We start from the raw sequence: 128,725 nt of genomic DNA, 5'->3' as shown, positions 1-128,725 counted from the left end.
GGATGGCAATTTGGTCCTGTCATTTTAACAGTGCGTTGTTCATTTATTTAGTCATCTGTTGTTATTTTACTGGGATGTTCTTCACATTTGCCTTTTGTTTTGGTTGGTGCTATTCCTCTTCTCTGTCAAGAGAACATCTTTCAGTGTCCTTTATAGGGTAGCTTTGGAAGAGGCATATTCTTTTAACTTTTCTTTACTGTGGAAGAATTTTATTTCATTTTCAAAGACAAAGAAAAGTTTTGCTGAGTACGTTATCAAGGACTGACAACTTTTTGCTTTTAGAATCTGGAATAGGTCACTCCATTCTCTTCCAGCCTATAGTTTCCTGTGAGAGGTCTCCTGTGAATTTAAGTGGCATCCCTCCATATGTCAGTTAATTTTTTTTCATGTGCACATGTAAGAATCTTTTTCTTATACTCAACTGAAGAGAGCTTGATTATCATGTGTCTGGTGAAGATCATTTTTGGCCAACTCTTTTGCAAGCTCTGTGCCCCTCCTGCATGCTGTTTCCCAATTCTTTCTCTAGATTAGGAAAAATTTCCCTTATCATCTCATTGAATACATCTGTAAACCCAGCTTCTCTTTCTGCACCTTCTAGGACTCCCATAACTCTTATATTTGGCTTTTAATCGTATCTTTCAATTCTTGAGTTCTTATTTCAGCTCAACCAGCTCTGCTTCCAGCTTTGTGTTTATTTCCTCCTGGTGACAAGAAATATTTTCCAATTCTGAGATTCTTTCTTCTGCCTCCTTCATTCTATTTTGAAAACCTTCCACTGTACCTTTAATTTGCTCCGTTGTACTTTTAATTTGCTCCACTGTATTCTTCATTTCTGATAGATCAGCTTTCATTTGATTCATTTCCTGTGTGACATGCTCCTTAAATTTCTCGAGTTCCTGTCTTGTGTGCTTCTCATTGTTGATAAGAAGCTTTACAAGAAGTGTTTTGAATTCAGTTTCCCCCATTTTCTTGATGTCTTTCTTAGTTAACTCTGAATTTGGCAAAGGCTTTTGCTCCTTTGCAGTGGAGTCTTCAGTAATATTCATTGTGCCTTTGTCTCCTCTTCTGCTCTTGGTCATTATACTGAATCTGGTTATCAGATTCTTTTTCTTGGGGCAGGTTTCTAAGCTGTCACCCACAGGTCTACAATTCTTATGCTTGGTACATGGCTTTTTGCAGTCACTTGTGCCTCCAGAGAGTTTCAAGTCTGAGTTCTTATGTTAGACTTATACTATGGTCTCTGTAGCCCAGCTCCTGGTTCACCACTCTCCACCTCCTGTGATACCATGCTAAGGCTCCACCTCCTGTGATACCATGCTAAGGCTCCACCTCCTGTGATACCATGCTAAGGCTTCACCGTTGTCTGTACAACCTTTCTTCTACTTCTGGTTCAAGCAGTTCCCAGGATTAGTGAGACACCAGGTATCCTCTATGGGTAGTTGTTGGTGGTGCTGATTTTGTCAGAACCTGTTGGCTGTTAGGTCTGAGGACCACACAGACCTATTTTGACCCATATGATGCCAAAGTCAATGTTATTATAGCTGTGGCACCAATGCAATGCATTGAGCTCGGTGAGTTCACTCCCAGTTCAGCGAATGCACAGCTCACTGTTGCCCCTGCAGTCTTAAAGTTTTTCCACAATATACAAAATGGCACCTGACGTGCCACTTGAGTTCTTGATCTGCTTACTCTCAGATCTGAGGGCTTCTTGGACCTATTCTGGGTGGAATCTGTATGACGTCACATTGTTGCATTTCACTGATCCAGAAATGAGTTCACTCCCAGCACAGTGCATGCTCAGTGTTGTCCCATAGCCTTTGCTTCCCTATACAACACGGCACCTGATTTGGCTCTAGGAGGTGGACTAGCTATCAATTCTACCCTGATCCTGCACAGCTCGTCTGGGCCCTGCCACTCTGTCTATGATCCTGGCCATTTCAAACAGACCTACAAGACAGAGAGTTCTTAGGGTTCACCTCCTGAGCTTTCAGTGAATGCCCCTTCATACCTTGTTGCTGGTGAAATTTCGGCTGTCGGTGGAGTTCAGATCGCTGTTCGCTGAATGTCACTGGGATATCAGTCACTACAACACCACACCATTGTGTCCACTGCTTTCCTGTGTCTGTCAGACTCCAGGTGCCTTTCTGTTATCATTCTGACCTCTCCAGTTTGCTGGAATGTGCCCTCTGTGCTTGACACTGGCTAATGTTTCTCTGTTTAAACGTGTCCTCACCCTATTCAGCCATCTTGATTCTCCATTTCATGGATTTTGGTATTTTTGTTTCATTTCTTCAAAAGAGTTTTTTCTTATCAATTTCTTCACTGACTCATCGCTCATATAGTAGCAACGTTTGCTTGAAGAAAGTTTTTGATTTTCTTATTCACTTCTTCAACAGCACATTGTTTTCAGTAGCATATTACTAAATTCATGTTGTCATATTTTTTAATATTCTTTTTCCTGTTGTTGCTTCTGTTTTATTGTGTTTCATTATTGGGATGTATAGTAACTGTAATAGAGACTATCATATTCAGATGTGACTATACAATGAAGTGTGCATATCTACTTCCAAATTAAAGACAGACTTGCAGTGAAATCGCTGAATGTATCTTGACAATAGAATGCTGGACTCTCTGCCACTGTCCACACCTACAATATCAGGATATTGTAGCAGAATGATGGACTTAAAACTGTTTATGAAGAACTATACTGTTGTAATAATATAGAGGAAGTCAATGAGGGGAGACGACTTCAAGTGCAGAAAAGGGAAGTCCCAGAGCCTATGGAAGTATATCATAAAATAGTAAAATAAATAATTTTTTTAAAAAAAATAATTTTTAAAAGAGGTGCTAGTAACTACTGCCATATGTATTCTATCCTGGGCGACTTTAAAACATTTATACCCAAGAGAAGACCTGTGGTTCTGTAATAACTTTGTTCCTTTTTCACATGTGTGACTTGGGAAAATCATTTCACAAACAGGACTTTGCACTCTTTTCCCATGGCAGAATCAATACATATCTTTCTTTATGACCCACTGTGTTTTTTTTGAGAAATGACTGATTCATCTCCACACCAGTTGGGAACCAGATCTGTGAGTCATAAACATCGCAGGCTCATGTCTCATCTGCCAGTGGTGAGCAAGAGGAAAGTGACACCAGATCCTTCACACTTTCAACTTGGCACATGACCTGGTCAGGAAGGATTGGCTGATGGATGAGCAATTTTCCCTGATGATACAAAGCATCAAATATTCATGGAAAGAGAAGCCTAGTTCAGCAATGTTGGAGTTGTCACCTCAGGAACTGAACTCAGAGATTTTGCTTCAATGGGTAACCACAGCTCCAGGAAATGATTTTGTGCTCTGGAGGTAATCAGGGCCTGGCCAGGGTATATAAAGGGTTCAGAACAGGAGGAAGACAGTCACAACCTACAACACACAGCTCCTCTCCACAGCCCACCTCACAGTCAACCCCACATACCACCATGACCGGCTCCTGCTGTGGATCTTTCTCCTCCTACAGCTGCGGAGGAGGCTGCCTGCAGCCCTGCTGCTGCCGCGACCCCTGCTGCTGCCGCCCAGTGTCCTGCCAGACCACAGTGTGCCGCCCAGTCAGCTGTGTGCCCCGCTGCACACGCCCCATCTGTGAGCCCTGCCGCCGCCCCATCTGCTGTGACCCCTGTGGCCTGCAGCAGGGCTGCTGCCGTCCCATCACCTGCTGCCCATCGTCCTGCACGGCCGTGGTGTGCAGGCCCTGCTGCTGGACCTCCACTGGCTGCCAGCTGGTCTCTGTGCAGGCCCCTTGCTGCAGGCCCCCCTGCTGCCAGCCTGCCCCCTGCCGCATGGTCTGCAGGACCTCCCCCTGCGACCCCTGCTGCTGCTGAACTGAATACAAACACTGCCATGTGCTCAGACATCTCTCAACTCTTCCCATCCCTGCTAAATATGATGCCAGCTGCACCACCTACCTGTTCAAGAACTAAAGCAACACTAACTACCTATTTTCCTACATAATGACAAAGAATACTAGCCCTCTGCAAGAGTCTTAAGAGTAAGTCTAGTTTTCATCATTGACTTGAAAAAAAATGAGTAAATGAAGATCAAAGGTCCTACATCGAACTCTCTCACCGAGTTGGCATTGTCTGCCCTCTTTTGGTTCTCAAATAGGATCTTCTTGTTTTGTTTTGTTTTTACTCCTCAGGACAAACTGTTTCTGCATGGTAAACAAAATTAAAATTTTATTTCTGAGGAAAAAAATGTTTGTTTTTATATTACTTCTTACTCTTCAAAAGCTACTTAACCTTAAATTACAAGGCACAGAATCAGAAGAAATAAAAGTTTTCATTAGGACTGTATTCTGAGCTGTCAAGTAGAAATAATCCAGATAAAGATCTGTGAATTTAATAGGTACTTCAGTAACTTGGGTCATTTCAGTCAGTGACCCTCATATTTCAAACTATATGGCTTATATCTACACTGAGGAAATGGTGAGACTTTAGCAGATTTCTCTAATTATGAACTTGATTTATGAGAAATCTACATACATGGAAAGGGGGAGAAGCCTGAGTTATAGCCCCAAGTGTCTGAATGTAGAAACAGGTGGAATAGCATCCAGGAATCTAATACTGAAACACCTACTCCGAATATCTCTATCCCATCCTTCTATGGCTCTCACCAGCATCACTGTATGGATCTGTTTTCTGTTACTATAATGAAAAACCTAAAGGCAGGAATTTATAAAGAAGAGAGGTTTATTGAGCTCACCATTCTGAACAGCACCCACCTCCTCGACAAAATCATGACATGGCAGCTTCATCATAGCAGATGTACACACAGAGATGGTGCTCACATAGTGAGTTAGGAATTGAAAGAGACAAACTGGGGACTGTCTGGGGTGACATAAGCCCAGGTAATGGTACCTTCCAGCATTCATCTGGCTTGGTCTGGGGTGAGCCAGGGTAGGCCAGTTTATATCACCCACTGGCAAATCTGAGCACCAGAATGGAATGTGGGTCAGGCTGGATCAGGCTGCAACACAAGCCAGTTCACATGAGGTCTGGGACTGGGGGCCGGCTGGGCTGGAGTAAGCTAGAGCCCCTTCCAGCATGAGCTGAAATTGGGCCTGGCTGGGCTACAGCACCCACGGGACATGCCAGACTGAGCCTCAACACCAAACAAGCATACATGAAACCCTGGGGTAAGGGGCAAACCCAGTAGGACAGCTGCATGGGGCTCCTCTGCTGGACCACCACTCCCACTGGTGAGCATGACAGCTGGTTGGGGGCAGACCAGGTCAGGCAGGGTTATAACACCCGTTGACCTCAAATGAGTTGGATCTGGGGAAAGCCAGGCTGGGATGACTGTTCCTACTGGTACGTGCGTGAGCCAGAGTGGGTGTGGGTTGGTTGAGCTTTGCCACAGCACCAGCTGGCAGATGCTGTCAAGTTAAATTGCAGCACCACCTGGAGAGTGCAGGATTCAAGAGTGGGAATGGGCCCAGTAGGGAAACAGTGGGCACCTCCCTCTTGGGTTGCCACTCCAACTGGTAGCCCTGAGAACCAGGATTTGGACAGGCATGACTAGACAGAGTGGTACCTGCCAGCACGTTTGTGGACTGGATAGTGGGGCTGGTTGGATCAAACTTAGTTTCAATGCCCATTGACATTTATGAGAGCTGAATAGTATATGGGACAGATGGGACTAGGCTGCTGTACATACTGGCAAGCATGGGAACCAGGGCAGTGCGCAGGCCTAGTGGGGGTTATTACAGGTTACTCTGACTAGGCTGCAGCTCCCACTGATTTGTGTGAGGGTCAAGTGTGTGATGGGCAGGATTGGGCTGGGTTCCAACACCCAATGATTTGCATAGAAGACAGGGCGGAGACAGAACTGACCAATAAATGCAACTACCAGTGTGTGCGATGGATTGTGTCAGACCCTGTATTGGCAAGCACACACAAGAATCAGGTCTGGAATCACCTCAGATGAAGTTTCTGTGAGGATGCCGCCAACAGAGTCGTTGAACTTAGAACTGCAACCAAGGAGAGAATTGCAAGTTCCATGGTCTGATCATGGAATGCATGTGTCAGAGCTGGGCCTCCTCAATGACTCAGAAGGAGCAGTAGATACCATATCCAGGTGCACATGGAGGATATGGCAGTGCATTGGAGTCTGCAGAGGACATCTGGTACCATTACAGAGGATGGAGGACAGAACAAATTGATCAACTACTGCAGCAAAGAATTGGCAGTGAATATCTGGGCAAATGGAGACTCTAAGGTGGACTACATCAGCCAGTAGATTCTGGAGAGATTTCATTGTTCTTGGAGTGGCAAGATTAACAGTAATTCAGAACTGTTGAACTATCAAATCCCCTTGAGCAGGACCCTCAGAGCTTACCCCACATCAGGGACCCTGAGATGGTGTCAGGTGCCTGTCCTCCATTCCAGGATATGGTGGGGTTTGAGAGGCTTCTCCCATTATCACCACCCCTCTTCCTCCAGATGCAGGAAGGAAAACAGAGAATGTGGAAATAATGGTCTCACCCACTTTCCTGTAGCCCTTGACCCTTTGCACCCTAATCAACTATGTAAAAATCACCAAAAATAAAAATAATTATCTATAAAACAAATAAATATTTGTGGGTGGGTGTTTGGCCTTCCAGTCATGACACCTGCCTCCCACATTGGAGTGCCTGCCTCTGGCTCTTGAGCCTGGTTTCCTGTGGAGGAAGACCCTGGGAGACTATGATGGTTCAAGACCCACATTGAATTTCTAATTTTGGCTAAAGTCCAGCAAAGCCTAGCCCCTACTGCTGCAGGCATTTGGGAGCAAACCAAGAGATGGGAGTGCACTTATGCATTCTCTCTCTCTTCTAAAAGAAACATGCAAACAAATATCTTTTTCCGAAGATGTTATTTAGAGATGTTAGAATGTGGTTTTTATTGTGCAACCTTCTTGAAAAATATAATTTCTTTCCTCCTAAAAGTTACCATTATTGTGAGGCCTTGGAACGAGCCACAGCAGCTGGAGAAGTACAGGTAAGCCCAGAAGAGACTGTGCCTGTGCTGAAATCACTAAGGAGGCTTAACCTTGAGCCTTGAACCACATATCCAGAAGAGCCTATTTTTGTAAAGAGAAAGGTCAGCATGAAGCAAATCAAGAGGCAAAGACTCCATAATTACTGAGTCATATAATTTTCCTGTAAGTCCCAAATGTTTGAAATCAGTTGTTTCTATAGGTGAAAATGAACTCAGGCACAGTACCTAGAGAGATGCTGGGGACCCAGCAAACACACCAGGAAGGGTCTGAGAATCCCATTTAGCTGGAATCCCTAGGAAGAACCTACCTTTGAGGCTAGGTTGTTTGACTCAAGTTGCTTGAGTTCCTCACCATTTCAGTGGCTTTGATCACAGTGCCCATGATACACCAATACGCCCAAGTGTACTAATCTTTCCTAAGATTACATTTCCGAAATGTTCTGAAAGCTCAGTGAATATTAGGGCTTCCAATTCTGAAGATGTCAGTAAGATATAGAAATGACTCAATCAATCATGCCACAAACACAATCATTTTTAAAGTAAAAGTGTCATCAAATTTTCTACATATAAAAGAAGTATTTGTTTGCTGGTTTGAAAGTCAGAGTTCTACATAGAGAGGGTAAGGGAGAGATAGAGGCAAATGAAGAGATCTTCCACCCACTAGTTTACTATCTAAATGGCTACAATGGCCAGGATTGGGCCAGGCTGAGGTCAGGAATAAGGAGCTTCATTCAGGTCTCCCATGTAGGTGCTAGGAGACCAATTGCTTCCACTGCTTTCCCAGGCCATTAAAAGGGATCTGGACTGGAACTGTAGAAGCGGGGACACAACCAGCGCCCATATGGGATGCTGGCACTGCTGGCAGTGACTTTATCCATCATGCCATGACACCAGCCCTTTAAAGGTACTTAATGGCTGGAAATGTGATGCCCACAATCCATTCTGAGTGTGCAAATACTGTTCTCACAGATGGTTTTGGAAGAAGGACTGGCTCGATATTGAGTAGGTATGCAACCTATAAGCTCCTTCCCCAATTCCTTATATATAAATTGAAGGATATAATAACATCTGCCATGTAGGACTCTTACAAAGAATAAATTAATACATCTATTTTATTTAGAATAATGCTTGCAGCATATTTAAAAGTTAATAATGGTGGCTACCATGCAGATTAGGAATAATGAAATTCATCTTGGTTTGGGAAAATAAAACCAAGGAAATCAGTGAACACGTGTCTAAGATAAAAACTCATGGTTTATATCTTAGATAAAATGATGTAGGCCAACTAAGACACATTTCCACAGTTTCAAAAAGTATCTGGGAGGGGTGGGCGTTTGGTCTTGTCATTGAGATGCCCCTTGGTATGACTGCATTCCTATCACAGTGCCAGGGTTCGAGTCTTAACTTCCACGTCTGATTCCAGCTTCCTGTTAAGGTGCATCTTGGAGGCAGCAGGCAGTGGCTCAGGTACATGGGTTCCTGCCATCTTTGCAGGAGCTGAGTATTCATTTGTTGACTCCTGGTTTGGGCCTGGCCCAGCCTCAGCCATAGTGGGCATTTCGGGAGTAAACCAGCAGATGGAGGGTATCCTTCTTTCTCTCAATAAATAACTAGCAAAACATGGACTGGAAATCTTTTACTGACAAACCATGACTGTTACAGTATCCCTGTAGTATTAGTCCCCCATTTGTTTTGCTTACCAATGGAAAAATGCACTCACAGCTTGGGAAACTCAACTCCACTGTTAGTAAGTAGCCCTAAGAGCATGACAGCTACTTCATGCTACAAAACGTCACCCAGCAGAAGCATCATTGAGTTGTAAAGGTAATTGGAGACTTTGAAGTTAGGCTTATTAACTTCATACTTGAGCCATAAATAGCAAAATGTAATGGAGCACCATTAAATACGTGCAACAAATATCCTTTCAGGAATACCTGAGCACGGAAAAAATGTCCAGAAAAACCTAACATTCCAATGTTATTCAAGAGAAATAAACAAAAACAAGGAAGGTCGTCAGGACCTGGCCAGGGTATATAAAGGGTCCAGAACAAGAGGAAGACAGTCACAACCTACAACACCCAGCTCCTCTCCACAGCCCACCTCACAGTCAACCCCACATACCACCATGACCGGCTCCTGCTGTGGATCCTTCTCCTCCTACAGCTGCGGAGGAGGCTGCCTGCAGCCCTGCTGCTGCCGCGACCCCTGCTGCTGCCGCCCAGTGTCCTGCCAGACCACAGTGTGCCGCCCAGTCAGCTGTGTGCCCCGCTGCACACGCCCCATCTGTGAGCCCTGCCGCCGCCCCATCTGCTGTGACCCCTGTGGCCTGCAGCAGGGCTGCTGCCGTCCCATCACCTGCTGCCCATCGTCCTGCACGGCCGTGGTGTGCAGGCCCTGCTGCTGGACCTCCACTGGCTGCCAGCTGGTCTCTGTGCAGGCCCCTTGCTGCAGGCCCCCCTGCTGCCAGCCTGCCCCCTGCCGCATGGTCTGCAGGACCTCCCCCTGCGACCCCTGCTGCTGCTGAGCCACCCATTATCAATGGGATCTCCCTGAAAATGGCCAAATCCATCCTGATGTCCTTACCAGCTTAGTCACGGGACAGCGTCCATTTTCTTGAGAAACTCATTCCATATGGCATATCATCAGTTGCCTAATAAACTCAAACTGTCAGCATGAAATCACTGTCTTTGTGACTTCCTTTTGCCAGATTGCCTCTTTGTCCTGGGATTTTACAAGGCAAATGCAGAATAATTCTGTTCTAGTGGTTTCTGAAATAATCAGAGTTGATTGGTGTTTTTTTTAAACACCATGGATGGCATTCACAGGGCATAGCAGCTGAGTAAAGAGGGCAGGTCATGGTTCTATCTTCAGCAGGCATGCTGAGTCACTTGTTTGCAGACTCCCAGACCCTAGGCAAACTCCTGCAGCAATAGACATGTTAGCTCACTAGCTCTGGCTTACCACCCCCCACTCCCAGTCTAATGTTGTGCTTACTGATCTGACACCAGTTGGCACAACCAGAAAGCAATGGAGATTAGAAGGGGAAGGAATCATAAACATAGGGTCAATCATCTCTGGTTTTGTTTGTTTGTTTTAAGATTTGAAAGGTTGATTGAGAGGGAAAGGCAGATAGAGATCTTCCTTCCACTGGTTCACTCCCCAAAAAGACCACAGTTTCTAGGAATGGACTAGGAAAAACCATGAGCCCAGAATCCAACTGGTCTCCCATGAGGAAAACAGGAGCCCAATCACCTAGACTCCTTATGTTACCTTTCCAGGCACATCAGTAGGAAGCTGGTTTTGAAATGGGACCACCAGGACTTGGGCTGGCACTGAAAGATGCTAGTCCACCTCTGTTTTTGAAGTTGAATAAAAGTATTGAAAGACTAAGTCTTTTATTGTAATAAGCATTTTGCATGAAATATTGAAAGCCTCTTGTGTGTGTGGATTTCACATTCTTTAAATCAATTTACCCTTTAATCTTAATTCCCATGCAGTGTTTGAAGTACCTTGCATTTCCTGTATGCTCATCAGCACCTATTTTCCCTTAGGAGATGTCACAGCTCAATGGCAGGACTCCCTCTATCTTCCTTCCAGACATTTTTATTTTACTTTATCCTGTAATTCCATGTTAATGTTGAATATTCCTAGTTAATAGATACTCAGTAAGGACATTATAGAGAACGAGCCATTTCTCTCTCAAAGGTGTTGATCTTTCTTGTAAATTTTAACAGAGTTTATAACATGCTGATACAACTTGACATTTCAAATAGATTTATTTATTTAAACAAACACAAGGCACTGAGTGTTGGGAACTGTTCTCAGTGCGTGATTCATAGTAGTTCATCTAACCTTCTCAACAACTCTGACATGTACTATTGTTACTACAGGCAAGAATCCACAGCCAGGAAGTGGCAGGGCTTTGAACACACATTGTCTGGTTTCAGGTCAAGTGGCACCAAAAGGCAGCACAGGCTGTGCTTCCAGTGTCAAAATGTATAACTGTGCTCTCCAAGGCCTGCATGTTTGAATAAACAAAAGGAGTTGCCTGGATGACCCATAGACTCTCTCTTGTGTATCTCTATACAAAAGACAGAAAGATCTCTTGGACAACTTTGGACTTGGGTCAGAAGTATTTGTAGTAGAGAAATTAATCTTGCTCATACATGCATTCTGAAGAGGTCCCAGAATTCACAAACATGACAACTCCATTGTCACATAAACACTGTCATAAGATAAGGTGCCCTGAACACAGCAAAATAAATCACTTTTTTCATCCAGGCTCTGGATATGCCTTGACAATGTTCCATGGCAATGAATGATGAAGGAATGTAAAATATGAGAACAAAAGATCTTGAACTGTGAGACCAAGCTTTATTGCTTCCTCCTGATTCTCTGACTGTGCTGAATCAGTTAACATTCCTTTCAGAGTTTTGAAATTCCAGCCTTAGATCCTGGGGCCACAGGCTTTCTCTTGATTGATAAGGATGAACCTAAAGTTACCTGACTCCTGTCTTGTGAATAATAGGAGACGTGAAAGTGGAAAGCAGTGAAATGGGTTCCCTAGTGCAGCTTCTAGCCCAACACTGGCAATATTTCCCGAAGAAATATGCCCAACACCTGTAGCAGGTACCACAGCAGAGCAGCCAATGTGCTTCTATTCAACAGGATCCTGCCTATGTCTGCAATGGCAGCCGAAGAACTTCCATCTTGTCACTCGATAGTCACAGCATTCATATCAAAGTGCAGTAAGAAGAAAATAAGTTCCATAAAATGACTATTTATTGCAAGCACAAGACAGGCCAAGTATTGTAAATGTCATTTTTCACAGACACAAAGGCAGCATTGTGAGGGCAGAGGGACTAGAGCTATACACGACTTCAGCTGGAGAAGAAAAGGTAGCGGCATAGCAGCCTTGGATTTTTCATCCCAGCAGTTGCCAGATTTAAAAAAATCAACAATTGTTCTGTAGAAGTATTTGAGCTGCTGTACTAGTCAAGAATTAGATACTATACTATGTAATAAGCAAGTGTATTCCCATGAAATCCACATGGAAGGACACATTTAAAATCTGTCTGATTCATAGGTGGACCAAGAATCTAGTCAGGGCTCAACATACTCCTCTGTGCTTAATTTAGTTTTCAAGTTGAGGTTCCTTTTGGATTATTCTGTCCAGGCTTACCTGGATGCTACCTACTCAAACAATGAGAACTAGTGCCATTCAACTAGCTATGAATTTTTCAGTTTTCATGAAGAACAATGTAACTCCATCCATATCAACAAATGCAGCAAGAGCTTAATGAGATCATGTGCACCCATTAGTCACATGCAATCATTAGTCAAAACCAAATCCTACTTAATTGACCAAAAGATAAACAAGAAAGGTCATTAGGGCCTGGCCAGGGTATATAAAGGGTCCAGAACAAGAGGAAGACAGTCACAACCTACAACACACAGCTCCTCTCCACTGCCCACCTCACAGTCAACCCCACACACCACCATGACCGGCTCCTGCTGTGGATCCTTCTCCTCCTACAGCTGCGGAGGAGGCTGCCTGCAGCCCTGCTGCTGCCGCGACCCCTGCTGCTGCCGCCCAGTGTCCTGCCAGACCACAGTGTGCCGCCCAGTCAGCTGTGTGCCCCGCTGCACACGCCCCATCTGTGAGCCCTGCCGCCGCCCCATCTGCTGTGACCCCTGTGGCCTGCAGCAGGGCTGCTGCCGCCCCATCACCTGCTGCCCATCGTCCTGCACGGCCGTGGTGTGCAGGCCCTGCTGCTGGACCTCCACTGGCTGCCAGCTGGTCTCTGTGCAGGCCCCTTGCTGCAGGCCCCCCTGCTGCCAGCCTGCCCCCTGCCGCATGGTCTGCAGGACCTCCCCCTGCGACCCTTGCTGCTGCTGAACTGGATGCCTCACTGCTTGGAACAAGCCATCAGTTTTCTGAAACGGTCATACTCCCATTTCTCTACCTAATAAACCACCTGCCCTGAACCCTGGAGACCCCAGATCCACCAGTCTGCAAATGGAAATCCAGTTTCAGCTGAATAGTAGCTTATGCTATTCTCAAGTCTTTGTAACAGAAGTTAGAGTTCTTACATCCACTTAGATCTGATGTCTTGTAATTTGATTATTTTCTAATAAACTTTGGCCTTGCACATACAGCTTTGGATTTATTATTCTACTTTTTTATATTATTATTAAATACAACAACAATGTACTGATATCTTGCTACTTGCAAAACACAGATTGCCTGTTACACAACAAAAATTTAAACTAAATAAAAAATATTCCCCGATTTAAGATACAGGTAGAAAGAAGTCAAATTCACCAAAAAGTGGTATCTGAAAAATATAAAGTAGAACATGTTATATGGCCAACAGAGATGTTTCTGTTGACAGGGAAGAACAATAAATTTAAAAAAAAGTTGGGTTTGGGTGCCTACAACACAGACAAGGCAGCATTCTTAGAGACGGAAATGGTACCAGCCAAAATATGGAGGGAGGGGATGAAAAGAGCTGTCCAGAGCAATGAAAGCACGTAGAGTGATAGCAGAACAGTAATAGGGAAATAGTATGTGCTTCAAATATTCACCAAAGAAGTATGCTGTTAATGCAATAAGCAGTAAGGAGCACTTGAAAGTCTGGGGGCAGGGAGTAGCATGATAAAAGTTTGACATTGGGTGGTTCCTACAGCAGTTGCTTATAAAGAAAGAAGACTAAAAACTGCAGGAGGAACATCTCTATGAAAAACACACTGGGAGGCAATGAGCCTGTTCCACGTGATGTACAATGAAAGCTGAAGTTGATAACCATGGAACAAAGAACACATGTTGTCCACGGTAGATATAGAAACTCAGAAAGTATACAGCTAAGTTGAATGAGCGGGTCAAGAAACAATTATGAAGTAAATAGAACTTATTTCGCTTCTGGAGAAAACTTTTCTAGTCCAAACACATTTTGAAGAATTTTAACATACTAATGAAAATGCACTGTATATTGAAAATCAGCATTACACAGTATATTTCCCATACTGCCTAACATTTCTATTCTTGAGCTCTAATACACACAGTACACACAAAAACCCTCAGCGTGTATTGAGTTGAACTGCTATCTTATGATTTGATCGTTGCCCGCACCTCTGCGTAACAGTGACGTGTCTTTATTCCTCTACTGCTCTTTGTTTAGAGGAGCATTGAGCCTGTGATGGTAAACTGAAAGCATATCATCACAAACGATTCTTTAAAACCAGAAGGGGAAGAGGGAGGGAAGAGCAAAGTATGGCATTCTTACGCTCATCCCTATGAAACTCATGATATATGTTCTCTACATATCAGCAAATATAAATATATAATAAAAACAAAATATCTTTTTAAATTTTATTTTTATTGGAAAGTCAGATATACAGAGAGGAAGAGAGACAGAGGGGAAGATCTTCCATCTGTGGATTCATTCCCCAAGTGGCCACCATGGCCGGAACTGAGCCAATCTCAAGCCAGAAGCCTGGAGCATCTTCCAAGTCTCTCATGTGGGTGCAGGGTCCCAAGGCTTTGGGCCGTCCTTAACTGCTTTCCCAGGCCACAAGCAGGTAGCCGGAACACGAACTGGCACCCATAAGGGATCCTGGTGTGCGTAAGGCAAGGACTTTGCCACTAGGCCCCTATGCCAGGCCCAAAACAAAATATCTTGAAAAGCAAGGACACACAGTTTTAGCAATGTTAACTAATTCTAGAAGGCACATTGGCATAAAATAAAAAGAGCAAGTCTAAAACTAAGGAATATGTGCTTTCTGCCTGTTCTTCTAGCTAGGTACTGTGTGAACATAACAAATCACTTTACCTCACCAAAAACCTTCTCACGATGGAGTCCTTCCCGAACTCAGGCATTTCTGATATTAACCGATTCTGGATTAAAGTAATCCATACAACAGGAGCTTTCCAATTTCTAATTTGGAGGCCACATGATTCTGTTTTCAACACTTCCTTGATTAATCCTTGTACTGGTACAACATCAATTTGTACATGAGAACAAAACCCAAGATAAATATATTGGACCTTGCTTTATGTGTGACACCTTAGCACTTCCTGAGCGATAAACACGTGGTAATAAGGATGATGTCTCTTTCCACACTTACCAAGTCAAACAGTTAAACAAGACAATGAACTACTTTTTGATCTTAAATATTCACTGATTACCTAAGACTCTTTTTCAGCTTCACACATACAGTCATGATTCCCACGTGGCATAAAATCTTGACTGAAACTGTTATAAATCACATTTATATAAAAATCTATCACTGTAAAAATTCATATCCCTACCTCTGCAAAAAGCTAACTTTTTCTGGGTGGAAGGAACAAATAAACCTACCACAAGGAGCAAAGATACATGTGCCTGACTTTGCATCTGCTCGTCGTTCCCTAAGCTTAGGGGGAGAAAGGCACCAGGAAGTGTTTCAATTTTTAGTTTCTGAAATGTATTTTCACCTCTCTACAGTCTTTCTTTTCTATTCTTGGATTCTTGAAAACTCTTGTCACAAGCCTACATAACTCCCCTAGGATGGAAATTTATTTGCAGTGGAAAACCAAGAACTTTCCTAGATCTTGGTCTCAATAGAATCCCTACAATGATATAAATATCACCTAAATTAGTCTGCCAGCTGCTTGACACTTGGATTTAATAAAATGTTTCACGCTTCAATGGTGAAGTCTTTCTTTTCTCGGATTCTCTTCATCAATTCAATTGTCTTGCTCTTTGTTCGAACATCCTTTCCTAGGATATATGGTGTAGAAGCAGAAAATAATATATGCAGAAAAAGAATTACTACCTTCAAGAAACACTCTCCAGATAATTCAGATGACAGTGATTTTATTTTCATATAGAAATGAAAATTTCACTTAAAGGTTTTTTTTTCACAATTATTGGATAGTACATTTAGTTCCTAATTTAAATTTCTTGGAAGGACAAGGGTTCTGCTCTATGTATTTTACTAGATGATAAACACTTTCTCTCAAGCACAAATGTCTAAACTTCAAGAGAAATCACAGAAATTGGAGAAACTTGATTCCTGGGGTGGTCTATGAATTTTTATAAAGACTATATTCTTATCGACTTGACAAAACCCACCATCTACAAAACCCTATAAAACCCTCCTCTATGATGGAGGTTAAATTGCATCGTTCAGGTGAGAGTCTTCTTGTCAGATGATGTAATCACCAACCCAAGCTGAAAATGAGGCTTGGGTGGAAATTATGGCACTGTTTGGAAACAAAACATTAGCATTTCTGTCAAGAACAAGCACATCTGGTGAGTACAGCTGAGCAATAAGGAAAAACCAATTTAAAGATACATTTAAGGTAACTCAGCATGCTAACAACCTGAGGGCCCCAGAAATGCTACTTTAGAGAGTAATAAAATAAAAATGCTGCTTGTCACAGCAGAGGAGCTGGCCTAGGCTTATAAAAGGCCCAAGGTAGGACAAGCAGCCACAACTCAGAAACTTCTCAAAGCAATCCAAGCCTCAACCCAACTCAACTCCTGACACCATGGCCTGCCTTGCCACCAGCTTCTGCGGATTCCCCAGCTGCTCCACCGGTGGGACCTGTGGCTCCAGCTGCGGCCAGCCCAGCTGCTGCCAGCCCAGCTGCTGCCAACCATCCTGCCCCCAGACCAGCTGCTGCCAGCCCAGCTGCCCCCAGATCAGCTGCTGCCAACCAACCTGCTCCCAGACCAGCTGCTGTGGAACCAGCTGTGGCCAGGAGGGCGGCTCTGGAGCTATGTTCTGCCGCACCCGCTGGTGTCGCCCTGACTGCCGCGTGGAGGGCACCTGTGTGCCTCCCTGCTGTGTGGTGAGCTGCACTCCTCCAACCTGCTGCCAGCTGCACCATGCCCAGGCCTCGTGCTGCCGCCCCTCCTACTGTGGCCAGTCCTGCTGCCGCCCAGCCTGCTGTTGCCACTGCTGCCAACCTTCCTGCTCTGAGCCCACCTGTTGAAAACCTCTTCCTGAGAAAAATGTACCTTAAACCTAAACTAACGTGGAGTTCCAACAAACTTCTGAACTCCAGCACACCCATAATTCAGCTTGAAAACTCTTGTCACACACCTACATAACTCCCCTAGGATGGAAATTCATTTGCAGTGGAAAACCAAGACCTTTCCTAGATCTTGGAAGATCAACAGAAGCCCTACAATGATATAAATATCACCTAAATTAGTCTGCCAGCTGATTGGCACTTGGATTTAATAAAATGTTTCATGTTTCAATGGTGAAGTTATTATTAGATCTTTTGTTATTTTCTGTGTTATTTATAAATGTTATTGGGGCACCGGAAGTTTTCAAACTAACACTGGATTTTCTTTAGTTTTTGTTCTTCAAAAATATCCTTTCAAAGTGATATGTGTGTGTGTGCGTGTTTCCAGAAAATGATCCTATATTCTGCAGGGAAACTATCTGAGTGAAAGGACACTACAGGATTTAAGAATGTTTTCCAAGGTCCTCACATGTACAAAACGCTGGGTTAAATGTTCCAAAATACCAATTTTATAAGAGGGAACTTCATGTCATTCAGATTGTTGATGTGTTGTCAAGCTTGCTCATTCATTCATTTGTTCATTCATAAATGGGTCTGTATACAATTCTTTCAATTACCAGGTGCACAAAAACATAAAACAAAATGTGAATGGCAATAAATCTGAGACTATAAAATAGCAGCCTAAAACGAGTGCTAGTCCCAGCTTTGTAGCTTACAATCCAATCATTATGGAGAAAGTCCCTTTACTTGCCTGGGCAACTATTTCTAATCTGGAAAATGAGAGACCTGAGTTTTATTGCTTCCCATGTTCCTTCCAGTCACAGAGAGTTGTCATACTGATAATCCCTTTTCCAAATGTGCAAAACAATTCAATGATCCAATGATGCTGTGCATTTTGTCACTACCTTGAAGGAGTATAAGGTGCATGCACTACTAAAGCTGAGGTGGCCTACAATGAGGACATTCCTATCACCATAAGTTCCAAACTGATTTAGCTGGGACAGGCTGTTCTTGTTTTATCTGATATCATCCTTTTATACTACTGTTTTTTGAAATACAATTGGAATGTAGCCATAGAGGATATCTCAGCTGTTTTTTTTTTTAATGACATCTATGCAATCCTCTCACATGTTGAGAAGCAGAAAATAAACATTTACGGTAAAGGCAAATTTAAGTGACCATGATGTTGGCCATATGCTATCACCATTTTTATATTAATCCAAAGGGTCAGCGGTCTGAAATAAAGCAAAGATGACATCATAGGACTTCCATTCCATGGGATAAAAGCTTTGGTCCTAAAATCAAAGAAGGAGTTAGCCACTAGGGGTCAAGAGTATGGGAAGCAGTTACTCAAAGAGTCCAGGTACTCCTCCAGGGAGCATGATCAAGGTGTGAGACCAGGGAGAGACAATGGTTGCAAAACATGGTAAATGTACTAAAGAACACACAATTATAGACCTTAAAATGGTTTGCTGTTACGTGAATCTCACCTCAATCTTTAAAAAAAAACAAAAATCAAAAGATCAGGGCCTCCAGCCGCACAAGTGTACAAGGATTCGAAAAAGTACCACCACCTTGAGTGCATGGAGACCAAGGGTGCACAGCTGTGGGGGTCATAGTCTCTGGTTACGTAAATAATGTGCTGCTTCCTCCCACATAAGGGCATGACCTAACATCTGTTTGCAGAAGCTCTCTGATGTGGTCAGCTTTAGTCTTCTCATACACTACTTTCTTGCCTCCCATTAGGATAAGGCTTGGGATGTATGTGCTTGGTTATAAGGAGGGCTCTGCCTCAGAGTACCCAGAAAAGCTAAGCTGGTCTTCAGTAAAGAGGAGATAGCTCTTGCTAGTATATGATGAAGGGTTACGAGTTAAAGGAGGTTGTTGGATTTGTCCAGCCTAGGTCACCAGGATGGAAGCTTTAACAGATACCCACCCCAAGGGGAATAATACTTGGGTTCTGGTTGAAATCCCAGCATTGGCTTTTTAGCTCCCATTTCTGCGTAACAGAGCTCATGCTGAGAGACAGCAGCTTATGGCTCTCGTGTTTGGGTTCCTGCTGCCCCTGTGGGCAACCCAGATGGAGTTCCTTGCCCCTGACGTCAGCCTGGCCTGGCCCTGGTTGCTATGGGCCCTTAGAGAATGAACCCACGGATGGAAAGATCTCTAGCTCTTTATCTCTCTCTTTGCCTTCCGAGTAAATAAATCTTAACAAACAAATTAATTAAATTCCTGGCAGATCTCTAGTAAATGATGTTACAAGATCTGCCTTTTCTCTGTTTAGTCTCAAGAAAAAGTTTGGGAGAAAGAGGGCAACTTTTCTCATTTTCCATCTACCTTTTAATTTTCCTTACAATTTCTGCTTGCATCAGAAAAGTACAGATTAATTGTAGTAATTAGTAGTTTAGTCTGGAGTCAGAATCTGTAGATTCAGACTCACCCTGTAGTAGTGTGACCTTGAGCAAGTTACTTACACATCTGGTTGTGGTTCAGATGGAGCAGTAATGGTGAACTACCCCAGGAATTGCTGTGGAATATAAATTCAAACACACAAGATACTCAGAACTGCTTGGACACATAGTAAGTGTTCCAAAATATTTGCTTAAGACTCAGTCATACATCCTAGGCCCCAAGAAAGCATCCCTGTTTGAACAAGTGAATCTAGTGTGCTAGATAAGACAGACAGAGAACAACAGCCATCAACTTTGGAGGCCGTATTTTTGGAAATTAAACTGCCTTGTAAGGCCCAAGAGTGCAATTAAAAGTATCAATATTGGAAGCTGGTGCCATGGTGTAATAAGCTGAGCTAGCACGTGCAGTGCCAACCTCTCATATGAACGCCGGTTTTGTGTCCCGGCTGCTTCGCTTCTGTTCCAGCTCTCTGCTTGTGACCTGGGAAAGCAGTGTAGGATAGCCCAAGTTTTTGGGTCCCTTAACCCACATAGAAGACCCAGAGGAGGTGTTTTGCTTCTGGATTTGGCTCAGCTCAGGCTGTTAGGGTCATTTGGGAAGTGAGCCAATAAATGGAAAATCTCTCTGTCTCTCCCTCCCTCTTTCTCTAATTCTTCTGAGTAAAAATAAATCAGCAAGACTTGAGGTATTATTGAGTAATGTTAACACTCCTTAAAGGTAAGGGGCATCAATTACTTGTTCTTTGAGCAATGAGAGAATTTTAACAAACATAGGGATCTAGGAATTATGTTCCCAGTGAACGCAGGTGACTATTTGGATCATGGCAAAGAAACTTAATTGAAAACCAAATAAAATGAACTTTTAAAGGTTTTCAAAGGGTTAAATAAGTAACTCAGAGACGGGTCAATTATCATTCAAAGGCAAGTTATTTAAACACAAACAAGGAAGAGACTTTGGAATTATGTCAGTCGTAGCTGGCCAGTGCTTATAAAAGACTCCACATGACAGTCACCACCAAAACTCAAATCTCCAGGCAACTCAACTTTCAGTCCAACTCTTGACACCATGGCCTGCCTTGCTACTAGCTTCTGTGGGTTTCCTAGCTGCTCCACAGGTGGAACCTGTGGCTCCAGCTGCCCCCAGACGAGCTGCTGCCAGCCAACCTGCCCCCAAACCAGCTGTTGCCAACCATCTTGCTCCCAGACCAGCTGCAGTGGAACCAGCTGTGGCCAGAAGGGTGGCTCTGGAGCTGTGCTCTGTCGCACCCGCTGGTGTCGCCCTGACTGCCGTGTGGAGAGCACCTGCCTGCCTCCTTGCTGTGTGGTGAGCTGCACTCCTCCAACCTGCTGCCAGCTGCACCATGCCCAGGCCTCGTGCTGCCGCCCCTCCTACTGTGGCCAGTCCTGCTGCCGCCCAGCCTGCTGTTGCCAGCCCACCTGCAGCCAGACAACCTGCTGCCAGCCTACCTGCAGCCAGACGACCTGCACCCAGCCTGCCTGCTGTGAACCCAGCTGTACCCAGTCCAGCTGTAGCCAGCCCAGCTGCACCCAGCCTACCTCCTCCGAGCCCACCTGCAGCCAACCCAGCTGCACCGAGCCCACTGCCTGTGAGCCCACATGCAGCCAGCCAGCCTGTTAGAAGCTAGTTGCTGATTTTCAACTTGAAATGTCAACTGTCAACTTAGTCCATGAACTGATGATCTTTTCAACCACCTTTGGATAACTAACAAATTTGTTATTTTGGCTTTTTTTTATGGTGATTATAAAATATTTGGGCCTACCAGAACTATCTGATTCCATTCAATATTGGAAGGATTTGGGCTTCTCCTCTGTGGATTTGAAGATATAAATTTTGACCTGGAAAAGGAGGCTTGACTCTCAGCAAACCACTTGGTTTCATTCTGCAAGATTCAAAGCTATCCAGGCTGAAAAAGTAACACCTGTGCTTCCCACTTTTCCCCCACTTCTTCTCTATCCTCTTGAAAATCACACTTTGTAAGAAAGGGAAATAATATGCTAATGTCTAATAAATCATAATTTTTGGTGAAGCAAATATACCTCTTTATTTCATTGAGTGTGTTCATGACCAACATTTCATTTGAAAGTCACACAAAAGGTTTTAGTCTCTTTTTGATACTCCATGTTGCCTTGTAAAATTTGATTAAGTCCAGTGCATATTGTTCTTCTGAGAATAAATGAAGTCAGAAACAGACAGACTGTATTATCATGTCTTGATCTCAAGGAGCACTTGTAGAAGCAGAGAGAAAAGCTGGGATCTCTGAACTCAGAACCAAAATATGACATATTTTTCCTCTGTTTGAAGAATAGTCCTTCAGGAAATCATCAAACCAAAGGAGTTTATTTAACGAATCACCCTCTCCCCACTCCCAGCTAACCTAAAGCCGAGCGAGATGGAAGACGGGGAAGTGTCTCGGAGGACATATGCTCTAATTAGATGGTTTTTAACTCCCCAAATTTCTTACCCAAGCTTCCAACAGGAAGTGAGGATGACAAAGGTTCTTTATATAATCACCTGAATGCACCCCTCTGCTTGTTACACATCTACACACGGTGTGGTGCATAGCCCTAACACATTTGTGTATGCTGAACCAGAATAATGTGTCATAAATATGGGTAGCTTTTCAGAGAAGGGTCAGGATTAATTCATGATTTCTCAGATTTAGAACTGGAGTATCATGAAGGTAATTTTTAAAATAAAGACTTATTTTGGATCAAATTCCAACACTTTACTCACTCAAGGGTTAATTAAAAGGGAGAAATTAGAAAGCATGAATAATGGAATGCATATAAGCAAACAACTGACTTTACTGATGCAGCACAAAAATGTTGAGCCAATCAAGAATGCATCCCTGGGTGACAGAACTTTAGCCCCTTATCCCTTAGACTCCAGTTAGGAGTCCTTCCAAGCATCACGAACCCCCAGCATCCTGTGCTAAGAGATAAAGTAAAATCATAAATGATGTCATTAAAAAATGCCAGTTAAGCCTTTCATCATTTCCACACATTTCTTATTCAGCAGGCATCTGCTGAGTATCTACATAAGAAGAAGCATCTACGTGGAAGACATTACGCAGGATGAACCAATCATGGGCCGAATGTGCTCTCACGGGGTAAATGATCTGGCAGAGCAATTATCCCTGGAAGGTGTCTGAGAGATCATCTCATTTTGCAGATGAAAACATTAATGTTCAGAGGAATTAAGTGACTTTTCTGAGGCCACACAATCACTCAGTGGAAGAACCAGTTTGAGAAGCTTATTTAGCTTAATCAATTTAACTCCCCACACACCCATGTGACCATCTTCCATCACCCCAAGCTGGATCCATTTTAAAGTTCCTTTCAACTGAAAAATTTACATTGTCTTTAAATTCAAAACCATAAGCTAATATTGATTGAAGTTTTATCAATAGGGAGAGGGCTAGGTAAACTCAGGTATGCACATACTCTGAATTATTGTATAGTTACTTATTTGCCAGAACAACAGTCTAATGGCTAAATCCTTTCCTTGCATGCACTGGAATCCCATATGGACACTGGTTTGCATCCTGGCTGTTTCACTTCCCCTCCAGCTCCCTGTTTGTAATATAGGAAGGCAACAGGGGACAGCCCAAAACCTTGGGACCATTCACCTGTGTGGGAGACCCAGAAGAAGCTCCTGGCTCCTGGCTTCAATCAGCTCACCTATGGTGGTTGCAGCTGCTTGGGGAGTGAAGCAGTGAATAAGGATCTTTCTCTCTGTATTCCTTTCTCTCTGTAAATCCAAAACTGCCGAAGAAGAGCAATCCGAGACTTCATTAGTGAAGTCCATTAAACATATAAAGAGACATAAAGCCTTTATGTTCTTCCAAACACTTTACAAGGAAAAATCGCTGCAAAACTTTTTTTATAATGCAAACAATACTCGGATTCCAAAGCTAAAGATAGTCAGGATATCAATGCTACTAACTCAATCTACACACCTAATGCAATTCTATCTACCACCTGCTGATGTATTTTGCAGAAATATAGAACTTCTTCAAAAATTCCTATGAAAACTTAAGGGATCCTAAGTAACCATAGCTATCTTTTAAAAGAACAAAATCAAAGTTCCTAATTTTTTTTTTAATAAAGGTATAGTCTTAAAATAATTCCATACTGGGCTTGGTGCACTAGCATAGTTGTTAAATCCTCACCTTGCATGCACCACAATCCTATATGAGCACCAGTTTGCTTTATTTTCAGCTCCCTGCTTATAGTCTGGGAAAGCAGTAGAGGATGGCCCAAAGCCTTGGGTCTCTACTCATGTGTGGGAAACTCAGAGGGAGCTCCTGGCTCCTGGCTTCAGATCTGTTGTGGCCATCTGAGGGGTGAACCAGTGCATGGAAGATCTTCCTCTCTGTATCTCCTTCTCTCTGTATAGCTGCCTTTCCAATAAAAATAAATGAATCTTTTTTAAAAATTAAAAATAATGCCATACTAACATAGACATACAGATAATCAAAATGGACAGCCTTTTCAAAATATTCTCATGCATACGGCCAAAAGATTTTTACCCAGAATTACAATGACAGTGGCTTAAATATTACAAAAATAATTAAGTTGCCTAACATAAATGATTGAGATGAGTACCATAAATTTTATGTAATATGTATTACCACAATTAAAAGTTTTTAATTTATATATGTATATATATTATAATATGAGACACAAACATTAATGATGAAGAATATGTATGGGTATTTATCATAATATACTTGAAAAATAGGTATAAATGTGTCAAAGAGTATCACCAAGTTATTAATATAATTTCTGGCATATTAGTTTTGGAAGGTATGTATATTCTTGAAAGAGGGGCTAGAATTTTTTTATATGTCTTCATAGTGTCAGCATGCATTATTGCTTCAATAGTCAGAAGACAAATTATTAGCAAAAGACCTTAAAGGCTTCAGTTGCTGATATGAGTTTGTGCACGGATGACTGAAGGGATAAATCCTACAAGTCTAAAGAGCCTCGAGTTTGCACAACATGATTACAGAAGGTAGACTCTGAGAGTTGATGAACCAGTTGACAGCTCATGTTGTGATGACAACAACATTGTTAATGTCTCTGCAGGTCTGGACAATTGTTTATGAAATCATGATCATGGCTGAGCGACCACTTAGGAAGAAAACACTCAGTTTAGATAAACTCTGCCTCAAGGTTACCAAAGGATATGGATGACAAAGTGAGTCAAGGTGATGCTTGGTCCAGAGGTGTTGCCCAATTTGACTTCCCAATGAGCCTTCACTTGGTCCAGAGGGCAAGGAAGAAGCATAGTAAGACTTAATTGAATAATGACCGAAGCAGGTTATGGAGATGCTATTTATAATTTTCTGAACAACTCGGTATCAACCAATCAGACATCTGACATCAAGGGAAGAGGCTGAATGTTAGGTAAGCATGAGGCTCCAAGGGACATATATAAGGCCAGGTATGGAAGGTGCGGACAAAAGCCAGAAACTTCTCCTGACAGTACATACCTCAACTCAACTCCCGACACCATGGCCTGCCTTGCCACCAGCTTCTGCGGATTCCCCAGCTGCTCCACCGGTGGGACCTGTGGCTCCAGCTGTGGCCAGCCCAGCTGCTGCCAGCCCAGCTGCTGCCAACCAACCTGCCCCCAGACCAGCTGCTGCCAGCCCAGCTGCCCCCAGATCAGCTGCTGCCAACCATCTTGCTCCCAGACCAGCTGCTGTGGAACCAGCTGTGGCCAGGAGGGCGGCTCTGGAGCTATGTTCTGCCGCACCCGCTGGTGTCGCCCTGACTGCCGCGTGGAGGGCACCTGTGTGCCTCCTTGCTGTGTGGTGAGCTGCACTCCTCCAACCTGCTGCCAGCTGCACCATGCCCAGGCCTCGTGCTGCCGCCCCTCCTACTGTGGCCAGTCCTGCTGCCGCCCAGCCTGCTGCTGCCACTGCTGTGAACCCTCCTGTTGATTCAAAGGAAACACAGAAAAACTGCTGATCTGAAGAAGTGTTCAGTGTTACTGGAGACCAACTATTTCTTATTCAGAAATAACAAAGCTCTCAAGATCCCTGCGGAAGTGCCAAATTGGCTCTCTGAAAATATATGTCAACCATCATGTCCTGTAGATTGTGTCTCCATCCACCATGGTACCTGGAAGAGCAGTTCTTCAGTGAAGTCCCTGTCCCCTTCCCTCTCTCTCCACCCTCATGTATCTTCAGTCCTACTTTCTCCTCGAATACCTCCTACTAACTGCAAATAAAATGCTTTAATATGCTTAACAAACTGCATTTCGTGTTTCTTCTACCTAGAAGCTTGTTGACCGGAAGCTGGAATTTGACAAGAATGGGTCTGCATGTTGGTGATGGTCTTAAAGCATAAATGTAAAGCTTAAACCAGAGAGATAAAATACAAACAAAGTATGATTGAATCCATTTTTAAATAAAATCTCCCTTGCAGTAAACAGCCTTAATAACTATTGTACTACTTAGATGCTCCTTTATGAGTAGAGACAGATCAATAAAGTTGCTTTCATGAAATTAAGACTTTCAGGTGGATCAGAGTTGTTAGATGCTAGCAAGAGGTACTTTTACCATCGCTAACCTTGTTCCATTCAATATTCTAGTGTCCTCCTTCATTCATGCTCAATATAAAAATTTATATTACTATTAAATAGATTTAAGGATGCACCAGATTCTATTTTCCAAAAACGCTTCATTTATTCTTATGTTTTAGCTTATCCCATTCTTTCACTAATCCACAAAGGGCTCTATGAATTTCAACCTCCAACATCCACTGGCTATTCAGTGTTTACATGTGTAAGATGTTTCTCTGAGCTCAATGAGAGCTAAAACATCATGGAGAACACACAGCAAGTTCTACCACCACCATCTGTTATCAAAATGTGAACGAATTCTATTCTATTTCGTACTCTACGTTAAAACTTGACAGTTGTTTTCCTAAGAAGTTAACATAGAACAAACACACTGTTTTCAACATTCAAGTTTTAAATTGATCTTGAATGGCTTAAGTAGAATATGCACACAGCAATTGGAGACAAGCATAGGACACCTTAGGAAAAATATTTCCCTGTTATTTACAAGATCCCGGCACTTACCTCTGCCATTTAATTAGTTGCAATGACAATTTCCAGATAAGGTGACACATTCCAGAGAAGCATAAAGTGGATGGCCACATGATCCTCACAATGTCATCACTCCCCAATGTTTTCTTTCTGAGTATGGTTCAACTGTTAAATCCCAAAAAAGAGCAACTGGACAAATAGCACGGCTCCTTCAGGAGAAAGGCAGCTCCATTACATCATTTATGAGGGGGGCAGGCACCCATAAACCATGCTGATTGCTCCACCCATCCAACAAACACTGACTGAATCAGATCCAATAAACATTTATGGACGTTCTACCCGAAGCAACACTCTCTGCTGAATACCTTCTCTGCTGGATATATTATACCATTTGGTTCATAAGAAAAGATTTCTGGACTGAAACATGAAAAATATTTACATGTTGCAAACCAATTAAGATGAAAGGAATTGTAATGATATTTTGATCCCAGGTTGGAACTAATGATTGGAAGACGTAACTTTTGTATGGCCAAAGGTATTCCCTAAGTTCAGTGAGTATTTTGGTGTCCTAAATCCAAAGGGATTCAGTCTATATTTGTGCAAGGAAAAAAAATAAGAGTTAAAAATAATAGCACAATTACCCTTAGCCTTAGAGGAGTCCAGTCACATGGAATAACCACCATACAAATAGGGTGTTGACTTGAACTAAAACTGGGAGACTCTTTGAACATGGAAAACCACAAACACATTCTTAGCAATAAAGGGCTGGATGATGAGTCTCCATGAACCCACAGAGCAGAGTGGCTTAGAAACTTCTGCTCATAATGTGTCATACACATCTCAATGTAAGCCAATCAAAGGACCACTGAGGGAAAAATTTAAATAAAAACAAGAAAAATATGTCAAGAATTTTACAAATAGCAGCTGTCTCAGATATATAAGGGGCCCAATGTGGCCATCACTAGCCCAAACTTGGAAACTCCTCCAAGCAGCTCCCTACTCAACTCAACTCCCAACACCATGGCCTGCCTTGCCACCAGCTTCTGCGGATTCCCCAGCTGCTCCACCGGTGGGACTTGTGGCTCCAGCTGTGGCCAGCTCAGCTGCTGCGAGCCCAGCTGCTGTGGAAGTAGCTTTGGCATTGGAGGTGGCATTGGCTGTGGCCAGGAGGCCGGCTCTGGAGCTATGTTCTGCCGCACCCGCTGGTGTCGCCCTGACTGCCGCGTGGAGGGCACCTGCCTGCCTCCTTGCTGTGTGGTGAGCTGCACTCCTCCAACCTGCTGCCAGCTGCACCATGCCCAGGCCTCGTGCTGCCGCCCCTCCTACTGTGGCCAGTCCTGCTGCCGCCCAGCCTGCTGCTGCTACTGCTGTGAGCCCTCCTGTTAAAAGCCAAGTTGCTGATTTTCAATTGCCCAGGACACAGTATCTCTGAGCTGTTCATCTCTCTCTTTGACCATCCTAGACACTACAAGTTCTTAGGCTTTTGTTTTCTGTTAGAGAGACTACCAAGTCAATGAGTTTCTATTCTCCTTGGATGCCATTTTATGCTAAATATTTTGACCTTCCCCTCTGGGCACAGAAGTGCTGCCAATCCATTTACTGATCACCAAATTGCTTTGGAAATACCATTTTTGATGTTTCTGCAGGATTGAAAATGATGGACATGCTGTGAGATTTTTCCAGGGAAGAGAAGTACACAGATCTAAGTTTTTTTTCCTAGTTCATAATCTGTTTTAATCTTCTATTCACTTAAACTGTTTTCAGTGTTCAAAAGCACCAGAGTAATGCCAAAGGGCATTTCTCAGATGTCAGCAGAGAGAACGGAAGCTCTCCACTCAAAGTTCAGCCTCTAAAAGTAGGCTAGACCTTTCCACATATCAACATCTAATCCACCCCTGGGCCTTAGGATCACAATGATTTGACCTGCTGGCTATTTCAATTATATCTGTGACACAATGTCTTCTCATATTTCTTAATAAATGTTCCATACTGGGCAAATCACATTTTGTGTTGATTTCTTGTTGTATATCAAGTGGTTTAACTGCCTGTAATTCAAGGAGTATACTTGAAAGAAGCTTGTTTCTGTTTTAAAGACACTAACAATATGTAAATTCATTCATTCAATTAAAAGTATTGGCTGTTACTTCTAAAGCATGGGCATGGAAATGAGAAATATGAAAAATCAGTTCTTAATCTTAAGTTCATTATTATCCGGAAATGTTTCAAAATGTGTAAAGTAGATACACAAAATGAGACAAGACAAATTGTGGTTTTTTTTTCAGCAGTTAGCAGCCTTCATTTCAGAAGGAGAGGTACAGATGTTATTTTGGTCAGCATCCCTTGAAAAATTTAAAATAAGACTACTACTCTGGGACAGGCATGTTGGTAGTCCCAAAAGTCTAAGATAAGGGTGTGAAGCAATTATAGGTGAGACAAAAAACAGTTGTGCTCCAAAAAGATCATGAGAAAAAAAAAAAAACAGAGATGAGTGATATGAGTAGCCATTGAAAAGTTCCTGAAAGATGGAATTAAAAGATAAAAGTGAAAAGTACAAACTTTATTTCTCAACATCAATGGCATTAGGGTAGTGATGATACCAAGCAATTAGTCACTTAACTCTTTGGTGACGTTCTCCCAAGAGCATCTGCTAGGCCAAAACCCAAAACACGCAACACCAAATGCCAGCAAGAACAGCCACAGAACCTATCACCCACTTCTGACGGGAAATGCAAGTGGTACAAACACATTAGAACACAACTCGGTGGTTTCTTACAAAACTAAACATTTTCACCACAGGATCCAGCAAGCCTGCTCCACAGCATCCACCAGAAAGAGCCAAAAACACACCCCGCATAAGAAGCTGCATGTAGATGTTTAGAGCAGCTCTATTTGTAATTTCCAAAACTTGGAAGAGATCAAAATTTCCTTCCGTAGATGAATGAGTAATTAAACTATAATGCATTCTAAAACTATGACATGTGGAACAAGCAAAACCATGGCAGTAAACGAAAAGGTAGCTCCCGCGTCTGCCAAGCAGAGTAGAGAGTGTTTTTTAGGGCATGGCACTTCTCTGTAAGACGCTGTAATGGCAGATACGAGTCATGTATGCATTTGTTGTGCTAACCTCTTATTAGATCCCACCTCCCAATTCACTTACATTGACAGGTAAACTTTCAATATGTGAATTTCGGGTGATATATAACTGGCATACACAGAAAACTTCTTAACAAAGTCCTGTTTTTAAAAATATGCTGTGGTTGTGTTGTTATATATTAACAAAAACCTGGAAATATGTAGAAGGGTGCATTTTCATGGTACTAAGCAAAGGAATATTTAAATCACTGCATAAGCAGTGAGGTACTGGATGAGGGTGGAGGACGCATGGAATAGAAAAGTGAATGATGCGTCTAACCTAATGCCTTATGACCCATTACAGGAACAAGAGTGGCAGAAACTACGCATATTTTCTTCTTAACTTGCTTGTTTTCTTCTTTTTAAAAGTAACATATGCTGTACATAGACTAAGTAAACTTCACATAAATTTAAATCCGTTCAATACTTACATCAATCCTATGAAACAGATTTGACCTTGATTTTATACTGAGAAAGTCCAGGCTAAAAGAGCTTAAATAGATTGTCTATGGTAACACAGTCCACAGGTAAAAAGAAATAGGAATTTACCTGTGATTCCCAAACTCACAGATGATTTAAGGAACTAGAGGAATAGTATAGAGAGACTCATTAGACCTGACGATGGCTATTTTGGAAGCTTGGGCTTCAGAAGAAATCACTCAAGTGTGAGGTGACTTTCTCAGCCTCTCGCCCTCCTCCGTGCTCAGTGGTGGGTGGTGGGCATGGTGCCCAGGACACCACACTGCTATGGCTGCCCACAGCTGTGACAGTTTGGCCGCCAGGGGGAGCAAGAGGAAAACTGCCAGGCTGGACTAAGCGAAAGGGACTGCCTCTGCCTCCTTTTGCTTCCTGGGATTCCTTGTTTACAAGTGGGTCACGGGACCATCACCCCAGAATGTCTTCTCCCGGGCAAGTGCAGATCCTTATCATGGCAGCTCCTGAATTCAGTTTGTGGTTAGCCCAGCCCTGACAGAAGCAGCTTCAGGTGTCACCTCAGACAGGAGCGCCAGCCACCCAAAAACTCCCCCAGAGCGTGTCAGTTCTCCAGAATAGTTGTTCACAGCTTCTGCGCTTTTAATTTCTTCCCCTTTCCATTTAATTCAGGACTTCACATATTCCTCTTAAGACAAGGGTTTTCTGCAGGTTCTGTGTTAGCATTATCTTTGAGCCATCTTTCAGCTGTCTTGCTAACAACTTAGTTAAAAATTCTTCACGGAATAATAGATGTGGTTTGTCTCTCCTGATCCTAACTCACTATCATTAAAAAAAAAATCCAGATTATTGAGTCAACCATTTGCTCAGACCTCACACGCTGTCTTTGATTAATCATCATAGTTGATTATGGGGAAAATATTAATCTCTGAGCTTTGAAGAGCATGGCAAGATAACAACATTTTAGACCTAATAGCACCTGATTGAGAAGTCAGGAAAACTGCTCAACGCAAAATGCCTCTGTTAGAAAAAGAAAGAAAAAATCCAGTATTTCTTTCAAAAATCTTTTATGGAAAGTGATATATCCCAGGGACACCCTTTGCTAATTACTGATATATCCCCCCCAAAACCATAACTTTGACTTAAGAAACTGCTTCTCCACTATGATTTATCCATTACATACTCATAAGTAAAAGTAGTTTTTAAAGCCCTGGAGATAAAGGATTTTTAAAAGCTTGAAGGAGGACCCAGTACAATGGCCTAGAGGCTAAAGTCCTCTCCTTGCATATGCCAGAATCCTGTATGGGCACCAGTTCAAATCCTAGCAGCCCGGCTTCCCATCCAGCTCCCTGCTTGTGGCCTGGGAAAGCAGTCGAGGACAACCCAAAGCCTTGGGACCCTGCACCCGCGTGGGAGAACCGGAAGAAGCTCCAGGATCCTGGTTTTGGATCAGCGCAGCTCCGGCTGTTCCAGTCACTTGGGAAGTGAATCATGGGATGGAAGATCTTCCTCTCTGTCTCTCCTCCTCTCTGTACATCTGACTTTGCAATAAAAAAAAAAGCTTGAAGGAGGAAATGTTGAATCATCAAATGGACTAAAGAAAGAAAGGTTTGGGTAAGACTGGTGATTTAAGAGCCAAAAGAAATTGTTTCTGTGAGGATAAGAGAGACTAATCCAGACCTTAAGTATTAGTGTCTGTTAGATCTATTTATTACTACCTTCTTCTTTGTTCCTGTATTACAAATGAGACAGGGTTGATATGGTATATGACCCCCAAATAAAATGAATTCATTTTAATGAGTTGTTCATTAAAAGACAACATTTCAAGATTTTTGAATTATTAAATTTTAAACGGAGGATTTTAGTTGGACAATTATGTTGCCTGTAAGATATTCACTTGCTCAAAATACAAGATTTGTACACTTGGTGTAAGAAACATTCTAGTGGGTTTATAATATTGTGCAATGATGAAGTGAAGGTACCTGAAATTTTTCACAGTAAGTGAAGTCAGGAGGAATGTGAAAGACTGAAGAAGACATGATGAATCCTCATTGGGGGAACCGAGCCTCTACACCTCGTGTTATCTCCTGTGATTGTGTTCTAGACACCATGCCTTGTTACAGCTTCCTAGCAGCAGCTCGCTCACTCGCTTTTCTGTGAACTTGATGCTGCTCTTCCCCACACCTGCTAGACCTTCCTACTCCTTGACCTTGTGTTCGTGAGCTGGGCACCACATGAATCTCAGGAAATTCTAAGACACTTCAGGGCACACCTGTGTCTTGCTGATTGTTAAGTGCTCTAAACCTCCCAGGACAGCACCATGGAAATACAAGCTGCTCTCAAAGTTTGTTGGAATAAGCCAAATTATATATATATATATATATTTTTTTTTTTTTTAATGGAAAGCATAATAGTACTGCTGAGATTGTAAATTAGCATACATGACCAAGAACACAGACATGGAAGCAGATGGCCTTGGTTCAGATCCCACTTCCATCCTTTACTAGCCATTGAACTTGCGCAATGGATTTAACCCTCTGTCTCACAGTTTCCCTCATCTATAAAATGGAGGATAACTTTCACACCAACTTCAGAGTTGTTGTAAGAATTAAATGACATAATACTTGTAGAACACTTAGGACCAAGAAGTTGTCTGGAAAATTCTGTATGCATTTGTTATTGTTACATACCTGTATGTTGTCCTATTTTATTTTTATGTTACTATACAGTAATCGTTTAATTCTACATGTTTTGTTTTTGTTATGTAGCTCTCCATGTCCCTCCTTCCCCATGACCTCCTCCAAGGCTATCTGCGTCTTTCTGCATGATGTCTGACTTGCAACAGATGTACCACCGATGAGTGTTTGCTAAGAGATAGGTAAATTCCAGTGTGTGGATCCAAAACCACAAGGTCATTCTAGTAAGAGGATGGCCAAATGAAAGCAGGGTCACAGTAAGCATTTTTTATCTGCTCCATCACCCTGTTGATCTGCATCTCTTTCGGCCTCTGACTCCTCTATGCTGCGAAATTTTTCCACTTCAGAACTTGAGAGCCATTTTATCTAATGATGGGTAAAACATATATATATATATATATGCCGTATATTTCAAAGAAAACTAGTTCTAGAGGTTTATCAGTTTAGTACTTATTTTACTCTAAAAAAATTCTAAAACATCATACTAAATTTTTTAAACATACTACTGGAGTTTTAATTGTTTAGCTATAATTTGGAAATATCATTTCTCTTGCAGAGAACAAAACCTGTACGTTTTTATAAAATCTTGTACTTTGAAGAACATTGAGTGATGAAGTTATTCTGTGAAAACTTAAACTAACCAAAAAAAAAGTCTCTGGTCAAGTGAACTTGGAGGAAAAAGAAAAATACTCTGCCTCTTTATTAAAAATCACAGAGCTTGCTGGTACATTATGGGCCAGTGAAGACCTCAATGCTTTCCAAGCTTAGTTATCAGAGAATGGTCACATCCTTTGGAACAGCTGTTCACAGAACTCTCCTCGGGAAATTTGGTACCTTTTGATCTCTAAAAAACCTAACAGCACTATCTGTTGGTCATAAACAATTCTAACTCATAACATGGTTGGATGGGGTTTCAAGGGGGCATCAGGCACTGTCACCCATGCAGGTCTTGTCCCTGCCACATTATCGTTCAGAGTCTAGTTCTTACAGATTATAGCCACTTGTCTTAATTCATCCTCTTGGAGCTACAAAGAATAAGTCTATACACTGTATCACTTTTTCAGACAGAGGGCCTATGTTAGCACTTTGAATCTGGGTTGCCCGTGGAAGAGCATACACAAAGCTTACTACCTCTTCATCCGGAAAGTAGACAGAAAAGCACAGGAAAGATTTGCAGATACCTGGCATGCCAAGCCGTCATTAATGACGTGTAACGATGAGAAGATAATGACGTGGTGCCTTTGAAGGTCGACATGAAGCTCCCTGGGCAATGACACCTGGACAGTGTCAAGAGTCCTAATTTGCCAACAAAACAACCTAAATCCCTTTTATGAGGTGAGGAGTGTATCCGAGGTAATAAACACTTAAGTAATTAAATAGTTTTTATGGAGATAGCTATAAACTGAAACATCAGGGGGAAAAAACTCTTGATAATTGGCTGACACCCAGGCAGCTGGGTATATAAGAGCCACATCAGGAGAGAGAGAGGCATAGAGACACCAACACATCTCTCCTTTCAACCCAACAAAACCACACTCCCCACACCATGGCTTGCTGTGTTGCCCGCTGTTGCAGTGTCCCCACCGGCCCTGCCACCACCATCTGCTCCCACGACAAGTGCTGCCGCTGTGGAGTCTGCCTGCCCAGCACCTGCCCACATGAGATCAGCCTCCTGCAGCCCATCTGCTGTGACCCCTGCCCTCCACCCTGCTGTGAGCCTGAAATCTACGTGCCAACTTGCTTTCTGCTGAACACTTGCCACCCGACACCCGGACTGAGTGGGATCAACCTCACCACCTACGTCCAGCCCGGCTGTGAGAGTCCCTGCGAGCCCTGCTGTTAACCAGCTCGGACTTTGCACAGGGTCAGTGAACTGGATGCCCAGATGTCCTGTGTATTGCTGGAGACCTTCAGTACTCACTGCAGCCCATGCCGTGGAGAAAGATGTTGCAATTCCTGGGGCCATGTTCGCATGAATTTACTCAACTTCTGAATTCTTTGCTCTTTCGGGTTCAGCTGAAGACATCCTTTCTATCTTTTAGGCTATTTCATCGTTCTTTGAGAAATGGCCATGCTGGGTATTCATTAATAAACTTCATTCTTGTTTAGCATATGTAAAATAGTGCCTCGTGATTATTTTTTCCATGTTTCTTCTTAGGGAAAATAAAATGTCAGTGTAAAACTCTACAGTAGATTATTATCCTACTCAGTATTTGTCCCAGCAGAATGAGTGCTAGTATGGTAGAATTTATTGGAAAATTGGATACTGGTTCTTTGCAATAAGCTGAAAAGAAAAGAAAGAGTAAGTTTTGTAAGGTTTTTATTCATTATAAAAAAATAATTAAGACATTCACTGAGCTAGGAACCAGGACTTCTTCTGGGTCTCCCACATGGGTATAGGGTTTTTGGGCCATCCTCTTACTGCTTTCGCAGATTACAAGCAGGCAGCTGGATGAGAAATAGAGCAGCCAGGATATGAACCATTGTCCACATGGGATCCTGGCACCTGCAAGGTGAGCAATTAACCATTGAGCCATCGTGCTGAGCTCACGAAAAGATGTATTTCAAGTATTTCTATCACTTGAAATACATTTCTCTCCCAAATGACTTCAATAAATATTTAATTCATTCTTTTATCCCCTTCAATACTTTCATAGGTACTAGTGACAATTTTAATAATCAGATAAGGGAATCATGATTATCATAGCAAGTTAATTATTTTCTAGGCTGAAGTAAAGGAGTTTTCATTTTTTTCTACTTATATCTGGAAGGGATTGGCATATAGTGTTTATTATTGATGCCAAAAAATAACTCTAAACCCTCAACTACAACCATGGTGGGCCTTTATTATTCAAGGGGCCTTTGCTGGTTTAAAAAAAAAGCCCCAAATTGAAACCAGAAAACCTGGGTTTACTCCTGGCTCTGCCTCAGTAGCCCCAAACAGTCAGACATGTTGGGTCCTCTCTAAAGACACTTTCTGCTTCAACATTCTGTATTTCCAATGGCTGATGTGGTGGTACTATGAACTAAACTGCCTCCTATGACTCTAGGTCAACTCCCATTTGTTCCCTTTTCAATCCGATAACCTGCTAATGCACCTAGGCTAAGCAGGGGAAGATACCCCAGGGTCTTTGGCTCTTGCCACCCATGTGGGGGAACCAGACAGAGCTCCAAGCTAGAGGATTCAACCTGGCCCAGCCCTGGCAGTTACACCATTTGCAGAGTGAACCAGCAGGTGGAAGATTTCTTTCCTTCTCTGTGCCTCTCTCTCATCTCTCCCTATAACCAATTCTTTCAAATAAATCTTTCCAAAAAAATTCTATGGTTCTAAATCATCTAGAAACATTCTAAGAAGCATAGCAGGCCGCTAACCAATCCCATTCACTTTATTATGATTATTGCTTTCATGGAAGAACAGCTAACATCTGGGGACTACCTGCTAGACTCTCTAACCAGTATTTCATGCACAGACAGCTGCCTTTATTCTCTTCATTTTATAGGTGAGGAAACCAAGGCTGAAAGATTAAGTTTCTTGCAAAAGTTATACAACTCATATGTGACAGAGAGGGACTTAAACCTAAAACTTCACGAACCTAAAGTTATTTCTCTTTCATTAGACCAAAGCATTTACCTCCTCTACGGAAATGTCATCAAAGGAAAAACACTGGCTAGGTCATTAACCTTCAACTTGAAAGGTAAAATGTTTGACAACTCAATTTTTCAATTTTCTGGTGAGTTTCAATAAACTAGACCAAAGTAAAACAAACTACCCTTAATCACTAACAATAGGATTTAAAAAAAAACCCAAGGTACTTCATTTTTCACTCAAATCATTCCTAGCATCCAAATTCACTTTCCGTTCATATTGAATCGAGGTTAGTCTAAATCCTGATCACAGACACGGTCTCCTGCTTAACCTCCATCTGTTACCCTCCCCCCACCTAAGTTACATCTCTTCATCAGCCCATGCTCCTGACCATTTATGAATACTGTTTACACTGAATTTCTCAAAATGCAAGGTGGAATTAAAACTAAACTTTTCATTGTGGCTCTCAAGACCCTCAGTAATCTGGCAGAGTGGTTTTCCCCAAAGCATCCCTGCTCCTAATCCTGGGACGATGCATGGATGACACAGGTGGGGATTCTGAACAACTCTAGCTTTTTTATGTGACCAACTGTTAAGTAAGGTTATAATCAGGACATCACTTCCTAAGAACTCAGTGACGTTACAGTAAGTAAAACCAACTGTACAGCCCTAAGAACAATGTGTGCTAATTGTCAACTTCCAAGTTCACCGTTGCAGGGTCTGGTTTGTAATGTTACAGTATACCTGGTTTTCTATACGGTTCTACCAAGAGAGGACACTAATGAGAGACTCTAGTTCTGAGGAGGAGGGGTCTTTCCTTGGCAACAGTGGTAGTAGCACTACGTTTTAATCCTCCCACATCAGCATGCACAGAGCTGAGAGCCCTCCCCACAGGAACCAAAACCCTGACCCAAAGGGTCCCTCCCCTGACCTTCTGAGATAAAAGCACCAACTGGACTGTATGTAGAAATCTAAGTCCAGCTCTGCAAGTCCATTTTCCTCAGTCTCCAGATTTATATTAACCAATCTCATCCTTCATTCTCCAGCTCTAGAGCTGGTTGTCGCCTCTTGTATTAGCTCAATTTATCTTTTTGGCTGTTTCAGTCCTCCAACAGCTGGAGGACTGAATTTTCCCTTTATTAAAATTCTGCATGTTGCGGGCCCAGAACAATAACCTAGTGGCTAAATCCTCGTCTTGCATACACTGGAATCACATATGGGTACCAGTTCATGTCCTGGCTGTTCCACTTCCCATCCAGCTCCCTGCTTGTGCCCTGGGAAAGTAGTCGAGGACAACCCAAAGCCTTGGGACCCTGCACCTGCATGGGAAACGTGGAAGAGGCTCTTGTCTCCCGGCTTCGGATCGGCACAGCATCAGCCGTTGTGGTCACTTGGGGAGTGAAGCATTGGATGGAAGATATTCCTCTCTGTCTCTCCTCCTCTCTGTACATCTGACTTTGCGACAAAAAGGAAATAAATCTTAAAAAATATCAACAGGTATGCCCAGAAACTGCAGCATGCTTTTATGGATGATAAAGAGCTCAACAGAAGCACAGTGATGGGAGTGGCTCATCCAGAGGCCAGGCTGCAAGTAAGAGCAGTGCAACATCATAGGGGAAGTCCTCACTTTTCCTCTCTCTCTCTCACTTTTTTTTTTTCCAAATATTTGTTTTCACCTACTTGAAAGGTGCAATGACATAACAAGGAGACATAAAGAGATAGAGAAGAATCTTCCATCCTCTGGCTCATTTTCCAAATGCCTGCAACAGACAGGACTGGGACAAGCCAAAGCCAACAGTCGGGAGCTCCATCCAGGGGCCCAAGCACTTGGCCATCTTCTGCTGTCTAGCAGAATGCACTAGCAGAAAGCTGATCAAAAGCGAAGAAGAGAAACTTGAATTGCATTCCAGTGTGGGATGCCGGCACTGTAGGCCTCAGCTTAACCACAGGTCACAGTACCACACTCAATTGTCTTTCTTCTCTGGAATGCATTAACTCTTGTCTAAACACCACTGAGAAAAACAAAAACAAAGCAAAACACTACCTCAAATATTCTGTAAAGACTTCTTGGACCACTTCAACCCTGCTTTGTAGTATTTTCTCTTTGGGGAATTTTCATAATACCCGCAGGAAAACCTGTCATTTATTGAATAACTATTATGCCTCACACAATGCTGAGTGATTTATGTAAGTTGTTCTCATTTAATGCTTATTCAACTCTTGTGGAAGACCATCCTATGAGAAAGCATCAAAAAGTTTGTGAAAAAATGGAGTTAAAAGAAAAATTTTGGAGAAAATATTTTGATATTCATACATGAGTTTCTTCATGATGCTGTCTGCAAGCTCTTTGAAGATAACCTCATGTATAAACAGCTTTCCAGACAGTTCCATCAGATCCTGACTTCACCACACACTTCAGAATATCTCTTCAGGAGTCAATGATGTATAATGGATGGATTGGCTCACTCATTTATTATCCTCACATCCTGGCTTCAGCCGCATGTTAACACAAATTCAAGAGCCAAATTCAAGAGGAAGGAACTGTGAAAACATGTCAGGTGTTTGATAGGAAGTGATTATCAGCTTTGGCAGTGGTCTTGAAACAGAACTGCAGAAAAGAAGTTTGGTTTCGCTTAAAACGTTTCTCATGACGTTTTGCAGAGTCAGAGGCTTTGGGTACCCATGGTCCTGTGAAATTATTTTTAAAATTCATTACAACTTGTAGTTCAAACTACCAGTCTTGGGGCAGGCATTGTGATGTACAAGTTTAGCAGTTGCTTGGAATGCCACATCTCATTCAGAGCATTGGTTCAAGTCCAAGCTGCTCTGCTCCAACCCAGCCTTCCTGTAAATGCGCCTGGGAAGGCAGTGGGTTCCTGCTATCCATGTGGGAGATCAGCTAAAGTTCCCAGACCCTGGCTTCCACCTGGCCGAGTCCCAGCAGTTGGGAGAGTGAACCAGAGGATGGAAGGTCGGTATCCGTGTGTGTTTCTCTCCATCACCTCACTTCTTAAAGAATTCTTTAAAAGGAAAACAACCAGTCCTTTATAGGATCACAACTCATTTATGTTTATACCTAGATAAATGAATGGCTCAGTATAGAAAATCATCTAAAATCTATATAATGTAAAAAGGAAAGAAAAAACTCAGCCAGCAGGCTCTGTCATCTCCCAACAAGATCATGTTGCACATCTTCTATCTCCATGTAGCTATTCAAATCCATGAAGAAACCACGGTGACTCTGGTAAATAAAAAGTCATTCTGACTGCTCAGATATATCCAGGGCACACAGTTTGAGAAGAGTCATTTCTTAGACTTCAGGGGAATCACTCTTGAGTCTTCATACTCAGCAGGGATCACCTCTAAGAAGTTCTGGGAGGCAGGAAAGAGGAAAAGCTATGCAGCTGAGTGGGTAGAGAGCTGCATTTATATCATTTTGAAACTCCAACAGGAAGTGAGTTTAAATGCAGCAACACAACCAAATAAACCTGAGAGGGAGCCCATCCCAAAGCAGGCACATAAAGAGTTAGTGAGTTGTTTGTGTGGGACTATGCAAACAATAACAAGGAAAATTTTGATGGAGGAAAGCCTGGTTCCCTGAGACAGGTGGGTATATAAAAGATGCGCAGAGGGCAACCTTGTCAACTTGGTAGACAAAAACCTCCCTCTGCAACAAAACATCCACCTGGTGCACTGTCATCATGTCTTCTTGTGATTCCTGTCTCCAAAGAGGTCACAGCATCCCCACTGGCCCGGCTACCACCATCTGCTCCTCAGACATCTGTTGCCAATGTGGAGTCTGCCTGCCCAGCACCTGCTCACATGAGATCAACCTGCTTCAGCCCACCTGTTGCGAACTTTGCCCCCCTCCCTGCTATGTGCCTGACTCCTATGTGCCATCCTCATGGCTGCTCAGCAACTGCCACCCTCCTCCCAGCCTGAGCAGGATCTCGCTCACCACCTGCGACCAGGCTAATGAGAGTGAACTGCCACACTGCTAGCTGAAAATGTTCCAAACCCTTATGGACCTTTAGTAGTCAGTAAAACTACTCAGCCAATGGCCTTCAAATTGGATGCCCTGCAAGGAAATGCTTTGATCCAATGTCTCCATTTTTTCAGAAATCATCTTTCAAGTGAGAAGTGGAAGAAATTCTACCATGGAATTTCTTACTCTGAAACTAAATAAATGAGGTGGGTGTTGTGGTTGCAATGGCTTGTGCTGCAGTTTGGAATGCCTGTATTTTGGAAACTTGCATCCTGCCTACTCTGCTTCTGATCCAGCTTCCAGTCAACGTGCCTGGGAAGGCAGTGGGTGATGGCCCAAGTATATGGATTCCTAAATCTCAGCCTGGCCCAGCCTTCGTTGTAGCAGGCATATGGGGATGTAAAATAGCACCAGGACATTTGTTCTCTCCCTCTCTCCCCTCTTACTCCCTTTTTTTCCCCTTCATACCAAATAAATAAAAATAAATAAACACTTCTTGAAAAATTGAATAAATACCACCACTCCCCAAACCACATAACACTGCAATATAAAATATTTAAATTATCCAATGACCAGATGTAGCTAGAATGGGTATGAGCCTGTTGGGCAAGCCACTGTTCCTGCTATGACAGCAGGTGGATTAAATCAGCCTGGCCTTAGGACCCATCAGTGTGTGCAAGGTCTGCCACTGGGAGAAGATCTGATAGAGGAGCTTTGGGAACTCCTTTGTCAGGATGCAGTCTCAAATAAAGCAAAGAGAAACTCAGATCAGGCCAGGTTACAGTACCCACTGGCATATATGTGACTAGGTCTGGGGGCAGGAAAGGTTGGGTCAGTTTAAAACATCCACTGGCAGATCTGAGAACCAGAACAGGGTGTGGGATGAGCCAGGTTGGGCCACAGCAAGAGCCAGTCCACGTTAGAGACAGGACTGGGAGCTGACTGGGTTGAGTTGGGTGGCAGCAACCATCAGCATAAGCTGGAACTGGGGGCAGACCAGATCAGGCCAGGTTTTGGCACCTGCTGGCAGATGCTGAGGTGAAATGGGCCATGCCAGACTGGACCATGGCACCCACTAGCACATACAAGACCTGGTTGGGTGAGGGTCAGGTGTGAGCCTGTTCCTGCTGATGAGTATGAGAGCTGGGATTGGGGGCCAACCAAGCTGGGCAGGGCTACAACTCACTAGCATACATGGCCTGCACATGAACTGGGTTAGGGGAAGAGTTAGGTTAGGCTAACTGAGTGTATCTACTGGTGCAGGAATGAGCCAGAATAAGAGCAGACTACAGCATCAGCTGGCCAGGGCTGGTACTGGGGGGCAAGTCTTGTTGAGCTAGATTGCAGAACCACTTGGAGAGTGCAAGATCCAGGTCTGTGAGTAGGCCCAGAAGGAAAACTGTGGGCACCCCTCTGATGGGCTGAAACTCCTACTGGTGACCATGAGAACCAGGGCCTGGCTAGACAGGTGGTGGCATCCGCTGGCATGAATGTGGGCAGAAGGGTGGAGTCAGTTGGGATGAGTTAGGCTTGAATGCCCAATTATGTGTACAAGAGCTGATTTGAATGGGAAGTGGGACAGATTGGACTAGTCCACTGTATCTGCTGGCAGGCACAGAAACCAGGGCAGGGGGCCATCCCAGTGGAGGTTATTGCAGATCAATCTGACTGGGCTACAGCTCTTGATGGTGTATGTGAGAACTGACTGTGTGGAGAGCAGGGTTGGGCTGAGCCACAGCACCCATTGATTTGCATAAAAAATGAGGCTGGAGATAAATCCAAAGTAGCAATTGCAATTACCAGTGTGGATGTAGGCTGATGTGGGTGACAGAATGAATTGGACTCCGTACAGGTGGGCATACACACAAGAGATAGCTCTGAGATAACCTCAGATGAGTTTTCTGTAAAGGTCTTTATGAGTCTAACTAAACCGCTGGACTTTTAACTCCAGCCGTGAGGAGAGCAGCAGGACCTGTAATCTGACAATGGAGTACATGTATCAAAACTGGGCCTCCTCCGTAGCTTTGATGGAGCAGTAGATGGCACACACAGAAGCACATGGAAGATATATCAAACCACTGGAGCCTGCAGAGGACACCTGGTACCACAGCAGAGGAAGGTGGGCAGAATAAATTGGTCAACTACCCCAGTGAAGCTTGACAACAAATTTCTGGGTGAACAGAAACTCAGAGGTGGACTGTGTCATTCAGTGGGCCTTGGAAGGATATCCTCATCCTTGCATCTGCAAGATCAACAGTATTTCAGAACTACCTAAATCACTTAAGCAGAGCCCTTGGAGCATGCACCACATCAGGGACCCTGGATTGATATCAGTGGTCATTCCCCATCCCCGAGTGCTGAAGTGCTGGGTTTGCCTTCTCCCCTTGTCTCTCTCTTTCCCCCAGATACAGGAAGAAGGAAAAGAAAATATGGAAACAATGGTACCACCCACTTTTCCCTGATCCTAGACCCTTCCCACCCTAATCACCTATGTAAACATCATCAAAAAAAATTTTTTTTAAATATTCAACGGTTCCTCATTGATGACAAGCCTCATATCGATGGGCAGAAGGCGGCAATAATAATAATGATCAACAACTTGTTTTATTTATTTATTTATTTGTTTATGCGTACTTGTCTAAACAAACTCATATATGACCTTGAAAAGTCTTGAGAATCTGGTAATTAGAAATCACCATATTCAGGGCCAATGCCATGGCACAAGTGCCTGGCACTGCCTGCGGTGCCAACATCCCTTATGGGCACCTATTTAAGTCCCAGTAACTCCACTTCCCATCAAGCTTTCTGCTTAAGGCCCAAGAACTCTTGACCCACTTTGAAGATCCCAGAGGAGGCTCCTGGCTCCTGGCTTCATATCGACCCAGTTACAGCTGTTGTAGCCATTTGGGGAGTGGATCAGCAGCTGGGAAATCTCTTTCTGTGTCTCTTCTCTCTCTGCAGCTCTTTCAAAAAAATATTTTTTTTTTTCAAAAAAAAAGAAATCAACATGTTCACAGAAGAGGTCCAAAATATTGAGCTGACAGATTTTTTTAAAAATATCATTTTGGTGATATTTTGAATGTAAAGCCATTCTGGCAACTTCAAAGCACTTTATGAATGTTATGAGTCATATGAAGTGTTACTATTATAAAGGTTATTATAAAAATAAAAACCAAAAAGTAAATACCTTCTAAAATTGTAATCCATAATTTAACCCAACTCAATAAATATTTGTCCAATGCCTTGTATGTTCCATGCAGGGACCTAAGTTTGAAAGAGAGAAGCAAGATAAATACACAGTCTCACTTTATTCTATTAGGGTGGGAAAGACAAATGTAAGAGACAAAGAAAAATATGAGGGGATTTGCAAACATTTTTGGAAAATCAAGTTAGAAGATGGTAAGTCTGGAACCAGCACCATGGTGTAGGAGGTTAAGGCTTCACAGCAGTGCCAGCATCGCATGTGGGCACCAGTTCATGTCTTGGAAGCTCTACTTCTAATCTAGCTCCCTGGTTATTGCCTAGAAAAGCAGCACAAGATGGCTAAAGCCCTTAGGCCTCCGAACCATGTGGAAGACCTAGAAGTGTCTCCTGACTTCAGGCTGGCTCAGCTCCAGCTACTGCAGCCATTTGAGGACTGAACCAATGGATAATTCTCTCTCCTTCCTTTCATTTCTCCCCCTCCTTTCTGTAACTCTGCCTCTTTAAACTACATTTTTAATAATAAGTCTTAAAAATATGATGTTTGGGGGATCTGGCACAGTAGCCTAATGGGTAAAGTCTTTGCCTTGTGTATGCCAGGATCTCATATGGGCACTGGTTCTAATCCCGGCAGCCCCACTTCCCATCCAGCTCCCTGCTTTGGCCTGGGAAAGCAGTTGATGATGGCCCAAAGCCTTGGGACCCTGCCCCCACATGAGAGACCCAGAAGAAGCTCCTGTCTTCGGACTGGCTTTGGATCGGCTCAGCTCTGGCCATCACTTGGGGGGTGAATCATTAGATGAAAGATCTTCCTCTCTGTCTTTCCTCCTCTCTGAATATCTGACTTTCTAATAAAAATTTTAAAAATTTATAAAAAACATAATGTTTGTGGCCTAACGTGGTAGCCTAGTGGCTAAAGTCCTTGCCTTGCAAGCACTGGGATCCCATATGGGGGCCAGTTCCTGTCCTGGCAGCCCTGCTTCCCTTCCAGCTCCCTGCCTGTGGCCTGGGAAAGCAGTTGAGGAAGCCCAGAACCTTGGGACTCTGCACTCATATGGGATATCTGGAAGCAGCTCCTGGCTCCTGGCTTCTGATCAGCTGAGCTCCGGCCATTAAGGCCTCTTCGGGAGTGAATCATTGGACGGAAGGTCTTCTTCTCTGTCTCTCCTCCTCTCTCTATATCTGCCTTTCCAATAAAAAAAATGAAAATAAGACTTAAAAAATGGTTTAAAATATGATGTTTGGTGCAAAACATTTTTAAAACCATGCAGTTTTTTGGAATATGGATTTTCCACAAACTTCCTGAAGACTCAAACACATCAGAATCAACAAGGTATAAAAGGACAGGCTGCACATTTTGTGACAGCAAAAAATCGAAATATCGTCAATAATTATCTAAAGTTTCTTTATGAAGGAGGTATTTGAGATGAAGCTCAAAGATGAGAAGCAGAGAGTTGACAAGGGTGTTTTAAGCCAATGAAACATGATGGGCAAGGTCAAAGAAATCTTGAATGTCCAAGGAGATGCCAAGTTCCAGTTTTGTTTATTTGATACACTGTATGACAAATGTCATCATTCAACCCAAAATTAAACCAACTATATCCACAAGCTCTTTATACTGTTCTTATTACTCTTGTGGAACTCACTTTTTGTATTTTCCACCAATTTTTTTTTTCTATCAGCAGCTTGCGTTCTTCTTTTTTTTTTTAAATACAGACTATCTTGATTTTGGATAATGTCCTCACCAAATAATCTGTACCTTGTGTTTCTTCAATAATCACTTATTATCCAACAAATTATGTGATTTAGATTCTACAGCATGAATCACTGTGCTGCCATGGTGAGGTGTGTGACCAGGCAGGAACCACAGAATGCTACACATTGGAAACTATCCTTTCCAACTCCTACAGCTACCAATCAAAGGCCAACCAAGGCCAAATGAGGTGACACATGCTGTGGAAGGCCTTCCTCAAAGAAATTTACAACCTCATGGAAGATCCACAGTACAAAAACAAGCAGTAAAGTAAGAAGTTAGTAACAATGTCTACACATACCTTAGTTCTAAATCACACTGGACTTGATCCCCTGCCAAGATCTGCCATTATTCTGTGAATTTTGTGATTTTTTTTTTTACGTTTCTGTTCCAGCTTATTTTTTTTTTTAAAAATTTATGACTTATCTGTTTTTATTTACAGAGAGGAGGAGAGGCAGAGAGGAAGATCTTCTGTCCGATGTTTCACTCCCCAAACAGCTGCAATGGCTGGAGCTAAGCCAGTCTGAAGCCAGGAGCCAGGAGCCTCTTCCAGGTCTCCCACGCGGGTGCAGGGTCCCAAGGCTTTGGGCCATCCTCAACTGCTTTCCCAGGCCACAAGCAGGGAGCTGGATGGGAAGTGGGGCTGCCGGGATTAGAACCAGTGCCCATATGGGGTCCCAGCGTGTTTAATGCAAGGACTTTAGCTGCTGCGCTACTGCCCCAGGCCCTGTTTTTTAAAATTTATAATGTAATTATTTGAAAGGTATTGAGATATATATAGAGAGAGAAACAGTCAGAAAACACCCATTCTTTTCTACTAATTCATTGCCCCAAATGCCTGCACTGGCCAGGGCTGGGTTGAGGATGAATTTGGGATCCTAGAACTTAACTGAGGTCTCCCAAGTGGGTAGCAGGTGTCCAGTTACTTGAGCCATCACTGCTGCCTTCCATGTCTAAAATACCAGAAATCTGGAATCAAAACTGGACTAGGATATTTTCGTACACAGGCTTCCCAACTACAAGGTCAAATGCATCTTTCCAACCCCACCACACATGCACACCTTCATCTTGTTTTCATTTCCAAAGATAGTATCACTTGTATGAAAATGGATGAGGAATGAGGTGGCTTTCCTTATTTTCCTCTTTGACACTCATAGAGACTGAGATGAGAAACAGAAAAACACTGCATCTACTGGCTCACCATTCAAATGCCCTCAGTAGGTAAGACTGGGCCAGGTTGAAGCCCAAAAGCTGGGAGCCAGAACTCAATCTGGGTCCCCATCTGGGTGGTAGGTACTCAATCCCTTGAGCCATCGTCTCTGCATCCCAGTGTCCACATTAGCAGGAAGTCAAGAGCCGGAGTCAAGTGTCCAACCTAGATATTCTGGACTAAGCAGAGGAAGCCTAACTGGTAACTCATGTTCACTCCCGGACATCTTCAATGACACACTGAACAGAGGAGATCCACTGGGTGCATCTTTCCTTCCAATTCATGCTGGACTCACCGTAAGAATGGCATAACTTGAGAATGTAGACTATTAAACAAGTCATAGACTGATATAGTAGGAAACTTACTACAAAGCTATTAAAAACAATGAGAAGAAAATTCATCCTATACCATTCTGTCACTTTTCTGGTTTAATAGAACTGAATTACAGCATAGGTAAATAAAATGTGTGCCTAAAATCCAGATAGTCAGGTAAAATGTTCATTTATAAGTAGCCATATTTTTGTTGACGTTATTGAGTCAAAAATGGCCTAATACAATTAATTTGAGCTGCTTATTCTAAAATTAGTCATTAGACATCACATTGTATTGTGCACATTATTTTAAATTAACAGGAAAAGAAACCAAAAAGATGATAGCCTCCAAAATTATAGCCAAATCGTTACTTGGACTCATCAGCCATAACTCATGCGATGTTTGGCATGCCAGAACTCTGTGAAGATAAAATGTGATGGTCTTATGACAAAAGTAATAAGTCAATGAGTCACAAATATGAGGAATGTAATAAGGACAGAAACTCTGAGTAGGCAAGAAAATACCAAACTTATTAGAGAATCTTAGTGGAAAACGATGTCATAAACAAAAGTAAGGAAAGAAGCCTTCTGGTTGGACCAGCACCCACTGGGGAGGGTATATAAGAGCTCAAAGCCAAAGAAGGCATCTGTAACTCAGAAACTTCATCCCCCTAAGAACAAAAGGCTAACCACACTCCCCACACCATGGCTTGCTGTGTTGCCCGCTGCTGCAGCGTCCCCACCGGCCCTGCCACCACCATCTGCTCCCACGACAAGTGCTGCCGCTGTGGAGTCTGCCTGCCCAGCACCTGCCCACACACGGTTTGGCAGCTGGAGCCAACCTGCTGTGACAACTGCCCCCCACCTTGCCACATCCCTCAGCCCTGTGTGCCCACCTGCTTCCTGCTCAACTCCTGCCAGCCAAGGCCAAACCTGGAGAGCTACAACCTCACCACTTATGTTGCTCAGAACAACTGCTGTGACCCCTGCATCCCTGCAAACTGCTGATGCGCAGAGGCTCTGCTGAGCACCTGCTAATGAGGAACCCCGAAGTCACCTTTCCAGGACTCACTTGCCTCAACAGCCTGCACACGTGCAGGTAGACCAGCAGCTCCAGATGTGGAACGCGACCTTCAATTTCAATGGAAACAAAATCAAGAACTTTTTATGATTATTGGGAGCTTAACTATTTAACTCATTCGGGCAAATGAAAGTCTTCTAATATCAAAATACTATTGAAATTTTAGTATTTCAGATTTCATTTTCTCACCCCACTTGCTTACCAGATTATATTTCTTGCATTGAGTATTTACATAGTGGCTGAAGGAATTTCCCCATGAGTTTTTTCCAATAAACTTTATTTCCCTGGCAAGATGTGTTCTTTGTTTATGTTACAGTATGTGGTATATTTCTTCTCTGAAATTATTTTAACATTTAAGGAGATAATCTCTTTAAAGACTGCCTAGAACTAGTGTGCTAACTTGACTTTTTTTGTTGTCTTTTTTTGTTCACCCTCTCTTTCCTCTTCTTCAAATATAATTTGGGGACCAGCTTATATTTATTTACCTACTTTTGCTATTGATTCCCAGGTATTAATTTATTTAATCCATAAAACAGTGCTAATAGATGAGGAAAATTAAGCCATAAGAGGTACAAAACATTGGCCAAGTCGTAAGGTCAGCTACTCATGAAAGCAGGACCAGCCTCTCATATGTCTGATTCTAAAGCCAGTTCTTCCTACTCCCAGCTCCCCAATAAGACTTTTGAAGCCCAGAGAGCCAGAAACATAACGAACAGAACTAGGGCTTCAACTAAAAATATGCAAGAGAAACAGAATGTTAAGATTCTTTATTCAAACCTTCCCATTCAATTACAATGGAAAAACCATGTATTGGTTCATAGATTGAAATTAGTACAGATTCAAGTTTAAGATCTGAGTCATTTAATGAGCCTACTTGGACTTAATTATCTCTAAGAGCATATAGAAGTTAACTAGTACTAGCACATAGAACATGCTTGTTACCACATTCCGAAGTCCTTGCTGTAGCAGTCACTAGAGTGCCTGTACTTCTCATATAAGAGCTAGATCTAAAACGGACTGAACACAGTTTAACCTGCTTAATTTTATTGCATGCAGATTACCATTCGGGTCTAGTATGGTAAATATTATATATATATATATATATATCTCACATAGAACACACACATACACATACACAACACAGAAAGAGTTAAGTCAAAACACTTAGATAAAATGAAAGAAGGTACATGAGGGGGTTGAACAAGGAAGGGGAAAAACAAATATTTTGAAACAAACTTGTAAATGTCCTCAAAGTGCCCCTCTTCAAGAGCCACTTCTCAGAGGCTCCTAGAGACTGACTGTCAACCCCGCTCTGGGTACACAGAATTCAGAAGCCGGGGGCTGGGGGAGACACACCTAGGATATTCTCAATGAGAGATTGGTCAGTCAACTAACCCACCTGCCCAGTATTTCCTGAGTGCTTCCTCTGTGCCAGACACCACGATCATGCAGGGAGTAGAAAGATCAAAAGAATGCTACTACCTAAAATACCCTGTATTTCTCTAGAAAAAAATATAAAAGAAGGAGGCAGACAAGAGATTTCACTCATAAAGCATGTATAATACATCTGTTGTACAAGTAAGCTGAGCAAACTGTGTGATTTTGCTTTGTTGGAGAAGAGAGTGACATCCGCCATGCCAGTGACAACAAGAAGAATGGACGGTCCCATTTGTGACTGTGATGGGTGAGGAAGAGTTGGGGAAAACCTTGGGGCTGTCCAGGCTAAGCCTTAAACCACATCAATGATCAGACAGTAGAAGCAGAGACAATTACTCTATACAGAACAGAGGCTTGGTGATTCCAAGGCATCAGGGAGCTACAGGGCTAACCAAGAGTGATTGGGGTGAGATCGCATGGAAGACAAGGAGAGTGAAGCAAAGAGGAGATAAATGGGGACACTCTACCCAAAGGAGCTTGAAAGGAAACCTAGAAGCAAGAGACTAACATCATTCACTTGTGTTTCTTTTCATTATCAATCAGATTTATAGCTTCCCTGTCATAGGTTTCCTCGTTGATTATGTAAGATGTAATTAAAACTGGACAAGTCCTCAGATATGTGTGAGTAGAGTTTCACCCCTTTGAACAATCTATCATCTAAAAATGAATCATTTGTTTTTCCTGCAACAGCTCCAAGGAGAAAGAGACCCTTGCTTCTGAAGATAAAGGGTGTTTTTTTTTTTTTTATCTCTGACATGAAGTTTCGTTTTCAACTGCAAGATAGGTGGCTCAACCGCACTGGGTGCTCTATTTAGATTTTAACAAGTGAATCAGCAGGCGAACTAGGGCACATTCTCTCACTTCTCCAGGATGCACTATCTTAGTTTATAAACAAAGCTGAGTAATTCGCAGGTCACTTAGATGATGGGAGAGAAAATAAATTTTATAAAATACCCTAAGCATTAGCAATGAAAGATGGGTTTATTATCATAAGCTTGTTACTTGTAACTATTTTTGATCTGTAACATTAAGCCTTGCTTATGATTGGAAAATATAATTTTATACAATAAAAGTAAACTGAACAGCAACAATTCCTTTGCCTTTTATGGAGAACTCAAGGTAGCACTTCAAGAAAGAGATGGTGTCTGTCATGAATTTTTTTTTAAGATTTATTTTTATTTGAAAAGCAGAGTTACACAGAGAGACGGAGAGACAGAGAGAAATCTTCCATCAGCTGGTTCACTCCCCAAACAGCTGCAACAGTCAGGGCAGGGCCAGGCCAAAGCCAGGAACCAGGATTCTGTTCCAGGTCTTTCACACGGATGAGGGGCCCAAGCACTTGGGCCATCTTCCACTGCTTTTGCAGGCCATAATCAGGGAGCAGTATTAAAAATGGAGCAGTTGAGACATGAACCCACATCTATATGGCATATCTGCACCTCAGGCAGAGGCTTAGCTGCCTATTCCATGGCACCAACCCCTGCCATAAAATTAACTTACTAAGGTCTGCAAATCATTTTTCCTTTCCTCAAAATGGCAGAATAATTTTCTTCTTGGTCCTTTGTTTTGTTTTGAATTGATTTGAATTCTATTTGACAGTCAGACAGTGAGAGATTTTCCCATCTGCTGAGTCACACTCCAAATGCTGACCTCAGCCGAGCCGAGGCCAAACCAAAGCCAGGAGCTGGGAACTCAGTCCGAGTGTTCTTCTCCAAGGGTGGCAGAGATTCAAAAACTTGAGCAATCATCAGCTACCTCCCAGGATGCATTACAGTTAAGTAGACCAGCAGCAGTGCAGCAGGACTCAGACCTTGGTCCCAAGCTGCTGTGCCAAATGCCTGTCCTGATGTGTGTTCTGCTCTTACAACTTACTCTTTCCTCTTCCTATCATAATGTAGACCAGTATTTTATGTGAGTGATAAGCCCTTCCACCAAGCTACATATTCCACGATGACAGTGATGATGCATATTTTTTCACTACTGTACATCCAACCGTAATCACATTTTCTAACATGTGACAGTGCCCAATAAATATCTATTGGCTTTGTTTCTTTGATAGTGACATATTGATTAGTGCCAAATATCAGGATGCACAATTTGGTAGATGTTCAAACCTAGAGAATATCCTGGTACACTTCACAGATATCATAAATCCACATGCAACCATGGAGAACTTTTTCAACTTTTCAAATTTATTAATCTATGCAGCATCATTTTCTCTAATTGAGATGTTGAATAGTCAGTTACATGAACTTCTAAAGTTCTTATTTCCTTTAAAGTTCTCTTACTTGCCATCAGCTCTTTTCCCCTCTTTTTCAGCTATATTTCTTTTCTTTTGCTTTGAATTTGCTCTACAGCTTACTTTGATATTAATAATAGTTTTTGTCTGCATTGCACCTGATGCTTCTTCATGGATTTTATTTCTTTTGATCTCAGATGGACCTCAGAGCAACCTGAGTAGAAGAATACAGACATCCTTACTTGCATGTTTCACAGAGAAAAGAAGGGACTCCAGATAAGGAACTAGTTACTATAGCAACAGAGGTAAGAAACAACACTGGAACCAGTAAAGACCTATTCTGATCCCCATGTGTACACTAGCTATACAACCCCATGCCCAAACAGGCACGTGTAGCATCACACACTGAGATGCAGATACATGGAAGAGATGGGAAGAATGTGAGAGCAGCCATGGGCTTGAAGGATGAATGGGTCCAAGCCGAGGGAAGATGATTTGAGGCATAAGGGATGACATTGGCTAGCAGCCCACCCAGTACTCCATGGTAAATACGGAAGTAACACGAACATCTAAAGGGTAAACTGGAACTAGAATCCAAGTCTATCCTATCATAGCTATACTTAACTTTGGGAGAAAACACATTGTAATGAGGGTACAGAAACAGAATAAAATCAATATTCAACAGATTAATCTAGTTAAGGCATGTAACTTTCAGTTGGTAGAAGTTTTGCTTGAAATTAAGTATCATAGTGTTATATAGATGTTTTATTTCATCTGTTAGACATGAGCTAAAAAGTCAACTTGCACACAGTTGGCAAGGAAGGAAATGAACATATCCTTAATAGAAAAAGAAATGGCTGATGTACATACAGAGGAGTGTTTTAAACTAATTATAAAATAAATATAAATATTGCAATGCAATTTCATTTTTCACACTGCAAGTTGGTTGTTTCATCACTCTTTTAACTGTTTTTTTTTCGCTGTACAGAGGCTTCCTAATTTAATATAATCTCAATTGTCTAGCTGTCCTTGCTTGTGCTTACACGTGGGCCACCATCCACTGCTTCACAGGCACACTATCAGGACACTGGCTCGGAAGAGAAATAACCAAGACATGAACCAAAATGCCAATATGAAAAGTGAGGGTTCCAAGTAGAAGCCTAACTCAACTGTGTACAATGCCTGCCCACGTGACAGGGAGAGGCAGAGATCTTTCATCTACATCTTCCCAAATACCCACAACAGCCAGGACTGGGTCAGGTGAAAATTAGGAACTCTGAGACCCACCAGCCAGGTGTCCCACAGGGGTGGCACACCACACCTGCTGCCTCCCATGGTGCACATTATCAGGGTGTTGGTGTGAAAGTCGAGATGAGAACACAGGAAGTCTTCTATGGGATGCTGGCACTCCATGTGGCATCTTATCTGCTGCACCATGCCACCCTGCCCAAGAATTCCTCTCCATGAGACTGCAGATGAGTTGCTCCATAATACTCTGTTTTCCAAGTTTTTTTTTAAATAAATACACACACACAATTTCATGATTTTTTTAAAAAGCTGTGAATAATATTTTTAGCCTCCCAATTTTTTCAATAGCCTATTTTCCCACATTAGTGTAATTTTGTCCTTCAAAAGTTAACAGAAGGTAGCTTAAAGTTAAATGCACCTCTTCAAAGCACTACTACTCCTGCAGAGCAGGCTACACAGAAGAGGTAAGGAGAATAACAGCCGAGCGGCCTGGACTGGCTGCCAGACAGTATTCCTCCACCTGGCTGGTGCAGGAATCCTAACACCTGAAGCCTTTGGTGATTTGTCACAAAGCTTGTGCTGTGACAAACAGCCAGAGCAATCAGTTCAGATATAGTACTCAACTCAAATAAAAGTTAATTACGAGAACAGAGACTCTTGACATTTAAATGCCAAAACAATTAAAGGATAATGGGCACACGAACATGAACAAGCATCAGGAAAGAAGCCTTCTGGTTGGACCAACACCCACTGGGGAGGGTATATAAGAGCTCAAAGCCAAAGAAGGCATCTGTAACTCAGAAACTTCATCCCCCTAAGAACAAAAGGCTAACCACACTCCCCACACCATGGCTTGCTGTGTTGCCCGCTGCTGCAGCGTCCCCACCGGCCCTGCCACCACCATCTGCTCCCACGACAAGTGCTGCCGCTGTGGAGTCTGCCTGCCCAGCACCTGCCCACACACGGTTTGGCAGCTGGAGCCAACCTGCTGTGACAACTGCCCCCCACCTTGCCACATCCCTCAGCCCTGTGTGCCCACCTGCTTCCTGCTCAACTCCTGCCAGCCAAGGCCAAACCTGGAGAGCTACAACCTCACCACTTATGTTGCTCAGAACAACTGCTGTGACCCCTGCATCCCCGCAAACTGCTGATGCGCAGAGGCTCTGCTAGGTACCTGACATTGGAAGAGTCAACCCAGAGGAAGTGTTAGTGGTCACCTGTCTCAGCACATGCTGCTAATTTACTTCACTTTAGAATATAAAACAGATGGGGTGGCACCTGGAAGTCCCTGGACCTCCAAGAAGAAGAAGAAACCAAGAGCCTTTTAGGGGCCATGGAGTTCTTCTCTGTAGCCATGTAACCTGGTGCAAGCTTGAGTAGGTGGATGCCCTGGACTTCCCAAACTTGATTCCTTCACATTAAAGGATATCTTTCTTCGGGTGATTTGGGTATTCTGCTTCCTGGCCTTGTTTTATCTTTCTGGAAACTGAAGAACTTCTTCATTATCATCCTAATAAATTTTGCATCTCTGGCATAGCACAAATGTTTAATGAGTAATTTTATTTCTGTTAATGCATTAAATATTTTTTCTTAACTCCTAGTGTCAATGTTGTAAGAAAAATGGGGACCATGAGTAAAACTGGCAATGCTAGCACTAGAGAAATTTTTGAAAAGATTTATCTTATTTTTACTTGAAATACACAATGACAGAGAGAAAGAGACATCTCCCCTCTGCTGGTTCACTCCAAATGATCACAATATTTAGAGCTGGGCTGGTACAAAATCAGGAGCCAGGAGCTTCTTCTAGGTCTCCCCTGAAGGTGCAGGGACCCAGGGATGGGGAGAGTACTTGAACCGTCCTCCACGGCTTTCCCAGGACATTATCAAGGAGCTGGATTGAAAGGGGGCAGACGGGACTTCAGCAGGTGCCCACAAGGGATGCAGGTGCTGCAGGCAGAAGCTTAGCCTGTTGTTTTGGGATTGGCCCTAGAAATGTTTCTTGCTTTTAGTGTTCTTGCTGTTTTAAGATAACCAAATTGCCTCATTTATAAAATGGCCCAGCATATTGGCATAATTGAGATTGACTGAGCTGATCCAAACCTAGGAGCCAGTAGCTTTTTCAAAGTCCCTTACACAGACACAGAGTCCCAAGGCTTTGGGCCATCTTCTGCTCCTTTCCCATGTCACAAGCAGGAAAGTGGAGAAGCTGGGACATAAACCAGCACTCATATAGGATCCTGGAATTTGCAAGAGGAGGATTGGTCAATTGAGCCATTGCACTGGGCCCCTTAAAAAGATATTAATATTGGCTGGGATATACTTCACATGACCCAAGGACCAAATATAACAAATCACATTAACTAATCCAGCAACCTGATCTAAACAAGAAAAAAATTTCATTACATAATAATGTCTTTCAAACCTTTATTAACTACCTATTATGTGCCATCCATTTTACTGCCCTTGTTGTAATAGTGAACTGTTATGGGAGCATAATGTTGAGTACAATTAAGAGTTCCATAGGGGCCGGTGCCATGGCATTGTCTGCTAAGCTTCTGCCTGTGCAAGCATCCAATTTGAGTACCAGTTTGAGGCCCAGCTGCTGCACTTCTGATCCATTTCCCTGCTTACAGCCTCGGAAAACAGCAGAGAATGAACCAAATCCTTGGGCCCCTCCACTCAGGTGGGAGATCCAGAAAAAGCTCCATATCCTGCCTTTGGATCAGCTCAGTTCTGGCTGTTGTGGCCATTCGGGGAGTGAATCAATGGATAGAAGCTTGCCTCCCCCCACCCCTCCCTCACTCTCTTGCATGCTCTCACTCTCTATGTGTGTGTGTCCTTCTTGCTGTAACTGTGTCATTCAAATAAAAATAAAAAATAAAGATAGTTGCATAAGAATAGAGATGAAAAATACAAAGGCAGGTTTTCTGGAGCTAGTGATAAAGGAAGATGGCAGATAGGAAAGTATTAAAGACAGACCAGATAGTGAAGTCACGTCACCATCCGAGTATGGGAAGAAAGAGGAGGGAAGAGGGAAAAGCTATGGTCTGCCCTAAAGTAAACAGTGTGTCTATGTGGAGAAAAAGAAGATGTACGGGGGAGGTGCACAAGTTCCTGTGAAATTTGCTCTCAAATCCTTGCAGAGGACTTTTGTACACAGGGAGGCCGCAATTCCATAAAGCCTAATGGGAAGTGGCTGACAGGGGACCAGATGTTAAATGGAGATATTCAAGGGCCTTTGCCACTAGATGCTGGTGTTACAGCTCAATCAGAGAAAAGCTGTTGGTTCCTCGGAGACTGAGTTTTAGAAAGCATACACCAAAACAGTGAGAATCATAATGCTGAGTACAGAAATATACTAAATTACATCCACTCAAGCTAAGCTTGAGACCAAGTTCTTGGGAGAATCAAGAGGATGAAGAGGATCTACTGGGGGACATTTATATACAGAGAAAAATGACTTTAGAAACTCCAACGAATCCTAGAATTGGTATATCAGTTGTTGATCTTAGAACTGATAAATTAGCTTAGTACAATTTTAGGAGGCAAAACCATATATAAAAAAAAGCAATGACTTAGAATTATTTATTTGTTTTTATTTGAAAGGCATAGTTTACGGAGAGAGAAGGAGAGAAAGAGAGTAGCTATCCTTCCAGAAAGTACTCGAAATAAATTTAACCAAGAAAATGAATATTTTCACAATATTACAATGCAAATTGTTACACACTGGTGAAAAAGTTGAACAGAACACCAAATTTAGAAACAAAGCTCATGTTCATGGATGCAAAAATATTGTTGAAATCTCCACACTATCTTAAGTGATTTACAGATTCAATGTAATCCCCATCAAAATACTAATGGCATTCATGGTATAAATAGAAATAAAAAGATCCTGAAATTCATGTGAAACCATAGAAGACCCCAAATAGCCAAAGAAATCATAAACAACAACAACAACAAAAAAAAAACCCACAAACCTGGAGACATTACTTCACCTGACCTCCAAACACACTGCAGGGGCGAGTGATGTGGCAGTGGGACCCAGTTTGCAATGCTGGCACTTCATATCAATGTGCCAGTTGAGTCCTAGATGCTCCACTTCCAATCCACCTCCCTGCCACTGTGCCTGGGAAGTCACAAGTACTCGGGTCCTTGTCAGGAGGGAGTTCCTTGCCCAAACCTGGCTGTGGCGCCAACGTCTCTCTCTAAAATACATAATCTCTTTTAAAAAGAAAACTTGCACACTAAAACTACTGTTAGCAAAACAGCGTAGTTCTGACGTAAAAACTGATATGTAGACCAAAGAACAGACTAGAGGACACAGAAAAAAATCCGCACATCTGCAGCTGACAGGCCTCCAACAAAGACACTAAAAGCATACATTTGAAAAGGAACGGGTTCTTCAAAAACAACTGAACATTCATACGCTGAAGAGTGAAACAAGAACCCAATTTCTCACCACGTTTGAGTCCAAGGACCTAACTGTAAGATTTGCGTTTATGAAAGTACTAGAAGAAAATACAGAGGACACAGTCAGGACATTGATAAGGGAAATGACTTTTTTGGACAAGATCCTGAAAGCACAGGCAACAAACACAAAATGAGATTTTTATTTTACATAAAAATAGAATTTTTATATAAAAAAGTGTGATAGTTTCTTACAAGGAAAACTACATATATACTTTATGAACCAACAACTTTTGGGACTTAAAAGATAGACTATTTTTATATTATATTTTATGTTTATATTTTTCACTCTAAAGTGTAATCAATTAGTTTCTAAAGAGAAAAAAATATATGTTAGAATTTCTATTTCACTCTTACTAGAAATACAAATTCAATAAGATCAATCCAAAAATTCTATGTAGGAAAACAGAGAAGGCAAGTTTCAGGAAATCAAAAATTCACATACAGTCCTTGATAAACAATTTACATTTTTCTCTACAAGGCGCAACTTACTCCCATCAGTTATATTTTCCTATTTCTATACAGGGAAATATGGTATACAAAGACACACACATGTGCACATGCACACACACATACACACAAACCTAACACATCTCTCATTCTTCTATAAGCATGTGCTTTAAAGTCACAAAAAGCATAGCCATATTACGCATCACACTAACGATTATTATGGCAGTGGCACTAACAAACAAATATCCTTTAATGAGTTGCAGTGTTCATTTTTAAAGTAGAGGAGAGCAGCTCCAAGGTGCCAAATATAAAGAAAAGAGAAGGAAATGGGAACACTGCTCTGACCTGTTGACACTGTACAGCTGTGCTAAAATACTGCCCTGTATCCCATGAAAACGCAGCAGTCATACATGTTCGTCGCACAAAGCAGACAGAGGCAATCAACGCACTGGATCAGTCTTTGGGGATATAGTTTTCCTTGTGTGTGCCAAGTTGTTATATGTTGCTGTTGCTTGGCTAAATTGTCTTTTTCTTCTCTTATTCTGTCAAAAGGACAGGCTTTCTGCAATGTTTTTTTTTTTTTTTTTGAAATAAACATTTTGTCCCACTGGTCTGGGCAAATTGTGTAGGGCCTGATTTAGTAACCTGAAGTTACTCCTCTTTTATGAGGCATAGAACTCTTCCTCAGTAAATAAACACCACTAATGAAACGTTTGTATGGAACCCAACACCAACATGGAGATAGAAAACAGCTGGCATGGTCTGTAAATATCCATGGGGGCATATATAAAAGACTTGGGAGGGAAGGAGTCTTTTGCAGTCCAAGCAAAGGAGTTCTACAGTCAGGCTCTGCTCGCCTCTATAAGCATGACCTCTGACTCCTCTTCCACACACTGTACTGCTGAGTCCTGTGCCAGTGCTTCTGGCTGTGCACCTGCTTCAGCCTGTTCCCTGGAAACAACTTGTCTCTCCACTGACTGTTCTACATTCAGATGTCAGACTCCCAGCTTCCTATCCAGTGCTTGCTTACCAGCCAACTGCCTCACACCATGCTACTTTGTTGGAAGCTGTGACAGCCCATGCTTGATGGGGAACTGTGTGTGGTGTGAGGATGGGGTGTTCAACAGCAACGAGAAGGAGACGATGCAGTTCCTGAATGACAGACTCGCCAGCTACCTGGAGAAGGTCCACAGCCTGGAGGAGACCAACGCCGAGCTGGAGCGTAAGATCCAAGAACAATGTGAAGGGGACATTCCATTGGTGTGTCCTGACTGTCAGTGCTACTTCAACACCATTGAAGATCTCCAGCAAAAGGTTTAGTCTTCTCTCACCTTAATGCTCCACCTTTCCAATCTATACCTTGTTTTATCTTTAACTCAGAAGAAGCCTTCTCATAGAAAGAAACCAAAGGGAGTCAAAACTTTAAGAGTTAATGTGATAGGAAAGGGAGGGGGGCTCTGGAGTGAGTCAGGAATCAGCACCAGCCCTGGTTCTGCCTCTAATCACACTAACCACGGAACAGTTAAAATGAAATCAGTGACCTGTGGCACTACATCAGCTGTATCATCTATAGTGGCAGAGGACAGAGGAGGTAAATATTTATAAAATCTACATCCTTTTTGTACACCAGTATTGAAGCATCATTCTTATATCATACAGTTTCACTTAATCATTTTTCTCTTACTGATCAATTCTTATCATGGGTGGGGATATAGTCCTAATACAATTTACGGACGGTGAAAAATTTAATAGCATTTACCTGCCAAGGAATATTGTGAAACGTTTTAGACCATTCTTATATCGAAGCTGGCATTGCATTTTCTCTTTGTGGAAGGACAAAGTTAACAAGACAAGGCTGAAAGGAATTTCGTACTGTCTTGCATAACCTCTCATTGATAACTAATGGCATAGCTGTTAAAGGTATAGATGTTAAGGTTTCTTTCAAAAAAACCACTTATCGCTTAACAACTTGCTTCTTAGATCTTATGCACGAAGGCGGGGAACTCCAGACTTGCTGTGCAGATAGACAACTGCAAATTGGCTGCTGAAGACTTCAGGTCAAAGTAAGTTTAATTGCAATTTGGTTATAATTTGTGATTCTCTTTCCGTGTCATATGTATATATATATATATATATATAGAGAGAGAGAGAGAGAGAGAGAGAGAGAGAAATATTCTCTGTGTAATGTTTTTACAATCCATAATGCTCTAATGCCTGAAATTTATAATTATTTTGTATGCAAAAGAAATTATACCCAGTAAATGCTGACAATTGAAGGAATGCCTTGCCTATAGCATTTCTCTGGACTGAAAAGCTGGGAAGAAATTTAATTTTCTTCTTTAACATAAATTAGAAAAGCTTCGTGTGCTGGGTTTCCTTGCTAACCTAGGCCAGGAAAGTGGGCTGATAGCATTAATTCAGATTGCAGAAGTTACCTAAACCTGGGTTTGTGTACATTCACAAAATGCATCCAGTATTACCTGCATTACAGAGCTCATGCGTATACAGGCTTTGCCTGACCCCATCTCATTACTTATGGAACTCCCTAAACTGCCATGGAAACATACCAGCAATGTTTTATTGCACGGATTTTTACAAATTTTTTTAGGGCACTACTTGTCACTTTTCTGAGGTAACCCGAAGGTAAGTGTTGCAAGATTTTTGCTGTCTCCTTGTACACCATTTGATGGGAAATATTTTATCAATTTGTCATAGTAAAAATAAGCCAGGCTACAAACAATTTTTTTAATAACCTTAAGGCATGGACCTGGTTTTTGGCCAAGACTGTAGAAGTTAAATTTAAGCTATGTTCTATGAACAACTGTGAGTGTATTTCTGTAAACATATGTTGAGAAAAGCAAAAGAAAGAGAGAAAGAAACAAAGAAAGAAGACAGAAAGAGAGGAGGAGGAGAACAGGGGTGGGGGAGAGGCAGGAAAGGAAGAAAAATGGAAAGAAGAGAGAAAGGAAAGCCAGCAAGAGAATGAGCAATTACAGTATGTGGCTTCCTTGAGGCCGTTTGTCAGGTGCAGAGCCATGCAAGCTCTGCGCACCTCTCTCTTGCTGTGTAAGGTATGACAGTGAACTGTCCCTGCGCCAGCTGGTGGAGAATGATATCAACGGTCTGCGTGGCATCTTGGGTGAGCTGACTGTGTGCAAATCCGACCTGGAAGCCCACGTGGAGTCCCTGAAGGATGATCTCCTTTGCCTGAAGAAAAGCCACGAAGAGGTGAGAGAGAGAGACAGCATCCCGGAGGGACTCAGAGTGGGAAAGTTACACTGGGAGGGTTCAAGTGGATGTGTGCACGCTGAGCCCAGGAGGACGTTGCTGAAGCTGATCTAAAACTCCCCGAGGCACAACCCACGGTTCAGCCTGACCACCACAGTGCACCTCTGAAGGCTGCTGTGACGCACAACACATGGGAAACCTCCGATCAGGGCCAGCAGGAGGCACCGCACCCTTCACCTGCCAGTGCCTTGGGGGAGGGGGTGTACAACTCCACACTCAGCTTTCCTGGGAGGGTTTAATTCCTCCTCTGACTCCAACACACAGATAGGAAAATTGGGTTGATAAACCCAAGAGGTTCATACCAAATAGGACATAACAACTCCTCTGGTATCTGGACCAGTTTTAAATCTTCCATTTCTAATGTTTTTTAAACCATAAAAAATGAAAGCGATTGTACCACTTTGGCAAACTGAAAAACAACCCATTGAATGATGTAACTATGTGTATTTTCTTGGTGAGCCTTTGTGAAGATGATGATAAAAGTTCACATTTATTGAGAATTTCCTGTGAAGGATTTTTGCAAGTTATATGTACAATTTAACATGTACATGTGTAAGGGGCACATGTTAACTCCTGGGTAGTTCACAATACCCTCCTCAGGGGAAAAAAAAAAAATAGAAGGAACAGAGGCACTTACAAGTGGCAAAAAGTGAATCAGTCCAGGGGATCTGAATTAAAATCTCTCACACTTTATTCTGTGTATTTTAAAAAATCATAATGGGACACCATGGCTTAGCACATGGATTTTTTTCGCTGCCACTCTGTGATAATCTTGACTCCCATTTCCACTTTTAGGAGGTCAACTTGCTCCGTGGTCAGCTTGGGGACAGACTCAGTGTGGAACTGGACACTGCCCCCACCATCGACCTCAACCAGGTCCTGGATGAGATGCGTTGTCAGTACGAAACGGTGCTGGCCAACAACCGCAGGGACGTTGAGGAGTGGTTCGCGGCTCAGGTCAGCCCTGGGAGTGACACGGTGGTGGGCGTCCAGGCCTAGCCCTCCTCTGGGTTCTCTAACCATGCTTGTGTTTCAGACAGAAGAGCTGAGTCAGCAGCAGCAGTCCAGTGCGCAGCAGCTGCAGGGCTGCCAGGCGGAGATGCTGGAGCTGAAACGCACAGCCAACACACTGGAGATCGAGCTCCAGGCACAGCAAAGCCTGGTGCGTATGGCAAACACAATGCTGGCTTGGTCAGCATCAGCTTTCTCACGGATAGATCACCCTCTGAGCTGCTCCTGTTTTCTGTAATCCAAGGGAGAGACTCCTAGCTCATGTGACGGATCTGGATTTCTAAATGGCAAGGATTCCCTCACCTTTCCTCTTCTGAGCACCATGCTTATCCAGCTAGGAGCAGAAGTGACAGGTCAACTGCTTTCACTGTCCCACCAGGATGTCCTAAACGTCCCTGCCCCCTCTTCCATGGGCCAGAGCATGATCCTGCAGCACCCTCCAGAAGCAAGCAGGACGAGCAAGGCCAGAGCAGAATAAGCCCAAGGCACTTAAGCATTCCACTGCATTTTAAATGTTGTTTTGATCTAGCCAATATGCCAGGTTCACCATCACATCTAAAACAAACAAACAAAAAATTGGTTTTTAAGCTTTTCATCCTACAACTATCATAACATTTCCTAGGACCCTTCACTGCACACATCCACCCTATGCAATTAGATTCCCATGCAGTCAAGGTGACATCAGCCAGCTCCAGTCAAGCAGGGCAGTGTGGACTGCACAGGTCCTGTGCAGAATCTCTAGCCGAGTAATAGCTGAGCTTTCTTCTTGTGCAAGGCATCGTGCTCCTTCGAGCCTCATCATAATCTTTTGGAATAGAAACCCTTATTAAATTCATGACCCTGATAAGGAAAACTGATATTCATGTTAACAAGCCAGCAGAGGGTCATGCGAAAGTGGAAGCTAAATCCAACTGCTCAACCCCAGGGCCCCTTCTGTCAACCACATTATACCACCTGTTCTGCCAAGAGCCCAAATTCAAGTTCCTCTCAGATGCTATGGATCCTCCTGAAGCTACACAAATACCTTCACTGGCTGCTATAGTCCCAGTTGCAGTAGCCAATACTTCCATAGTCCTAAACATTTCCAGAAATTTCTCTGAGTACTTGGCATATATCAGTTCATTTCACCCTTATAGCCTTCCTACGGGATAGGGACTTTGCCTTCTCCATTTTATAAAAAATAAAACTGAAGTTTAGAGAAGCTAAGGAATGCTTAGGTGAGAGGATTTAAACATGAGCAATCTGGCCCTAGAGCCTGTGCTGGTATGGTCCTTGAACCATGTCTTCCTTCTGCAGATAGAATCCCTGGAATGTACCGTAGTGGAAACTGAGGCCCAGTATAGCACCCAGCTGGCCCAGATGCAGTGCCTGATTGATAACGTGGAGAACCAGCTGGCTGAGATCCGCTGCGACCTGGAGCGGCAGAACCAGGAGTACCAGGTGCTGCTGGACACCAAGGCCCGGCTGGAGTCGGAGATCAACACGTACTGGGGCCTGCTGGAGAGCGAGGACTGCAGGTGAGTTCCTCAGTGGCTCTGAAAATCCCCAAGTCAAAGTGGTTGATGTGAAGACGCCCCGGTGCACAGCACACTATGAGGCCAAGATCCAACCTCCTCAGAGTGTTAAGGGATGTGTTTAAAAATGGATGAAAAAGTGGCAGAGGACAAACGCTTGCCCATAGAAAAGTTCTAGCATATTCTGAAGATGCAGAACAGAAGAAGGATCAAACTGGGGCTTCCTTGTATACCTCTTCTACTAAAATGGGCATTCAAGAACATGCCTAAGGTGGCAAAATGCAAAAGATTGAAAACATTCAACATTACTGCTACAACATGCATGATACAGCACTTGCAGTCCAGAGTTGGAACAGGCTTACATGCAAAGCTGTCTGCAAGGGGTTTTCTACAGATTGTAATGTGTGTAGGGTGACCTTGAACATGTGATTCCATGGTTCAGCATTGGTTCAACATTAATTTCCTCACCTCTGCCCCAGGCTCTCCTGTAATCCCTGTTCTACAAAGCGTACAACAAACAACACTTGTGAGCAATGCTCAGCCTACGTTCTCTGCACAGTTGAAAACTGCCACACGTGAATGTCACACACGCAGCACGGTGCATGCGGACGGAGAAGCCAGGAGATGGGGCTTCAGTGGTGGACAGATCGAAACCAGAAACACAAGGCTAGAGGCCTTTGTAGCCTGCATTTACTAAGCACCCATGAATAGTTCTGCTTCATAATTTTCTCTCCTCCCAAGTCATTTTAGTATTCTAGGAGCTCCTAGAGCTTTCTTGCTAAGCTCCAAATAAAATATATTACATTGCTTCAACAGGGGAAATACAACTTCATGGCTTCCTGCTTTTAATACAAAAGCCAGAGGAATTGTCTAAACCCACAATCACAGTTTGAGTTTGCAGAAACTCTGGTTGAAGATATTTTTAATCGCTCAAATACAAATAGATTAAATTCGTGCAAAATGTCCCCTGCCATGGGAGATAGTTGTTTGTATCTTCTGAAGACAAAACTTAGTAATACAATAAACTGGAGTGGCACTATTATGATTCCACTTATCCGGCTTCAAGTTCAAGCCCTGCTACTGCCTCCAGCTTCTTCCTAACAATGGAAACCCTGGGAGGCCCCAGGGATGATTCAAGCAGTTGGGTCTCTGTTACCTCTATAGGAGATCTGGACTGAGTTCCCAGCTCCCAGTATTTGAGTTAAGAGCCAACAGATACATGTCTGAATAGCTCAATATTTTGAAAATATATCTTTTTTTAAGTATCAACTATATAACGTATTTTATTTATTATAAAAGTGCTGATTTGTCTTTTTTTTATAAAAGACACATTAAAGGAAGAAAATTCATATGTAATACCATCTCTCTATCACCATCCCTCCAACCCCCATCACACAATCACTTAATATTTGGGAAGAACTTCTCTCCAGCTTGTCTTCTTACAACAGGTTTCACCACTTAGGGGTAATCACACTTGCAGAGATAAACAGTTGTGTGATTTTTTTCATGATGTCATTTAAGCATTTTCAGTCCTAATAAAAACACAAAATTATCTTGTGACCATCATTTTTGTAGTGGAATAAAATTATCATAAGGCACAGGAATCTGAAACTGAAGATTTAGATAATAAGAACAATTAGGAACATAACACTTAAAAGCAAAGAACTTGAGCTTCCAAAGACATTAAGTGGATTTACATTCCTTCCTACCCCTGCTCTGTATAGCTAAAATTACTGGAAAGTACAAATAAAAAAATATAAGTAAGATTCTGAAAAGTGAAGGAATAAACAGACAACTATACAGATCTGTGGACTCAAATTACAACATAAAGGTGACAAAGATTTTTGAATCATCTGGCAAGAATTTTGAAGCATCCTATTAAAAATGTTCCAAAATGCAGAGTTCCAATGATCTGTTGCAACAAATGAAAGAGAGGGAAAATCTAACAAAGAATAATTGAATGAAAACTTCAGAACTGAACAAACAAAACTGAAACACCAACTACAATTGATGGGCTCAACAGCAGAGTAGAGGAAACCAGTGACCTTGCCAACGAGATAAAAGCTATTCCCAAAACTGAAAAACAGGGAGAACAAAATCTGAAGAAAAAAAAAAATGTCAACAGGGCCTCAGGGAACTCTAGAACTATGTCAAAACAGCCAGCACTTGGGCAGCACCATGGCATAGTGGGCTAAGCCTAAGCCTGCAGTGCTGCCATCCTACATGGACACCAACTCGAGTCCTGGCTGCTCTACTTCCAATTGAACTCCTTATTCATGGCCTGGGAAGAGCAGCAAAGAATGACCTGAGTTCTTGGGCACCTGCAGCCACATAAGAGGCCCAGAAGAGACTCTAGGCTCCTGGCTTCAGATCATGATAGCCATCTGAGGAATGAATCGGAGGACAGAAGCTATCTCTGTCTCTCATTCTCTCTACATAATACCTGCCTTTTAAATAAATAATATTTTAAAGAAAAGAGCCAACGTCCATGCCATCAGAGTCCCACAGGAGAGGAGAAAGAGTGGGACTCAAAATGCATTTGAAGAAATACAGGCTGAAAATGTTTCCAAGCTTGACAAAAGATAAAAGCCTACAGATTCAGAAAGTTAAGCAAACCCTTTTAAAAAAAAAAAATGATAAATACTAGTCACATCAAACTTCTGAAAACAAAAAAAGGGGGAAACCATGAAACCAGTGAGAAGAAATGACACTTAACCAATAAGAGAAAAAGAGTTTGAATGATGGCAGACATGTCACCATAAGCAATAAACAAATATCTTCAAGATGTCAAGGTTATCATACTAAGTGACAAAGAGCATCTTCTAGGGTCAAGTACTATTTGGATGACATTATTGAAATGCCAACGCTAAAGAAATGGAGGATAAATAAGTGTAGCAGGAGGGAGATCTCTGTGATGCCTGAAGCTGCATCTTTGATGCCAGGACTTGGTGGCTACAAGAATCCCTACTCATGAAGGAAAAAAAAAAAAAGTATAACAACTAAGCCCTCACAGTGTTCCAGTGTCCATTTCCTTGTTTGACCAAAGTACCATAGGTAAGATGTAACTATTGGAAGAAACTAGGGGACAAAGGACTCCATTGTTGCTTCTTGACAAAACTCCTGTCAATCTTTAATTATTCAAAATTTTAGGTTTCAGAAAATGATGATGAGATAAGCTAGAGAAGAGGTCCCATCTTCACTTCCCTACCTCTCTCTCTTGAACACACTCAGAAACAAAGTGCATATCATGAAAACAATTCATCAAAGGGCCAAATTTCAGATACAAAATGCCATGCTGCATGTTTTTATATAGTATTTTTACAAAGTACATTTTGAATTTAACAACTTTAAGAGTTAGAATGCTCAAAATAAAAATTTCCTAGATGGAGAAATCCATAAAGATTGCTTAAACACCACCATTCGTCACTCTGACAAAGAAATTGAAAATAAATGTTAACAAGGTGCAATAGTATCATAAATCAGGCCCTTAGGAAGGTTTCATAATATAAACCTGATGGATTGTTCACCCACCTGAAGGGCACCTTTGCCATGTTTTCTTTTCTACCTTTATTAAGACTATGGGGGGAAAAGTATGTTTTAGTTTAATAGCTTTCTCGGCATCTGTTAATAATTCCCAATGAACTATGTCCAAACTTCCTATCAGAAAGATACACATGACTTCCTCCTTTGAGATATGACATTTTTTCATCAGTTAATTAAACTATTGGTATTTGAGGAAGTAAGAATATCCTTGACCTTACATAAAATTAAGGTGGAACCAGAATGGGGGGAAAAAATCTATAATAAAAGATGACCATTTAGGGAGGCTGCTGAGGGTCATGTAGTTGGGATTAATGACCTTAAGGTGTGAACAGGACAACGCCTCTGCTGGCAAGGCTGCAAGGAGCTCCCAGGTGAATGGCAAGGCTTGGTGGATGCCTTTCCAACCACATCAATGCAGTTTCACCCCCTTTTTACATGAACACTCAGCTACCCCTTTTAAAAAAATCCTGAAATTTGTTGAGCATTGTTGTTTGCCCTTGTGAGATGGTCTCTGTAACTGATGTGAGTTTAGGAATTAATGTCATTAATAACATGTTGGTGAGTGGGCCTTTAACAATTTTTGTTGTCTTGGCCATTCCCATGACCCTTTGGCTAGAGGAACTCAGGAATATTTGTACAAACATTATAAAACATGCCTCCAAACTGATTAAGGGGTTGTAAAACCTGTACTTGTGTGGGATTTATGTTTGAAGTTTTTTGTTTCTGATCTTTGTTTTTTCCTTTATGATTTATTTTCTCCTTTGAATGATGAGATAAGATGTAGAAAGAGAAATGCAGTAGGAATATATTACTGATTAATATGTGTTGCCAGCCAAAGAATTCCTAGGCTGCAAGATCAGAATGAATAATGGCCTGCTTTAAAGTAAAATGATTTGCAGAATTATGTTTGAAAACACCCACTTGACCCTGAAGTTAAAAAGTTTGTGCAAAACCTGTGAAAATTTCTGTATTAATAAAGGAGACAGCTTTCTTGAGTTGTCCATCATGATTACTGAGCCATAGTGGTCTGTATCTCCTTTCTCTCCAACTCTACACATCCTGGTGGAGCTCCGAACTCAGCTGCAGGAGCCCTCAGGTTACCTTCAGCCCTCCACATCTGTTTTTGAAGAGCATTTTACTGAACATTGTTACAAAATAGAGGTTCATTCCAGATCCAAGCTTTTCTTGTATTTATTTTTCTCATATTTTTCTTCTATGTCTCCAAATGGTTGGATCAGGGACAGGAGTTTCAAGCTTTCTTGCTGTTAATTCACTTGGGCAGGCCAAATGACCTTTCCTTTCCAGCACATATATATCCTTCATATATATATGATATATATCACATATATATGATATATATATGGTTATATGATATATGTGATATATATGATATATGTGATATATATCATATATATCTTCCAGCACAGATATAAAAGTTCTAAAATTCAAAGGGCATTATATATGCATTTACTTTAACAGTATTGTACTAATTTAACTATAATTGAATTATTAATTCATATGTATATTTGTAAGTCTGGTGCTTCAAAAATTATTCACCAAAATTATTGTTGTTTTTTTATATCTTTATTTTTTAATTGTTAATAACATTGTATTATATGATACAGTTTTATAGGTGCTTGGATTTCCCCCGCTCCTCCCACAACCCTCCCCCCATGGTGCATAACCACAGTTCAAGTTCAGTTGAGATCCCTTCATCGCAAGCACATACCCAGCGTTGAGTCCAGCATCTTATTGCCCTGATAACTTTAACAGCTTCTTGGGGAGGCCTTCCCTGGTCTGAAGGCAAAGCTAACAGAGTAAAATCCCGGTCAGTTATGATTTAAAATCACTGTGTATTCTATGGTTGGCCAAGCATCCCATAACAAATTAAATCATGTTGATGATAAATCAAGATTAAACTGCACACAAAGAATAAGAACTTCAACCATTCAAAGTCTTACATTTCAAACAAGTTTTGAGTAACTTTCCTCCAAACTGCAGACATTCCAACTTGTTTTTCTCCCCTTTCATTTTTATTTGAATGCAGTATTCAGAATAATTGTGAAAAAGAGCCAATATTTCCTAATTTAACCTGAGTTAGAGTATGCAACAATACAGTGTTTGGGATTTCATTTTCTCACCCTTTTCAAGAGCCAATCATCAATATTTTTGAGAATTTACAGTATAGAAGGCGCAATCAAGCATACATAAAATACCATCCCCTCTTCTGAGGAGTTCACGTTCAAATAAAAAACACACATCTTAAAGTAGCATTTTTGTTTGTTGTTTTCTGCAAAGTACTAAGGAAGTATTCTGGAGGGTGAGCTTTGGGTGTAGCTTGGTGTCATCACTGTTTAGAGAATACAAGAAGAGAAGGAGGAACGACTTTAAAAGCAGATAATGCCACAACATTCAAGGATGAGCAGAGTTCACAGGGAGAATGCCACAATCTCATCGCCTGGGAGAGACCTGCTTCAGTCAATAGGATGAGGGAAATAGCATGGGTGTCTCGAACAAACAGGAATGGCTGACCTCAAGACAGAAACTTTAAAAGGGAAGGGAATCCTGTGCTAACAAGAAAAGTAAAAACCAGAACTTTAAAATTTCTTGATACAGTATGAACTGCCTCAGCAAAATTTTGAAGAACCCTAACTTTTTGTTAAGAATGTCATAATTGTACAGGCTGTAATAGTTCATTTGACAAGTTGGCCAGTAACTTCCCTTAGTATTACAAAAAGTTAAAATCATTAGTCATCTTAAAGAACTAACAAGCACAAAAATTCCTTACATTCTGGGTTTGTTTTATAAAACCCACCATGAGGGCCCTCGTGAAAACTGGCCTCAATGCTCGCCTGCAAGAATTTATAACTTAGGAACTCACGCCTCTCAGGGTACATTATTTAGTACAGTTATGTGTCACTTTGTAATGCTGAAAATGCATGACTAGAAAATTTCATCTTTGTGTGAACACCAGAGTGCATACTTACACAAACGTAGAGGGTACTAAAAGTATCCTTTCAATGCAACAAGATATGTGGCAAAACCAAAATATATGGGGCTCTTTCTGGTATGACTTGGCCTGCTGCTCATGGTAAACTGTTCACATACACATGTAAATATGTGTAAAACTATATTTTCATAAGTAAAAGTAAACTCTAATGAAATAAAATATAACAGAAAAATAGTAACAGCAATTGATTAGCAAGTACTAGACACTGTACATAATTGTATTACTACACTTATAGCACAGTAAGTTTGTTCAAAGCAGTCACTACAGTAAGTGAGTAACGTATTGTAAAACAGCATTACGATGACTCTGGCTTCACTAAGCCATGGAAATTTGAGCTCCAGTATAATTTTATGGAACACCATCATGTATGTAGTCCACAGTGCAGACCAAAACATCACCAAACTGCGCATGACCCACTTTTGCAATTCATGTAGTCCAGGCTCTATGGAGGCAAGTGTTTCCCAAAGCCCAACCTTTCTCTATCTTGAACACAAAGAAGCAACACCCAGAAGGCAAAAGTTGCTTTCCTGGAGGAAGTGCTTCATGGTAAAGGCAAGACATGTTTTAGGGTCAGGTAACGATCGTGCTCCCTGGGAAAGTTAATCAAGGAGCAAAGACAACATGAAAGAGGAGAGAAATGGGGAGTGGAACTGATGAATCATGGCCCCGCTGGAATCAAAGGAGAATCAGCTCAACAATGCAAGGAGGCAGGCCATGGCAGGGAGGACCAGGTCTGCCTGTAGAAAATGAAGTTGAAACATTACATAGCTTCTAGACTTCTTTCTGATTCTGAAAGGGATGTATTCATTTGTGCAACTGACATAAAATAATGAGGAAGATAATAATCACCAATAAGTGTAACAAAAAAATCCACTGTTAACATCTTGATACATTTTTTCTCAGTTGTTTTTACATATTTTCAAAATTATGAGCTATTTCAAAGAATGTTATTTTAGGGAGTCAAATTGATCGATTTGTATGGTCTCCTGATTTCGAGTCATTGCTACAAAATGTCACAAAGGCCTGCCTCACTCTGCATTTGTAAAATAATTGTTTTCTCTTAGCACACTTCTGATTTCCATTTAAGTATAGGAATAAAGGTAGCTACATGACTGTATCAAATCTTAGTTTATTTTATGGGGGTTTATGTTTATATAAAATTTTCATGCAATAAAATGCATCCATTGGAGTGTGGGAAACACATGTACTCCTGTTGTTGCCCAGGTCAAGATAATGAGTACCAAAGTATAGAATATCAACCTTCAAAGTCCATCTACTACATGCACACAGACACACGTACAGAAGCAACCACCATATTGATATTTAGCACTGTGATGAGTTTTGCTTGTTCTTAAAGCTATACACATAATCAGACTGCTTGTTCTCCTTTGTACCTGACTTCCTCAAGTTCCACGTGTTCTTGCTATTCACCCAAGTTTTTGCAGATATCAGTGGCCCAGTCTTTATTGTAGAATACTGGTCACTGTAAAAGCATGAGATACTTGGTGGCCCATTATCCTGTTTATGAGCAGTTTGGTTATTTCCATTTTGGCACTATTAATAATCCTGCTGCTATAAGCATTCTTGTGCAAATCAGTCTATGTCTGTAAATATGTATTGCCCTGTGGCATACACTTATGTACAAAAAACTTAAAAGCAAGGGGATTTCAAATCGTTCATGGGAAGAGCAGTATTGGGGGAACTATTTGCAACACTGGCATCCCTTTTTTTTTTTCTTCTTTTTTATTGTTATTAACATTGTATTATGTGATACAGTTTTATAGGCACTGGGGATTCCTTAGGAGTGCTGGTTCACATCTCAGTGGCTCCACTCCAAATCCAGCTCCCTGTTAATGCACCTAGGAAAACAGCAAAAGGTGAGTCAAGTGTTTGGGCCCCTGCCCCCACGTGAGATACCTGGAAGAGGCTCTTGGCTCATTGTTTTGGTCTGGCCCAGCCCGATTCTTGTGGCCAATTGAGGAATTTGGAGAATGGATCAGCAGATGGAAGATTCTCTCTCCTCTCTCTGTAACTGTGCCTTTCAAATAAAGTAAATCCTTTTTTTTTAAAGTTTCTGGAAATTAAATTAGTACAAAAATGTTTAAAGAAATATGTAAATTTTCCCTCATTAATCTTGGAAGCCTTTTGTATGCATTTTAAGAGAATTTTCCTTCCTAATTTATTTTCTCATGGGACTTCAGAATATGCAAAATCATTGAAAAAAAGATAAATTTGGGGAAGATCTCAATACATTTATTGAGATCTAAGTTGTATTGACCTAAAGACAACTGCCATTTTTACAAACTTGAATGCTGTATTTCTGTCGTAGAATGTGAAATATATTTCCAGTTATTCTAGTTTTTTGTTCTTCTGTATATTTCTAAAGATATTTTTTGTATATTTCTTCTCTATATTCCTAAAGATCTGACATCTTCCTAACTCAATTTATTGCTGCCTATTTCTTTTGTGCTGAAGCTGCTGAAAACTGTAGGATTGTTTTCCTTCTATGGTATAACATGCAGCAGCATGAGTCCCCAGAACCTGTGACAGTTAGGCTATATGGTAAAGAAGAAATAAGGGTGCTCAACAGCTGACTTCGAAACAGAAGGTTACTTTTACCCTGGATTACCTGGGTGGATCCAATGTAAGCCTAAGGACCCTTCACTTGAAACCACATAGTACTTGTCACCAAAGTGTGATCTGAGAAAGACTCCAGCAATTCTGTGGTTCTAAAGACAGAAGGCAACCTGAACCAAGCATGCAGATAGTCCCTGGAAGCTGAAAAAGGCAAGAACATCCTCTCTCTGTGGACTTTCATAAAACATCAAGATCAGTAACTTTCCTAAGAACATGAAGAGTGATATTACTCAGAAAGACATATCTTTCAACAAATATTTAAACACCAAATATAAACCAACATGGTGACAAAATTTTAGCTAATGTCACACCACAAGCAGACACTGAGCACTAAACATGTGACAGAGGCTTTGGAAACCAAGAGGTTCCCAGCTTCTTCTTCAAGAGATTTCTTGTGAACAAGCAAACCCTATGTGTAAAGTTAATACATTGATCCAGCAAGTAAGAGAGTCTCATATTAAATCAACATTTCATCCATGCTTACAATGTCCTAACAGAGAAAATGGGGAAATTCGTTGGGCAGCACAAAATAAGACACAAACTTCTAAACCCACCAATACTTATTAGATACTAACAGTTTCCCTTTCCTAGGTAAGAAAGGAAAGAAGGATAGACTCCTTCCTGGCCAAGCTGAGGGCCAGGTGGCTAGGTCAACAAGGACTTAATGAACTTAATGTGCTCACACCTGCTTACTAATGGCTGCTGTTTGGATGGTGACACAGTTCTTTTGAAGGCATACTGCGAAGCTCTGGATCCAATGAGAAGTAGTAGTTGGGATGGGTAATAACTTAGTAACCGTCTAAATGCTCATTTTTATGAGACAAGTAACTCTTCTCAGGCAAGTAAAAAGCAGACTAATGAGATGTTCCTACAGGATTTGATATAAACCTTAGAGAAGAAAACATCCCATCTGCTGTGACACCACCTAGAGGAGAGGCTATATAAGCACTTCAAAGACACAAAGCTGACAGGCTTGGGGTTTACACTCAGTGGAAGTTGTTTGAGCTGATGACCACAGACTTTGCAATCCTGGTGACCACAGACTCTGAAGGAACTTAAGCCGGACACACACCATGGATACCAAGGGCCGTGCAGCAACTACTGCTTCTTCTTCAGCCTCATGCCAAAACCACTCTAGGATTACTAATGTTATCCATTCCAACAACACCTGCCACCGTGGTGGTTCTAAGGCCAACAGCTGCCGTGTTCTGAGAACTGTCCAGGTCCAGGGTTGCCATCCTCCTCCTTGTTTTTGTCGCAGACCCATGTACCTGGTAAAGAACTTCAGTGCCTGTCCTCTAGATGACTGGGATTGCTGTGGTGAAGGCATCAACAGTCATGAGAAAGAGACCATGCAAATCTTGAACGACCGCCTGGCTAGCTACATGGAAAAGGTGCGAATGCTGGAACGAGAGAATGCCAAGCTGGAGGCTCAAATCCAGGAAGAGTGCAACAAAGAGCTCCCTGTCTTGTGTCCCGATTACCTCTCCTACTATTCAACCATTGAAGAGCTCCAGCAGAAGGTGAGATGTTTCAACAAATTTTACACGCATCAGAGATAAACAGATAAAAAGATAGACAGACTTTCTTTTTTAGTTTTATGACTTTTTAAATGAACATATGGGTTTGTAGCAACAAACATAAAACAGAAGTAAATTTGAAGTTCTTGCCTAACACAAGGATACTAAAGTTACGATATCGGGAATAGATAATTTCCTGCACTGGCAAATGTATGAAAGTTTCTTTTGCTTTGTCTTCAATACTGAGCAAGCAAATTCAGTCTGCGTTTGCTTCACTCCACTAAGTTAATTTGAGCTTTATCAGAAACACTAGCATCTCAGGTGGAGAAGGGGAATGGAGCCTTAAGCCAACCTTCAGAGGGCCATGGAGGAGGCGTCTGTAGTGCAGAGTACCACCTGTGCTTATTTGAACATAGGCTCTTTCACACAAACTTATTTTTATTTTTAAAGAGTTTTTTATTTTTATTGGAAAGTCAGATACACAGATAGAAGGAGAGACAGAGAGGAAGATCCTCCATCCATTGATTCACTCTCCAAATAGCCACAACAGCCAGAGCTGAGCCATTCTGAAACCAGGAGCCAGGAGTTTCTTCCAGGTCTCCCAGGCGGGTGCAGGGTCCCAAGGCTTTAGACCGTCCTCAACTGCTTTCTCAGGCCACAAGCAGGGAGTGGAATGGGAAGCAGGGCTGCTGGGGTTAGAAAGAACCAGCACCCATATCGGATCCTGGCACGTGCAAGGTGAGGACTTTAGCTGCTATGCTATCATGCTGGCCCTTCCACAACTTTAAATCTAAGACTCTAGAAGACCTGAAAAGCAATGTGAATTGATGGTAGCCAAGCAATGGTTATTTGTTCAATAGTAATATTTTTGGTTCTTTTTATGCTGATTTTTAAGAGGTAAAGATAACTAAAGACAGATAGATGGACATATGGAAGGAAGGAAGGAAAAAAATACAGTAAGGTATAAAGGAAGAGGGAGAGAGGAGAGGAGGTGAAAAGGAAGAGAAGGAGAGAGGGTCAGAGGGAAAGGGGAGGAGAGAGGAAGAGAATGAAAGAAGAGCAGAGGGGTGAAGAAGAGGGGAGGAAAGGGAGAAATGAAGAGAGGAAGAGGGGGAGAGGAAGAAGGGAAGAGGAAGGGGAGAGAGAGAGAGGAAAAGAGAGAAAAGGAGGAAAGGAAAGGGAGGGGAAGAGATGGAGAGAGATGGGATCTGCTGGCTCTCTCTAAATGCCTAGATTGGCTCCTGGCTATGGCCGAAGATGGGAACCAGGAAATCACTAGGGATTCCCCACACAGAGAGCAGAGACAACTCCTTGAGCATCAGCAGGAGCCAGAGTCAGGATCCTGTGCCAAGACTGAGACCCAGGCACTCCAACTGTAGGTGTGCAAGCTTCTTAATTGCTAGGACAAATGCCTGCCTCTAACATTTTTTTGGAAAGGAAAACTCTTCAGTGGAGATAATCATCTGAAGGCAGTATTCAGAATTTTACAGGTTTCCCTTTTTCCAGAGATGTAATCTGCCATTATAAGTAATGCCAAGCCAAGACATATTAAGGGTCAATTGCTATCATTTCTTTAACAAAGATAGTAAGATGGGGGTCTGATAAAATTTTGTTTCGACAAGTTTCTAGAGTTTTATTTTTATCTATTTAGCAACCATCACCGCCCTTTTTCTCCTTTTGTGCTCATTTTATCAACTCCTTATATTGTTGTTTAAAGGTTAACCCTGGGTATGCAACTTGGAATAACATATTGCGGCTGCACATCTGGATTTACCCAGTTTCATTTGTTAAACAAATATTAACAGAGAACTAGCAACAATGTGCCAGACATTGTCCTAAACTCTGGGAAAATACATGTGAACTTCAAAAAGTTCATGGAAAATGTAATGAAAAGTAAGTTTATTTAGCTGCAGAAATATTTTGAAATCTGTGTTTGGATTTCTCCTACTCAATATTTCTCATGGACTTTTTGAAGACCCCTATTATTGGTAAAGTTAAAAAAAAAGATCCACTCAAGGGTATCATGTTTTACTACTACACTAGTTTAACAGAAAAATATGTACTAAGATTTTTATCTAAGGAATGTTTTGCTGATCATGTGGGACAACAAGAACACTTTCCAAGTCTTCCTGGGCACTGCTAAAAAGCTTATGAGAACTCTAACTGGCCTCCCCCAACACATGAAACATACACACGCCCCTTGGTTCTTACACAAGGAGATCCTGGTGTTAGTCTTATTTGTGTGTACAATTTCTTAATTCTAGATCTTGTGCACCAAGGCTGAGAATTCCAGACTGGTCTCACAAATTGACAACACCAAACTGGCTGCAGATGACTTGAGAGCCAAGTAAGCCTGCTCAGCACTGTCCCTGGTGACAGAACCTACCCTCAATCTGCCCTCAACACTCCCAATAAGATAATCCCCAAACGTACTAACCCTCCTGCCTCACACCATGTTGGCCCTAACCCAGAGAAGGCTTTCAATGTCGGTTATTAGTAGTAAACATTCACAAGTATGCAGTACTGACAGCTTCTAACACATGAACCCATCTGAGAACTTGTACAATAGCTCAGTAAAATAGATAGGGCTGATATATTTTTATCCCATTTGGGATGAGAAAACTGTTTTCAAGAGTTTACATAACTTTTTACAAAGGTATACAATCCATTAAGGACAGGCCCAAGCTTTCAGAGTCCTAGTCCAATGCTGCTCTCACACTTGCAGTGCCATTAAGGCACAGGAAGGAGGAGAAATCCCCGCCTCTCAAAGACCAGTAATACAGCACCACTCTGGCAATGAATTTAGGAATAAAAGCAAGTGATCATATTTATGAAACGCTTTCTCCTCTAAAGAGAATAAAAGTCTCAGTAGAAATACACTCAATGAGAAACCAGGAGGAAAAGGGAAAAGGACATTCTACTTGGCTTGGGATGCTCCATCTACTCTTCAGTATCTTTCTTTCCATGCCCGGTTTTTCAAGGTACGAAACAGAGGTGTCCCTACGGCAGCTGGTGGAGGCAGACACCAACAGCCTACGGCAGATCCTGAATGCACTGACCCTGGCCAAGGCTGACCTGGAGGCGCGAGTCCAGTCTCTGAGGGAGGAGCTTCTCTGCTTCAAAAACAACCATGAAGAGGTTAGAAAAATGCTAAGAGAGTCAGAATTAGCTAAGCCTCTGAACACTGCATCGGTTCCCTTGAGTTTCACCTAAAGTGGGGAAGGGATGGAGAGGGGATTTGCCACTGGACACTACCCTGTTAACACTGACCACCGGTTTGACATATTTCAAATCTATTAGCTAAAACACTGAAGTCGCATGGCTGAAAAAAACCTTCGCAGATTGCCCCGGCTTCCCCATGAGAAGAAAGCAATCTCATGTTCCTATCCCCACAAGTTTTCCATCTCTTTGTAGGCATCCTAACACAAACTTGTACTACTTCCTTTTGGAAAACTATTGGTACAGTATTGCCACCACAGAGACTAGGTTGTTTCATAAATTCCACATCTAGGCTGCTTTTCCCATTATTCATCCCAAGAAATTACCTAAACTCTTTGGAACTTTAATCCTGCTGGTCAACTCCTTTTAATGTTTTTATATATTTGAACACATAGTCATATAAGAAATAGCCTTCAGCCATTTTATAACATCTCAATAACACCTATAAATCATGTATAGGTGTATTTAAGGCACAATTAAGCCAAGTTATTGCTGTTAGACTGAAACAGGAGTGCAAGGGGATCATCTACTCATTGAATAACTTTAAATCTATTTCATTCTATAGGAAGTGAATTCCTTACAGTGCCAGCTTGGGGACAGACTCAGTATTGAAGTGACCGCTGCCCCTTCTGTGGACCTAAACCAGGCTCTACAAGAAATGAGATGTCAATATGAGTCCATCATGGAGACAAACCGTAAAGATGTAGAACAATGGTTCAACACGCAGGTGGGGAGAGTAGCAAGTGAAAAAGCAAAATGATAACGTTGCATTTCCAGTCTTTACTCAAGATCATGTTTTCTTCTATAATGCACACAGTCTTTGTGTTTCAGATGGAGGAGCTGAATCAAGAAGTGGTGTCTAGCTCTCACCAGCAGCAGTGCTGTCAGAAGGAGATCATTGAATTGAGACGTACCGTGAATGCTCTGGAGATTGAACTGCAAGCCCAGCACCGAATGGTACCCAGCAAGCTGACCCAGACTAGCACAGCAAAGATGTCAACAGTCCCTTGGCACCTGGGTGTGCAAGGTTTCCCAAACTGTGTCTCACAGGACAGTTCTTTTGCTTGTCAAAGAGCCTATGGACAAAAATAAGGGGGGCTTTCTATTCATATATGCCTGGGAAATACTGGATCCAACAAAGGTTAAGTAGGGCGCCTTTCTGCAAACCTGTAAGAAGCTGAAATGCATGAAGCTTCTCCCAGGAGGGAATCCCTGGTCTCCAGCATCCCAAAACTTGCTTGCTAGTGAAGTCCCCTTTTGGAGAGCATCTCATGGTAATAGTCTGTGAGATGTACACCTTGGGAAACACCAGGAGAGCATTTTATTTTATAAGTTATCCTAGTAGGTATATAAATAATTCTATGAGGGAGGTGCAATAATTGCTAAACAAGTTTATAGATGATGCTCTGAGATGAGGATACTGGTGAGGCTCTGCGAACCAAGGTGACTTTTCCAAGCTAAATCCAAGATTAAGTTCATCATATCTAGATAGATACATTAAGTTCCTGAGGCTTTAAAGCAATTGCCTCAAATCACAAAAGAAATGCATCTGAACCAAAATTCAGATTCCAAAACCAGTACTCTAGTTGCCTCTTTTTTATTGACGAAATTACTTAAATGCTCTGATGGGACAGGTACTAAAAACACCACCCCCAAATCCTATGACTGAGAGACTCACTCAATTTCATAAACTTTAGTTGTATGAAAGTGGGATAATCATGCAAATAACAGGTTATTAGAACCTGAAATTTCACCATTATCCGTCATCTCACAGAATGATAGAGTGGGAGATAACTTTATCCACCCAAGTTTTAACATACATGTTTTACATCTAGAGGGACTGATGTAGTAACGGACTGATGTTTACAGTTAGTCACACATTTCCTTTTTAAAATCCCAACACTCCCTGAAGAAGGTGTTGTCATGATGCATTTTTAACTCATGAATATGCAATAGGCTGAAACGTTTTGCTCTCCTAAGTAGAAAAATGTGATGGAAGATTATCAGTTGGTCAAGAGTGAGGAAAAAAGGTAAAACAAAAAGGGGGGAGCAAAGAAAAAGGAGTCAAAGAAAAGCAAACTCTAACATAATTGGTAATTATATCTTTTCATTTATTTGGTCAGGAGGTAATGTGAGGGTTTGGAGACCTGTAAGTACCATCACAAAACCACTGTTTAAAATCATATAAGCAAAGACCTGGGCTAACTCTATCATCATTACAAACCCTCCTTTCTCTTCCATGGTAGAGAGATTCCCAGGCATGCATGCTGACGGAGACGGAGGCCCGCTATGCCACCCTGCTGGCTCAGATTCAGAGTCTGGTCGACAACTTGGAGGCTCAGCTGGCAGAGATTCGGAGTGCCCTGGAAGGACAGAACCAAGAATATGAGATTCTGCTGGACGTCAAGTCCCGGCTGGAGTGTGAGATTGCCACGTACCGCAGCCTTCTGGAGAGCTCCGACAGCAAGTATGTAAATAAAAAAGACTTGCCTTAAGAAAGATGCGTAAAGTCACACATGTGTGTCCTGCCTTCTGCAGCAGGGAACAACCGCTTTGATCTGGCCAGGCATGGGGAGCTGCTTTTCACACACACAGGCAGTGACTTTCAGAGATTAGCAATGGCGATCTGGTCCAAAGTTAAGTCCAAAGTTGAGCTGAGCTGCTTTAAAGGGCCGGTATACCAAACTCATTCCTCTCATGATGTTGAGCTTCTTGGAATTTTAAATGTAGTTTCAGGGGGGGATGATTACCCCAAAGAGAGACATTTCTGGTGACAGACTCTCCCCCACACCCCTAAGATAGCATCTGATTTCCATGAGGCTGAACAGGATAACCATGATCTCTTCACAAAAAAAAAAAAAAAGACTGTGCTTAGGATGAAATCCCTGATTCTCTGTGCAGTCACCAGCCCTTAATGCCAACAGTATCATGTATGTATATGTATTTCAGTATATTTTTCATGAAAGTTATTTTAAATGAATATAAACTAAGCAAACCCATAGGAACTTGCCTGGAGTATGAGCTCCTCGAAGTGATTCAGTCCAAACTCCTATCAGACTTAGTTACAAAGAGGCCTATCTCCTCCTCCTCCTCCAACCCTTCCCCAAGATAAGCGACACTCTGTTTACAGCATTCCCTATGTGGCATGTCCTTATTGTATTAGCACAACATTAATCAGAACCGGCCCCTTAAGGAGCTATGATACACCAAAGTGGCTCAAAGAAAAAGGATTATGTTTTACCAAAAGTGTTTCATGTTAACTGCTGCTTATTATAGTCCTCTAAGGCATCAAAAGGATGAATAAGCTTTTGGAAGTACGTGTTTTGAGTGGCAAGGGTTGATAAATGAGCCACTGTCATTTTTCTCCAACATCATTGGCCTCCCTCCATCACAACTAAAATTGTTTTTCTCTATAGGCTTCCCTGCAACCCATGTGCCACCAAATGTGAGCCTGCCACGTGTACGTCCTGCAAGACCAGAGCCATAGAATGCTCGTCTCCAGTCCATGTCTCCTCCGTCCCTCATGGGATCCTGAAGCCGTGCAGTGTCTATGGACCCCTGACACGACTACTGGTTAAAATATGCACCATCACCCAGGAGATTCAGGATGGGAAGATCATTTCCTCTCACGAGCATGTGCAACCTTGCTACATCACCAGACTGGCCAAAGTCTAACATCCCAAGGTGATAAAAAAAAAAAATGGCCCGTTTTCATGAGAGAGACCAATGCATGCTCCTGCCATAAAGGTTTAAGAACTCCCCACTCCCTGCAGGTATTTAGCCTCTTGCTACTACAGCTGGTCACCCCCCATGGCTAGATGGAAGGTTTCACGCTGTTCCTTCCCTGTGCAGCCACTGCCAGAATGGTAATAAATCACACGTCACTGGAAGGACTTAGCCAAGGGAGGGAAGCCTGTGTGTAGGTGCTCAGGAAGGTGACCCACGCGGCTCCACCCACACGTGATTGGCAGGCAGCTTTCCTATGTTTACTCAGGCTTGTTCATTTATCTTCCTCCTTAGAGCCAGTCAGACTGGTTCCAGGATTGCTTTTGGCCATTGGTATGTGAAGGTGAAAAGCTACAACCTTCCTTTCTGAACTCCCTTTTTAGGTAACAAAAAGAAACCCATTAAGGAACAGGTGGAAGAGAATAAGCTTTTTTTTGAAAGATTTATTTTTATTAGAAAGGCAGATTTTCCGAAAGAAGGAGACATAGTGACAAAGATCTTCCATCTACTGATTCACTCCTCAGGTAGCCGCAATGGCCAAGGCTGAGCCAATTTGAAGCCAGGAGCCAGGAGCTTCTTCTGGGTCTCCCACGCAGATGGAGAGTCCCACTTTCCAAGGCCAGAAGCAGGGAGATGGATGGGAAATGGAGTAGCCAGGACATAAACCAGTGCCCCTAGGAGATCCCAGGACTTAAAGGGAGAGGATGAACCAGTTGAATCATTGTGCTGAGCCCCCTCCCCTGCCAAGAATGAGATGGACACAAGTCTAGAACCTAATCCATCCTCCTCCTTCACCTGCTATCCCCTGCTATCTTCACAAATTTTACTTTTTTCAAGGTATTTTAAACAAAGGCTATGTTCTCCAAAAACCATGAGAGCCATGTGAAAGCTGGTAGGCTCTCCAATTTTTTGTTTTTTTAAATCAGGGATAGATTTTTGTGGCACAGCATATTAAACTGCCAACTGCAACACATGCATCCTATATGAGCATCAGTTTTGAGCCCTGGTTGCCCCACTTTCAATCCAGCTCCCTGCTAATGTGCCTGGGGAAACAGCAGAAGATGAGCCAAATACTTAAGCCCCAACTACCCACATGGGAGACCCAGATGATGTCCCAGGCTCCAGTCCCATCTGCTGCTATAGCCATTTGGGGAGTGAATCAGCAAATGGAATATTTATCGATTTATCTTTCTCCACACCCCCTCTCCTTTTGTAACTCTGTCTTTAAAATAAATAAATGCATCTTTAAAACAAACAAACAAACAAAAAACAGAAAGAGCTGTGGGCAATGCAGCTAGAGCATTTTTATGACACAGCTGAAGTCCTTTCATTAAATATTTGCTACTTCTCTTTCTATTCTTTAGGGAATGGAGATGTGTCTGACTGTCTGGGACTCTCAAGACACAACTCCCCCTGCCTCTCTCCCTCCCTGTGGTGGCAACAAAGGAAAAACAGCTTAGCTTGTCTTCATTCTGTCCATCAGACACACATGCACCTGGTTTCCACAAACTTTCCAGCTAAGTTGTACCGAATCATTTCTGTTCAGCAGTTCAAGGCAGTTCCAGTGTGAGAGGGCATTGTTTATGTCCAAACCTACCTTCTTATAGGGCTGCCACAGTGCATGTAAGGCATTCCCTAATAATCAAACACTTCCAGATGCTTCAAGCAACAATTCCAAGTCAGCCCCACAACGTGGAACCGAAAGACCTCACGTCCTGAACGTGCCACTTCCCCGCCATTACCTGAGGCACAACCTTGAACCTTCATCAACTTAATTTGTTTGTTAAATGGGGATCATGCCAACTTCAAGGAGCTGTGAAGATCAAATGAAACTGCTTATGTAATACTATTTGTACGTTGGAAAGTCCTACAGAAACTCAAGGCCACATTCATGTAAGCTTTGCTTTTAGCAACAGTCCTAGACCTAATTGTGTCATTATTACCTCATTTAAAACCTGTTGTCCATGAAATGCAATTGTCTAGTCATGATTTGGGGATTTCAATAATGTTTAACTTTTGGTTAATCCAAAAGGGAACAAGATCTCCCAAGAGCAAACTCACAGTTCTGCTCAAGGAAAAATCCTGAATTCTCAAGAGTATGTGTCAGATATCAGTGGACAACCAGAGCCCACATCAAAGACATGCCTACTGCTTAACACACCACTCAGCAATTTACTTCCTCCAAACAAGTAGTAACTTACACTAAGCAAGCAGGATGTAGAACTCCCAGGATGATGTCTCTCCTGTCAATAACTTCTCCTTCACCTGAATGGGCACAACAGGTCTGGTCGGGCTTTACCTGCATGGTATCTCCATTGCAAGATGCAAATGTGGACAGAGCCTAAGACGTGGGACTCAGAAACCTGGGGATGGAGTCCAAATCCAGCCAGTGTGTTGTTGACTGGAAGTCAAAAAGGCATAACACAGGCCTCTCCACTCTGCCACAGGAAGGATTAAATGGAATAACAAGGGTGAACAAGTCTTGTGAACTATACGGTGCTATGCAGAATCGAATCCTTATTCCCTAAAATAAATACCATGCATTTCTTTTATTTTTTTTACATTTTATTATCATTGCTATCATTTTATGATACAGTTCCATATTCCCTTATCCCCTCCCCAGTTCCCTCCCCACCCCCATCTAGTTCCTCTATATCATTACTAACATATAGTTATTCATACTCAGTCATATATCCATCATTGCAGGCATGGACAATGGCAGAGAATCCAGAATCCTATTGTCAAGATACAGTAAACAGTTTCATTGTAAGTCCATCTTTGTCTGGAAGCAGAAATGAATACCACACTGCAGCCTCACATCTAAATACCACGCATTTCTACTCACGCCTTCTTCCTTTCTGGCTGGCCCAGATAGACCCTGATACTTAATCATCAGCAACAACTGGGAAACCAAATGGTGAGAGATACTCAGTCCACTCTGAGTTCCAGTAAAGTTGAGAATTTCATAAACACACTGGACCTAGGCCAACTTTGAGCAGAGGCATCAATACCAGTCTCAGTTTATCCCAGAAATACGATGTCTTCCTCTCAAAGTTACCCACCTCTTGGTCTTCTATGACAAAAAATAAGTTATTATGAACCACGTGGTCAAGTGAGGTTTGGGTCATTCAAAAGTTTATTGAATTTTCTTGCGTGTCTTCATTGTAAAAGCAAATGTAAACCCATCTTCTGGACATGTCGAAGTATGATGAAATCTTCTAAAGGCAATAAAATGCCTGGACTTTGACTAGGAAGCTCAAGTATTCTGTACAGCTCCGGGGGAGTTCAAGGTTTTTGGTTTTCTTTTTGTTTTGTTTTGTTTTTAAATACTGAGCACAGGTCAACAGCTGTAATAGAAATGGGGCTTAGAAGGATAAAAGGGGATTCCACACAAGCATAGTTTCAGCACAGCTCTCAAAACACATGGGTCGGGACACACACGTGGTTTCTGGAGCTGAGGTCAAATCTTTCCCCTGCTTCTCACTTCATAGGTCTGAGGAGAGATGTTTTATGTAAGATTGCTTTTCTTGGGCCCGGTGCAAAACCTGGTGGCTAAAGTCCTCACTTTGCATTCGTATACCAGCTGCTCAACTTCCCTTCCAGTTCCCTGCATGTGGCCTGGGAAAGCAGTAAATGATGACCCAAAACCTTGGGACTCTGCATTCACGTGGGAGACCCGGAGGAAGCTCCTGGCTTCTGGTTTTGGATCTTCTCATCTTCAGCCATTGCGGCCACTTAGGGAGTGAGCCAGCAGACAGAGGATCTTTCTCTCTGCTTCTCCTTCTCTCTATAAATCTGCCTAATAGAAATAAATAAATCTTAAAATAGAGAGATTATTTTTCTTAGGTTTCATTTTCTCCCTCTACTTATTGCCATAGTGGTTTAAACTCTTCCAAATACAGAGGCAACCACGCATTCCTCTGCCCTCTGCCCCTCAGCCCTTCACTGCCTCCCCTCACCTCCATCCTCACCTCCATCCTAACCTCCCGATCAGCAAGCAATGTTCAGAGCAGGTTGCCCACGTGGCTTTTCTGGTGTGATCCAGAAGCTCCCAGCTTACAAAATACAGATTCCTTGGCCTTCTCCCAAACCTCTTGCCTGAGCATCTGCAAGGAGGGATCTGGGAAAACGCTAAGCAAAGTCCTATGTGTGACTGTGTGTGTGTTGAATTCAAAGCCATCGCATTGTAATTATTAGGTACTTTTTTTAGCTTTAGGATAGTGATTTCATGCTTTTTAAGCTTCTTTTTTAGATTCTAACAGTGGCTTGGCAGATTACCACTCTGACAAATAATAAATCTCCAGATATACCCACCGATTTAGAAAAATGGAGCCAGCCAATAAGCGATCTAATAAGTGTTATTCATATAACCCTCACAATGACACCATGAAGCAGCTACTACTCATGCAAAAGAGGAGGAAACTGCGGGACAGAGTTCAATGACTCACTCCATGTCACCCAATAGTGAGACTGAATTTGAAGTATTCAGATTTCCTCATGGAGGTCACAGTAGCAGGGCCTGACACATTATACACTCAGTCTCCAAAAATGGAAATAAACCACAAGAGTGACAGATTGTTTTCCAACTCTTGCAAACACCCTTCTCCAATTGCTTCTCGCCGCTCCCAGCGAGAAACCATCCCGGAATCTTTGCACCATTAATACTGATGACTCCTCATCGAGAAAGACATGGACTAGGGGAGTCCTGGAATTAGAAAGGTGGTGGCTTTTTTCATGTCAAAAATAGAGCGGCTGGGTCCCAGAGAGAAAGGAAACTGGTCCATGTTCAATGAGACAACCCAGACGTTGCCATTCCCTTCCCCACTACCTCCACAATGGCCAGCATTGGAGCAGGGTCTAATGGAGACATACTGGGCCACAAGACAGTGGCCATGGGGTGCAGCTCTCAGCAGCATCACTTGACTTCTCCGTGTCTTGGCCCTGAGTACCCACAAAGGATCATTCAGATCAGACATCCTTAGTTTCTCTTGTAAGTTTTGATATCACCTTATCACATCCAGATTTCTCATCCTGTGTCTAGAAGATAATTCTAGAAATAATATCCTCCAGTACAAGCAATGAGATGGTATCAGTAATACCTTTATATTCTTTAGAAGCCATTTAATATATGTTATTATTATGAGTTTGTAACTTCTACTTAACAAATGATGAAAAAAATATATTACTTTGCGCAGCAATGAAAGGCAACGCCTAAGTAGATTAACCAGAAATCTTTCCACTTTAATTTAAAAATCTCAGTTCTGACAATAAGATGTTTGAAGAAAAAAAAATTCTCCAAATGAGAGGTTTGGAGAAAGATTAAAAATCAGTGGAAACAGGAAAGAAGCTGTGGCCACACTGTGTTAGGGAGGATGCCAAAGCCCAGGCACTCAAGCAGCCCAGGCACAGGGTCGTGGGCTGGCCTCAGCATAAGCAAGCCCAGAATGCACAAAAGTTTCAACACTACACTCACATGTCTTTCGTAGGAAATGAATGCCTGAGCTATTTCATTGGCTGGAAATATCTGGCCAATGTGCTCATGCATGATTCACATGCTTTGTGGGAACAGCCCACGCACGCAGTTCAAATGGGAACAACCCTGTTTGGCAACCTTGTAAAGGTTTATTTTAGTTGGAATTATTCTTTCAGGTTGAACGTTGTATTTGGCGAGTTTTCTTAGGTGACACAGTTAAGCCATAAGCCACAACTCAAATAACCATAAGAAAAAATTTCATATTCCAACATTGCTAAACATTCCCAAAAAAAGCCATCCCAGTGGCAATATTTCTGAATGCCTGGGTTCTCACTCTCTCTCCTCTGGAACAACAGAATCAAGGAAACCATGCTGCTGTCTAGGAAGAGGGTATGTCTGGGATTCCCCCATCTGTCTCTTTCTATTTAAAAAAAGAAGAAGGAGAAAAGAAAAGAAAGAAGAAAATCAAGATGATCTTTCTTCTGATATCCCAACTTTTTTTAAAAGAGTTATTTTATTTTTATTGGAAAGTCAGATATACAGAGAGGAGAAGAAAGAGAGAGGAAGCTCTTCTGTCCATTAATTCACTCCCCAGGCAGTTATGATGGCCAGAGCTGAGCTATCCAAAGCCAGGAGCCTCTTCTGGGTCTCCCACACAGGTGCAGGGTCCCAAGGCTTTGTACCATCCTCTACTGCTTTCCCAGACCACAAGTAGGGAGCTGGATGGGAAGGGGGCAGCCAGGTTGTGAACTGGGGTTGGATGGGACCCCAGCATGTGCAAGGCGAGGACTTTAGCTGCTAGGCTATCACACTGGGCCTGGTATCCCAACTTCTTTGGGGGGGTCCTAAGAGAGCCAGGGGATTCCAGAGAACTGTCCTGGGGAAGTTCGTGCCCATATACACTTGGTACCTGTGACCCTCAGAGAAGCCACTTTATTGACTCAGAAAACCTAGTGAGACATCAGACCCAGTTCTGAATTATCATCCATCTATCCCTCCAGTCACGGAGTTCTCTTACATGGTCCATGGTAGTTTTATTTGACTTCACAGTAAGACTCCTTTCTGCAGCCACAGAGACAAGGTTGGGAGGTTGGTGGGAAGGGGATGGAGGCAGGGGTGTCTTTTGGGCGGTAAAGGAGAAGGGCAGTTACTCCCATGGATCAATGGAATGAGCTGAAAATCACTTGTCCCCTATTAATGAGTGTTTGTAGCACAGAGAGGACCTTTTTACTCCTACATACAAGAGGGGATAGGTAGTCCTCTATGACTGTCTACACAGAGTAAGAGATTCAGCTCAAAATGCAGTCTCTCTCTAGGTTGGAACAAGTGGCCCTTCCCGAGACCTTAGAAGAATCTAGAACACTGGCCTTCTCTGATCAAGAAACAGAATTACAGATCGACTAATAACCAGATTTAGACCAACAGGGTCTGAGTCCCAGCCCTGCCACCTACTGTGAGATCTTGGCAAAGCTACTTAATCTCTCCATCTCTAGTCCCACATCTTTAAAATGGGACTATTAATAGCACTTACTTCATGCGGTTGAGATGATGACATTAATTAGCACGTACAAAGTCCTAAAAGCATCCCTGGCACCCAACAATGTCATTATACGATTTCATTACGCTGTTTTGGAAAACTTGCATTCAACTGGCCAAATACTAGAGCAAATGAATTAATTCATTTGAGCTAACTGACAATGACACAGTCATGCTGGTGACTAATAAATATACCAGGCTGAGGATAGAATTGAGTCATACAATGGCCCAAATAAAAGCACCTGCATGTCTGACCTTTCTATCTTCCAGAATGTCATAGAAATGTTATAAATCATTATTCCAACCTTCATGCTGTTTGGCAGCCAATAGAAGTCTGCCAATGAGCACAGGGTTGCAGCAACAGCTACCAGACATCAACATTTCCAATGAGTTATTTGTAGCTTCATTGGTATCTGTGGGGTGCTAAGGGCACAGGGGGCCTTCTGATGTTCACCCACCCCAAGATGGACAGCACACGAGGATTATAGGATGTGATATTCAAGCCCAAGCACAGGATCCCTTTTCAGAAAGGCCACAAATTGTTAAAGAGCAGTGGTAGTAATCAGAAATAAAATCAAATGCATTAGGTTTGGATTGAAGCAGAAGATGCTCTGTCTATGAACCTAGGGGAGGTGCTGGATGAAAAAGAGAAAACAACGCACAAAATAGGTATGCACCTGCAGCTACAGAGTGACGAGAAACAAGAGGTCGTGTGAAGCTCACCCAAGGAGTTTAGAATGCTCAGGCAGCAGGGCAAGGTCTAGGGCCCCAGTGAGGGGCTTGACTCAGTGGAAATGCCACAGGTATGGCAGCATGTCTGTGTTGTCAGTGATATGAGGCCCCTGAGTAAACAGCAATTAGTGATGGGGAAACCAGTGGTTTGAGGAAACTGCCTGGAAGGAAGGGCCACAGAGAAGTTCAAGAGCCATGGACAAGGGCAGAGACCAGGAGGGAGAAAGGCTGAGGTTCTAGATAAACACCACACATTCCCACCTGCCCCAGTGACGATAGCCCCATATCCTTGGTCTACAGAAATGGTCTTGAGTGTTTACAATTTTATCCTTTTCAGTAAAAATGACTTGTGAAATGTTTAACTCAATGTGCTTGAAATCCCAAAATTAAATGAAATGTTATCCTATAACTCAATTTTCAAATAAGAAAAAAATATGTCTCTAATTTTGCTAATATAGGGTTTTTTTTTTTAAGATTTACTTATTTATTGGAAAGTTAGACATACAGAGAGGAGGAGAGACAGAGAGGAAGATCTTCCGATTCACTCCCCAAGTGAGCACAACGGCCAATACTATGCTGATCCGAAGCCAGGATCCAGGAACTTCTTCTGGGTTTCCCACATGCAGGTGCAGGGTCCCAAAGCCTTGGGCCATCCTCGACTACTTTCCCAGGCCACAAACAGGGAGCTGGATGGGAAGTGGAGCTGCCGGGATTAGAACAGGCGCCCATGTGGGATCCTGGTGCGTTCAAGGCGAGGACTTTAGCCGCTAGGCCATGCCGCCGGGTCGCATAATATAGGGTTTTTGAAATACAGTCACTAAACCATTTCCACTGTTATGCTTAAAGATCCTTACTAAGTATGTGTATTGACAATTCTTTTATAAATGACTTGGAAAATATTACATCCAATTTAATCTTTAGCAAAAATCAGCTGCTAGAGTTTCTATTTTGTGCAAACAGCACACACATTCACACCACTTCACACTCACATACACACACACCCATGGATGCTCTCAGGCACACAATTCACCACATACATAGCTAATTTTCTATTGTTGCTCTTACCAATGATCAGGAACACAATGGCTGAAAACGATGCTGCTTCCAAAATCTGCCAAGGCCTAAAAATCAGAGGTGGCCAGGACTGTGCCCCTTCTCGGAAGAGCCAGGGGAGAATTTGTGCCCTCTTCCAGATCAGCTCCTGGGGGCTGGGACTGCCCACATGCCTCAGCTTTTATTTCCCTGCCATCTTCAAGTCAGTGAGCTCATCTCTCCAAACTCTACCCCATCACCATCTCCTTCCCAACACTGACTACTTTTCTGCCTCCTTTCCCACCTGTGAAGACACCTGCAGCTACACGGGCCCACCAGAGTAATCCGGAATAATCTCTCAATGTTAGGGTTCCCTGGGCAACCTTAATTCTGTGTGAAACCTCAAGAATACAACATAGCTATTCACAAGTCCTAGGCATTAGGGATTGGGCAGCTTTGGATGAGCACTCTTTTACCCATACTTGCTGCTGACAATAAGCCAAAGGAGAGTCAGAGACAGAGAACAGGGCAGACAAATAATGCATTATCTCAGAAAAGCGCCCGGACCTGGGGCCAGCGCTGTGATGTAGTGAGTAAAGCCACCTCCTGTCACACTGGCATCTCGTGTGAGCACCAGTTGAAGTCTTGGTGCCCACCAGTTCCAATCCAGCTGCCTGTTAATGTGCCTGGTAAAGCAGCGTAAGATGGCCCAGCTTCCAGGGCCGCCACCATCCATGTGAAAACTCAGAAGAAGATCCTGGCTTCAGCAGCTCTTGTGGCTACTTAGAGAATGAACCAGAAGATAAAAGACCTCTCTTTCTCTGTAATTCTACCTTCCAAGTAAATATTTTTATTTGAAAATGAGAGTTACAGAGAGAAGAGAAACAAAGATACTCCATCTGCCTGCTCACTCTCCAAACAGCCACAATGGCTAGAGCAGCACCGACCAGTCCTAAGCCAGAAGCCAGGATCCTCCTCTGAGTCTCCCCTGAGTCTTTGCAGGAATCCAAAGACTTGAACCATCCTCCACTGCCTTCCTAAGCCATTAGCAGGGAGCTGGATCAGAATTGGAGCCATATAGGATGCTGGTGTTGCAAGCAGAGCCTTAGCCCACCATGCCACTGCATCTGTTTTTCTTGAAAAACCACACTTTCACACCTCCACATGCACCAGAACCTACACTGGAGACCGATGTGCACAGCAGTGAAGTCATGAGTGCCTAATCCACCAACCACTCATGTGCGCATGCTGTCCGTCAAGCCTGAGGACACCAGCTGCTGCACACACAGGGCATATCTCACGTTTCCTTCAACCAGCAGTTTGAAGATGTAAAAACATTCCATTCCCTCCTGGGCATCATTTTTCTGGAGCAACAGTAATAGCAGTAAATACTGACTCGATACCTGTGATGCACCCAAGAACTAAGTGTTCTCCACACACACGTTCTACACAACCAGTCAATGCTAGAGGAGGTCCAAGAGGGTGATGCTTACAGGGTCCCACAGTATAGAGCCAAGGGTCAAACCCAGACCGTGGCATTCCTGAATCTGAACCTTGAGTCATCATGTAATAGTGCCTCCTCCTTTTCTTTTGCTACCAAAATAGAGTGTCCCCACATGCATACCCCCAAACACACGACCCTTGTAATACCACAGAGTACTTTAAATGGACAATGCATCAATGACCTCCCTCCCAATGCTCTAGATCCTCCCTCCGGGATCAAGGGCACGATGTGAACTCCAGGCTGGCCATCAGAACAGTGAGCAGAGAGTGTATTTATAAAATGTTCCCACAGACAGGGCTTCTTTCCAAATTCATGTGGAGATGCAGCACGCCTCTCAGGCTTACTCATCCCCCCTCGTGACTTCCTGCCAACCTCACAGGCTTCATGCCGGTCCAGACCTGCTGGATCATTCCTTGCGTGGAAGACCGGGGGCGTGTACAAACCTCGTCACCCTCTGACTTCATTTTCACGCTACAGACTGCAAGGCTCACACATGCACTTACAAGAGCTCACTGTACACTACATGCAGTCTACACAGGTTGTATGCATACACTGCCTGCAAACTACATGTCTCAGAGGTATGCATACAGATGCATATTACATACCCCATGTATGTGTATTACATATAAACTACAAAGTTCTTCCATGTCCATGAACCCACATCTGTAAACTCGGTGGTCTCATCTGTGTGATAAGAACACTGGGATCCGAGAAGCTAGAATTGCCTGGTGGATCTACAGCACTGCAGCACCTCTCCACCTCACTGCAACGGAGATACAGAGAAGGTCATCACCAAAGTGACGTCTACAAGGAATGGGACAAAAACACTTTCGAAACTGGGAGAACAGAGCTTGAAAAGCAAGAAGCTCTGCTAGCCTAAAGAAAGGAGCCGAGAGGAAAACAAAACTCAGCCTGTTTCCCAACCTGAAAGTCAAATTGTGGTTAGCAAAGGATAAAGCAGTGAAATGAGTAATGAGAATGGCGTTCTCAGATATAGAAGAAAGACAATGAGAAGGAAAGCTACAAATGAGAGTTGGAAAGGTGCCATGAACCACACTCTGGTCTTCAAGCGCGGGGACAGTTGGCAGAGCCCGGGGTTGTGCAGGGACCAGGCTCCACAGCTCCCTTGCCACTGATTCACAGGCCAACCCTTGGTAAGCCCAGCTCCTCTCACGGCTTTCAATTCTTTCACCTATAAAAAGGGAGAGAGCCCATTATTGTAGTTACCTGTCCATAAAACAAGCTGAGTGCCCTGAACCAAAAAAAAAAAAAAAAAAAAAAATACTGCAGCAAAACATGTGATTAGTTCACGTCCAAAAGCATCCCAGTTAGGATATGTCAAAAGATACAATTGAAGACGTTGTAAACCATAGGCTGTTATTACATAATCCTATAGACGAGGCAAACAGCATTACACAACATGAGTGCCATAAAAACCAATGACGAAGTGGATTTTACTGTGATGTCTTCCTTTTTATAACAGGAAAGCAGTTCTCACTGTGCTTGTGATATTCCGGCACATTTTGCCACCACCACCAAAAAAAAAAAAAATTAGAGGAGTGGGCATTGTGAATCAGCAGGTGAAGCTGCCACTCGGGATGCCAACATCCTAAATCAGAGTGCCAGCTGGAATCCCAGCTGCTCCATTTCCAATCCAGCTTCCTGCTGACACACCAGGGAGGCAGCAGTAGCTAGTTCAGTAACTGGGCACCTGCCACCCACATAGGAAACCTGAATGGAGTTTCCTGGCGTTGGCCTCTTCCAACTCTGGTTAGCACGGGCACTTGGGGAATAAACCCACAGTGAGACAATCTCTTTCTCTTTCTATTCCTTTCCATTACCCTGCCTTTCAAATCAATATACCTTTTTTAAAACTATTAAATAAGTAAACACCAACATCTCTCTTTGTTACGAGGGCAGTATCCTCTCACTGGTCCCAAAACACCTACTCTTGCTCTCACTCATTCTGCCCAAGGCATCCAGGCTGCGCTTTGAGCTACAGATGTGATCATGACATGGCACTTCGCTGCTGCAGACCTCCTGTGGCTTTCTGCAGCCAGGTTATGTTGAAGATTGGATTGCTTTGCAGAGTTGAGAAAATGAGAACAAACCAGTATCTACGTCTCCCCCACACACACAGATTCATCCCATCCTGCATTCCTCCCTGTACTCTCCACTTCACTCACTTAAGATTTTCAATAAACATTTCTTGAATAAATGAATGAACAAGCAATGTACATGTTTTGATTTTAAACAAAAAGCAATGTTTTGGTAAGCTGGACAATCCATGGTAGCATGCATTACAGGCACCAGCAACTATCAAACAGGGGGGTCAATCCTGGGAGGACCAGCCTCCCTCCCCTACCCCCAGCCACACACACACACACACACACACCAATAGCTCTCCACACCCTGGCTCTGCTACAACATCAGTCACACTGGGCTAAAGGAGAAGCTGACAAGAACAGACCTTAGCCTAAGTCATGAGCTGACACCTCAGCAAACCAACACTGCAGTCACTCTAAATGTCTCCATACATGGCAAGAGAAGAAGACAGACACACCCTAGGAGCATACAGCTAACAGGAAGGTGACTCCTCAGGATTATCAGTGGCAGCAGCCTTTGTGGAAGGGACTTGTTTGATTACCTATCATGTTTGGGTCACGAAGATGGATAGTAAGGAAATAAAAAAAAAAAAAAGATGGGCGAACTCACTTCAGCCTTGCAATAGCACTCCCCACCCAGTCATGGGGATCTGCTTCTCTCCTGTCAGCTTAAATGAACTAAGCTGCCCTGGCTGTCTTGGTGGCATGCCAAAGGTGGCACAAAGGGACTCAGAGATCTTTCTAAGGCCAGGCTTAGATCACTGCATCTCAGCACTCCTTTCAAAATGATCTAACTGAGGCATGGGTCCCTTTCTCAGAAAGGTCACTGGCAGATGAAAGCGAGAAGGAGAGGCTGGACCTCCTGTCTGAAGGTGGAGACGAAAAATGAGCTTCAGCTTCAGGAATTATGGGATCAGTTGACCCATCCCTCCCCACTTCACGCTGAGTATTGAATAACAACTATGTCACTCAAATGAGGAAGACTTCACTGCTCCGAAGGTGAAAAGACCTCAACAAGCCAGGATGATGGGATGCTCATTGCTGGTGATGATGGCAAATCGCTCCTTCCCTGAGAACTTACTGAAGTTTAAACAGAAATCAGCTAAGATGGCATACAGCAGCACACTGTGTCACTTGGCAGAACACTAAATCAGTGCAGGCATACACAACCACACATGCACACACACACACACACACACACACACACACACACGGGTGCAGAAACTGAAAGATCGATAGTGGTAGAAATTGGGTCTTATGAACCTTTCTAATGCCAGAGTGAGGGCATCTCTAAAGTAGACTCCTAATAAAATTAAGAATCAAATGAATTAAATTTTAATTAAAATTATTTGTGGCTATGAATTTTAGCCAAGAATGAGATGGAGGATGGCACATGGGCTCAAATGGTTCATCCTCCACCTCTAACCTCCAGGATTCCTTATGGGCTTCGGTTCATATCCCAGCTACTCCACTTCCCATCCAGCTCCCTGCTTGTAACCTGGAAAAGCAGTGAAGGATGGCCCAAAACCTTGGAACCCTGTGCACACATGGGAGACCCAGAAGATGCTCCTGGCTCCTCGCTGGAGATCAGCTCAGCTCCAGCTTTTGTAGCCACTTGGGAGTAAACCAGCTCATGGCAGAGCTTTCTCTTTGTCACTTCTCTCTGTAAACCTGCCTTTCCAATAATAATCAATAAGTCTCTTTTTTTAATTACAAAATTATAGAAAAAAGAATGAAATGAGAGCATATATGTATAGCTTGAGGGCAGAAGAAGAAAAATGGAAACATTTCAACCATAGCTGGTGATATGCAAATGAACAGGTAGTTAGCCTACAACCCACACCTGCCAAAACTCCGGTGAACCTGAAGAAAACAAAACAGGGACGAGCGAGAATGGTTCTTGTCACCGTCCAACCTTAAACTCCCATTAAACCTGAAAAGAAATGTTTTGTCATAACTACAGGGCAGCAGGAAGAAGGAACCCGCCAAGTTTTACATTATTGCATCCCAATCAGTTCCACTTATATTCTCTCCTGAAGAGGCAGTAGTGAACAGTAAGTATATGAATATGCAGGGGGGAAATCTGCAGGCATTTTAAAGATTTCACTAAGTTCTTGAAGTCTATCTTTTGAATTCCAAATTAAAACTTCAACTTAAAGAATTGTGCTGATTTTTTTTTCCAGCTGAGACAACTCGAACGTTTTTCCAAATGGTTAAGCTACATGAGCTTAAGCAGCCTTAGTTGAGCATTGCTACCACATGGATAAGAAATGTGCAACACTCTCTACGTAATCAAACATGAACCAATACATTGCAACTTACAAGAAACACGGAGAATGGGACTCTTGGAGTGATGTGGGGCTACGACCAGCCAAACAAGCTTTTGAGGGGTTTTACAGGATGCGTCTTTCTATTCCAGCTGTTCTCTTTGACTCGGGTGCCTCGGGTCTCTTGCTCCATTCCCAATGATGAGTCCCTCAGGTAGTAGACCTTGACCTTCCGGATCCTGGCCTTTTGGATTACTTACCTATCTTAACTTCACCTGCCCACAACTGTCTGTTTTTTGTTTTTTTCCTTTCTAAGTCTATTTCACTCAATCTACTACTACTTGGTCATTCTTACTAAGGCACAACTAACAGATGGTTCGCCATAAGCTGGAACTATTTGGGAGTTAAAGATGAGCCAGCCATAGCCTTGGCCTTGAAGTTTTTTTGTTCTGTTTCATTTTTAACTAAGTGAAGGGAGAACTAGACAGTTGTTTGGCACATGCCGTATGTGCAGCAACCATTGCTGTGTGCATGTGCCCCAATCTCATAGAACTATACCAGTATAGCTTAGGATCTCAACACATTCTTACAAAGCTGGATTCTGTGACTGCAGATACTGCTGAATTTTATCTGCTTTTTCTTATTTTATTCTGGTAACTTTGTCTCTTCAACTGTCTTGGTTCTTCTCTTAAGGGTCCAATAATTTGTTGATGATCACTTGCAAGGCCCTGGCCCTGGCCACCTCTGTATCCTTTTTTTTTTCTTTTGCTTTGCTTTGCAAAATCAAACTAAGAAGGGTTGGCACCACAGTAGTCTCATTAGTTACCATTTGAGAAAATTTCTTTCTTTACCTTCAAGCTATTTTTATCCTTTTTAACATTAGATTTCCTTTTACAACGATACTTTGAACGTTTGTAGTGGAGCAAGTATTGTGGTACAGTGGGAAGGCCACCATTTGAGAAGCCAACATTCATTTCAGAGTATCAATTCAGGTTCCAGCTACTCCGCATCCAATCCAGATTTCTGCTAACGCATTTGGAAAGACAGCAGATGATGGTCCAACTACTTGGGTGCCATGAGAGAGACTTGGATGGAGTTCCTGGGTCCTGACTTTGGTCTGGCCTAGCCCTGAATTGGAGGTTCACTTGGGGGAACATATCAGTGAATGGAAGTTTCTGTCATTCTCTTACACTCTCTTGCTCTCCATCACTTGGCCTTCCAAATACAAAATATTTTTTTTAAATAAATGTGGAAAGTAAAAAGATTAGTTTATTTTTGATATAAAACAAAATCTATGAATAACTTTTTCACAATAATATATTTTATGAATTTCATGAAGACCCCTTATATACATGAATTTCAAAATGTCTGAAACCAAAATAAACTTGTAATTCCACCTTCTGACGTGCCCTTGTATACAGCTACTACTTGGAAATAACTTTAAATTGCTTTTCCTCTTCCTCCTAGTCTATGCTGCTATACTGAATACTTTGCAACTCAAATTTCCTATTTTTTGGCCCGCTTTTCCAGGAGAAACAGAAATATGGCAAAATAGTTTATTTTCAAAGGGCCACAGTTGAACAAACTGAGGCCTATTTATAAAGTGTCTAATGTGATGCCACTGTGTAAGCTGTGCTTTGCTTCTATAAATGCTCCATCCTTCTCCACAACCCTGCAAATCACAGGACAAGGACACAGCAGTTTTGCCTGAAGACTTACTACTCATCAGTTCAGAGATGTCACATCTGCTACAGACACCCTTGGAGATTACCTGGCCATTGAGAAGAGGTCACCTTGAAAAGGTCTCCACGGTAGCGTGCTTATCTCTAAGAGGCACAGCTTAATGACAGCCAGTCTTTGATGGGGTTCCCTCTGGCCCCCACACACCTGCATGCGACTCTCTGCATTGCTCACCACCCAAGCTCAACCTCACCCGCAAAATACCCACTCTCTTTCCACAACAACATTTCAACCTATCCCAAAGATGGACCAAATGTGCAAATTACAAATGTTTTGTAGAAGAAAAAGAAGAAGAAGAATCATTTTCATTCTGAGCAATTTCAACTCCACTGAAATTTTTTTTAATCTGAAAACTATATTGCAGGCGAGATACTGCTTGACCCAAAGGATGACTAAATGGTGAGCATCTAATGGAAATGCATTGGGAATCTTTGCTCCTTGAATTCTTTGTACACAGTCCTTTACTGCTGCTGAGTAAAGGAAAGAGGAAAGCTGCAACAGATGACCTGGTATGTTCTTTCCTGTCTTGTGGCTCCACAAATACCAGCATTGACAGGCTGGTAGACTCCTGCTTCAAAACACCACATCAATCTCCTAAATATAAAAGGTGTTTATGTCGCTATTGAAAAAATGTAATGTACATTTGTTTAATGTGATGAGTCTCAAAATTCTACAGGAAATACATAACTAGAATAAATTCATTTTTCTTCCTTACTTGTCAATCACATTTTTTTAAAAAAATAGGGCCAGTGCTGTGCTATAGTTGGTGAAACCAACACCAACATCCTGTGTGGGCACTGGTTTGTAGTCCCAGCTGCTCCACCTCTGACACAATTCCCTGCTAACACGTGTGGGACAGCAGCAGAGGATGGCCCACGTGCTTGAGCTTCTGGCAGCTATGTGGGAGACCTGGTTGAAACTCTTGGCTTCTGATTTCAGTGTGATCCAACTCTGGCCATTGCAGCCATCTGGGGAGTGAATTAGCAGATGAAACGAGCTCTCTCCTTTTCTCTCTCTGTAACAATGATTTTTGAGTGAATAAATAAACCTTTAACAAAAAGTAACTTAATTCTAAGATTGAAAAAGTTTTGTGGCCTCATTTTTCTAAAGTTACTCTGGCTAGCCATATCTCTTGCAATACGGATACATCAGTACAGGGTTTAGTAGGGGAGGGCAGAGCCTCACTGTTCTGCCAAATGGAGGGGTGGAGATGCAGGGTCACAAAGAGGTTATTACAATCCAGCTCCAGCCAGCCCAGCAAGTGCTCCCAGGCCAGCTCCAGGACACTGTGAGGGAACTGTGCCTACCAAGGCCCCCAAACTACTGATGGTTCAGTATAGGCAACTGAGGGCTTGCTTACAAGTCCTGGGGAGGTGAGGACAGTGAGGCCAGCAATGGGGTGGCCCACATGTCCTCTTGGAGACAATGTGGACAGATGAGGGGTTGCATAGGGTGCTGGTGCTGAGCAGGGTCAATGGCAAGCAGCCGCAGCTCTGTGAGCAGGAGGTAGAAATTCTCTCTCAACCCCTTACCCGGACCTGCCTAAGCAGAAAGTTCTCATCATCTTAAAGGATATTCACCAGGGCTGTGTCTGTGTAGTGGAATTGGGGTGCTCTTTTAAAGCACTTGTCCTTCACATATAATTGCATTGTTTATACTTAAAATGCATCATGTGTATCCAAGAGGCCTCATTTTTTTTGAGAGCTAAGGTACCCCACACTTTCAAAGCTATGAGGAGAATCATAGTACCATACCATAGTGCTGCGAGACTGCTTCTCCCACTCAGGTCTCCCCACTTTGCACTTGCTACACTACAGCAGACACTTTGCTCCAGGTCAACTGCTATAAATCGAAACCTCCACACATGAACAGGAGACACAGCCCAAATTTACAGAGCCAAAGTCACTGCCTCTCAAGCTCACCTGAGATGAGTAGGGATGGACCCGTTCTGTTACACATTCCCATGAGCTCATCCAGCACAGGGAGCACAGCCTGGCTTCGCTCAAGTTCCAGGGGGCCGGCCTCCTCCCTCAGGATGCTGGGTCTGGGTAGAGATGATCACAGCCTCCAGTCAAAATCAAGGACACATCTCCATCCTCACCCCTCCGCACCCCACCTCTAAACAAGCCTTTGTCTGCACCATCTTCCTGAAGTCTCCCCATCTTCCTGCTACCATAGAATAGCAGAGACAGAGTGATGTACAATGAAGTTAGTTTTTTTACACTTCTGTAGACTGCAAGGCCAAGGGGGTGAAGCTGGGAAAGGCCTTCATGCTATTGGGGACCACAGAATCTTTGGGTTACCAAGCAGTGAGGGGTGCACACAAGACACAGACACGAACTGGCTTCGATCACAGACCCACCTGCAAGCTAACCCATAAAAAAAGGAGAAAAAAAAGGATCGGTCCATTCAGTAGGGCAGCACCCCCAGGACCTAATCGCTCTTCAAGGTCTATCCTTGTACCACCACTCCCCCAAATCCTCCACAGTGGAGACTGAATTTGAGTTTTGCAGAGGAGGACTTTGCAACCATGCCCTCCCCGCATTCCTTCTTCTTACATTGGAGATCTAAGTGACTGCAAGCACCCACTTTGAGCACTCCTTGAGCTTCCTGTAACTCTGGTTAACTTTTTTCCCCTAAACTTGTGCTCAGCAAGAGGAAAAAAATCCAAAGGACTTTCCTTGATGTGGCTGTGTCGCAGGGGCAAGCAGAGCAGGCTGTGTTGCACGGGCAGTTGGACCGGGGCTGGCATGCTTCATCTGCAGTCACAAGAGGATGAGCCTTGAGGGTGGCTGTCCCCCCAGCAGAGGCTTTCTCCTGCTTCCTGGTCTACAGCGCATGCCTGCTGCAACGAGTGGGTGGTGGTACCAACAGAGCAGCTCACTCTAAAAATGTTCCCCATTCAATTTATACACAGGAAGGAGATGACGACCAGCAGCCAGTCCTGGGTAGGAGAAAGGCACTTTCCAGAAGCTGGGCCCGGTAGTGGGGGCACTCTCAGGTTCCTGTGCCCAATGCAGGGAAGGGATACCAGGATGCCCGCCCCTCTGCAGGCCCTGGGAGATGCAGTTTCCTGCTAGACGGGGGTACTCAGTTCACACCAGAACTTTGAAAATGACTGTTGGAAGAGATGCCCTTGGACTGCCAGGAAGCAGCGGTGGGCACGTCCAGGCTGCGGGCACAGCACAGACCAGGGCAGTGATGCCTGTGACTGACTGCATACATGTACCTCAGCTCACAATCACCCACCAACAGGAGCCCTGGCTCCTGCCAAAGTGAGGGCATGGACTCTTGCCTGGCTATAAGAAGAAATGTTGTGGGGATGAAACAAAAGCATGGAGAAGGGCCACGATCATCATGGGGGAGAAGCATTATCCATGACCCCATCTAAATCACGGGACTGTGTGGGAGACAGAACCCTGCTGTGGCTTCACCCCTCAGCAGGTTGTCACACACCCACACCAGGCCTCAGTCTTTCTCATCTGTAACATTGGTGGCTTGGAAGTACCAAGGCTGAAACCCCTTCCAATACTAATGTCTTAGTGTCCTTTAAATCTGCAAGTCAGGAACCAGCCCAGGCTCCTGCCCCAGCCTACTTTATTCACTCCTAACCTTTACCTTGGCAGACCAAGTTTAAGATTCAACAAGCATGTTAAACAACCCGTGGTGCGTTTCCTGCTTCCTGCCGTCCCCTCTGCCGGACACGCAGAACCACCTCCCTGGGGCTCAGCCCGGTGTGGGGGGATGCTGGGTGATTCACCGCCATGCTGCCCCAGAGGCCAAGTGCAGAGTGAGCTTATTTGATTTTGAGGTGTGCTGGGATGAAAGGCAGCTGAAAGCGGAAGGCTTGGTCACTCATTAATTAATTGTAACCATAATTGAGGGCTTGCTCTGAAGAGCAATTCCTTTGAAATTACTTTCCATCAAACGGCAACCGCCACAAAGGGATCAGATAGTTAGAGCCTTGTCTGTTTCCTTGGCGCGAGGAGTTTTACTCCGGGACTTGAGGTTCTGTTCCCATCTGGCTTCTCTACTGTTCTCCCACTCTCTCTTTAAAGCTGGGCGTGTGCGTGTGCGTGTGCGTGTGCGTGTGTGTGTGTGTGTGTGTGAGTGTGTGTGTTTAATGTCTGCTTTTTCAAAGGAAATCTAATAACCTCTGTGAGCTTTAATCTGACCTTTTTTCAGAAACATGGATAATGGGAAAATTCCACAGGAAGATAAGAAACATACCCACCTGAAGTCATGGGCCACACCTCCGTGCTCAGGATTCCGACTGGAAGGGAGGAGGCAAAGCAGTTTGTTGGTTCTAAACAACAACAATGAATGAAAAGGCTCCGGGGCATCTGAGGATTGACCAAGAGGAAACACATGTTGCACAATGATACGATCTTGTTGGTACAGTTGTCAGAGCCGGGAACTCCCACTGCAAAGGGCATAAAACCATCCAAGGCAGTCTGGGGCGGTTCAGTTCTGCAGCGCCAGACAACGCAGCAGGGCCAAGACACAGATGGCACCATGAACTCCAGCCACAGCTTCAGCCAGAGCTCCCTGGCCTCCCCCCATGGCTCTGGAGGGGGACGGAGTTGGCCAAGAAGCTTCCCCAGGGCTCCCAGCGTTCATGGCGGTGCAGGCGGCATGCGTGTCTCCTTTTCCTTCACCCCGCCCAACCGCCAGCCCCCGGGAGGGTCTTTGGGGTCCGGAAAAGGCAGTTCCCTCCTGGGCGGAAATGGAAAGGAGACCATGCAGAACCTCAATGACCGTCTGGCATCCTACCTGGAAAAGGTGCGCGCCCTGGAGGAGGCCAACACGCAGCTTGAAAGTCGCATCCTGGAATGGCATCAGCAGAGAGAACCGGGCAGTAAGAGAGATTACACCCAGTATGAGGAAAGCATCAGCCACCTGCAGGAACAGGTAAGACACTGGGGGGATACAGGCGGGGGGACCTTGGTGCTAAGAGGTAGGGTTCCGTTTCCATAGGACTGTGGAAAGGAAAAAATAGAGCATAAGACAAATTCCAGGAAACTGCCTTGGGAGGGGGGGGAGTGTGTAAAATAATGTGCACGAAGATATTCAAGGACATTTTCTTATCAGAACTAAAGTGTGGAACTGGGAAAGTCTATTTTGTAAAATTAAGCTTCTGTACATGAATTAGGTAGAAAACTAAAGCAACAAAATCAGAGAAGGATTATAGGTGATTTTGAAAATGAGACTACCTGATTTTTTATACCCCTCACCCAACCCCCCCCAAAAAAAACCCTAAACACTGAGGCGGCCGGCTGGTGCCCAGTATCGCTTGTGATCTGATGATGCCACAGTGCTGATAAGGGCTGGCACTGGCTCTGCCTGCTCGGCGCACAAGGTGCAGGAGCACCTCCTTTCTCATGACTTCAGCCGGGCTCCACCTCGGAGTCCTGGCGACAGCGTGCTTATCCACCAACAAAAGGCTGAGATATACTGTTTGGGAGCTCACATCAAAAAAAAAGGTCACACCCTCTAGAAGCCAGCAGACCAGAGGTGCTCACAGTTTTCTGAGTGTGGCATATGATGGGGGGGGGGGGGGACATAATAAAATGAGCATCTGTTAGGATCTGAGAATAGGAATGAGTGATGGTGATACACTTTAAAAAAATAATAACTCCTCAAAGTGGACATTTAGAAAAAAAAGTTAAGCATGTACCTTTTGGGATATCTCATAACCTTAGCTACAAGTCGAAAGAACCCAGATATTTGAGAAATAAGGCTGCACAGCTCCCCTTTTACACACAAGCAGTCCCACAAAGCTCCTTCTGTGCTTACAACTCCGCCTCCCCCCGAAAGGGCACCACGGGTTTCCAGCTTCTACACCGGTAGCATTTTGCAACATTCAGCTGCCCTTGCTTGAATATAGGAAGGACCAATCAAGATAATACAAATCTGTCCTCGTAATGAACCCTAATTATTGAATAATCAGCCTAATAACTGACTACATAATTACCTTAACTATATAGTGCATGGCTGTCTTTACCAAAAAAACAAGGTGACTCAACTGTCCTCACCAGGTTTCTGCATTTGATAAAGTCACTCTGGTTTGGGACTGGCAGGCACAGAAGCTTTTTGTCGACAGAGAGCTGAGAAAAGAAAGGTGTGAGTTCAGACCCGGCTAAAAATGATCTCCTCTAAGAATGGAGAGAAACAAGAAAAGCGGAAGACGAGGAGGGAAATGTCTGTTGAGCCTTTAGTGTATGCTGGGCTTCTCGCTGGGTACCGAACACTCATGCTCGGGCTGTCCAAGTTCTTTCTGCACCTGTAGAAAGATTCCGTGTCATCAAACTTCATTCTCACAGCCTTAAGTTTGGAGAAGTTGATCTGCCATTCAAAGCCACCAGCAAGAGATGGAGGAGGATTAACTCAGGACTGTGTCCAGTGGCCTCCTAACTTCCACCTCTGTGTGGTGCTGACCAGTCTGCCCTGCCCCAAAATCGTACTTAATATGAATAACTCCGGGACTTGGGCTGGGTGGGAAACTGGGTGGGGCTACTCCCTCTATATCCCCTTTTACCTCAGTTGAATATGTAAGGATTGTCAAAATAAAAATTTTTTTAAAAAAATATGAATAACACTGATGCGTTGCATTTGCATCATCAGTCGTGGAACGCATTTCATCCACGTTTCCTCACTGAATTCTCACAAGTGCGAAGCAGGTGTTTCTATCCTCACTTTATAGAGATGGATGGAGAGCAGGGGTTGTCTGAATTCTTGGAAAGAGAATTGGGAAAAGTGAGTGGATACAATTACAAGGAAGGGGAGACATCTCCATTGTCCAGGTGACATAGAATTCTGGGTTCTAAGATCAAATAGCAGGTTTCTTTAGCCTTGAATTCCACTTCTTCCTGGATTTTTACTTTAAACATTGCATTTTCTCTGCCTTTGAAGAAAGCGGCTTGTTGCAGTTGAAGTTGTACCTCTAGCCCAAACACTGCCCCAACTCCTAACTGTAGAGGAGAAAACAGAAGCCTAATGAGGTCCCACAACAACCTGGGGTCAGGCCCTTTCTGGGTCCTGAACAAATCCTCCAGGGTGACACAGAACCCCACTACCGCGCCCAAAGCCTGAGATACTGAAGGCTTTGCAAAAGCTCTGTAAGAAATCAAAACTTAATCCAATTCTTTTAAACACGAAATTGGGCACTGTCATGGGACAAATCATACACAAAATTTCTTGAATGGCTTTCAACATGTGGGTCTTTTGGTTCACAGTCAGAAGGTCTATTTCTTCCTCCAAAGATCACACAGCCTGGAGCAACAGTGCTGGGCTAATCCACAGGCTAGATGTTAACAGAATGAACTCAGGGCCCTGGGGAGAAGCCAGGTGACTAATGACAATGTGCAAGGTAAGACCTCAGCCTTGTGGAGTATTTCGCAATCCAGCCCCATCCATCTACAACCTGGAAGGATGTCTCAGGTTCTAATACCGTATCAGGTTAGTACACTTAGTGGACAATAGTTTTAAATGTCCGAACTCATATTCATACAGACTGCTTTTCATCTTTCATACGGTTAGAGAAAACGAACAGTCAGGGGGCATGGGAGGAAAGGCATTGGTGAGAATGTTCCCTTAGCAATATTGCAGATGCAACCTACCAAGCCTACTGCTCCTGTTCCAGAACACAGGAAGACATTGAGCCATTTACAATCTGACCAAGGGAAGAAGGAGGGAGCTGGGGCAGCCAGCAAGGCCATCTCCCACAAGGTCAGCATGTGGAACCTGGGCAAGGCTCTGATGCTGACATAGACTCTGATTACAAACAGGCTAGGTTTTCTTTTAAAAGGAAGCTTAACACTGTACATTTCTCTTAAGTGAATTCAGCTTCAAATCATTCTGAAGTATTGATAGTATGCCAGGGATATGCTATTCTAGCATTATTTTATTTTTAGCTCTTCTAACTCTCATAATTTGATAAAGCAGCTTGTATTGTTGTCATATTTTAGATGAGGAGACCAAGACTCAGCCTCGGCCCAGCTCACTCAGCCGGTGGCTGTTGCCATAGGATCCCAGGCACTGTGGCTCAGGTTCCACGCCTGGTGTTCTAACCATCTCCTGCTGGTGTGCATTCTCAAGGCCAGATTCCATGTAACTAGTGGAGCTTTAACTTGGGACCACATTTATGAAAGGTGCCTTTGTAAAGAGGCATGGCTTTGTCCTAAGAAAATCCTTTCTAAATAAAGGAATTAACTGTATAAATAACAATGGGGCTGTCAGAGGAATCTAACTGAATGCCAGCCATTTAAGGCTAAGACTGCGGAGGTCACCTATTGCTAGCCCCTGACTTCACAAGTGTAAACACTGAAGCCTGGAGTGGAATAACCAGGTCCCGTCCACATGTATGGTCAAGGACAGAGCTAGAAGCCAAGGAAGGCTGTCTAGGTCTAATGGAACCAAAGTAGCACCACATTCTGATTCTGCGACATTCCCCCTTTCCATTTCCTGAAGATATTGACCAGGATCTATTTTGCAAGCACAACTGCCCCATGAAACAACTTCAACACATTTCTTTAAAACAAAATGGTATGAACATCCAGGAATGTCTAACTGGAGACTTTGACGCTGCCAACGGGTATCAAGTAACTTCATTGGATGGTGAAGAATTATTTAATTAATATTTTAATAGTTACTGTGGGTTGCAAGCTTACCATACCTACAAGTTAAATCAATGGCTATGACGATTTTAGGGTAAAAAAAAAATTGTGCTATGTGATAACTATTAAGAAATCCATTTTAAAAGAGAGTGAAACAGACTTGTGGATCATATTCTTACTGTAAGACGATTCTGTGCTCTGTGCCTTGTGTGGGCTCCATGAACACATATCAAGTGGCTGACTCAGCATCGCCCTGCCATGTGTTACAGATCGTGGATGGTAAGATGACCAACGCTCAGATTGTTGTCCTCATTGACAATGCCAGGATGGCTGTGGATGACTTCAGCCTCAAGTAAGTCCCTTCCTGACAGTGTTCTCTGGTTCTGCTGTTGTTTGCTTTAAAGAAGCAAAACTCATCATCTTGTCATGACCCACATCTAAAATCTTACTGGATTATAATTACAAGGCATGACAAAACCAAATGTGTGTGACTCGAATGGGACCTAGCTTAAACAAACCAGAACTGAAACATGTTATAGGGTGAAGAAATGTGAACAAGAGCTAAGAGTTAAATGAGATTAAAGACTATTACTCTAGGGATGATACTGTTATGCTTATGCAGGAAAATATTTTACTTAAAAGATGCATTCTAGAGTATTGAATGATGAGAATATATGAACAGTATAATTTCTTCTTAAATATTTCAGTAATAAATATTGGTGAAGCAAATATTGCAAAATACTAATGGCTGTTAAATTCACATAATGGGCATAACATTGTTCATTGCTTTATTTTCTCAATCAAAACATTGAGTCACTATCATAGAATAATGTAATAGAAAACAGCTATGCAGAGGATGCTCTGTTTGAATTCACTTTTTCTCATTAAACCTAGAAAGTTAAAGATTAGCCCTCCAAACCTTATAAAGTATATCCTTATAAAGACCACAGCCATCCAACAATGGATATTCTCTTGCCTTCCTTATTTTACTTTTATATATTTGAAAACATTTGCTTATTTAAAAGGCAGAGTGACAGAGAGGCAGCAATAGAGAGGGAAGTAGGAAGGAGATAGGGGAAGGAGAAGTTGTAGAGCAAATCAGAGGGGCCTCTCCCATCCTCTGGTTCACTCCCCAAATGGTTGCAATAGCCATGGCTAGGCCAAGCCAAAGTCAGGAGCCTAAGATTCCTTCTGGGTTTCCCACATGGGTGTCAGCTGCCTTCCCAGCACTTCAGCAGGAAGCTGGATTGGAAGCAGAGCTGCTGGGGCCCAAACCAACACTTGGATATGGGATGCCAACATCACTTAACCCACTGCACCACAACACCCCAACCGGGCCCTCTCTTGCCTTCCTTCTAACAAAAGGTATGAAAATGAACACTCCTTTAAGAAAGACTTGGAAATCGAAGTTGAAGGCCTTCGAAAGACCTTGGATAATTTGACCATTGTCACAACAGACCTGGAACAGGAAGTGGAAGGGATGAGGAAAGAGCTTATCCTCATGAAGAAGCGCCATGAGCAGGTAGGATGCCCCAGGGTCCTCCAGAAATGAGCTCCATTCTCAGCCTGCACATGTTGTCAGAGGGGAAAAAACATCATCTGAACATCACTCCTTCTACGCTTTGATCTAAATCATCCTAAAGAACCATATAAATATATAACTCCTCCAATTTCAGAGCCATCTACTCAGGAGACAAGAGCAACAACCAAAATGCAATCATAAATAAACACAAACTGGTCAGTAATTTTGATAACACACAATGTTTCCCTAGATCTGTATGTTAGCGCAGGAGCAAATGTGTGAGACTGAGCTTCCCTCATAGATCCAATATCCAGCTAGCTGAAGGGCCACCGAATAAAAAGAAGCTGCTGTGAACCAAGATAACAGTGACAAGTGGCAAAATCTTAACATCTTAAATTCCAGAAGCAGCTAAGGCTCTTAGAAAATGGTAAGAAAGCAATTCTCATTTTAAAAGCGAAATGGTTTCTGAACATCAAAGAGTGCAGGGTTTTGGCTAGATGGTGGCTGCTCATGTTTCCTGTGGCTGCTTAGGTTTTCAGGAAATCCTGAGGTCATTGGCTTTGCAAAGTCATAAGGCAGGAGGTTTTCAAAGCCTCTACACCTTTTGGCTTTTTACTGAAACACCTCCCTAAAGCCATGATCTGAAGTGTCCAACTTCTCCATTAAGCAGCCACTTCATCAAAGGTCAGCTGCTGAGCGGGACTAGACAGCATCCGTGAGTCTGTTTCTGAAATATTTTCAACCAAGGACAAACCTGTTACCAAAAGGCTCATCGATTACCTATCATGTGCCATTTTTCATAAAATTATCAGAAAAAAATATCTGTGAGACCTGAGAAGACAAACCAGCGAAAGTGGCAATCACATAAACTTTTTAAAGCTCTGTTTTCTACTTCCCATGAACAGGCAGCCACTTCATTTTCTTCCCCCACCCTGTCACTAAACAGGAAATGGAGGAGCATCAATTGCCACATGACTTCAAGGTCAATGTAAGAGTGGATGCAACACCAGGAGAAGATCTAATGAAGGTGCTGGAAGATATGAGGCAGGAATATGAATTTATAATAAAGAAGAAGCATCAAGAGTTGGACACTTGGTTTAAAGAACAGGTAAAACAAAGGTTCTTGAACTTTCCGAACTTCTGTTTCCCTGTGGCCCTGGCCCCAGTACTGATGGCTCTGCCTTTGCTTGGTCTCACAGTCAGCAGCCATGTCCCAGGAGGTGGCCAGTCCAGCAGCTGTGCAGAGCAGCCAGAATGACCTCCACGAGCTGAGACGCACTCTCCAGGCACTAGAGATTGACCTGCAGGCACAGCACAATCGGGTGAGTTGGAGCTAGGCAGATCCAGTGTCCCCTTCCACAAAGCCTCCCTAACTTCTCCCCTGGGGCTCAAACCCTCAACCTTGTTAGGCCATCCCTCACGTCCTACTTGCCTTGCATATTGTGCATGAAGACAATGATTACAGTGGTCATTTCCTGAGAGCCTGGCTGGTGTCAGATGCTGTGCTGGGTGGTTCATTATATTCTCACATGAACTTTTTCAGGCAAATGCTAGTGTCCCCATCTCTGCGATGAGAAAAGCCTCCAAATAGTTAAGTAAACTGGCCAAGATCACAGTGTGTGTAAGTGACCAGTTCTTATTCAAGTGATGCATCAAAATAAGAGGTTCCAGAACCCTTATGATCTCTTAGGTTTCCTGCTAAAATCCAGTGTGAAGAAGGTCTAAGTACTGCTCTGTGGGTTACCACCCAGCAAACTCCTAAGTTCCTGTGTCAGTCACTTCTGTTATCCTCATGGCTTGTCATGTGATGCTTTGTATGGAGTGTCGCAGGCACTGGAAATACGCTAAATGAAAGCTGCCATTTGATTTGCTCCATAGCCTATTGGATCTTCTAATTGTTCATCAATTTAATTCCAGAATGATATTCTACATATGTAAACAGAGAGGACAGAATTCATTCTTTTGTGTTGGCACATGTGAGTGGTAAATGACTGCTATCTTTCATGAATCAGTGATGGTGAGCAGATGTTAAAAATGTGCACTATTGAGAAAGTTGAGAAAAGTCTTCAACCTGGCATTTACAATGCTGGCTAAGATGGCTGAACCCCAATTAAAGTACTTGAATTCAATACCCACTCTATCTCCTGACTCCAGATTCCTGCAGATAAAGACACTTAGGAAGTAGCAATAATGGCTCAAGTAACTGGGCTCCTGGATTGCATTGCTGACTCTTGGCTTCAGCTCTGACCCTGCTCCTACCTCAGCCTGGCCATTTGATGCATTCAAATTCACTGCAGGCTTTTTACATAAGCTATCTGCATCACTGGGAATCCAAACCAGTGCTCTGATAGGGGATCTGGGTTTCTCAATCAGGACATTAAATCCTTGTTCCAGCAGCTGCCATTTAAAACAGGTGGCCAGCAAGGATCTTACTATCAAGGTAACAACATTTGGGCAGAAAGATAAGGTGGTGCTCTATCTAGCTATGAGATTGTGGGCACAGGTGAGGGGGAGGTTCCGGTGGGAGAAAACAATCAATGCAAAAGCTCCAGGTGTGAGTTAGAGGAATAACAGGAGGCCAGCATAGCTGTGTAAACAAAGAAGAAAGGAGACAAGGAAAGATGAGGGATTGACAGGAGAGGATGGAAGAAGGGAGGCCCTGGGTCACATGGAGCCAGTCTGTTTGGGCCTTGGCGGGAGAGGTGTTTGAGACAGCAAGAATAGATAACTCCTTGAGGAATTTTGCTTTAGGTGAAGGAAAGCTTACAAATTGAAGGATAGCTTTAAAAAAAAAATAGGCATAGGCTTTAAAGGATCAAGATTTTAAGTTAGGGAGAAATGATGCTCTTTGAAAGCTGATGAGAATAATCTAGAAGAGAGGAGAACAAGAAGAGAGGGGTGTGGGAAAGCCAGTGAGTGCTGAGATGACCATAGCACGAACAACTTGGGCAGCAGTGGCTTGAACAGAGCGAAGGCCTGGATACAGACCCAAGGATATGGGTGGAAATCATGGTGGGCGCTCCCTTCCCGTGGGCTTCCTTTCCCTGATGTCACTCGGCAGCCAGAGCAAGGGCTAAGGGGATAATGGAAGGACCTGGACAGTGGAGAGACCTAGGAAATGTAGCCTAATGGCCTGGTGCCATTATAGGCCTCTAGAAAATTAGTGACCATGACAAAGCAATAGTATCCCATCAGGCACTTGCAATTTTCTCTGTAAGGTTAACGTTATACGTTCTAGAAAAGCCCAAAAGTCCAAACAGAGCAGCAGTGTGAACTTAAGTTCTCTCCATCCTGGCCCATTTCATGTTACAGGTTTTAGCATGCTCTAAAAAGAGCAAATGGTTGCCATTGTCATAATCAAAACACTGAGATCAGAATTGCCAGATTTATCAAAAACTGGACACTCCGTATAGCACAGTTTGACAGGAGTGAGACGTGGGGAGGCTGCCTGTTTCATTGCTTGGTATCACATGTCCCACATGGGATAAAGCAGTTTGGTTCATCACTTGTCAAAGATGTGCTAATACGGGAAGTGGGATGAGGGAATTGTGGGAACATTTTCTGACTATCTCAGGATTTTTGTTTTTTAAATTTAAAACTACTCTGAAATGAAATGTTCAAAAGCAAAAACAAAAAAAAAAGTATGTCCCACACAACATTAGAGCAATATTGGGAACTCACTTGCACCGAACGAGTTACTTGTTGCTCATCTGAAACTCCGATTTAACTAAGTATCTTCTGTTTTACCTGCCATCCCTGCATTAGACTCTTACTTGAACATATAATATTATAGCAGTCCCAGTTGTCGACTCAAAATGAGCACAGGAGTAGCATATATGACAGACACAGTAGCAGTTCAGAGTTACCAAAAGCTCCTGATACAATGGCTTTGTGCCCAGAAAGATGGGCTGCAGGAGTCCCAAGTCTACTGTTCATCTCTGGATCCCCAGCAGTTACCAGAGGGGCTGGCATATGCTAAGGACCCAACAAGTACATAGTATGAAACAAGCCAAGCCACCAGTCACTCAGCAACCGCAATATGATTCCCTCTTTCAGAAATCTGCTTTGGAAAACATGTTGTCGGAGACCCAGTCCCGGTACACCTGCCAGCTGCAGGACATGCAGCAGGTCATCTCCCACTATGAGGAGGAGCTGATGCAGCTGCGCCATGATCTGGAGCGCCAGAACAATGAGTACAAGGTGCTCCTGGGCATTAAAACCCACCTGGAGAAGGAAATCGCCACCTACCGCCAGCTCCTGGAGGGAGACAGTGAAGGGTAAGGCAAAGGCTGGCAGGAGAGGAGCGTGCCAAGGGCATTCGGCCTTCATAGTGGGCTTTGATGCACCCTACAAGTTCTGTTCGCAACGGTCAGGAAATCTTTTCTCTGCCTGGGGCCATTTGGATATTTATGACATCATTCATAGGTCATGCAAAATTATCAACTGGAAGATTACCCTGCTATAGGTTTATCGGATTTTTTAAGTCCTGCCTGCAGTTGCCTTAGCCAAATGATTCCATGCCAGGTCAAACATTCCCCACCCCTACAAGGAAGACAGGTGAACTTTGTGTTGACTTTCTTCAGAAATATCTATACCGAATTTTACTTTATTAAGAAGAAATAAGGAGTAGTCAACCAATACTTCCAAGATACTAAGATTTGCAGGTAGAACATTTAAAATGATTATATTAAAGTCCCTAGTATGAATCAACACAGATTGGTGGCCATGTTTCCAAATAGGAATGCATATAATTTTTACCCCCAAAATAAGTGAATAAATAAAAACAGGGTGGAGATGCACTATTTGAGCCAAACGACAACAAAATGGTCTTAAGAGACTGCGATGTCTCAGTATTTCTGACCACCTCAAGAAATTATAGCAACTGGACACATAAGGAACACATACATCCTATGACTCAAGAGAAAAGGTTGAGTTCTCTAAAAATATGTAAGCAAAACAGTGCTGGATCATACTTGGAACAATCTGAGAAGTTCAGGAATTCCGGGCTTGTGATCCAGACCTGGAGGAAGAAAAGCCGGCAGCCAACAGGAAGGAGGCAGATGGGGGAGGGGTGCTGCTAGGTGACCCGTGAGTCAGGCACGTGGGGCAGGCTAGTCTCAATGCCTTCTGCACCCAGTCAAGTTCCCCAGTGAACTCGCAACCTAGAGACTATTGAACTCTTAACAATTATCCTCAAAGAGAATTTACAAGTAAGCAAAGAAGGTCAGTTCACCCTGAGAAGTTTGTGATGGTTGTTGGTTAATACTAAAGTGAGCTTTATCCTTTTTCCCTTTTGTAGGGCAATGGAAGAATCCGAGTCAAGTGTGAAAGGTAAAAAAAAAAAAAAATTGCATCTTTGTTGAACCTATTTATATTTTTCCTGAACATTTAACCATTCTGTGTTCACTTTTAATTTTATGCCCGCATGATCAAAAATATTCTGTTAACTTCACAAGTTCAGTTATACAAACAAACTGAACTATAGATCTTACCTTCAACATATCTATGAAAGCTCTTTGCAAACAGTGCACCAAAGTGATAATTAATAGCATTGTATCTTTGTTTAGTAATGGAGTCTATTTGCTAAACACCTAGAAAATTAAAGACACATCATTTCTTAATCACACCATTGCCCACACTCCATTCTGTTGAGCACTGGCATTCCACAAGGCTTGAACAGTCCATCCTGAAAGGAGTTTTCTAAGGGCTGTGTAAGATTGGGAACACTACGCCCTGTTACCCTCTTCTTGAACAGTCAAGTTCCATTCCAGTATGGGAAATATGGAACAGACACTGCTGTGAGGAAGGAAAGAAACAATAATGAGAAAGAATCTGATTTTTATTTGTTTAGCCCAGTACTGGGAACTGTTCACAGCCTGCTACAGCCTTCTGGAATCCTTCATATCTCACAGACAAGTCCCAGGAGAACAGTCTGGACCAAGTGGCACTTTCTAATTAGCTGTGATTAAATCATTCCCAAGCATCAGAATCATGGAGTCATTTGTGGCCCCATAATAGCTGGTATAACCATGACCACCAGGCAAGAATGGACTAGTGATCCTTTAGCCACCACCCTGCCCCGCAACACTGGTTACCCATGTCCAGGAATGGGGAAACCATTGCTTGATGGGATGGCCCCTTTTACTGTTGAAGAGGTCTGAGTTTAAAAAAAAAAAAAATCAGCCTGTGTCTTACTTAATGGTTTCAGCTTCCCCCTAGAATTTACTGTTGGTTTGTTGATGTGTCAACAAGGTGTTTATTTAAATAAAGGCATATCTTTGAAAACAGTGACCATGATAAAAGTCCCTAGCTTCTTACCCATGTCTCACAGGACATGGCTTCTCAATCTTAAAATGAAATGTCTCAAATGGCACGTGGTGCTTTTAGGCTCAGAACCAACAAGGCAGATGCCATAGAGCCCACGTGAGCAGAAAGAACTCCACAGATGCTGGGTAGACTGCGGTGTTTGTCAGCCACACCTAAGGATGCTGGTCTCAACCTCAATTCCTTAGGAAGGGAGGAACATGCCCCTGGCTGCCATGTTGCTGACTGAATATCAGGGAAGGCACAGGTGCCTTCGAAAGCTAAGAGCAAGTGACCGGTGTAAGGGAAGTCCAGGTGGTGGGGCCAGCATGGTGGTGACCTCCCTGCTGTTGTTTCCCTTAGCAGCTGTAGCTTCAAAGATCAAGGCCATCACACAGGAGATGGTCAATGGAAGACTAGTTCATTCTCAAGTGAACGAGATCCAGAAGAATACATAAAGCCATAGCTTCTGCCTGTGGTTAAAGACTGTTCTTCCCCAATGGAAAGTTTTTGCCCAGACACTTACTTGGTGGGTGAGTTCTGAATGGTACCCATGGAGTTTGCTTTTCCCTGTAACTCCCACCAGACTTCCCCCAAAAAAGCTCGATGTACTGTTGCACTTTTTTGAATCAACGTGTGAAATTTATGAGTTGAAAGCTCTACTTTTCTACAACAATCTTGAGATTCTTATCATGATGTGTATTTTGTAGCCAATAAAACTCCACACCAACTGAATCCTGCCTTTTCTTTTACTATAAGACAGTATAGCATCTCATCTGAAGGAGGAATTCTTAGAGCACTGTCCGTAAAACATCCCAACGAACCGTAGCATTTCCAAGGAACCCATAACAGCCAAACCCTGGCCAGGATTATGACCTTGAAGCTACGTGACCTAGGCTGAGCTGTGGTTCACCAGCAGGAAGGGACTGAGGATTGGGAATCCAGAGATCCTCTGTAGAAGGGATGAGATGACCAAGACTCACTCTACCTCAGTCAAAAGAAAGAACAAGCGGTGAATGGACTAAAAGGGATTAAAGCTAGAAAAGGAGATCCAGAAAAAACAAGCCCCACTACAGACAGGTGCTAGGAACCTAAAAGGGAAAGTGACTTGATCAACAAAGTGAAAACTGAGGATCCAGGGTGGTATGCTGGACTGCAAGTTCAACTAACTACAAATCAAAGCATTTTAACTGTGTCCGTGCTGAACATACACAGACTTTTTCTTGTCATTATTTCCTAAGGAGTACAGTACAACAGCTACTTGCCTAGTATTTACATTGTATTCAGGATTAAAAATAACTTAAAGTGACTTAAAATACACAGGAGGGAGTGCATAGTCTCTATGTCAACACTATGCCAGCTTACTTAAGATTTATTTATTTGAAAGGCAGAGCCACAAAGAGATAGGGAGGGAAGGGACCTTCCATCCACTGGCTCACTTTCCAAACGTCTACAAACAGCCAGAGTTGGTCTAGGCCAAAGCCAGGAGCCTTATTTCTCCACGTGGGTGTCAGGGGCCCAGGTACTCTGACCATCTGCTGTTCCCCAGACACATCAGCAGAGGTCTGGACCGGAAGTGGAGGAGCCAGGTCTCAAACCAGCACTCCAGCATGGAATGTCAGCATTGTAGGTTGAGGTTTAACCTGCTGTGCCTCAACACTGGTGATAACTGTGCGGTTTTAGGGAAGGGACGTCAGCATCCACAAATTTTTGTATCTATCTTAGGGTCAATTCCTGACAGATAATCTCCTAAAAAATATCCAGAAGGACTATGACAAGCTGAAAGCTATAAAACCAGACCCAGAAAACAATCCTTAACTTTCTACTTACAAACATTACCTATATATGATTTGGTAACAATAAGCATTTAATAGCATATTAATAATTTTTTATCCAAGGACTTAAATTTTCCTTAAAGTTTTATTCATTGTATTCATTAAGGTGACCGACTCCTTCCAATGCTTTCAGTAAACTTCTTGGTCCCAGGCAAACTATCAATCAATAACAACTTGATGTTGCATTTGACTGAGAAGCAAGTAGGAAAAAATTAAGCCATTTATCCAAATAAAGACATAGTTCCATGAAATTTTTTCTCCTGCATTTATGTCAGCTGCAAAATGTTATAAAATACCCATTAGAAACCAATGAATACCTATGTGTTCAGATGACTTACCAATCAAAGAAATTTCTGTTTGTATTTGATTTTGACCAACACACCCAAGCCACCTAAAGGAGGTGGCAATAAATTCTACTGCTTACGTTCCAGAAACACTGTGAATAAACAGCAGTGGTAGTTGTATCTCCCACAAACACAATTAAACAAATAGTTGGCTAATCCAGAGGAATACAAAGTATTATTTTTGGAGCTTAATAGTTATGTCAACATATTTGCCTAAAGTATTATAAAAGGACTTGTGGTTTCACCCATCTGATATTGCTCAGTCCAATCAAACATGTGCCTTTATAGATCCAATACTGTACATCAACCCTAAAGACCATGTGTGAAATCAGGAGCTAAATTTGGTAAAAATTCGCGAGTAAGGATTAAACAACCGTATGTTGAGGGGAGAAGCCATAAAGCCAGCAAGGGTGCCAGGGCTCCAGCTATGGGAGCAACAGGTGGCTACAAGACAGGGACCCAAAGTAATTCAAGTTTCTCCAGCACAGCAGTCCTCAAACTTAGCTCTCCTCATCCCAGGACTGCAGGCTGATACTTGCAAACTCTAATATCCAGGATGAATTCTAGACCAATTACATCAATATCTTTGAAGAACAGAACCCAGGGCATGCATATACATACATATATATATGCATATATGTGCACATGTATATATACATAAGACTTCTGAGTTACCCACAATATGTGGCTGAATTTGAGACCCTAGCATGTTGCAGTTTCAGGTGAGTGCAATCTTCCATGTTTGTACGTTCACCTTATCACTCTGTAGTGATAACTACCCCGTCTCCAGGGGACAGTGCTAATAGGAAAATGAAAAACACCTTCACCTTATTCCCAATTCCTTGTGAATAGAGCCTCATCTTACAAAATTTTGGAGAACTGTTTCCAGGGAATACACTAATAAACACTAGAAGTAAGATAAATAGTTCATATAGGTAAGTATTTCATAAAACTAGGCAAATATACTTCCACTTAAGTCTAGCAAAATCTCTTCCCAGTGCATAGTCAGATATTTTGCCAAGGCATAAGTCTCCTACAATAAGTTTCTATGATGAAAATTTTGTGGTTTTAGCCTCTTAGTTTTTTTCACAGTAAAATAATAACATAAGCAAGAAAAAAAAAATCAGGAAAAACATCTCAAAGCTAAGTAATCACAAAATTTAAAGAATTTTTCCTTGAAGTAGTATCAGATTGGTTTCTTTAATTTTTCATGTACAGAATTCATATTTCTTAAATCATTATTCAAGGCACTATATCAAAACTCAATTTTAAAAAGTAACAGTCTTCTCTCTGTAAATCTGCCTTTCCAATAAAAATAAATAAATCGTTTAAAAAAAAAAAAAAAGAAGTAACAGCCTTAGAAGAAAGTTTAGGCCCAGTCTGGGGGCAGGTTAGACCAGGCCAAGCCAGAGTACCCACCAACACACATAACGGCCAGACCTTGCGGTAGGCCTGGTAGGGGATTTGGGCGGGGGCGGTGTCTCCCCAACTAGGCTACAACATTCACTAGTATGCATAAGAACCAGGCCTAGGGTCAGGCCTAGGGAAGTTCCTGGGAGTCTCCCAATCTAGGCCAGAGCATCTGCCAGCATGCACAAGAGCTGGGTCTGGGAGCAGGTCAAGCCACTGCACCTGTCAGGGCACATAAGGGTCAATATTGAACTTAGGAACTTTAAAAGTTTACTTGATCTGGAATATGGTATCCCATTTCTTTGAGGAAAAAATGGCAATTCCAACACTACCATTTATGAACATTAAGCAATTCCATAGCTATACGTATACTTATGAATCGTTCACAAGAGAAAGAGAATGCTATTTGATGGCATTATTCTCTCAGCCCATCATGGGTACTGGTGCCCCAGGCAGTCTGCTTCACCAGTGTTCATGTCTTTCTGTGGTCTGCTCCACACTCTTCTCTGGGTGTGGTTATGTGACTTAATTGGGCCAAGGGACCATCAGCCATCATGACAAAAGCAGAGGCTCAGTAACACTTGCACATTGGGGTTTTATCTTCTTTCCTGGAGACTTCTTAAGTCAGCCTCACGGAGGGGCCACTAACATGAAAACTGAGGAGCCCAGTTAATAGCCCCAACCAAGATGCCAGACATTCAGCTCAGGTGAAGCCACTCTAGCCTGCTGCCACCCATTCAAGACAATCCCTGAGGCCCCTGGCATCCTGAGGCAGGAAGATGCCATAGCCCCTCCATTTTGAATCTGAAATTCTGATTCCCAGAAATGTAAACAAAGAAAAAGGTGATTGTTTTAAAACCAGTACATTGTGGGGGTAGCTTTTCACGTATCAATAGGTAAATGGAATATTTAAAACGGTAGACTCTATTTCTTGCTCAGTGTTGTTAGCCAATTTAAGGCTAACTAGTCTAACCCCATCCCACCCAGCTCAGAAGAGGATATTAACTGGTTTCACAGTAAAATGGACCTCTGCAAAAGTCCCGATCCAATAGCCACAGGGGAAACATAGAAGTCAAGGTCCACCCTCTTCAAAGACCACCGGGTGGGAGGCCACTCTCCACGCACATCCTTAGTCCTCCCCCTTGTGCCCCCACAAGTGGGGATCCCACAGTGTAACCCCCAATCTGAAGAGGAGGGGGTAGAGGAAGCCAAATTGCCCAGGTGGATTCTTCTCCTGATCTTTGAGCTTCAATTCTTTTTGATTCTGTTTCTGAGTTCCTCATTCCAGGAACATTAACGCTTTCTCTATAAATATTTATGCTTACAAGTATCACACAGACCAGGAGTTTCACTGAAACATAATCTTTTTTCAATGTAGGTGATGTTCCCCACCCCTGGGAAGTGATAAGGCCTGTACTGATCGAGATGACTATGATGTCAGGGCGCTCCGAGTCATAATGTTTAATTTACACGTCATTAAGATCGCGGAGTATTAGTCATTCATTCTAAGTACAATTGCTCACAATGCCATTGTGTAGATGCTATATTCCCATATGGTCTTTAATCAATAAATATTTTCAAGAATTCTGCTGTTTCCACATATCTGACAATGTTGGCTTCCAGCTCTACCACATGGCTGTGCTCATCCTCAAAGGTATGACTCATTCCCCATCTCATTACTGTATTACAACATCTACCTGTTACCATCTTTCTGAAGAGGATTAGTTTCTGACATGTATTTCCAGTGAGGTTATGCAAAAATGAGAAGACAGCGCCTCTGATATACTTAATCACCTAATGACCTAACCACAGTTAGAAATTTAAGAACCCTGTGTATTTGTGTGCGTAACCAATCGGACTCTCCCAATCACTTAAACATCTCTTTGAAATTTACATGAGAATCCATCACATAAAATAAGAGTCATCTAACAAAAACAAGTCAATTTATACCATTTCAAGGTATGCATACACAGCACTAACTGCATGTGACACACACACACAGAAACTAGACGTATGTTTAGAATAGCAACCCCTTTGACTTAGCTTTCCATCCATGATCTCCCTTACTATTTGCCACACTCTGTAGGGTATTATTATCGTCATTGATAGTTGAGGCAGCTAGGGGTGGTCAAGTAGGGACGAGGGACAAGGATTTGTGCCACAGAGGACAAGCACGGTTGCTAAACAGCAACACAAACCCAAAACTGGGCAACATACTCTCATGAACACTGGCTGACAGTCTTCAGATGGGAAATTTGAATTTTCTGTTTTGAAATCAGAGCCCATACTTTCCAGAGGCTTGAAGGTTTGACGTCATTGACATGGTATGAAGGCAAAACACATGAGTCACAAGCAGACACTCAGGACCATGGAGGGAGCAGCTTTTACGATCAAGAACCTCCTACTCATTACCCAGACCTCAAAGCCTTCCATCCTGGTCAGTGATCTGAGGGTTTAAACAAGTCGCAAACAAAGAAGACCTCACCTTCAGTGTCTTTCCAGCTAGACCCTGCACCCACTTCTACTTTCTGCCGAAATCACCTCTCTCTGCACTCAGAGAGGACAAGAAGAACAAAGGGCAGGAATGAGGGTTGGACAATAATTACACCAAATATTTTCAACAGTCGCTAACTGGAAATAATCTGTCCAGAGTGTTATCACAAACACGTCAAGTGAAGATCTCCATTTGTTATCTCCAAAGTCTCAGGATTTAGTAGTTTTGGGTTACAATCTAGTCCCATGTCTTGCACATCACTTTTTGCCAAATATTAACAAGTAGACCCATAACCTAGGAATCTTGCTAAAATGCAGATTATGACCTAGGAGCGCCATTTTGTGGCCTCGGAGTCTGCACTTTTAATAGGCACCAAGAAGACCTGAACTTGTTGGCCCAAGGAGCACACTTTGAGTAGCAAGGTTATGGATGATTTTAATTCATCAGCCACTTGACATAGCCCAACCCTGAATGTCACTTCTGAAAGTCAGTCTCAAAAGATTCGCTATCGATTGAACTGGATGAGCAGTACAGCAGGGAAGGCAGCATCCTGAGACCTCCATCAGCAAGGTGTTGCTCAAAGCAAGCCCATCCTGTAAGATGCTTAACTTGGGCCTGGAAGGAAAGTGCTTCTTAGATTCTCACCCAGAAGGGGGAAACAGAATGGAATCCAAGGACACTTGTTTTATTCCAAATTATCCCATTCCCGATGCCATACAAAGTTCTCAACAAATCTGGTCACTTGGAGAGAATTAAAATGACTTGTCCAAGATCATCCACTGTGCCATTTCACACAGCACTAATAGTGCACCTCTCTTTACACATGACTGAGCATCCATTTGTAAAGATCCTCCTAAACTCTCTTCAAGGATTTTTTTTTTTAAATTTTAATTCTGCGTGGTTGGAAGTTTTAAGACTCTCATGGTGACATTACGTCCTAGCCTATACTTAACTCCATCACCTTGAATTGGCAGCTTTCATGGTTGTAATCGATGTTTTTATTCTTTGCTTTAGAGAACTTCATACTGGTATGAATAAAAAAGGAATGGAGAACCAGCAAAGAAGTAGCTATTAAACACCCACCTCCTGCCTGTCCCAGAGCCAATTGCTAATCAGAAGACAAAATTAAAAAGTTCTTTAAGTTGGAACTTCAGAGAAGGAAATTAAAATACACAGAACAATCCCTTTGCCCAGTTGCAATTCCTGTCGCCCATAATCATGGTAAGTAATGCCAATAATTACTGCCTTTGCTTGCATTATGATAAGGAAATGGATCTGAGCCGGAAAGCCAAAAGAAAACATTCCCCTAGCATCAAGATCTCTGTCCTGACTCTTCTGAAATTTTCTTCCACACTCAACAAAAGCCCCATGAAGTCATCTGTGACCCTGTGCCAGTTCTACTGGGTCAAGTTCTGGGACTGGCCTCCCACCTTCTTCCACATCCAGGTGTTACCAGTTGGCCTTTGCCCAGCAAGGCCCCAACCTGTTTGTGCAGCGGGCGGCAGTCATTACCTGAATGGCAGGTTTAGTGACACAAGCTGCCTTAATGTGAGCCTTGGTAGGATCCCGGCTGGGTTGTCATTAGTGGCCTCCAAAAATAACAATCAGCTGGTAGACCCAAAAAGGGCATTCCAAGAAAACTCGTGATTAGCAGGAGTTGGAGGAAGCCTAGGATAATCCAATTTATTTATTTGTTTTTTAGTTAATCAAACAAAGCGCTAACTTACAAACAGCACACAAGGATCATAGTCACCCAGAGGTGACGTGGCTCCAGGGCTAAGAGTCAAGGAGGCTTCATACAGCCCTAGGGAAGAAGATAGCATCTCCAATCACTCCTGCCCAAACAGGAGGCTGAGCCAACAGCAAGCGCCATTAACAAAAACAACAACAACACAGAGGGACAGAAACAGAGAAAGAAGACACAAATCTCCCATCTACTGGTTCATTCCACAAATACTGACAACAGCCAGGCTGGGCCAGGCCAATGTCAGAAGCTGGGAATTCCATCCAAGTCTCCCACATGAGTGGCCAGGACCCAAGTACTAGAGCCATTTCTTGCTGCGTCCCTGGAAGCTGGCACCATAAGTGAGGTCAGGACTGGAACCCAGACACCCCAGTGTGAGAGACAGGTGTTCCCAAGCAGTGTCCTAATCGTCCCAAGGGATCTTGTTGTAGGAATGTGGCTTCTTACATGTCTCACTCCAGCCCCTGTTCTCTGGTCTACAGTTCTAGTGGTTGGAAAGTTCAGGAAGAGATAGACAAGGTATAATGGATGATTGCACTTTAAAGTCAACATGGTCCAAGGGAGAAGACGGCAACACTCAAGTCTTCTCCCTGCCCCCTCTCCCACACCAGCCCTCAGCCCACCTGAGCCAGAGTAACCAAGACTGGGCTTGGTCTCTGACCATACTAAGGGGGCTACTTTACAAGAGCAGACATCCAGAGGCAGACCCCTTACCCTATCACATGAAAAAGGCAGACCCTTACCCCATTACAAACTGTGACAGGCTAACTGTTATCTACATAAGCAATGGTTAAAATCTCACTCCTGCCTCCCATCCCCCCGGAAAACCCTCACTGCATCTTCAGACAGCTGACCAAGGGAAGCTGCGAGTCTGAACCTGGGGGGAAGCCAGAGACCCATCCGAAAGTCTGGGACCAATGATTCCACCGACAGATCACAGGGGAGCCCTGGAGAGTGGAGTCTCTGCCTGGGAGTTGATCCCTCTAGCATGTTCCTGGGTAAGATCTGTAATCTGATCTTTCCAGTTTTGAATCAACAGAAGGGGAGAATGTAGATCCAGCTCCAGTAATCCTTCGGAAATAAGACTGCCTGAATGTTCTCTGTTACTCATGAAAGGTTCACACGGGAACCGGAAGGGGCTCACAGCCTCACTGGGTCTGGGGGCAGAAGGGAGGCCCTGGGGGTGCTTCTCGGATGCTCATTCCTCGCTGCCAGCATCAGTTTGGTGCCTCTGTCATCTCTGGACAATGATAACATCACCTCACTATGAAAGGCACTTGGTCTGCCTTCTCTAGCTCACTTCTCATTTCCTCTCCTCTGCAGGCAGGCCCACAGCTAAATGTTCTTGCTACTGCTGGGAAACTACTGCCGTCCACAGTACACGGGCCCTGGGGGAGCTTCGGCCGGGGCAGGGAGGGGCTGAGAGTGCACGCAGGACCCTGTTGTCTCCGACTCCCTGCGCGAGGCCCACCCACGCTGAGAGCAAACAATCCACAGAGAGGCATGGAGCACTGAGGAGCTGAGAAGGTCAGGCAAGGACAGAAAAATTCCAATCCCTGCTCTCGCAAATATCTCCAAGACCTGGCCCCTGGGACAGGACAACTTGTCAAGCATTTATTTCATTTGGGTGCTAACATCTTCAAAGGCAACCAGGTGTCTTATGTCTCTTCTAATAGGACAAAAGGCAGAAAGAAAAAAATAAACAAATGTTCTTGGATCAATTCTTCAAAAAAACAAAAGCCTGAAATTAGGTTTTCCGGAATAGCTCAGACCCATCGGTGTCTGTCATTTTTAAATTGTGGCATTTTTCTTTCAATAGATGGATTAAATAACATGATGAACAAAGAGAGAAAGATCAAGGTCCACCAGCACTGGCTGCTAAGTTGCTGTGCTCTCCACGCTAAAGCTTCCACGGGCTTCCCTCACCCCAGCTGCTCCCCGGGACCAGAAAGTCTGAGATGCTAAAGGATGCTGCTGTGGAAGGTGGGAAGGAGGAGCAGGTACCAGGAAAGGAGCTGAGCCAGAGGGACTCCCTGGTGGGTATTTATTTTTTGAGTTACAAGAGAGTTTGCATTTACAAAGTACATAAAATAACAAACAGAAAGTGCTTTGGGTATATACAGAGGTTTGCAGGTCAGCGGGTGGCCTGAGGGTCACACCACTTGCTCGCACCTGTTACCAGCTGCCACCACGCAACAGCAGGCGTGGTGAGGGTTTGCAATGATCTGTCACCCACAAAACATGAAACAGGGATCATCTGACCTCTGCAAAATTAAGGTTGTGGTTGAGACACCCATGTCCCACGTCGGAACACCTGGGTTCAACGCCCAGCACTGACTCCTTACTCCAACTTCCAGCTAAAGCAGGAGATGGGAGCTCTCACCATGTCTGTTTCATGCTCTGTCAAATAACTTTTTAATTCTTTAAAGTAAAAATGTATGAAAGAAAGAAAATTATCCCATCTCTGCTCTAAATAATGGAGCAAGACAAAATGAGTTGGGATTACAACATCAGCACTTGGGCCAAGCTATGTCCATATTCCTGCCAAGGAAAGGGGAACATGCCGCCGAACCTTCACCAGCGCTGGGAGGGCCGTGGCTCCATCATGCCCTCCCAAAGAAGACCTTGCGCTATCTTACAAACACCTGGAGACTCCCAGAGGGTGCAGCAACTTAGAGCAGCATCAGCTTTCCCCTTAGGTGATTCACATACATAGCAAACATTCAAAACAAAGGATACATTTTGCTTTTTATTTCATAGATTGCATCATTTTGTTTTTCAGGGTGACTGGTCCTCTGTTGCTCACTCAGAGGTGGCACAACAGCTTCAGGAGACTGGGAAGAGTTGAATTGGAGGCGGGGTGTGACACTTATTAGATAGGAAGTGCAGGAGCGCCTCCTGCTGGCCGTAGAGAGAACATAGCTCTGACACCAACACCCTTCCCTGACAGGTGAGAGAAACTGCCCTCATGGAGCCTCAGAAAGAAATAAAGGAATATTAGATATGCACAGTTGGTGCCGCCGGGGCGACAGGAATTTGGAACTTAAGCAGTCCATGTTAGATGTCCGGTAGCAAAAAATGACTACCAAAACAGGGAAGGGAACAACATTTTTTCGCTTCCCTTAAACTTGTCTCCACATAATTTTTTTTTTAATTTGCTTTTTTACTTGTATTTAAAAAAAAAAACTAAAGCTCTTTACAACTCCTTGAACTTAGTTCCTGGAACAAAGAACTTCCTTGCTGGAAACTGAATGCTGGCCAAGGGTTTTGTTCAAAATACGCCAAACCATATGGAATTGCCAACTCCTTTGACCCACAAAACATCATCTCACAGGGTTCAACTTAAATGTAATTATGTAGCCCATTCACAAGTAACAAAGAAATACAGAAGGAATGAAGTCGGAAAGGAAGGGAAAGCAGGAAGGGACGTCATGGCGTTACTTACACCCACTCTCAAAGCAAAGCAGACAACAGAGCATCCACCAGGGGGCGCCAGAGCTGCACAGTTGTTCAAAGCTACAACGTGGACTCCTTAGTGCCCGGATAATTCATCTGGTCATTGGCCATAATGGCAGAGCGACCCCGTGACTCCTGACACTGGACCCTGCATTCTTCCCCAGGACAAAGCTGATTTATTTTTGTTCATGGTCGTTTTCCAACAGAAATGTGACATCACATTTTTGTCAATGTTTTTGTTTGTTTATTTTCTTCTTTTTATTTTTCATTATTTGTTTGACATCACATTTCGTTATGTGCAGTAGCATGGCAAGATACATTTAAACTGGAAGACATTAAAACATATCACTTTCAAGAGAAAGCAAGTTTCCTCCAATTTATTTTTTTAAATTTTTATTACTACCATCTACATGTGTGTTTATATTTAGAAAGGCATATTTACAGAGAGAAGGAGAAAGATCTTCCATCCACTGTTCACTCTCCAAATGGCCACAATGGCCAGAGTTGAGCTGATCTGAAGTCAGGAGTTTCTTCTGGGTCTCCCAAATGGATGCAGGAGCTTCTTCTTGGTCCCAAGGCTTTGGGCCGTCCTTGACTGCTTTCCCAGGCCACAAGCAGGGAGCTGGGTGGGAATTGGAGCAGCTGGAACATGAACAGGTGCCTACATAGAATACCAGTGCTTGGAGCTGGAGGATTCGCCAATTGAACCATCACACGGGATCCCCATCCCTCACACACAAACCTTTTAAAACAGATACATTAGATTCTTTCTATTCCTTTCTTCCTTCTCTCACTCACCAACCGCCAGCTGTGTGCTCACTTCCAGAACTCATTGTTGAAGCAAGGATGCTTTTGCTCCTTCTCCAGGCAGCCCATGGCAAGGCATTCACTACCGGACACATGGGCAGCTGTACGTGTGCCACTTGCACAATGAGCGAAATAGATGGTCTTTTAAGAGTTCTGTGCCTTACATGCTTAGTCACTCAACACACATCCTTGGCAAAGGGCCTGCCCTCCAACACCAAGAACCAGAAACTCAGGAGTCAGACTGAAGGAATGGAGCCATTTAAACCAGATCAGCCAGAACCACCCCTCCACACACACACACACACACACACACACACACACACAAGAAACTGTGAGATGCTGATTTACCACAGTCCAGCAAACTTTTCTTTTGCAATCATGGTCTTTCCCAACTGAATTCACCTTCAGAAAACTGGTGGTCATACAGGGAGGACAAAGACTTGAAAGCACGTATCCTGGTCACCCTGTTGTAAGACTAGAGCCACCAGGCAGTGCGTCCATTGCACGGCTCATGTGTACATCCATGCGTGAGCGCATGTTGCCACTGATAATATTCTCTACCCCTTCGATGCCATTTCAAAAAGCATCTTATTACCTATTCTGGTCAGTGTTCCTGATGGTCTAAGGAACGAGTCCTTGGATACAATCGAGGGGCTTCCCACGTCACGCGGAGTGCAAGCACAGCATTTGCAGGCAGACGCCTGTTTGTCCCTGCTACTATTAACCTCTGGCCGCCTGTCCTCCCATTCCCAGCACTGGCCCAGCCAGGCTGCCCCACCCACGCCCACGCCCACACCCACACCCCCGGCCTTTGCACCTGGACAGTCCTCTACCCCAGGCTTCCAACTTCTGGCTCACCTCAAGGCCCTTCTCCGTAACCACAGGCACCAGGAGTAGCATCTAAAGCCTACCAGGGCAGAAACCTGGGGTCACTCACTAGTGTTTGGCCTGCTGAAGCATCCTCTCTGCCTGGGACGAGGCCGTGCACACAGCGGGTGCAAGACAAGCACATACAGATCGGGTGAGTCCATTTTCAGATGCAAAGGCTGTGACAGCCTCAGCCCATCGCTGCACTCTCAGACTGCCTTGGCCTCCTGCAGACCCTCTGAGGACCCGACTGGGGACCTCCCTTCAGCATCTTGGTGGCCTGGGGCCAGCTTCAGGAGAACCTGAGTGATACCCTTCCATCCAGCTTTCTTCTGCATTCCCAACGCTTCTCATCAATGCTTAGCGCAGTTCCTAAGTGCTAATGAGCAAGCTCCTCCCACGGGGCTGCCACCCCTCAGCATTTCAGAGACCCAGTGGCCATCACAGTGTGGGGCCCATGGCCACAACTCCCCAGGTGGCTCTACACGAAGAGCATATGGCCCTCTCTGCCACTCCAGGCAGGACAGAGACATGACTGCTGTCGCCAAGTGAGTCCAGAGCTGAACCACTCTGACCACTCACACCCCGCCCTTTGCTTTTCCTTTTATTTTTGCCTTCCCTGGAATAATCAACCCCAGGTCATTCACTTCACAATTGAATTTTCCACCCACTAAGTTTCTTACTAGCCACTTCCTTGCTCAAATCTCCCTCATTTGGCCTGGCAATTAAAACGCCAATAAAGATGTTCACACGCCTCATCAGACTGCCTTGTTTCCGTCCCTCCAAACTGACTCCAAACTCCTTGGCTAATGCTGATTACAGGAGGCAGAGGTGATGGCTCGAGTAACTGGGTTCCTGCTATGCAGGTGGGAAACCTGGCTTGAGTTTCAGGCTCCTGGCTTCAGGCTGACCCAGCCCCAGCAACTGTTACACATATAACAAATTTAAAGTAGCAAAGTTACTCGAGCAGCCTTGCTTCCTTCGCAGGTCTTCCTTATGAAGCATGTCTTCACATCCAAAACTCAAATGGACAAGCAAGCTGGGGCTTCTCACTGTCCTCAAATTCCACCAGGCATCAGAATCACCTCATTAAAGATTCATGAGGATTGAGACACAGATGGGGGTGGGGGCCCCATCCAGAGCTTCTGATTCCAAATAGCAGATGTGGGGGTCTGAGAATTTACATCTGTGAGGAGCTCCCAGGAAATGGTGGTGGTGCCAGGCTGCAGAGCAGGGACCACACTTCCAAAGGTTCCGGACCTATGTTGACGCACCTGTGAGCTGGTTAACTGTACCTTCGTATTCCAATGAAAGGACTTTTCTTCAGCCTCAAAGTTTTGTGTGGATTCCAAGTATTTGATTTCAAGTGTGAGCATGGCAACTACTAACAGATGTAGACTTTGCTAAAATTTTAGAGGGCAACACGGTGACACTGTAATTTTCAGGGCTGCTGAACTTTCCAAGTGAATGGAGGAGGCTGACTCAACAGCTCTGGAGTTCTGTTCCAACACAGCAGGTCCCAGCGAGTCCGTGGGGATGGCTGGGAGGGCGGGGCTGTTTGCACAACAACCCAGGGAGGAGCTTGCTGTCCTGGGAGATGAGCGTTGTGGATAGTTACACCATGGTTACTTCCCTGGATATCCTGGTGGGAAGCAGCTCCAAGCCCTATGCTTCCAGACACCTAGGCT

General features: G+C 43.1%; 12 protein-coding genes across 12 annotated transcripts; all 12 read left to right on the top strand.

Moving 5' to 3' along the window:
- Nucleotides 1-3,441: 3,441 nt before the first annotated feature.
- Nucleotides 3,442-3,883, top strand: LOC121170374 (keratin-associated protein 2-1-like). Its single transcript, XM_041001514.1, has one exon. The coding sequence runs from the start codon at nt 3,485-3,487 to the stop codon at nt 3,881-3,883; it is 399 nt and encodes a 132-aa protein (XP_040857448.1). The 5' UTR covers nt 3,442-3,484.
- A 5,281-nt stretch (nt 3,884-9,164) lies between these two features.
- LOC121170373 (keratin-associated protein 2-1-like) lies at nt 9,165-9,563 on the top strand. Its single transcript, XM_041001513.1, has one exon. It carries the CDS (start codon nt 9,165-9,167, stop codon nt 9,561-9,563), a length of 399 nt encoding a protein of 132 aa, XP_040857447.1.
- A 2,976-nt stretch (nt 9,564-12,539) lies between these two features.
- On the top strand, nt 12,540-12,938 carry LOC121170372 (keratin-associated protein 2-1-like). The gene has a single exon (XM_041001512.1). The coding sequence runs from the start codon at nt 12,540-12,542 to the stop codon at nt 12,936-12,938; it is 399 nt and encodes a 132-aa protein (XP_040857446.1).
- Nucleotides 12,939-16,574: 3,636 nt separating this feature from the next.
- LOC121169910 (keratin-associated protein 9-3-like) lies at nt 16,575-17,021 on the top strand. The gene has a single exon (XM_041000741.1). It carries the CDS (start codon nt 16,575-16,577, stop codon nt 17,019-17,021), a length of 447 nt encoding a protein of 148 aa, XP_040856675.1.
- Nucleotides 17,022-20,537: 3,516 nt separating this feature from the next.
- On the top strand, nt 20,538-21,110 carry LOC121170371 (keratin-associated protein 9-3-like). Its single transcript, XM_041001511.1, has 2 exons — nt 20,538-20,902; nt 20,969-21,110. Exons 1-2 carry the CDS (start codon nt 20,538-20,540, stop codon nt 21,108-21,110), a joined length of 507 nt encoding a protein of 168 aa, XP_040857445.1.
- A 3,901-nt stretch (nt 21,111-25,011) lies between these two features.
- On the top strand, nt 25,012-25,443 carry LOC121169911 (keratin-associated protein 9-3-like). Its single transcript, XM_041000742.1, has one exon. It carries the CDS (start codon nt 25,012-25,014, stop codon nt 25,441-25,443), a length of 432 nt encoding a protein of 143 aa, XP_040856676.1.
- An 8,918-nt stretch (nt 25,444-34,361) lies between these two features.
- Nucleotides 34,362-34,658, top strand: LOC121170342 (keratin-associated protein 3-1). The gene has a single exon (XM_041001445.1). The coding sequence runs from the start codon at nt 34,362-34,364 to the stop codon at nt 34,656-34,658; it is 297 nt and encodes a 98-aa protein (XP_040857379.1).
- A 12,908-nt stretch (nt 34,659-47,566) lies between these two features.
- Nucleotides 47,567-47,869, top strand: LOC121170347 (keratin-associated protein 3-2-like). The gene has a single exon (XM_041001454.1). It carries the CDS (start codon nt 47,567-47,569, stop codon nt 47,867-47,869), a length of 303 nt encoding a protein of 100 aa, XP_040857388.1.
- Nucleotides 47,870-53,696: 5,827 nt separating this feature from the next.
- On the top strand, nt 53,697-54,017 carry LOC121170320 (keratin-associated protein 3-2-like). The gene has a single exon (XM_041001402.1). The coding sequence runs from the start codon at nt 53,715-53,717 to the stop codon at nt 54,015-54,017; it is 303 nt and encodes a 100-aa protein (XP_040857336.1). The 5' UTR covers nt 53,697-53,714.
- A 4,633-nt stretch (nt 54,018-58,650) lies between these two features.
- On the top strand, nt 58,651-63,603 carry KRT40 (keratin 40). Its single transcript, XM_041000876.1, has 6 exons — nt 58,651-59,097; nt 59,764-59,846; nt 60,855-61,011; nt 61,867-62,028; nt 62,108-62,233; nt 63,379-63,603. Exons 1-6 carry the CDS (start codon nt 58,651-58,653, stop codon nt 63,601-63,603), a joined length of 1,200 nt encoding a protein of 399 aa, XP_040856810.1.
- Nucleotides 63,604-73,859: 10,256 nt separating this feature from the next.
- KRT39 (keratin 39) lies at nt 73,860-81,200 on the top strand. The gene is made up of 7 exons (XM_041000789.1): nt 73,860-74,309; nt 76,571-76,653; nt 77,288-77,444; nt 78,091-78,252; nt 78,357-78,482; nt 79,772-79,992; nt 80,942-81,200. The coding sequence occupies exons 1-7, from the start codon at nt 73,860-73,862 to the stop codon at nt 81,198-81,200; spliced, it is 1,458 nt and encodes a 485-aa protein (XP_040856723.1).
- Nucleotides 81,201-102,155: 20,955 nt separating this feature from the next.
- On the top strand, nt 102,156-114,808 carry KRT23 (keratin 23). The gene is made up of 8 exons (XM_041000740.1): nt 102,156-102,551; nt 106,525-106,607; nt 107,621-107,777; nt 108,724-108,885; nt 108,977-109,099; nt 111,834-112,054; nt 113,077-113,108; nt 114,444-114,808. Exons 1-8 carry the CDS (start codon nt 102,156-102,158, stop codon nt 114,536-114,538), a joined length of 1,269 nt encoding a protein of 422 aa, XP_040856674.1. The 3' UTR covers nt 114,539-114,808.
- Nucleotides 114,809-128,725: the final 13,917 nt, after the last annotated feature.

This window comes from Ochotona curzoniae, unplaced genomic scaffold (genome assembly GCF_017591425.1).
Source record: "Ochotona curzoniae isolate NIBS_2020 unplaced genomic scaffold, NIBS_Ocur_1.0 scaffold_2453, whole genome shotgun sequence".
NCBI classification, from domain to species: domain Eukaryota; kingdom Metazoa; phylum Chordata; class Mammalia; order Lagomorpha; family Ochotonidae; genus Ochotona; species Ochotona curzoniae.
The sequence above is the reverse complement of the archived record's forward strand: the minus strand, read 5'-3'. Positions and strand labels throughout refer to the sequence as shown.

What these genes read in the sequence shown, in the direction of transcription:
- LOC121170320 (XM_041001402.1), top strand. Translation starts at nt 53,715, where the DNA reads ATGGCTTGCTGTGTTGCCCGCTGCTGCAGCGTCCCCACCGGCCCTGCC.
- LOC121170371 (XM_041001511.1), top strand. Translation starts at nt 20,538, where the DNA reads ATGGCCTGCCTTGCTACTAGCTTCTGTGGGTTTCCTAGCTGCTCCACA. An exon ending in CGCCCAGCCTGCTGTTGCCA is followed by an intron (nt 20,903 to 20,968) that starts GCCCACCTGCAG and finishes CACCCAGCCTGC; the next exon opens with CTGCTGTGAACCCAGCTGTA.
- LOC121170374 (XM_041001514.1), top strand. Translation starts at nt 3,485, where the DNA reads ATGACCGGCTCCTGCTGTGGATCTTTCTCCTCCTACAGCTGCGGAGGA.
- KRT23 (XM_041000740.1), top strand. Translation starts at nt 102,156, where the DNA reads ATGAACTCCAGCCACAGCTTCAGCCAGAGCTCCCTGGCCTCCCCCCAT. An exon ending in GTGGATGACTTCAGCCTCAA is followed by an intron (nt 106,608 to 107,620) that starts GTAAGTCCCTTC and finishes TTCTAACAAAAG; the next exon opens with GTATGAAAATGAACACTCCT. An exon ending in CTGGAGGGAGACAGTGAAGG is followed by an intron (nt 112,055 to 113,076) that starts GTAAGGCAAAGG and finishes TCCCTTTTGTAG; the next exon opens with GGCAATGGAAGAATCCGAGT.
- LOC121170347 (XM_041001454.1), top strand. Translation starts at nt 47,567, where the DNA reads ATGGCTTGCTGTGTTGCCCGCTGCTGCAGCGTCCCCACCGGCCCTGCC.
- LOC121169911 (XM_041000742.1), top strand. Translation starts at nt 25,012, where the DNA reads ATGGCCTGCCTTGCCACCAGCTTCTGCGGATTCCCCAGCTGCTCCACC.
- LOC121170372 (XM_041001512.1), top strand. Translation starts at nt 12,540, where the DNA reads ATGACCGGCTCCTGCTGTGGATCCTTCTCCTCCTACAGCTGCGGAGGA.
- KRT39 (XM_041000789.1), top strand. Translation starts at nt 73,860, where the DNA reads ATGGATACCAAGGGCCGTGCAGCAACTACTGCTTCTTCTTCAGCCTCA. An exon ending in TCAAAAACAACCATGAAGAG is followed by an intron (nt 77,445 to 78,090) that starts GTTAGAAAAATG and finishes TTCATTCTATAG; the next exon opens with GAAGTGAATTCCTTACAGTG. An exon ending in TGCAAGCCCAGCACCGAATG is followed by an intron (nt 78,483 to 79,771) that starts GTACCCAGCAAG and finishes CTTCCATGGTAG; the next exon opens with AGAGATTCCCAGGCATGCAT.
- LOC121170373 (XM_041001513.1), top strand. Translation starts at nt 9,165, where the DNA reads ATGACCGGCTCCTGCTGTGGATCCTTCTCCTCCTACAGCTGCGGAGGA.
- LOC121170342 (XM_041001445.1), top strand. Translation starts at nt 34,362, where the DNA reads ATGGCTTGCTGTGTTGCCCGCTGTTGCAGTGTCCCCACCGGCCCTGCC.
- LOC121169910 (XM_041000741.1), top strand. Translation starts at nt 16,575, where the DNA reads ATGGCCTGCCTTGCCACCAGCTTCTGCGGATTCCCCAGCTGCTCCACC.
- KRT40 (XM_041000876.1), top strand. Translation starts at nt 58,651, where the DNA reads ATGACCTCTGACTCCTCTTCCACACACTGTACTGCTGAGTCCTGTGCC. An exon ending in GCTGAAGACTTCAGGTCAAA is followed by an intron (nt 59,847 to 60,854) that starts GTAAGTTTAATT and finishes TTGCTGTGTAAG; the next exon opens with GTATGACAGTGAACTGTCCC. An exon ending in AGGAGTGGTTCGCGGCTCAG is followed by an intron (nt 62,029 to 62,107) that starts GTCAGCCCTGGG and finishes CTTGTGTTTCAG; the next exon opens with ACAGAAGAGCTGAGTCAGCA.